The sequence below is a fragment of the Podarcis muralis genome, chromosome 5 (genome assembly GCF_964188315.1).
Source record: "Podarcis muralis chromosome 5, rPodMur119.hap1.1, whole genome shotgun sequence".
NCBI lineage: Eukaryota > Metazoa > Chordata > Lepidosauria > Squamata > Lacertidae > Podarcis > Podarcis muralis.
Window position 1 is genome coordinate 20,535,079 of NC_135659.1, and position 122,776 is coordinate 20,657,854.

At 43.6% G+C, this 122,776-nt stretch overlaps 7 protein-coding genes across 11 annotated transcripts; 3 read left to right on the forward strand and 4 right to left on the reverse strand.

The window, feature by feature from the left end:
- The first annotated feature begins 5,335 nt into the window (after positions 1 to 5,335).
- Positions 5,336 to 10,897, forward strand: LOC144327757 (complement factor H-related protein 2-like). 2 transcript variants are annotated; one of them, XR_013392849.1, is made up of 5 exons: positions 5,336 to 5,594; positions 6,705 to 6,887; positions 8,330 to 8,529; positions 9,509 to 9,919; positions 9,950 to 10,897. XR_013392849.1 is itself a non-coding variant. In XM_077928346.1 (4 exons), the coding sequence occupies exons 1-4, from the start codon at positions 5,531 to 5,533 to the stop codon at positions 9,515 to 9,517; spliced, it is 456 nt and encodes a 151-aa protein (XP_077784472.1). In that variant the 5' UTR covers positions 5,336 to 5,530; the 3' UTR covers positions 9,518 to 10,897. The 2 variants fall into 2 exon arrangements, 1 of the variants encoding a protein (XP_077784472.1); XM_077928346.1 differs by having other exon boundaries at positions 9,509 to 10,897.
- Positions 10,898 to 16,466: 5,569 nt separating this feature from the next.
- Positions 16,467 to 29,131, forward strand: LOC144327756 (complement factor H-related protein 2-like). Its single transcript, XM_077928345.1, has 9 exons — positions 16,467 to 16,679; positions 17,732 to 17,902; positions 18,435 to 18,623; positions 19,996 to 20,178; positions 23,163 to 23,375; positions 23,631 to 23,804; positions 24,110 to 24,310; positions 24,859 to 25,041; positions 28,587 to 29,131. Exons 1-9 carry the CDS (start codon positions 16,616 to 16,618, stop codon positions 28,604 to 28,606), a joined length of 1,398 nt encoding a protein of 465 aa, XP_077784471.1. The 5' UTR covers positions 16,467 to 16,615; the 3' UTR covers positions 28,607 to 29,131.
- A 3,503-nt stretch (positions 29,132 to 32,634) lies between these two features.
- Positions 32,635 to 58,824, forward strand: LOC144327758 (complement factor H-related protein 5-like). Of its 3 annotated transcripts, XM_077928350.1 has the most exons (13): positions 32,637 to 32,876; positions 35,682 to 35,915; positions 38,469 to 38,574; positions 40,618 to 40,694; positions 41,038 to 41,238; positions 43,149 to 43,331; positions 45,510 to 45,680; positions 47,816 to 47,998; positions 48,523 to 48,702; positions 49,276 to 49,449; positions 54,997 to 55,167; positions 56,883 to 57,020; positions 57,112 to 58,824. In XM_077928350.1, the coding sequence occupies exons 1-13, from the start codon at positions 32,813 to 32,815 to the stop codon at positions 57,189 to 57,191; spliced, it is 1,962 nt and encodes a 653-aa protein (XP_077784476.1). In that variant the 5' UTR covers positions 32,637 to 32,812; the 3' UTR covers positions 57,192 to 58,824. The 3 variants fall into 3 exon arrangements, with proteins under 3 accessions (XP_077784475.1, XP_077784476.1, XP_077784477.1); XM_077928349.1 differs by having other exon boundaries at positions 32,635 to 32,876; positions 56,883 to 58,824; XM_077928351.1 differs by lacking the exon at positions 32,637 to 32,876 and having other exon boundaries at positions 35,727 to 35,915; positions 38,469 to 38,605; positions 56,883 to 58,824.
- A 1,184-nt stretch (positions 58,825 to 60,008) lies between these two features.
- Positions 60,009 to 72,997, reverse strand: LOC114598425 (complement factor H-related protein 3-like). The gene is made up of 8 exons (XM_077928355.1): positions 72,907 to 72,997; positions 71,293 to 71,463; positions 70,197 to 70,385; positions 68,969 to 69,151; positions 63,978 to 64,190; positions 63,163 to 63,336; positions 62,089 to 62,271; positions 60,009 to 60,660 (listed from the first exon to the last, which is right to left on the reverse strand). The coding sequence occupies exons 1-8, from the start codon at positions 72,968 to 72,970 to the stop codon at positions 60,455 to 60,457; spliced, it is 1,383 nt and encodes a 460-aa protein (XP_077784481.1). The 5' UTR covers positions 72,971 to 72,997; the 3' UTR covers positions 60,009 to 60,454.
- Positions 72,998 to 77,338: 4,341 nt separating this feature from the next.
- LOC144327759 (complement factor H-related protein 3-like) lies at positions 77,339 to 88,374 on the reverse strand. Of its 2 annotated transcripts, none has more exons than XM_077928353.1 (9): positions 88,192 to 88,374; positions 86,857 to 87,027; positions 85,763 to 85,951; positions 84,514 to 84,696; positions 82,611 to 82,823; positions 81,798 to 81,971; positions 80,702 to 80,884; positions 79,506 to 79,706; positions 77,339 to 77,539 (listed from the first exon to the last, which is right to left on the reverse strand). In XM_077928353.1, exons 1-9 carry the CDS (start codon positions 88,253 to 88,255, stop codon positions 77,484 to 77,486), a joined length of 1,434 nt encoding a protein of 477 aa, XP_077784479.1. In that variant the 5' UTR covers positions 88,256 to 88,374; the 3' UTR covers positions 77,339 to 77,483. The 2 variants fall into 2 exon arrangements, with proteins under 2 accessions (XP_077784479.1, XP_077784480.1); XM_077928354.1 differs by having other exon boundaries at positions 77,345 to 77,539; positions 79,510 to 79,706; positions 88,192 to 88,373.
- Positions 88,375 to 90,119: 1,745 nt separating this feature from the next.
- On the reverse strand, positions 90,120 to 100,948 carry LOC114598645 (coagulation factor XIII B chain-like). Its single transcript, XM_028732546.2, has 5 exons — positions 100,765 to 100,948; positions 98,331 to 98,507; positions 96,247 to 96,435; positions 94,908 to 95,084; positions 90,120 to 91,755 (listed from the first exon to the last, which is right to left on the reverse strand). Exons 1-5 carry the CDS (start codon positions 100,823 to 100,825, stop codon positions 91,562 to 91,564), a joined length of 798 nt encoding a protein of 265 aa, XP_028588379.2. The 5' UTR covers positions 100,826 to 100,948; the 3' UTR covers positions 90,120 to 91,561.
- A 3,815-nt stretch (positions 100,949 to 104,763) lies between these two features.
- Positions 104,764 to 115,034, reverse strand: LOC114598426 (complement factor H-like). Its single transcript, XM_028732090.2, has 7 exons — positions 114,312 to 115,034; positions 112,837 to 113,001; positions 111,049 to 111,240; positions 109,058 to 109,095; positions 108,369 to 108,585; positions 107,199 to 107,399; positions 104,764 to 106,316 (listed from the first exon to the last, which is right to left on the reverse strand). Exons 1-7 carry the CDS (start codon positions 114,373 to 114,375, stop codon positions 106,054 to 106,056), a joined length of 1,140 nt encoding a protein of 379 aa, XP_028587923.2. The 5' UTR covers positions 114,376 to 115,034; the 3' UTR covers positions 104,764 to 106,053.
- Between the last annotated feature and the right edge of the window lie 7,742 nt (positions 115,035 to 122,776).

Below are 122,776 nucleotides of genomic sequence, written 5' to 3' on the forward strand. Positions count from 1 at the left end.
CAGGAAAAGAAATCAGCCCTCGACAACTTAACCGGTAGAAAAAGATTTTTCTGAAAAAATCCCGAAGCCCCGGGATCACAATTTCATCAAAAATCTGACTTTCGGCAATTCACTCAAAAGTGGTGCCAAACGCTTGCAAATGCTCCCCTGAGAGGTTTGGCGGTCGAAACAGTAGTCTTTTTATCACAGGAAGTCTTTTTATCCCTAAGCCCCGGGGTCACAATTTAATGAAAAATCTGACTTTTGGCAATTCACTCAAAAATGGTGCAAAACGGTTGCAAAGGGTCCCCTGTGAGGTTTGGCGGTCGAAACAGAAGGCTTTTTATCACAGAAAAAGAAATCAGCCCTCGACAACTTAACGGGCAGAAAAAGATTTTTCTGAAAAAATCCCGAAGCCCCGGGATCACAATTTCATCAAAAATCTGACTTTCAGCAATTCACTCAAAAATGGTGCCAAGCGGTTGCAAATGCTCCCCTGAGAGGTGTGGCGGTCGAAACAGAAGGCTTTTTATCACAGAAAAAGAAATCAGCCCTCGACAACTTAACGGGCAGAAAAAGATTTTTCTGAAAAAATCCCGAAGCCCCGGGATCACAATTTCATCAAAAATCTGACTTTCAGCAATTCACTCAAAAATGGTGCCAAACGGTTGCAAATGCTCCCCTGAGAGGTGTGGCAGTCGAAACAGAAGGCTTTTTATCACAGGAAAAGAAATCAGCCCTCGACAACTTAACGGGCAGAAAAAGATTTTTCTGAAAAAATCCCGAAGCCCCGGGATCACAATTTCATCAAAAATCTGACTTTCAGCAATTCACTCAAAAATGGTGCCAAACGGTTGCAAATGCTCCCCTGAGAGGTGTGGCGGTCGAAACAGAAGGCTTTTTATCACAGGAAAAGAAATCAGCCCTCGACAACTTAACGGGCAGAAAAAGATTTTTCTGAAAAAATCCCGAAGCCCCGGGATCACAATTTCATCAAAAATCTGACTTTCAGCCATTCACTCAAAAATGGTGCCAAACGGTTGCAAATGCTCCCCTGAGAGGTGTGGCGGTCGAAACAGAAGGCTTTTTATCACAGGAAAAGAAATCAGCCGTCGACAACTTAACCGGTAGAAAAAGATTTTTCTGAAAAAATCCCGAAGCCCCGGGATCACAATTTCATCAAAAATCTGACTTTCAGCAATTCACTCAAAAATGGTGCCAAACGGTTGCAAATGCTCCCCTGAGAGGTGTGGCGGTCGAAACAGAAGGCTTTTTATCACAGGAAAAGAAATCAGCCCTCGACAACTTAACCGGTAGAAAAAGATTTTTTTGAAAAAATCCCTAAGCCCCGGGGTCACAATTTCATCAAAAATCTGACTTTCGGCAATTCACTCAAAAGTGGTGCCAAACACTTGCAAATGCTCCCCTGAGAGGTTTGGCAGTCGAAACAGTAGTCTTTTTATCACAGGAAGTCTTTTTATCCCTAAGCCCCGGGATCACAATTTAATGAAAAATCTGACTTTTGGCAATTCACTCAAAAATGGTGCGAAACGGTTGCAAAGGGTCCCCTGTGAGGTTTGGCGGTCGAAACAGAAGGCTTTTTATCACAGGAAAAGAAATCAGCCCTCGACAACTTAACCGGCAGATAAAGGTTTTTTTTAAAAAATCCCTAGGCCCAGGGGTCACAATTTCATCAAAAAGCTGACTTTCGGCAATTCCCTGAAAAATCGTGCCAAACGGTTGCAAATGCTTCCCTCAGAGGTTTGGTGGTCGAAACAGAAGGCTTTTTATCATAGGAAAAGAAATCAGCCCTCGACAACTTAACCGGCAGAAAAAGATTTTTTTGAAAAAAATCCCTAAGCCCCGGGGTCACAATTTCATCAAAAATCTGACTTTCGGCAATTCACTCAAAAGTGGTGCCAAATGCTTGCAAATGCTCCCCTGAGAGGTTTGGCGGTCGAAACAGTAGTCTTTTTATCACAGGAAGTCTTTTTATCCCTAAGCCCCGGGGTCACAATTTAATGAAAAATCTGACTTTTGGCAATTCACTCAAAAATTGTGCCAAACGGTTGCAAATGCTCCCCTGAGAGGTGTGGCGGTCGAAACAGAAGGCTTTTTATCACAGGAAAAGAAATCAGCCCTCGACAACTTAACCGGTGGAAAAAGATTTTTTTGAAAAAATCCCTAAGCCCCGGGGTCACAATTTCATCAAAAATCTGACTTTCATCAATTCACTCAAAAATGGTGCCAAACTGTTGCAAATGCTCCCCTGAGAGGTTTGGCGGTCGAAACAGTATTCTTTTTATCACAGGAAAAGAAATCAGCCCTCGACAACTTAACGGGCAGAAAAAGATTTTTCTGAAAAAATCCCTAAGCCCCGGGGTCACAATTTCATCAAAAATCTTACTTTCGGCAATTCACTCAAAAATGGTGCCAAACGGTGGCAAATGCTCCCCTGAGAGGTTTGGCGGTCGAAACAGAAGGCTTTTTATCACAGAAAAAGAAATCAGACCTCGACAACTTAACGGGCAGAAAAAGATTTTTTTGAAAAAATCCCGAAGCCCCGAGGTGACAATTTCATCAAAAATCTGACTTTCGGCAACTGACACAAAAATGGTGCCAAACGGTTGCCAATGCTCCCCTGTAAGTTTTGGTGGTCGAAAGAGAAGGCTTTTTATCACAGGAAAAGAAATCAGCCCTCAACAACTTAACCGGCAGAAAAAGATTTTTTTGAAAAAATTGCTAAGCCCCGGGGTCACAATTTCATAAAAAATCTGACTTTCGGCAATTCACTCTAAAATGGTGCCAAACGGTTGCAAATGCTCCCCTGAGAGGTTTGGCGGTCGAAACAGAAGGCTTTTTATCACAGGAAAAGAAATCAGCCCTCGACAGCTTAACCGGCAGAAAAAGATTTTTTTGAAAAAATCCCTAAGGCCCTGGGGTCACAATTGCATCAAAAATCTGACTTTCGGTAATTCACTTAAAAATTGTGCCAAACGGTTGCGAATGCTCTCCTGAGAGGTTTGGTGGTCGAAACAGAAGGCTTTTTATCACAGGAAAAGAAATCAGCCCTCGACAGCTTAACCAGCAGAAAAAGATTTTTTTGAAAAAATCCCTAAGCCCCGGGGTCACAATTTCATCAAAAATCTGACGTTCTCCAATTGACTCAAAAATGGTGCCAAACGGTTGCAAATGCTCCCCTGAAAGGGTTGGAGGTCGAAACAGAAGGCTTTTTATCACAGGAAAAGAAATCAGCCCTCGACAGCATAACCGGCAGAAATATAATTTTTTGGAAAAATCCCTAGGCCCTGGGATCACAATTTCATCAAAAATCTGACTTTCGGCAATGCACTCAAAAAAGGGTACAAACAGTTGCAAATGCTCCCCTGAGAGGTTTGGCGGTCAAAACAGTAGGCTTTTTATCACAGGAAAAGAAATCAGCCCTCGACAACTTTACTGGCAGAAAAAGATTTTTTTGAAAAAATCCCTTAGCCCCGGGCTCACAATTTCATCAAAAATCTGACTTTCGGCAACTCACTCAAAAATGGTGCCCAGCTGTTTCAAATGCTCCCCTGAAAGGTTTTCGGTGGAAACAGACGGGTTTTTATCATCGGAAATACTTATCCCTCAACGACTGAACTTGCGGAAAAACTTTTTTTAAAAAAAAATCCCTATGTCGCTCGGTCACAATTTCAGCAAAAATCTGACTTCTGCAATTCACTCAAAATGGTGTCCACTTTTTGGAAACGCTCCCCTGAAAGGTTTTTCGGTAGAAACAGAAGGGTCTTTATCATAAGAAACAGAATTAGCCCTCAACGACTGAACTTGCGGAAAAACTTTTTTTAAAAAAAATCTCCAAGCCGCGCGGTCACAATTTCAGTAAAAATCTGATCTCGGTTTTTTTACAAAAGTTATTTTAAATATTTTTTTCATTTCATTATATATCATTTCCCAGAATGCTTTTAGAACCCTACAGGTCCACCACATATGAGAGAAGATGCCTTTCATTTCCTTACACTTCCAGCAGATATTTGCACTTTTCTTATACATTTTTGCTAGCTTAAAGGTAAAGGTAAAGGGACCCCTGACCATTAGGTCCAGTCGTGGCTGACTCTGGGGTTGCGGTGCTCATCTTGCTTTATTGGCCAAAGGAGCCGGTGTACAGCTTCTGGGTCATGTGGCCAGCATGACTAAGCCGCTTCTGGTGAACCAGAGCAGCGCACAGAAATGCCATTTACCTTCCCGCTGGAGCGGTAGCTATTTAACTACTTGCACTTTGACATGCTTTCGAACTGCTAGGTTGGCAGGAGCAGGGACTGAGCAACGGGAGCTCACCCCGTCGTGGGGATTCGAACCACCGACCTTCTGATCGGCAAGTCCTAGGCTCTGTGGTTTAACCCCCAGCGCCAACCGCGCCCCTTTTTGCTAGCTTACTAGGAGTCAAATACCACCGGTACATCATTCTCATATAATTTTCTTTCAGCATCCAACATGCCAAGAATTTCACCACCGCCCAAGCCTCCCTTACCTGGATTGTGCAGCGGTGCCTGGCAGCAACAATGGCAGATTCTGTTGAGATCTTGTGAGATCACAAGATCCTGCTAGCCGAATACTGCTATTAAACCAAATGGTATTAGTAGGATTATGCATAGGGTTTCCATGTTGGGTTGCCCCTAGTACGGTTGGCAGTGTAAGGTCCTGGCACTTACATGACCTCCTACTACTGACACTGCTGGTGCTGGCAGGGTTGAGTAAGGTTGACACAGTGCAAACACACCAGTGCAGCCAAACTGGTGCTCATGCCAGTGTGTTCACACTACATCAACCTCACCACCTTCTTCCTCTACCTTCTTGTAAGCCACAGTCAGCACTGGGAGATCTGCTAAATGCCTCCCCCCAGCATGCTACTGGTTGTGGGCGGCCTATGATTTTAAAAGATTCCACCTTCTGCCCAAGTAGTATTTTCAAGCGGCCATTGTACCTGTACTTTTAACAGCAGCTTGACATGCAGACATAGGGTGATATTCAATTAAATAATTGCATGAGTGGAGCACAATGGGACTTTCCTCTCTCTCTTCCCCCTGTGATCCCCCTAAATCCTTTGTATGGGTTTCCCCAAACCCAGATTTGGGGACAGTGCAGGGTTGAAAGAGGGGAAGGAAAGTCCCATTGCAGAAGGGGAAGTTGCTCTGCTCATGAACTTATTCCGCCAAATGCTGCCTATAATCCTCAACCCAAAGGTTGTCCAGAACAGGCCAGGCAGTCTTCTTGACTTTTTCCAGACCAATTGGCAGCAAGATACTGCTGCCAAAATAGCTCCTCCCTCAAATTCTTGCAATTGCTGTTCACAGAACTTTTGCAATCCCTTCTCATTGGGTGTGATTCTGGTCGCTCCTCCTTTACCACACAAAAATAAAAGGAACTATACCATAGGAGTCATCGCTTATATTATAAAAGCAGAAAGATCCTTGCAGCAAGACGGTTTCCAGTATTTAGGTTGTTGAAAGGGAAGCTTTTGTGGTACCAGCAGCTATACTTTCCCCAAAGTGCCATGAAGATCTGGCTGATCTGTTTTGCTCCATTTCTCCTATGGACCTCCTGTACTTCCCAAAGTGGTAAGTTATTTGTCAAGAGACGGGGGGGGGGGGGGAGTACATGGGGAAATGGATGTTAAGTTATTTGTTGTGGGAGGAATTCAACATACCTTATTTTTTGCTCCATAAGATGCACCTAGTTTTTAGAGGGGGAATGCAAGAGAAAAAAAATTCTTTAAAGAGAGCACTGAGCGGAGCCTGTATGCATCCCAGACTCTGCTCAGCTCTCCCTTTCATGAGCCATGAGGAGCGCAGCTCGTGGGGGCTTTTCTGGGAGGTGGGGGGAGGGACAGAGCTGTGCACTCTTTCCCTTCCCCCGCCTCCTGCAAAAGCCAGAGATAGCCCCGCGAAGCCTCCACAGGGCACGGGGATGAAGGCTCCCTGTGCCCTGCGGAGGCTTCGCGAGGCTAAGCCGGAAGCCAGAACAGCTAGAGGGAGCGCTGTGCAGTGCTCCCTGTAGCTGTTCTGGCTTTGGGATAGCCGCGCAGCCTGCATTCGCTCCATAAGACGCACACACTTCTCCCCTTACTTTTTAGGAGGGAAAAAGTGCGTCTTATAGAGCGAAAAATACGGTAATGCTTTCCCAAATGTTCTATCAGTGCAAGCGTGTCTGCTCAATTGATGAAATCATCTCGCCTCTCATCTTCCCCATGTGCTGTTCTGAGGGATTTTCCTGACTTCCCCCAGAGCCAATAGCACAGGGGTAGAAGATGGGTGAAAGTCCTGCTGCACTGGCAGAAGTCATTGTATGGGCTTCCATAAGCAGGGGCCCCACGACAATGGATCATAATTGGTTTATTAAAATTGTTGATTGGTAAAATAAAAAATGTATTAAGAGTTAATTTGTGAGGGGAGCCCTGAGATTTCGACTGCCTAGGGACCTCTGCAGGGTTTTATCCAGCACTGCCCCAGACAGCTGCTTTTGTAAGGTAGCCAAAGCCATGTGCAGTTACTTCTAAGTGGTCAATCCTTGGGATTCCTGTGGATTCCTCACAAATCCTCCACTCAGGCAGTGGGCTGGTAGGCATATGGATCTGCCGTCAGGTACCTCCCTCAGTAAGTGTGCTGGGATCTAAGTGCACACCGCAATTTTTGTAATCAATGTATGCATAATCTAATGCATCATTGCAGGTTCTGGAGAAGGATGTGGTCGGCCTCCTCCTATTGAAAATGGAGATATTATCAACACACCCCTGATACAATATGCATCGGGTGCAACAGTGGAATACAGATGCCAACGCCTTTATGTAATGAAAGGCTCTTCAGTAGTGAGTTGCAACAACGGCGATTGGACGGAAGCACCAGTATGCCTAGGTATGAGGGAAGTCTATTACCTTTTATATTCTTGTTCTGTTGAACGATACACCTAGAAAAGTGTACATGTTAAGTTTGTAACAGCATCCTGATGTTGGGTTGATCCTAAGACAGGCTCCCTCAACCTGGTGCATTCTACATTTTGTTTGACTTCTGCTCTAATTATCCCCAGCCAGCATGTCCAGTGGTCAAGGGAAGATGGTACTTGTCACCCAGCAACATCTGGATGTTTTAGAGTGAACTTTATTGCTACAAACTGGTATTGCAGCCACCTCATTGGTGGTCTTCCTATTTGGCAGGGTGAGCCAAGGTATTTTCCCAACAGACTTTCTGCTCTTGTTTCAGCAGCTCAACCAATTATAAATGTTTCAAGAATGTCCCACATACAGTACCTTTCAGGCAAAGCTGTTAGAATGTTGTTGTTGTTTAGTCATTTAGTTGTGTCCGACTCTTCGTGACCCCATGGACCAGAGCACACCAGGCACTCCTGTCTTCCACTGCCTCCCGCAGTTTGGTCAAACTCATGCTGGTAGCTTCAAAAACACTGTCCAACCATCTCACCCTCTGTCGTCCCCTTCTCCTTGTGCCCTCCATCTTTCCCAACATGAGGGTCTTTTCCAGGGAGTCTTCTCTTCTCATGAGGTGGCCAAAGTACTGGACCCTCAGCTTCAGGATCTGTCCTTCCAGTGAGCACTCAGGGCTGATTTCCTTAAGAATGGATGCGTTTGATCTTCTTGCAGTCCATGGGACTCTCAAGAGTCTTTTCCAGCACCATAATTCAAAAAGCTTCGATTCTTCGGCGATCAGCCTTCTTTATGGTCCAGCTCTTTTGAATGTTATAAACTATCAACTATTTAACCAATGGCATTGTGGAAGAGGGAGACTCATCAAGCCTTCTGATTCATATATATGTGGTTACACTTTTTAATAAACGTGCAAAGTCAGTATTTTAGGAACAATCCTATTCACCAGTTTTGGAGGCCATGTTGAACTTAGTGCTTAGAGCATAGATAGCAAGTCACCTTCCTCCTATAGGCAAGAAAGTCCACATGTTGGTCTAGATTGGGGCCATAATTCTTGCTTTCAGTGTAAGAAATTCCCAGCTCAAGTCCCATGGAAGTATATGATCGATTTGATAAATGAAGACTATAACGCTGGGAAAGGACTAGAGTTTTCATGCCGAAGGACCAAAATTCAGCCCCTAGCATCTCCAAGTAAAAAAGATTTCAGGTACCAGATTTGGGGAAAACTCTCTGCCTCAGACTTCATAGAGACACCACCAGCTGCCATAGACAATATCAGGCAGCTTCATTTTTAAAAAATTTGTATTATGTATTTATTTCAAATAGGTTTCATAGAAAGCTGACAGTTTAAGCAGTGTGGCTCTTGTATCACTCTCAAGTTCATCTTTAAAAACTGAAATGACCTGTGCCTTTCTGCAGAACCATGTATAATAACTACAGAAGATATGGATCATTATAATATACAGCTAAAGTGGATAAGAAATCAAAAAATATATGCAGCATCTGGCGACACAGCTGAATTTTCCTGTAAATCGGGTTATATACCACAACCGTCCTCCCCTCCCTTCAGAGCGCTTTGCACAGAAGGCAACCTGGAGTATCCTCTCTGTGTGATAAAGGTACATGTATTGAAACTCCTATTACAAGGGTAGAGAATTTACCATACATAAATTGTGGTTGTTTCCCCCCACCCCCAGTAATTGTGGTTTTTAGGTTTGAAGCATATTCAAAATAGGTTGATTTTGTGATTACCAGTCACCTTCAACCTTCTCAGACTTAGCACCTGCTTTCAAATAAGACCAAATTTTAATTTGTCGTTGCATATAATCAATATTTCCTTTTCTCTGTGTTTCTGATCTTCCTTTCTGCCCCTCATACTCTGCCTCTTCCCAGTGGTGTAGGAAGGGGTGTGTGGGGTGTGGGGTCCGCCCCGGGTGTCATCAATGAGGGGGGTGATAAAATGGCCAACTAGCTGGGAGGCGCGCACTCTGCTTCCCCGGTGCCAGTGCTCAGTTCTGAGCTCGCTGTGCACCCACCTTCTGGCACTACCACCCTGAACTGGGAGTGGCTGTCACCAGCTTGGGGAGCCATGGGGGGGAGGGCAAACCTGACTCCATCCCACTGGAGATGTGGGGTGGGGGCGAACTGGAAGCGGAACCTTCCACAGGAAAACACAACACGCACAAACAGGCGCCCTGCAGCAGCGAGTGTCTTTCGAAACACAAGCAAAGCAACCGAGCCAGGTGACTTTTGTTTACGCCACGTCCCCACACCGAGCAGCCTTGCAAGGCTCGGATCTGGGGAGGGGGGTGCCAGAAGGGCGCAACAACCTGCACTCAGGCTGGGGTCAGTGGCAGTGGGGGTTGGCTGCACAATGCCTTTGTAATAATAATAATAATAATAATAATAATAATAATAATAGTAATAATAGTAATAATAGTAATAATAATAATTATTATTTTTTATTTATACCCCAGCCACTCTGAGCCCGGTCTTGGCTGGGGAGGGCGGGGGTATAAAAATTTATTATTATTATTATTATCTGCAGATAACATGCATACAACTTTCTCTTCTCACTGTTTACTTTGTATTTAACAGGGGCGTTAAGAAGAAGCACTCTGTAGCCACGAGTTTTATCAGAAGTCACGGATCTCCTATTTCTAACCTGATAGTATCAATACGCTTTTGCAGATATATGTATCTTTTCTTATTATGATCATCAACCTCTGCTAGGCCCAAGGAACCAATGAATGCAGAAAGTCTCAGATCAGACATGATAAACCAAAAATGGATGATGGCAACAGAAAAGTCCGTCTTTGTGCAACCTGAACGTAACAGTGAAGGAAACATACTTGATAAGAGACTGAGAGGGCCTTATGCAGTTAGCACAGCAGATGGTGAAACTGGAACATGCTAATATGAAATGGGCCCTCATAGCTTGAGTGTCTTGTGTGACAGTGGAAGCAAAACCAACTTGTGGGGACATCAGTTACATTCCCTCCAGGAAAGGTTCTGGTGCTGACCTGTCATGTCAGAAAGGTTCTGGTGCTGACCTGTTCCAACATGTCATAAAGGTCTCATCTCATCTTTGAGTGCTTCACTCAGGTTCACTCAGTATAGTTGAGCTTCAACACCATAATCTCCACAGACATATACACACACTTAGGTTCTGCTGAGGCTTAGCCTTGCTTGATTTTTTTTCTTTCCCCCCATTTCCTTTCTCTTCCCGTCTTCTGTTTCTGCAATATTGGAGATGGGAGGATTCCACTATACCAGACTGATAACAATTGCATTGTGCTGAATGTAATGCTAAGATGCAATGCAGTGTGAACAGCTAGGGAGCAGAGGGTGCTTTCAAACAAGTTAAGATGGGGGGAGTATTAGAAGGATGAAGTGTAGAGCTTGCATATATATGCATACACACACATACACACACACACACAGAGAGAGTGGTACCTTGGTTACAGACGCTTCAGGTTACAGACTCCACTAACCCAGAAATAGTACCTCAGGTTAAGAACTTTGCTTCAGGATGAGAACAGAAATCACACGGCGGCATGGTGGCAGCGGGAGGCTCCATTAGTTAAAGTGGTACCTCAGGTTAAGAACAGTTTCAGGTTAAGAATGGACCTCCAGAACCCAAGGTACCATTGTATATCTATATATCTATATGGATATATAGATATATACAGAGAGAAAGCAAAGTGGGGTGTGTGCATACTTGCCGATTGTGATTTTATCAATTGGTCATACTCAGAGTAGACACATTAAAATTAATGGACCTATGTTAGCCATATCAATTAATTTCAATGGATCTACTTGGAACAGAATTAATTGGCTCTATCTCATATTATTCACATTGCATTGCCTTCTTTTTTTACACCGTACAGAGTGATTCACATTTATGTTCCCATTTATGTAGCCATTGCTCACATTATCATTTCTGTAGTCTCTGGTGTATATCAATAAACCATTTATTTCATTTCAGTTACAATCTTCCATCTCTGGTGATGCTTCACACGCTTGGGTGGAAATGTGAACCCAGATGAATAGTAATTATTCACAAAATATCACACTGAGCCTAAACTGGGGACTTCTTTCATGGCTATTGACATACAGTATATACTTGATTTGAATGGATTATTATTATTACCGTATTTACACAAATCTAATGTGCCATTGAATCTAATGCACACCTCAATTTTCAAAACTTTGAAACCAAAGAAGTATTTGCTGGCGAATGTAAAATGCCCCATCTGATCTAATGCACACTCTAACTTTTGCAGTACAATTTGGCAAAAAAAGGTGCACATTACATTCAAGTAAATATGGTATTATTAGCTGGCAGTGATTGTGTGTCATTTGCAGAAAAGCAAAAACAAAAACCCCTCATGTGATGAATATTGTTCATTATTGGTTTATACTAAAAACAGCCTGCAATATGTTTTAAAGTTTACAAAATTGTCCTACCCGGTTCACCAGATTAATAGTCTACCGCTCTTAACCACTACATCAGTGGCATATGTTACTTAATGTGTGTCATATTTTTTTATTAAATAATAACAATAACATTTTTTTATTATTACCCTGCCCATCTGGCTGGGTTTCCCCAGCCACTTTGGGCAGATCACAACAGAATATTAAAAACACGATAAAACATCAAACACTAAAAACTTCCCTAAACAGGGCTGCCTTCAGATGTCTTCTAAAAGTCAGGTCAGAGCCAGACATTACAAGTTAAGGGCATTTGCAGATGACCTAGTATTGACCTTGCAACAGCCAGATACTAGTACTAAAAGAGTATTAGAACTAATTGAGACATTTGGTCAAGTAGCAGGATTTAAACTGAACAAACAGAAAACGAAAGTGTTGGAGAAAAATCTAACATTGGCTGAAAAAGAGAAGTTTCAGAGTGAAACAGGTTTAGTGATAACGAAAAAAGTGAAGTACCTGGGGGTAAACTTAACATCTAAGAATGTGAACTTATTTAAGGACAATTATGACAAATGTTGGACAGAAGTAAAGAAAGTTCTAGAAATATGGTCAAGGTTGAGACTTTCCTTGTTAGGCCGAATTGCTGTCATCAAGATGAATATATTGCCTAGAATGTTGTTTTTATTCCAGACGTTGCAGATTTTGGATAAGATGGACTGTTTCAAGAAGTGGCAGAAAGACATATCTAAATTTGTCTGGCAGGGCAAAAAGCCCAGAATAAAATTTAAGATTTTAACTGATGCAAAAGATAGAGGGGGGTTTGCCCTGCCGGACTTAAGACTCTACTATGAATCGGCAGCTTTCTGCTGGTTGAAACATTGGCTGCTTCTTGAGAATACAGACATTTTGGATCTGGAAGGGTTTGATAATAGATTTGGCTGGCATGCATATATATGGTATGACAAGGCAAAACTGCATAAAGGTTTCAAAAACCATATTGTTAGGAAAGCATTATACAATGTTTGGATGCGGTATAAAGATTTATTGGAAAGTAAAACTCCCAGGTGGTTGTCACCAATGGAAGCTAAAGAGGTGAAAAAACTTAATATGGAGTCTAAATGGCCAAAATACTGTGAAATTTTAGAACAAGATGGTGAAAAAGTTAAATTACAGAGTTATGAGAAATTAAAGTCCAAAGTACGAGACTGGTTGCATTACCTTCAGATAAATGAGATATTTAAACAGGACAGGAAAATAGGCTTCCAGATGGAGAGGTCAAAATTAGAAACAGAACTGTTAGAACCCAATACTAAGAACTTGTCAAGAATGTATAATTTGCTGTTGAAATGGAATACACAGGATGAAACGGTGAAATCAGCTATGATTAAATGGGCACAAGACATTGGTCATGACATTATGTTTGCTGACTGGGAACAGTTATGGACCACCGGTGTTAAGTTTACGGCATGGAATGCCTTAAGAGAAAACATAATGAAAATGATTTACAGGTGGTACATGACCCCAGTCAAGCTTGCAAAAATTTACCATTCGCCCAATAATAAATGCTGGAAATGTAATGAGACTGAAGGTACCTTTTATCACCTTTGGTGGACCTGCCCGAGGATTAAAGCCTTTTGGGAAATGATCTATAATGAAATCAAGAAAGTCCTTAAGTGGACCTTTCCTAAGAAACCTGAGGCTTTTCTCCTGGGCATGGTTGGCCAATTGGTGTCAAGGAAGGATAGGACGTTTTTCATGTATGCCACTACAGCAGCAAGAATTCTTCTGGCAAAGTATTGGAAGACACAAGAACTACCCACTCTGGAAGAATGGCAGACGAAGGTGATTGACTATATGGGACTGGCAGAGATGACCGGCAGAATCCGTGACCAGGGGAAAGAGACAGTGGAAGAAGACTGGAAGAAATTTAAAGTATATCTTAAAAATTGTTGTAAAATTGAGGAGTGTTAAGATGTTAAGGAACTAAGAAATAGAGAATTGCAGCTGTAATCAATAAGTTAAAGAAAAAAGAATCTAATGAAAATGAATTAAATAATTAGTTAATTGGAGGAGTTGCCGAAGAAATGTAAAACAAGGATGCAGAAAAGGGGAGGTATGGGGAAGTCCGGGAAGTAAGGTGTATGAAAATAAGATTATGAAATTATACATGTTTATATGTTTGTATGTTTTTGTTTTGTGTATTGTTTGTTTTTATTATGTGTTTGGAAAATCAATAAAAATTTATTTTTAAAAAAATCAGATGTCTTCTAAAAGTCATATAGTTGTTTATTTCTTTGACATCTGATAGCAGGGTGTTCCACAGGGCAGGCGCCACTACCGAGAAGGCCCTCTGCCTGGTTCCCTGTAACCTCACTTCTTGCAATGAGGGAACCGCCAGAAGGCCCTCAGTGCTTGATCTCCATGTCCGGGCTGAACGATGGAAGTTGAGATGCTCCTTCAGGTATACAAGGCCAGGGTCATTTAGGGCTTTCAAGGTCAGCACCAACACTTCGAATTGTGCTCAGAAATGTACTAGGAGCCAATGCTGATCTTTCGGGACCAGTGTTATATGGTCTAGGCGGCCACTCCCAGTCACCAGTCTAGCTGTCGCAGAAGATGACTTCAGGCTTGTGCCAGACTGAAAGGAACTCCAGCTCATGCAAACACAATTCCACACCCTCCCTTTTTGAGATGAAAGTGGACATCCTTTGCAAAATCATATAAAACTTTGCAAACAGTCACAATCTAATGCAGGCAAGGTGTACTGAAGATGGCCAGAACTGAAGGGATAAAACATACCTTGTTCAGTTTGGGTTAGTCATGAACCTAAGAGTCTAACTACCCAGCTTTTCAACCAACCACTGTAATTGTTCCTTAATAGAGGAATGCATCGTAGACATTAGCTAGTAAGCATGGTTATTTCCACCCAGTGAAACATGGTTATTTCCATACAGGGATACACTTGATCATCTGATCTCTCTCTCTCTCTCTCTCTCTCTCTCTCTCTCTCTCTCTCTCTCTTTCTCTCTCTTTCTCTATCTCTCTCTCTCTCTCTCTCTCTCTCACACACACACACACAGAGAGAGAGAGAGAGAGAGAGAGAACAAACTGTTTAAGACACAAGGACAGAGTTGGCAAAGTTGTCCCAGTCAGTTGCCAATCCTGCAAGGAAAGTTTGCTTTTATCATTACTGCCAGAATTGCAACACAAAATACACAAATTCTCTGCAAACAGTCCATTTTAAAAGTTCAAACGGTTGCAAATGCTCCCCTGAAAGGTTTGGCGGTGTAAACAGAAGGCTTTTTATCACATGTCAAGAAATCAGCCCTCGACAACTTTACCTGCTTCAAAATATTTTTTTGAAAAAATCCCTAACCCCCCGGGGTCACAATTTCAGCAAAAATCTGACGTTCTACAATTTACTCAAAAATGGTGCCAAACGATTGGAAATGTTAAAAGGTTTGGCAGTAGAAACAGAAGGCTTTTTATCACAGGACAAGAAATCAGCCCTCCACAACTTAACCTGCGGAAAAAGAATTTTTGAAAAAATCCCTAAACCTAATCCCTAATCCCCGGGGTCACAATTTCAGCAAAAATATGAATTTCTCCAATTCGCTCTAAAATGGTGCCAAATGGTTGTGTCAGTTGACCTAATTGTTTGTGAATTATTATAAATATAACACCACAGACAGGTTTTACTTTGCAGTGGGACTGTTTACTGCCACATCTTCAGAACTGGAAAAATCAAGTTATGTATTATATGCATGTTGAAAACAACTGGAAGACACCATATAATAAATCCACATATATAATGTGACTGTTTCCCTTTTCCAGTATGTGTGCAGTCGATAAAGTACTACTGTTTTTTAATCAAGACTTGCAAAACTATATTCTTAAGGCTTAAAAATGTGATAAAACTGATAGTTTCAAGAGCAGCAGCCTCCACAGTGCAGCAAATACTAATTCACGTGTTGTTTTTTAAATGCTTCATGTTCCACCAGGTGGAGTTGAAGAGATGTGAATGAAACAGCTACATCTCTTACCAGCAAGTACTAATATTGAGATTAGATTTGGTTTTAAAGGGGAATAATCTGCTGAGTGTTAGTCTGGGCCCTGAGGCATTTTCAAATGACATCTCTAATATCCTTCTAATACGGGGGCAAAGTGTTAAACAGGTCAGTGTAGATCCAGCCATTGTAAAATTTGCTTTACATTGATAACTCAGGGTTTCATTCTTGTTGCTAGCTGCCTTGTGGGCTTTCCAGAGGAAGCCAAATCCAGGGGACTGTGGGTGCTCAGGCACCCACAATAATATAATTGTGGGAGTCCGGCACCCACAAAGTCAATGGAAAAAACCGGCAGGGAAAGAAGTAGTTCGGATCCGTTCTCCTGTGCCAGAAAGTGAGGCATCCTTTTCTGAGGGGTAGGGCTCAGTCGCAGAGGCAGAGTCTCTGCAGAAAGTGTGCCTCACTGGCTGTGTAAAATCACATGCAGTATGTGCAGGTGCGTGCGTGTGACATCGCATATCCATGTGTGGCGGTGGGCACATGCAATCCTGAGGGAAAGATGGCGCTCCTGCAGACTATAACATTTTTAAATTAAGAAAAACAAATCTACCCTAATGTTGCCATAATATTTTCAGGAGAACAGGAATATTTTAATCCCAGTATCTCCTAATGACACCTTTTTGTATGGAGTACTGGCTAAGGCACACATTCTTTTGCCAGCAATTTCTGCTGATATAATGAATTTTGCATGTTATTTTCACCAATTCATTTCCTGCATACTTTCCCTAAAAGATGCATTTTTGTATTCACTGTTTTATTGGAGAACCTCCTCACAAAATTGTATGAGTTTTGAAGGACAACTGTGTTTTGGTTCTTGTGTTGTTTTGTGAAATGAGAATTAGATATATTTGGCTTTAAATGGAAAGTGAATTGAATTTATCCCTTACTAGGTTAATAGATGGCTCAAAGGGCTTGCCCAAAAGTTTTCAACACTTGCAAGAAGGACTCATTCTTCTTTGGGCTCATTGCCAGGGCTATACCAAAGGCTGGGCCAGTGCTTCGACCACTGTTGCCAGAATTGCAACATAAAACTGACCCACCTTCTGCAAACATGCCTTGCTGGGTTAAAGAGTTCATGTTCCCCGTTCCAGTAATTCTTCCTCTTCTCATGACACAGAGCCATGAACCACTGGTGAAACCAAAAGTGACTTTTGCAAGGTCAGTCATTAGAAAAATTAGAAGAAGGTGAGCAACAAGCACTGCTATGAAGAACTTGCTGGTCTATCTTCTTCCATTTCTTCAGTGGACATGCTGTACTTCCCAAAATGGTGAGTGATGGTGGAAAAGGGCAACCTTTTGCCAAGGTAAATGGTCACTGCAGTATTAATAATAGAAACATTTGCATTCAGCAGGTGTGGAAAGATGTAAGTTAATTCAGCACTGTTTTATGTATAAAGCTGTGATTTTTTTGGTCCATTTGTGTTGGCAGTTCTCCAAGGATTACCAGAGACACTTCACTAACAATGTAATAAGGTTTTAATAGTAACTAATTAATGAGAGAATATTTCACCTTCACCCTTACATGCACATAAATGTTAGAGTGTCTTTGCTCAGCTAATTGAAGAAGCAACGTTGTGTTGAAGTGACTGAAGCAGCAATTGATAGTAGCAGTGGAAGAGGAAATTCTCTCAGGTGGGGGGATTCAACTCTCTGTATCTGTGAAGATGAAAGGGTGACCCAGGGCTACATAGATATATTTTTAATTTTGTATCTTATGAGGATCATATGATGATTATTAATGTTTTCTTTTCTTTTTGTATTTAGTTGTTCTTATGCTATATTGTTTTCTATTATTCTCTTTAGTTTAAGTGGGATTTTATGCTATGTTAGGTTGGAAACCCTTAATAAAATTGATTTTTAAAAAAATAAAAGATAGTGGTAGATTCTTTGAGGATTAGGATAGTGTTGGAATCAACTATGCTTAATGTAGCAATAATCTCCATACCTTTGTAATTGCACATAACCCTTTAGGTGCTTTTTTTTTTGCTTAACTGGCTGAAGAAGCTGATGGATCATTCCAGTTATGACCATCCATTTCTGTATGGTTAACATAATCAGGAGTCCAACAAATAGAAGTTCATTAATTTGATGCCTTGTAATTCCATTCACAAAAGGACTGATAGAAATTAATGAATTACCATCCAAAAATGTTAGGAAAAAGAATTTACTAAATTTAAAATATATCTTTGGAAAGTGTTGGTAATGTTGGCTTGTATTTGATTTAAGAAGTTTACTACAATCTTTATTATTATTATTATTATTATTATTATTATTATTATTATTATTATTAAGTTGGTTTTGATGGTACATATGATTGCAGTGTGTGAAGAACCACCTGACATTGATTTTGGGGAAATAAGAAGTGGTGAGAAGGCCGCTTACGTTGAAAGTGACAGAGTGCAATACAACTGCAACCCCGGATTTGTATTGGAAGGCTCTGAGTGGATAACATGCAGTGGACAAAAGTGGACACCACCACCAAAATGCTTGGGTAAGAGGCCATCTTCTCTTTGAAGACAACAACCTTCAAATTAGACTGTGGATTGTCCAACAGGACCTTTGATAGCTTCTCTCCATGCAAAGCTGTGTTTGCAGGCTAGAAACATGAACGTAGAGTGTGAGAATCTCATCTCCAGGAGACAAATATGGTCTTTTCAGCCTCTCTAACCGAGCCTCGGTATTCTCCCTAGATAATAGTCCCTCATCAGCTATGCCCCTCATCAGCCTGTTTTGCACCCTCCTTGAATGCTTTTGCTTTCCTGGATGAGGCTCTGCATGCCACGGTTGCTGCCAACCCGAGATGGAAAAAGAGGAACATGCCTCTTTCCCCAGCTTGGGACGGCAGCAGCCATGGCTGTCCTCTCCTTTGCTCATCAAGGTATGGCAACCCTCCCTGAAGACAATGACAAATGTGAGCCAATCCTTAGAGTACAAAGAGGACAAACGGAATAGGGCACATGAAGAAATGAGCACCAGTGATTATCCCTGACTTGTGTCCCCATCACCACCTTTTTGTCTTTCAGCACCTTGTATTGTCACAAAACAACAACTAGAGGCCAAAAACCTGCTTCTGTCTGGGAACCGAGTACGGACACAACTGATTCAACATAATCACATGTTGCAGTTCCAGTGCAGGGAAGGGCATGTCCTCACAGTGCCTATGGACAGGAAGTGTCTTGATGGGCACATGGATTTGCCCTCGTGTATCTCTGGTAAAGACATTGTTCATCTTGAAAAATTGCTCAACAGTTACTCAAATATCCGAAGGGTTTGTAGGCACCACACTTTCCATTTTGACTGGTTCCACAGGTTCCAAGGCTGCCTTCCTCATTTGTTCACATGGACTCTAATCCTCTTAAAAGATTTTTCACCACCCCACCCCCTCCACAGAATTGATTGTATCCTGCTCTAAGCACATGGAGACAAGGCTGGTTGTTTTCAGTCCACTGCACTGTGGTTTGATTGGGCCAGTACTGTTGCATCAGAAATAGACCTGCGTGTGCTGGGCATCCAGTTAGTGTGAATGTATGGACCAGAGGCATGTCAATAATGTTCATAACTGTCAACTTACAGATTTGAAAATAAGGGACCAGCAGCCTTGAAAATAAGGGATCAGCAGCCAAAATAAGGGATCAACAATTACTTTGATAAAATACATATTTTGTTGCGTGCAAATGGCTTTAGATACCTATTAGGTCCATAAATTACCATATAGCATATATTCAACACAAAAACAGCAACAATTTGTTGTTGACAAAGCACAGCTGGACATAGAAAGGGCCCCCATTACCGTCAGTAGCTTATTTAAGGGACATCATCAATAAGGGACAGCAGCGGGACATGGCGCTGGGATAAGGGACTGTCCCGCCAAATAAGGGACGCTTGACAGCTATGATAATGTTTTGTTGTTATTATTTGTACCCCTTCCATATGACTAGGCTGCCCCAGACACTCTGGCGATGAGGATCAGTGTATCCAGTGCTATTTTTCTAGATAAAGAGGTGCTGGAACTCACCATGAATACCTCACTTTTTCTCTCATAAAGGCAATGGAACCCACCTGAGAGATGCTGGAACACAGTTCTGGCCAGAAAAAAAGCTCTGAGTTGTCATGCTTAACACATGCTGTTAAATGTAGTTCATAACGTTTAAAGTTGTGTTAATTGTGTTATTGTTTCTTGTGAATTACTTTGGAATCCTGGTTTGGGCCAAAAAAATTAGCCTTGATAAACCGTTTCCCAACATGCATGACCTACAGAATGGATTAATTTCCCCAACCACTTGGTGCTACATTTTCTGCCATGTCCCATGAAACATACTGGAAAAGAACTAGCATGCTTCAGATTCTGAGCGAATCACATAATTGCAGTTATGAGATTAATGCCTTGGTAGTTCAGTCCACCAGTCCACCAGTCAAAGCCCCAACAGACCTTGGTAGTTAGCTGCCATGTTATTACACATGAGCCATAAGTGACTTCCCCCCTGCTATAAATATTCCGGGATAGTGAGAGTATTTCCTGTTCTTCACTCTTGGCCCTTGGTTGCTGAACTAAGTCATCATTCTTATTGCTTTATTGTTTACCAGAAAGAGGGAAAAACTGTAGCCGCCCACCTGCTATTGAGAATGGAGACATTATTACCTTATCAAAGAAGCAGTACAAGGCTGGCTCTTCAGTTCAGTTCAAATGCCAAAAATATTATGCTCTGGAAGGAGATAACAGAACTTTTTGTGATAATGGGACCTGGACAAAAGCACCTGTTTGCTTAGGTAAGAACAAAGGTAGTGCTTATATTATTTGCATGAGTGAGTTTAGAATATCATTTAAGGAAATTCATTGCTGTCGTTTGTTTGTATTGTCTGACTTCTGGTTTCATTAATATTACAGACAGCGGTTCTCTGTGACGTTTGAATCATATGGGGCAAATTCATGGTAAAGGATGTGAGATAAAGCATGGGAGATACCTAATTCATATCTTTTTTTGAGTGCACTGCTTTTAAGTAAGCCAGGGCCAACTGTAGTTGGGAGAAAAAAATCTTTTCTGGCTGTGTAAACCAGTGACTGCAAAAAGCCTCTGTGGGAGCCTCTAAATCGAAGGATTGGAGGGTGGGAAAGTTTTGCCCTATGAGGAAGAAGGAAAAGGTTATGTGAGATGATGGTTATTCCATTTTAAAGGGGGTACCCCTCCTTTCCCTGACACTCCACCAGGCCACGTGAGATGTAGGGCCTACAAGATTTCTCAGGAAGATCATCCTTCCTCTTCTTCTTTTTAAAATATTTTTATTCAAGTTTACAATTTACATTTACAACCCCATATCTAATCTTTGGACTTCCCTCCACCCTCCATGGGTCCCACTGTCAATCTTTTTTCAACTGCATCTTATATTATTCTCAGTTTTTTTCTTAAAATGCCATGTTTTACCACAGTACTTGTTACATTACAAGTTTTGTTACAATCCTGCTAAAGTTTTAAGTTCTTTTTAAAAAAAAATAATATTTATTAAAGTTTCAAAAAAGAATTACAAAAAACAAACAAAAAGAAAAAAGAAAAAGATAATTCATTCATTACATTCCAGATTTTCAGTAACTTCTTTCCAGACCTTCCCCTCACCTCCCCTTCTTGTATTCCATGTCCAAGATAATTATCCAACAAGTTCTTAACCCTAAGTTTTTAACCTTAATTTGTTATTATATTTAATTCAATTTATATATCAACTTTTGACTCATAAACATCAATCATTTATACTTAATAATTTTCCTAAGGTCGGCCCAATTTCCCTTCCACGAATTCCCCATCTTTATACTAATAACAACAAAAAATTAAAAAGAAAAATGTAAAAGAAAGATTCAGACACCCTTTGGATTTCCAAACCCCACCCTCCCTTCCCCGGTTTCGATCCCCAAGCCAAAATCCATTAATCCCTCTACTATCAGCCTGGCAACCTCATGTCCGAGGCTCTCAAATCTCCCTCAGTCCCTCTCTGCCGGTTTCTTTGGAAGTCCTTTGTATTTAACACCAGCTCTCGGAGGGGCACTGTCCCTATAATGTCCATGTTCTTTCCAGCCGGACCTCCCTGTTTAGAGTTGGAGCTAAAATCTTGTTCTTTAATCGTTTTAGGTCCAAATAGTCCAAAAGCTCCAACTTCCACCTTGTTCAAATTTATGGTCCATAGATCTTCAGATCCCCACAAAAGGAGATCTTTCCATTCCTCCTTTTTAAATTCAAACCAAATTTTCCTCTTCCAATCTTTATTTTCATCCATGTTGGCAGGCCTCCGGCTCTCCTTTACCTTCTGCTGTTCTGCAGCCCCTCCTTCCTGTTCCTCTTGTTCATTTTCTTGTTCAGCTGCCTGGGTTTTGTAGCTCAAATCCTTTTCCAACTCAGTGGATACACTTGCTATTGACTTCAAAGTTACATCACTTGGAGACAAAACATGACCTTGCTCGTACAACTTTTGCAACTTTCTCATGAGAAAAGCAACCTCGTCCAGGTCAGCTAGTATTTTCCGACCTATTTCCATTCTTGCAATGTCTCTGAACCCCCTCTAGAGGGATTCTGATTGTTCAATATTCCTTTCACTTTCCAGCCCAAAAGTCAAGTTAGTTTGTTTCAATCCGTCTTATTTTCAGCAACTTGTAACTATATTGTGTCTATTTTAACCAGCAAAAGCATCAGAAATAAAGTTCTCTATTTTTCCGACTTTGATAGCTAATCTGACAGCTGTCAAAATCTTCTGTATCTCCTCAGCAGGCTCCTCTCACGGGTCACTCCCGGTCCCGGGGGGGTGGCAATTTCACTCAAAAAGTTAGCTCATCCTCCAGCACAATTACTTATACTATCAATCTGTGCAATTAATGATTTTTTCTCCAATAAAGAAAGACTCTTCACTCGACCTTAGTTGTCAAATCCTTGCTTTAAATTGTTTACAATTAGGGGGAGGCGGACTTCCTCTTTGCACCTCCCCCGCTCGTACCGAATCCAAAAAAGATTTTAAGTCCAATTTCCCAATTACTCACGGGTTCTTGTTTCTAGTTAGTCCAATTTTTTAGAAGAAGAAGTCAGCGCTCTCCATCGAATGGCATGCAGCTTCACTCGGCAGGGGAAGCAGAAGACTCACAGCACCGCGTCACTCCCCGTCCCCCGCTCCGTAGCCTTTAAAAAGGCTCCTTCGCGGGTCAGGAGGGCGCAAACGGTGCCCGCCGAGTCACCAGGTCCACGGGCATCCGCGCCCGTGGTTTTTGAGGGTCCCCGCATCGCCGGCGTGGCAGAACCCGACCCCTGCCAAGCAGATTCCCTCCGGAGCTCGGAGGGAATCCGCCATTCGGTGATGGCGCCAACCCGGAAGTCCCTAAAGTTTTAAGTTCTTTACAGTGTTCTCCGAGGTAATTTATAATTCTTCCCCATTCCTTATTAAAATTTCTGTCTTCTTGGTTTCTAATCTTCCCGGTCATATTCGCCATTTCAGCATAATCCATCATCTTTGTCAACCATTCTTCTCTGGATGGGACTTTATCTTCTTTCCATCTCCTGGCCAAAAGTAGCCACGCTGCTGTTGTCATGTGCATAAAAAGTCTTTTCTCCTTCATTGGTATTTCTGTACCTAAAATTCCTAATAGGAAAGCGTCTGGTTTTTCATCCTTCCTCTTCAACCATGGCAGCTGATGACTTTCCATGGGCTTGCCAGCCTGTAGGATGGCAGGTATATATATTGGGTGCCTTCATTAACAGAATTTATTTTCTTTCTCCTCACAGAACCCTGTGCAATCTCTTTGGCTGAAATGGAAAATCGGAAGATAGAAATTAAAAGGAGGTTGGATGGAGACATATCTGAAAGCATCTATGTACCACGTGGTGGTTCTGTTGAGTTCACCTGTAAAATGGGCTACATGGTTACAACAAATCCTTCGCAACCTGTTTCTGTAATCCCGTGCAATGGAGATTCAATTGTGTATCCTGAATGCAAAGGTACCGGTAACTCAAGTTAGAGATGGAAGGATACTGAGTGGTTGTTGCTCCTGTTTAAGTTTTAAATTATTGATAATCGTTCTTATCAATCATTTTATTGCTTTATCTTTTTTTGTGAGCTGCTTTGAGATTTGTTGGTTTTTAACAAATAATAAATGAATGCTCATACCCATGTACTGAATAATATCTAGCCAGGTAAAGAATTTGTTGCCTGATCTGTTGCTGACCAAATGTCCTTCTTGCATTCCTTCATAGAAATTGTCTGCTCCCCACCACAAGTAGAAAATGGCAACTTTCAGCCTAATCAGATTCAGTACAAATATGAAGATACAATCGAAACACAGTGTGCGTCTGTATATCAGCTTCAGAGCCGCCAAGCCACTTCCATGTGTACAGAGACGGGGTGGTCTCCTCCTCCGATATGTATTCGTAAGTAGCTTTCTCTTTGCAGTTTCAAAACATGAGTAGATAGCATTCAATGCATCCGAAAATATTAGAGTTCCCTGCACCATAACCCTGCATCCTTGTCTGGGGACCACCTGCATCTTCTGCCACAGTCATCTATTTCTGTTTTCATAACCAGACCAAAGGAGGACACCCAGATAATATTCAGACACTGATACACTTGAGCCAAATGTGCAACCTCCATTAAACCAGCCAGCCAAGGAAAATAGCAAGTGGAACATCCTGATTTATTTATGTTTGGCTTAACCTTTTTCTCATCTTCTCCAAAGCAAAGAACTGTGACTATATTCGGATTGAGAATGGACAACTATCTGATGCCTACGAACGCTGGCCAAAGTACTATTTTCCAAGAAGGCTGGGACAAACAGTTGACTATCGTTGCAGTTATGGTTTTCTACCAATAAATAAAGAAACATGGGGTAGAAGTTCATGCACCAAACTCGGCTGGAGTCCAGAACCAAAATGCTTCAGTAAGTTAACATTTTCCTTGCATTCTCAACTTTGATCAGAAATGGAAACGGCCATGTGCAAACACAAAATATGCCTATTTTGAAAGATGTGGAAGGAAAATGTGTAACATGGTTAGACAGTGAGTAATCAGAGTGGAAAACTTTAAAACTTAATATGAAAATGTCTTCATATGGCACCAAAAATATAATAAGCTGAGTACCAGGCTGACCCATTTGGTAGTGGCGATTGTGTTCCATAAATATGGGGGGGGGGCTGATGGAAAGGCTTTCTGTGTGATCACCACCCCCTGATATCAGTGGAAGATCTTGGCATTTGGGCAGGTGGCTATGGACGTAGGGGTGGGTTGGATCATCTTAATCTCTCATCCTTGTGATTGTCACACAAGTACATTATAAGTCCCTTCTGTCAAATGCCTGCAAATTTTTAAAAGACAGCATCCTAAAAATACATATATTCTCTAAGTATAAAAAGAAGAGTTATAATGGTATTTCAATTGCCAAAATATGTGTCTATCAATGATGTAACATATCTACTTTTTTGCTTTTAGAAAAATGTGATATTCCTAGACAGCTTGCACATGGTACATTCAATGCCCATACTTGGCGGAAGTACATAGAAGGTGATGAAATTTCATTTTCTTGTGAGAATGGATATGATCCTGCTAATCAACAAGCGAAAGCCGTGTGCACCAAAAATGGCTGGTCACCTGCTCCACGTTGTGACATGAAAAGTAAGTGTGGCAATATGGAACAAGAGGAACTAGATGCTGCTCTGTCCTGCTGTAAACAAAGTTATAGGGAAGCTTAAGGATGTGCAAGTATGCAAATCCCATGATGATTTGCAAGGAGTGGCAGAGGAATAGAGCTCCTTGTAGCACCCACCACATCCTTTCAATAGGACATCACAATCATTAACACTCTGTGTAAGCGCAACATGTGAAGTGGAAAGAACTAAACTTGGGAACAATTGCAGCTCTTCAGAACCTCCTCCTCCTCTTGGCCCATCCCTGTAGCTGCTACCGGCAGCCCAAAGAAGGAAGATATGGAAAAGCATCGTTGGTTGACTTTTGTCTTGGGCCCGGCTCCAGAGTAAGATTCCAGTCGCTGTGGCCCTCCCTAACAGCACTGTCCTAGTCGATGGCAGCAGCAACCAAAATGATAAGCAAGAAGGAAAGTTATACAGAACTGAGTTTAATTCTGAGTCAGCTCTAGGAACTGCCTTCCATGTCTCACCTCCTGGTCACCATCGTCAGTTACATGCACTCCAACATTCCAGGAGGGAAAAGTGGGACACCCACACACATGCCATCCTCCCCGCCCCATATCTGTGCTCCTCCACTCCCCCAGTCACCCAAACTTGGCACTCTCTATCTACCCCATCACTATACTGCTTGGTGCACCCACCACCCCAGTCTTGGTATTCCTTCGCCCACCCACCCTCCCCTGTCCTATCTTCTGCCTCTTCTGGTACTACAGACGTATTTCCAGAAGCCACCATCCACAAGTGCTGTGATGGAAGGAAGAAGGAGAACAGTGACATGTGGGAGCAAGATAGGCTTTGCTTCTGTTTGTTTGTTTGTTTGTTTGTTTGTATGTTTGTTTTTTGGGTCCCACACTCCGGTGTGAGCCAATTGACTTGAGCCACTGTATGGGACCCCCAAAAAACGCCTGCCTTTGGGTCCCAGCCAAAAGCATGGGAGCAAAATGGGACGTGTAGGATTAGGATTGGAAGCCAGAAAGGCTTCTGTCAATCCAGGATATTCTGCTTAAAAGATACAGTTGGGCAGTATGCATTCATGGTCTCATGGTTTCCATCCCAAAGATTTACAGTGATGAAGTTTGCTGCTTCTTTGAAAGCTGAGCTGAGGAACAATGCCCACCATAGCTTTCATCCTCCAAAATGCTATTAGGTGTGCTGAGGCAGCAGTTTAAATGTCAGGGTGAAAGGGGAAGCTTGCAGAGAATGGTGGAGCTTGTGGCCATTTTCTGCTCTTGGAGGAAGTAGCAGGAGGTCTAGGAGACCCCAAGATCAGAGGACATACATATTATATTTGGCTCCCACAGAATTAAGCAGGTACACATTGTAGATAGCTCTTGTCAAGTGTTGCAGTTAGTTTAAAACTATTTACTGGACAACTTGATCTATGTTGACTTTAGGTCACAAACTAAAGGATAAACTATGCGAGGGGAGGGGAGAATAGGTACCAGCCAACCAATCCTCTCCCCACCCAACTGGCCTCCTTTGCCCCTAGCAATTCTTATATTTAGTATCTTTGTGCTGGGATAACCCTTGAAATCTGAGGCTGATTTGTAGAAGAAGAAGTAGTAGATTGATACCCTTCCAAGGACCTCTACTATTAGAAAAGAGCTTCAAATTGATGACCAGAAATGTGTATAGCGTTTTCTGGATAAATTGAAATAAAAAGGGAAAACAGGTAAATTAGCTGATTTCCCAACTATGTGTTGTCTCCATCATGGGCTGAGTAAATGTCAGAGCTACTTGGTGCCCACCTCTATTGCCTCAGAGGTTTTCAGTGGACTCTGCTGCCTGGTAAGCATAGGCCAAAAACCTTAGCTGATAGGAAAAAATAGAAAGGTAGGGAGGATAATTGTTTTGATGGGCATAGGATGGATTTAAAGCAGACTGGGAAAAGGAAGTTGGATGGTTAGGCCTGGTTCAAATATGTCTACCCAAAAAGAAGTAGAATGATGTCCTTCTCAATGACACCAGAGTGCAAATACCGTATTTTTTTGCTCTATAGGACGCACTTCTTCCCCTCCAAAAATTAAGGGGAAATGTGTGTGCGAATGCAGGCTCCTTGGCTTCAGCGATAGCAACGTGAAGCCTCCGAAGCGCAGAGGGAGCGCTCCCTCCGCGCTCCAGAGGCTTCGCACTGCTTTTGCTGAAGCCTGGAGAGCGAGAGGGGTCGGTGCGCACCGATCCCTCTCACTCTCCAGGCTTCAGGGATAGCCGCCTGAAGCCTTTGGAGCGCAGCGGGACCTCGTGATGCGCTCCAAAGGCTCCGGGTTCCTTTTGCTGAAGCCGGGAGAGCAAGACTCTCCTGGCTTCAGCAGAGAGGGAGATCTGCGCAGTGCCCCTTCAGCGAAGCGGGAGGAGAAAGGGAAGGGGCTCCGTTTCTCCTGCCGCTTTCCTGAAGGGGTGCTGAGCAGAGAGGGGGAGATTTTTTTCCCCCTCCTGTTCTCCCCCTCCTATGGTCCGGTGCGTCCTATAGAGCGAAAAATATGGTAACTTACAAGGCAATCCTAAGCGGTTGTGGGGAGTTAAGCTGTGCATAATTTTGCCAGCGTGTCCGGCAAGGGTTGGAAGCTGGTGCTGTGTTTGCATGTTTATTTTTCTCTTGCTGACAATTTTATAATTCTGTCGCTTACCTCTGAAAGAAATGGGAACCTCAAATTCGAGACTGGTATATTTAAGGCAGCAGATCCAGGGAACTATCAGGGAATTGAGGAGGCAGCTGGATCCAGTGGATTCAAGACTACAGTGGTACCTCGCAAGACGAAATTAATTCATTCCGTGAGTTTTTTCGTCTAGCGAATTTTTCGTCTTGCGAAGCACGAAATCCCATAGGAATGCATTGAAAATCAATTAATGTGTTCCTATGGTCAAAAAAAGTCCAAACAAAGCCAAATTTGGCACAACAAGAGTTTATTAACTGCTCTTTAAAGTCACGCATACTGTAAAGAGCATTTCAAAATTCAAACCCAGAATTTTTTTAAAAAAACAGCAGAGTGGCCCAATGGTCACAGAAAATCATAAAAATGCAGAAAAAAACCACACAAGCTTCCAGATTCTTGCAAACCCCTCCCCAACTGTTCCCCCAGCCACCCAGCACACAGAAATTCAAATCCAGAATTTTTTTAAAAAAACAGCAGAGTGGCCCAATGGTCACAAAAATCATAAAAATGCAGAAAAAACCACACAAGCTTCCAGATTCTTGCAAACCCCTCCCCAACTGTTCCCCCAGCCACCCACCACACAGAAATTGAAACCCAGAATTTTTTTCGTCTTGCGAAGCAAGCCCATAGGGAAATTCGTCTTGCGAAGCAGCTCGAAAACGGAAAACCCTTTCGTCTAGCGAGTTTTTCGTCTTGCGAGGCATTTGTCTTGCGGGGCACCACTGTATTCTGTTGCCGATTAAGATGTATCTACACAAATCATAGTTAATGCAAAACATAGTTAAAATGCAATACATGCTTAACACAAAAATCTATGCATGTTACCTTATATTTTCATTGTTTGTTTCATATTTAACAGAAACAGAACTAATGGAATGAAGCGGATGGCCGACATTTTTATCCAGCATTATGATCTTCAAAAGTCATCCATCACTTAATATATATATATATATATATATATATATATATATATATATATAAAATTTCCCAGAAAAGATCATAGATCTAAAATTGGGAACTTACTTCATTGAAGCAACACCTGCAGTTTTATCACTGGTAGGGATATCAAATGGTCTGATCCACTTTGATAAAATACAGTTTAAAATATGAGAAGTTTAAAATATAACAAAGGGCAAAAATACCCAAAGAAGCATTAGTGCAAAATATTTGCACACACATTTCTTGCTGTAGACGTTTGAACTCCTAGTGAGGAGTGCAGCCTAAATAATGGATTGGTGCATAATTGCAACAAAGCTCTTTTTTAAACTACAGCGATTTTCTGTTCCTTAAAAAATAAAATAAAACATGCACCAGAAAAAGGTTTTTTTTAAATCATTATATAATTAAAAATAACTTGCAAAAAAGTTTAATGTTTTGATTATATTAATAAAGATGTTGATACGATTTATATTGATATTTTGGATTTGTTCATACAATGTTCTGACTATGGGCATTATTAACACCATCAAAATTCTTACCATCAATACCTGTGGTTTCCTTTTTTGTGGGAAAATGATTGCTTGTACATGAGAGCATGAGCAAAGTTCTTATTGTTACAGGGTGATTTCATAGCTAGAAGCATCCTTGGAGCATGAACAGCGCGTGAACAGCTCGTGCTGTCCTATATGATTGGCTAATGTGGCATGGCCTGATGCTAGAATAGTCTAGTGCGAAGGTCCTTATCTGCTTGCTAGAACAAATTGCTTGGCTTGTACTTTGTATCTTTCTGATTTCACACAATAAAAGCTGCGCTGCATCAGCCCTAGGGAGCAGCCATATTTCGGAACCTATTAAGGTGTGAGACTGATTTTTCTTTGGATGCCGAGCTGCAACTCGACACTTTTTGTGGTTTTCAACAAAACCATGTGTCATAATGTCTATCATCACTGATCAAATGTGGACAACTCTCTCTCCTCTGCTCTGTCTTATTATTTCTTACTGGTGTCTTTGGGGTGCCCTACTGCTGGACTATACACAAATAAAAAGTGCCGTGCTTTGTTTTTATAGGTCACAGTAGAAACTCCTCATTGAATCATTCCGGTGCTGTCTTGTATACATACGGCACTACCGAATGTGGGGGGTCAGTTCTGACCATGCAATCATCTCCTGCAACAGGGTGGTGGTGAGAAAATTAACCTCGCCACTTGTCTGTGGACAAGAATGACAGATTTGTCTGTGACTGGGAAATGAGAGATCTAATTCTTCCCTGTCTGTGGGTGTGAAGGGAGGGACTGAATCCTACCCTGCTTGCAACCATCTGGAGTTTTACTTCCAAATATGAAAACTGAAATTTCCAAACAGCAGTGGGGGCTGGATGACATTTCATTCATTCATTCATTCATTCATTCATTCATTCATTGTCAGAAGGCCCAGTATACCTGAAGGAGTGTCTCCACCCCCATCATTCAGCCCAGACACTGAGATCCAGCACCGAGGGCCTTCTGGCGGTTCCCTCACTGCGGGAAGCGAACCTCCCATCAGATGTCAAAGAAATTAACAACTGTCTGACATTTAGAAGACATCTGAAGGCAGCCCTGTTAAGGGACGTTTTTAATTACTGATGTTTCAATGTAATTTTAATATTTTGTTGGAAGCCACCCAGAGTGGCTGAAAACCCAGCCAAATGGGCAGGGTATAAATACTAAATTATTATCATTATTATTGCGTATTTAAGAAGGAAATTGGAGAAAAATAGAAAGGGGGGAAATTAAATAAAATTAAAGAAGGGGAGAAGAAGAAAGAGACCCATCAATGTTAAGCAAATGTTGCTAACAATAACAGCAAACCTCCGTTAGTTCACATTGAGGATACAGTGACCATCTGTGCATGTATATTAAATTAAGTATATAAGTTAAAATAAGCCCTCCAGATGTCCAGATGGAAATCCACATGAAACTGACTCCTATATTAAATATTGTTAGCAACCATGCCAATCCCTGCCAAGTCATGCATGGGATTCCAGAGGTCTTGGCTCTCAGCTAGGGTCTGTGCTCCTGTGGAGACTGTGACACAGTGGAATATGTGAAGAAACCATATTAAGAAATGTGGTTTATTCACATATTTACACCTGAGTTTGGAGGGAGGGAGGATGATAATCTCAAGAGGGGCTTGTTCCCCATAGCATCTCCCCAGGATTGCCTTCAGCCAGCCTGTCAAAAATGGATCTCTCCCTTTGTTCTTCTTCCAAGCACACCTTGCTAAAGACACTCTTGCTGATAATGGAAGGGGCAAGGCAGGGGGCACCCACCCACCCTGCAAATTCTAAGTAGGCACTCCTAAACCACTGCCCAAGGGTGCAATGGTGCCAGAAAGGTAAACTTTCTTCAGTGCCATCATGCAAGTGCAATGATGTGTGTGTATCTGGGCTTGGTCATACTTGCTATAAGACTTCTGCCATTTGGACTCCAGCCACCCTCCAGCCTGTTTCATTGCCCACAGCTCTCTGGAAAAGCAAGGAGCTCAACAGATTCCCCTGTGCTAGGGAGTGTGTTTTGCAGCAATTGTATTGATGTCCCTATTTGTGCCAGCACTCTAGTCATGCCCCTAGAAAATTCCCCAAAGCATGCAAGACTGCATCACATTCCATAAGTCTCCATGGACAGATCATGGAGGTCTCCCACCCCATGGGATAAAAGCCATTGTCAATCCTGAACCCAAGCAGGAAGTGACCTATCAATTCTGCAGGAGATACCGGCCTAAAGGTCTGACCTACAACATGTTTGGAGTCCATGATGTATTGAGACAGCCCCATGGTTATTGTGGTGGCCTTGAAGTCCTCCGCTGCTCTTGACTAGGTAGCATCAGTGTGGGTGTTGAAGTTCACCAGAACAAATGCTTTTTTATGGTAAATGTGGTTATTTTTCAGCATCAACTTCGACAAATTTCGTTTCACATGGTATCCACAACTCAACACTGGTGAGGTGCACTTAAATCCATTGGACCAATGAAGTTAAGCAGACTTCATTCATTTGGATTGTGCCTCACAATTCAAAAAGAATCTGCTTTCTAACAACCTTTTCAACTAGCCACAGAAGCTGTACTTTGTAAAAGCAGCATGCATGCCATGCTATTAAACATATGGTCATAAAAGGTAAAGGTAAAGAGACCCCTGACCATTAGGTACAGTTGTGACCAACTCTGGGGTTGCAGCGCTCATCTCGCTTTATTGGCCAGGGGAGCTGGCATACAGCTTCCAGATCATGTGCCAGCATGACTAAGCCACTTCTGGTGAACCAGAGCAGCGCACGGACGCCGTTTACCTTCCCACCAGAGCAGTACCTATTTATGTACTTGCACTTTGATGTGCTTTCGAACTGCTAGGTTGGCAGGAGCAGGGACCGAGCAACGGGAGGGAGCTCACCCCGTTGCGGGGATTCGAACCGCCGACCTTCTGATTGGCAAGTCTTAGGCTCTGTGGTTTAACCCACAGCTCCACCCACATCCCAAAACATATGGTCATAGTTAACATCAATTCCCTATACCGCCCCCCAAGCATTTTCATACTCTGATTTCTTCACAGCAAGCTGCTCTTAGAGGTGCAAGAACAAGGCTGGCAGAATCATTCTGGTCAACAACTAATGAGTGGACTTTACCCTTTTGGTTTACTGTCAGAATTGCAACACTCACAGACCTTTTGCAAATAATCTTAATTGTCTTTAAAATTCAACTGTGTCAGGCATTTCTGTAATTCTTCCTCTTGACAGGTTGCGCTGTAAGACAAAAACAAACAAGCAGACAAACAAAGCAGCATGAAATAAACTATGATAACAGAGCAAAATAAAATAACTGTTGAAACCAAAGACAGAGAAATATTGTGTTGCTGCCAGGATTGCATCAGAGAACTCACAGGTCGTGTGTAAATAAACTGAGTTGGGTTCAAAAGTACCTTGCACGTTCCCCTAATTCTTGCTCTTTTCAGATTGGTCTATCAAACACAAAAAGCATTTTTAAAACATGGCAAAGGGCTAAAGAAAATAATTGGTGGTTCCAAAGAGAGGAAAAAGATCTTTGCAGATCATTGGAATATGTTGACAGCTGAAAGTGAAAATTTTGTGGTACGGAGCATTGCAAGCTTCCTGAAATAATATGAAGAGCTGGCTGGTCTTTCTTATTCCATTTCTTCTTCTGACATCTTGTCCTTCCCCAAATGGTAAGTTGTGTAGGCGGCTGACAATTTTTTTTTACCAGGGAAGTTGGGTGTTGCCAGATTCCTTATGGGTTGGATCTAACTCAATTGTACTTGGGGCCCAATGAAATCAGTGTGAGAAAAATAGAGGTTATTAACTTAAGTCCCTAACAACTTAAATCCTTTACTAATCTAAGTCATTATCAACTAAAATACAACTAACCTATAACCAGTGGCATAGCGTGGGTTGTCAGCACCCGGGGCAAGGCAAGTAATTTGCGCCCCCTAACCCGTGGATTTGCGCCCCTAACCCGTGGATTTGCGCCCCCTAACCTGTGGATTTGCCCTAACCCCAGATGTTGCGCCCGGTGCGGCCGGCCCCCCCTGCACCCCCCACGCTACGCCACTGCCTATAACACAATCCTATACATATCCACTCAGAAAGCCCCAGCAGGACTTAGTCCTGGGAAAATGTGCATAGGATTGTGGCATTAGTGTGGAACCAACACTTAAAAAAAAAGTTAGTTTCACCAGAATGGTAGAACTAAAACTTCAGGTAGGAATAGAGATGGGAAGGCCTGGGGGGAAAACTGGAAAAAATGTGGGGAGGGACAGGTTTCCCCCCAGTTTTTTCTGAAGCCGTTTTCCCCCGGAAAAATTGGAAAAAAATATTTTGATATAGTTTGAATATTCCACACACTATTTTTTTTTCTTTTCAAATTTTTCCTTGGGGAAAAAAAGGCTTTCTGGCCTTGCTACCTAGGTGTGATGGGAGTTGTAGTTCAACAACATCTGGGGACCCACAGGCTGAGAAAGGCTGATCTATTGAATACTCTTAAATGCCTGCTTTTAACTGTGTTTTATCAATCATTTTAATATTCTGTTGTATATTTTTGTAAACTGCTTAGAAAGCTCTCTTACCATCATGTGGTTTATAATATATAATAACAAATTCAATTAAACACACACACACTCCTTTTCCTTTCAAACAGAGTTTGAGCCTTAGTGCAACATACTATTCAGTAACTGGATGTTGGTTACTTCTAGGCCTGGCATGCAAAAAAATTTGCATTATGCTTTGCCCTGGCTATCCTCAAGCAGATATGGAAAGGCCTGGAGGGCGGGGACAGAAAAATTGGGGGAAACAGGTTTTCCCCTGTTTTTCCCCAAAGCTGTTTTTTAGAAATCCATGAGAAAAATTACAAAGAGGAAGAGCAAGAAGAAATAGAAAACGATAGCAGTAGTTCAGAAAATGAGATAGAATAAACCACATATATATGTTGTGTCTTCTCTCTCCTTTTAAAAAACTACTCAAAGGGTAGACCTTCTATGGAGCTTAAATATTGAAGTGGAACTTACTGTAATTTTATTTGCTGTTGGTCCTACTGGGCAAATCTGATTATTTTTTATGTTGATGGTTTCTTGCTTTTTTTGTTGCTTTTGAGGGAAAGGAGGTGGTTACATGTTTTATTGCAAGCATAATACAGTGGTACCTTGGGTTACATATGCTTCAGGTTACAGACTCCGCTAACCCAGAAACAGTGCTTCAGGTTAAGAACTATGCTTCAGGATGAGAACAGAAATCGTGCTCCGGCGGTGCGGCGGCAGCAGGAGGCCCCATTAGCTAAAGTGCTGTTTCAGGTTAAGAACAGTTTCAGGTTAAGAACGGACCTCCGGAACGAATTAAGTACTTAACCCGAGGTACCACTGTACTTTTATCTACACCAAGGGTCAGCAAAGTTCACTGCTGTGGAGCCCCCTCTGTGGGCCAGATTGCGGGCATGCGTGAGCACGCCCGCCCACAATTTCTGACATCTGCATCTGCGCAGACATGCTTTTCGGCATCTGCACATGCACAGGTGTGATTTTCAGTGCCGTGGAAGCGAGTCCCCACGCTACGCTGCGCTGCTTTAGTGCAGTGTGTGGGGACTCGCCGAGCGTGCGGCTCGGTTCGGGGGTGGTTCGGGGGCCGGTTAAATGACCCCTGTGGGCCGCTTGTGGCCCATGGGCCTTAGGTTACCTACCCCTGATCTACACTGTGTTTCACGCAATTTGTAAAACTACTCCACACTGAACTTTTTTTCAATTTTTCCAAAATTTCCATTTTTTCCAGAAAAAAAGGGGGGACGTTTTCCCCCGCATGGCTTCAAAATTTCCAGAAATTTTACATCTCTAGGTAGGAATCACGGGACGCGGGTGGCACTGTGGGTAAAAGCCTCAGCGGCTAGGGCTTGCCGATTGAAAGGTCGGCGGTTCGAATCCCCGCGGCGGGGTGCGCTCCCGTTGTTCGGTCCCAGCGCCTGCCAACCTAGCAGTTCGAAAGCACTACCGGGTGCAAGTAGATAAATAGGGACCGCTTACTAGCGGGAAGGTAAACGGCGTTTCCGTGTGCGGCTCTGGCTCGCCATAGCAGCGATGTCACGCTGGCCACGTGACCCGGAAGTGTCTCCGGACAGCGCTGGCCCCCGGCCTCTTGAGTGAGATGGGCGCACAACCCTAGAGTCTGTCAAGACTGGCCCGTACGGGCAGGGGTACCTTTACCTTTTTAGGTAGGAATCAGATTGAAACTGCATCCCCCCCCCTCCATTATGGCAGGGTTTCCCAAAGTTGAGCTGTTTTTGAACAACAATTCCCTTCACCCCTGACTGGCACCACTAGCTAAGGATGTTGGGAGTTGTAGTCCAAAAACAGCTAGAGACCTGCTTTCTGCTTAAGTATCTGAGTTGTGGTGCAATGAATGGAGATTATGAAGTTATGAAGCCAACATTTTTATTGCATAATTCCAACTCAGTTCTTTTTCACTTCCTTCAAATTCTTTAAAATTTACAGGTCAAAGGGTGCCACCCATTGCTGATTTTACTGATGCTATTTTAATTGAAGACTGCCGACCACCACCAATAAGAGACCATGAAGAACTTGCAGACATATCAGACAAAAAGTCCTATTCGCACGGGGATGAAGTAATTTACAATTGCCAGCCTGGCTATATAAAATTTGGGCGCATAAAATTGCGGTGTAACAATGGAAAATGGGTACAATCCACACCACATGTGCAATGCAGAAGTAAGTAGAAACATAACTTTATAAAATTCACAAGCTATTGAAATATTTGAATAGTTTACAGTGGTGCCCCGCAAGACGAATGCCTCGCAAGACGGAAAACCCGCTAGATGAAAGGGTTTTCCGTTTTGGAGGTGCTTTGCAAAACGAATTTCCTATGGGCTTGCTTTGCAAGACGAAAATGTCTTGCGAGTTATTGCAGGGTTTTTTTCCTCCCCCCCCCCCTTTTCCCAAGCCGCTAAGCTGCTTAACAGCTGATCCGCTAAGCCGCTAAGCCGCTTAACAGCTGATCGCTAAGCCGCTTATCAGCTGATCCGCTAAGCCGCTAAGCCGCTTATCAGCTGATCCGCTAAGCCCGCTAAACCACTAATAGCGCTAATCCGCTAAGGCGCTAATGAGCTTGCTTCGCAAGACGAAAAAACCGCAAGATGAAGAGACTCGCGGAACGGATTCTTTTCGTCTTGCGAGGCACGACTGTATTTTTTTCTCCTTGTGATAAGCCTTGGGATGGCCCATTTTATTAAAAAAACAGCAACAACAAGGCAAGACAAGGTTGCATTTCACGTTGTAGCCACTAACCCTTTTTCTGTTTGCTTTGGGTTTCATATGATTGGAGGTCTAAGACCACCAGAGTTGGTAAGGACAAGAATGTGCCCTAGTCTTGTGGATAACCAGAGGGCTGGAGAGCTCTGCGAAACTTGCAAAGGATCAGCTGGAGGCACACTTGTCCATGATCCTGTGACTGAACCATTAAGTGGCTCTCCCCATTTCCCCCCTTGTTTCCAGGGTTGCTTTGACTTAAAAAGAGAGCTGGGGACATAAATTACCAGGTAAGAGACACTTCCCTGGTCCTGAATAGGGTAACTGTGCCCCTGAAGAACCAGGTGCACAGTCATTTTGGACTCACAGCTGTCCAGGGAGGCGCAGGTTAATTCTGTGTCCAGGGCAGCTGTCTACCAGCTCCATCTGGTACACAGGCTGAGACCCTACCTGCCCGCAGACTGTCTCGCCAGAGTGGTGCATGCTCTGGTTATCTCCCGCTTGGACTACTGCAATGCGCTCTATGTGGGACTACCTTTGAAGGTGACCCGGAAACTGCAATTAATCCAGAATGCGGCAGCTAAACTGGTGACTGGGAGTGGCCGCCGGGATCACATAACACCGGTCCTGAGAGATCTGCATTGGCTCCCAGTACGTTTCCGAGCACAATTCAAAGTGTTGGTGTTGACCTTTAGAGCCCTAAACGGCCTCGGCCCAGTATACCTGAAGGAGTGTCTCCAACCCCATCGTTCAGCCTGGACACTGAGATCCAGAGCCTAGAGCCTTCTGGCGGTTCCCTCATTGCGAGAAGTGAGGTTACAGGGAACCAGACAGAGGGCCTTCTCGGTAGTGGCGCCCGCCCTGTGGAACACCCTCCCTTCAGATGTGAAGGAAATAAGCCTCTATCCTATCTTCCTATCTTTAAAAGACATCTGAAGGCAGCCCTGTTTAGGGAAGTTTTTAATATTTAATGCTGTATTGTTTTTACCACTTGATTGGGAGCTACCCAGAGTGGCTGGGAAAACTCAGCCAGATGGGCGGGGTATAAATAATAAATTATTATTATTATTATTATTATTATTATTATTATTATTATTATTCAGGGATGTTATGCAGCAGTGGGGCTGGAAAGGGGCTGGGAGATGCTCTAAGCATCTCACCATCACTACAGCTATCACTAGACCTCACCTGGAGTACTGTGTCCAGTTCTGGGCACCACAGTTTAAGAAGGACACTGACAAACTGGAACGTGTCCAGAGGAGGGCAACCAAAATGGTCAAAGGCCTGGAAACGATGCCTTATGAGGAACGGCTAAGGGAGCTGGGCATGTTTAGCCTGGAGAAGAGGAGGTTAAGGGGTGATATGATAGCCATGTTCAAATATATAAAAGGATGTCATATAGAGGAGGGAGAAAGGTTGTTTTCTGCTGCTCCAGAGAAGCGGACACGGAGCAATGGATCCAAACTACAAGAAAGAAGATTCCACCTAAACATTAGGAAGAACTTCCTGACAGTAAGAGCTGTTCGACAGTGGAATTTGCTGCCAAGGAGTGTGGTGGAGTCTCCGTCTTTGGAGGTCTTTAAGCAGAGGCTTGACAACCATATGTCAGGAGTGCTCTGATGGTGTTTCCTGCTTGGCAGGGGGTTGGACTCGATGGCCCTTGTGGTCTCTTCCAACTCTATGATTCTATGATTCTATGACTACAGCCAACATCATCTCCCTCATTAAGCTTTACAAAAGAAGGCATTTGATATGACAGCATCATGTTAAGACTTTCCCCACAAATCTGTCTATAAGAGGCACCCAGTAAATCAGAGCAGGGATGGGGAAAGTCTGACCATGATGATGTCACGTGTCTTCCTTTACTTCACGTTACTGGAAAGAAAGGAAGAGGAGATTCGAGGTTGCTCTTCTTAGCAGCCTTCATACATTTCTCACAACATAGCATCGTTTTCAAGCACATTCTTATAGCCATAAGTGTTATCTTGCTTTACACTTAATTTCCTTAATTTCCAGAAAGGCCTTGTGGACATCCTGGACATATCAAATTTGGCTCTTTCGAACTTGTTAACGGAGACGAATTTGTCTTTGGTGCTCGTGTCGTGTATCGGTGCAATGAAGGGTAAATATCTCCTCTGTTGGTGCAATGAAGGGTAAATATCCCCTGCCCCTCTTCTCTTCAGATATTTAGACATGGTAGTATCTTTAGGGCAGCTTATATACAGTGGTACCACGCAAGACGAATGCCTCGCAAGACAAAAAACTCGCTAGACAAAAGGGTTTTTTGTTTTTTGAGCTGATTCGCAAGACGATTTTCCCTATGGGCTTGCTTCGCAAGACGGAAACGTCTTGCAAGTTTGCAAGTTTGTTTCCTTTTTCTTAACACCGTTAATACAGTTGTGACTTGACTTCGAGGAGCAACTCATAGAACGCGGTGTGGTAGCCTTTTTTGAGGTTTTTAAAGACTTTGGTGATTTTTGAAGCTTTTCCAAAACTTTCCCGACACCGTGCTTTGCAAGACGAAAAAAATCGCAAGGCGACAAAACTCGCGGAACGAATTAATTTCGTCTTGTGAGGCACCACTGTATATATATATGCATATATAAAGGGATGTGGGTGGCATTGTGGTCTAAACCACTGAGCCTCTTGGGTTTGCCGATCAGAAAGTCAGCAGTTTGAATCCCCAAGATGGGGTGAGATCCCGTTGCTCTTTCCCAGCTCCTGCCAACCTAGCAGTTCGAAAGCACAACAGTGCAAGTAGATAAATAGGTACCGCTGTGGCGGGAAGGTAAACAGTGTTTCCTGGTTTCCATCATGGTGTCCCGTTATGCCGGAAGTGGTTTGGTTATGCTGGCCACATGGCCCAGATAATTGTCTGTGGACAAACGCCGGCTCCCTCAGTCTGAAAGCGAGATGAGCACCGAAACCCCATAGTCACCTTTGACTGGACTTAACCGTCCAGGGGTCCTTTACTTTTACCTTTTGACTATATGTGAATATATATAATGTATATAATGCAAATACCCAAGTGCATACAGTGGTACCTCGGGTTACATACACTTCAGGTTACAGACGCTTCAGGTTACAGATTCCGCTAACCCAGAAATAGTACCTCGGGTTAAGAGCTTTGCTTCAGGATGAGAACAGAAATCGTGCTCTGCCGGCACGGCGGCAGCTGGAGGCCCCATTAGCTAAAGTGGTGCTTTAGGTTAAGAACAGTTTCAGCTTTAGAACAGACCTCTGGAATGAATTAAGTACTTAACCTGAGGTACCACTGTATGTTATGAGGGATCATAAGGTGTCCCCTCTGCCATTTATGTTGCCCTAAAACCAATGCTAAGCAAACTCCTGCCAGCTCCCAGATCTCAGACACATTCTGACCTGCTTGTCCACCTTCCCTCCTCTTAAGGCTTGGTAATCCTGCCTGTGATGGATACTGGGGAGGAAGATTCGTTCAAGGGCTCCTGCAATCTCCAGGGTCTAGCGATATTGTGGTGCTAATCTGGTTATAATGACCAAAGGGATGAGGAGAGAGAGAAATCTCTTCTACCCTATTTGCCTTCTTTCTGCAAAAACTCCTAGCCTTAAGAACAAGGTGAACAAGGAAGGAGTGTGTTTGTATATTGGAAGGAGTTGGGGCTTCCTCTCCCTGATACTCAGTTTTCAACATTCAGCCAGTGTGGGGGAACTGAGGATTTGAATACTCACCTCGCTTTAGTGACCAGCTCTCCTGAATTCATTCAGTTTGAGTCTGAGCTAACCTGTGGTGAGCACTCATGCCATCTCTAGAAAAAAAACCCTAGAAAATAATCCTGCTATTCTAGAAGTACAGTGGTACCTCGGGTTACATATGCTTCAGGTTACATACGCTTCAGGTTGCAGACTCGGCTAACCCAGAAATAGTACCTTGGGTTAAGAACTTTGCTTCAGGATGAGAACAGAAATCGTGTGGCGGCAGTGCAGCAGCAGCGGGAGGCCCCATTAGCTAAAGTGGTGCTTCAGGTTAAAAACAGTTTCAGGTTAAGAACGGACCTCTGGAACGAACCCGAGGTACCACTGTATTTGTTTGAGTCTCAGTGTGTTTCAACGTTATTCCAAAGCTGTCCTGTCATGCAATTATTTAGTTTTAAAATGTTTCGGTTTCATTTTTTAAAAAAACTTGCAGGTTTCAGATGCTCAGTCCTACAGACTACCGTGATTGTCGTGCAGATGGATGGAGCAATGAGGTCCCTCGTTGTGAAGGTAAGCGGACCTCTACAGATCTTGACTGAGACTCAAAGTACTGCAGAATTGCTTGAGTTTTTACTAGGTGTCTCCTCACAGTTTTCTCCTGCCTATCCCTCTCTTTTGTTCTCGCAGCAAATGCTGCCCCCATATCCCTGAAAAGCTCCTCCTGAAGGCCAGAGAAACCACAGAGCAGCTTTTCAAGATACTGCAGTTGAACGCTTAGCAACTCTTTGTGTTTGTCTGGATGTGCTTTCAACATGGGCACAAGGACTGAATCTGAGCCTTTGCCCTTTGCAGTGAGTGGAACATTCTGGTTTGGTCTTTTTGGGCTTAACTTTTTATTTTATCTTTTCCAAAGCAAAGAACTGTGCCTATGTCCGAATAGAGAATGGATTCCTAGCTAGCAAGTATGAACACTCTAAAAACAACTATTTTCCAAGCAGCATTGGACAAGTGATTTCCTACAGTTGCCATCCTGGTTTCCTGACCCCAAATAAAGAAGAATGGCCTAGAATTACATGCACCAAATTTGGATGGAATCCAGAACCGAAATGCCTCAGTAAGTAGATGTTTATTGCATTCTCCTCTTGGCTCAGAAATAGAAATATAAGTCTAATAGAAAAATTAACTGTGGAGGCCTTGTGAGACTGGTAAGAATATATAAAGCACAGTCGGATGCTACAGACACAACTTCGATCTTTTATTGCGTTTCCAGTGATCTTTTATTGTGCTCTGTGATTAAAGACACCATGTAAAACAACATCCATCATTGCTAGAGAGCTGTTACTGAAAATATTGCATCTATAGATAGTAATTGACACCAAGGAAGTTATCCCTGATAAAACTTAATCTTTCTTGTATTTTGGAGAGGGTGTGGCACGGTTGGTGCATAACCTCCACATGAGATGGGGTTGCACCAGGCACAAGTATTTTAAAAGCTGGTATGACGTGAGATTAATGAAATTACAGTGGTTGGGATCCGTTCTGGAGCCCCGTTCGCAACCTGAGCAGAACGCAACCTGCGTCTGCACACGCACGTGTCGCGATACGCCACTTCTGCGCATTCGCATGACATCATTTTGAGCGTCTGCACATGTGCAAGTGGCGAAACCTGGAAGTAACCCATTGTGTTACTTCCAGGTCGCCGCAGGACGCAACCTGAAAGGATTTAACTTGAAGCAAACGTAACAAGAGGTATGATTGTACTGGTCAATAACGTATGTTTTCTGAGTTTTTCTATACTAGCAACTGACTGACTTGAAACATTTCTGGCTTTGTGTGCTTGCTAGGAATAGTGTGCATGCATAATGGGTTACAGGAGGTTCTGCCACTGCAACCATTCTTCCTCCAGTAAAAATCTGATTGGTCAGGGTTCTGTTACTACTTACAACACCAAAACCACTGGGTGTAAATTTTCTTTCTTTCTAATGGAAAAAACAGTAAATGCTAGGAAGATGGGAGAACTAAGAACCAACTATCATGTAGGAATTGTGAATCCTTGCCCCTGTAATTATTTTGAGGGTTGAATAGTGATCCTTAAAATGTAGTCGACTTAATCATTTAAAAGAAACACAGGAGGGGTAAAAATTAATTGGAGGGGTGCTGAGGGAGGACTGTACTTTAAAATAACTCAACAAAAGAAAATATTGGAATAAAAGCCCCCTGCGTGCTAATCAGACTTAAAGGTAAAGGTAAAGGTACCCCTGCCCGTACGGGCCAGTCTTGACAGACTCTAGGGTTATGCGCTCATCTCACTCTAGAGGCCGGGAGCCAGCGCTGTCCAGAGACACTTCCGGGTCACGTGGCCAGCGTGACAAAGCTGCATCTGGCGAGCCAGCGCAGCACACGGAACGCCGTTTACCTTCCCGCTGGTAAGCGGTCCCTATTTATCTACTTGCACCCGGGGGTGCTTTCGAACTGCTAGGTTGGCAGGCGCTGGGACCGAGCGACGGGAGCGCACCCCGCCGCAGGGATTCGAACCGCCAACCTTTCGATCGGCAAGTCCTAGGCACTGAGGCTTTAACCCACAGCGCCACCTGCGTCCTGTTAAAACAAGATTGGGAGTCACATACCGGCGATTGATTGACCAAGAAGATGAGGATAGCTAATCAGAATTAGGAAACTGGAAATCAACAAGCAAGAAAGCAGAAAACAAACGAAAGACATTATCTCCTTTAATCCAGGACATTGGGAGCCCCAACTTTGAAATTATTTGAATTTGGAATACATTTTTAAAATGTAATTGAATTTTTCACTAGGGTGGAGTGGTAAAACTACCCATCCTGTATTTTTGTTACTATCTGTCCTTCTTCATCCACCCCTTTTTGTGTAAACCCCAGAAAGGCACCACACTGTAGTAGCCAAGAAAAGTTATCCGTGTGGGCACCAGACAAGCTTCCTTGGGAAAGCATTCCAAAAATAGGGCCCCATCACTGACAAAGCTGTCTTAACTACTCTTTTTGCCTCTAGAGCAATGTGACCCTTCACTACCATTTGCACATGGTAGATTCATTTTCCTAAATCAGCAGACCTTCAGAGAAGGTGAAGAAATTTCATTTTCTTGTGATGAGGGCGATGATACTCCAAAGGCAGAAGGAACAGCCACGTGCACAAAAAATGGCTGGTCGCCTGCTCCACGTTGCTACACAAAAAGTGAGTGTTATTCGTGGCATCTTATCTGAGAATATAGAACCCAAGGAACTGTTCTGCTGTAAACAGCAGGTTACATGGTTTTCTTTGACTTCTTAAAGCTTAAACTGTGCATGTTTACAAATCCTATGCGTGGCAGAGGAAAGGAGGCATTTGCAGCAGCCACCCCTTCTATATCCTCTTCACTGGGGGGGGGGGGGACCACTAGCATTCTGGGTATGCACCACACTTGTGGTGGATTGAGCTGGACTTGGGAGAACTTGCAGCTCTTTAGAACAGGCATAGGCAAACTTGGCCCTCCAGATGTTTTTGGCCTACAACTCCCATGATCCCTAGCTAACAAGACAAGTGATCAGGCATGATGGGAATTGTAGTCCCAAAACATCTGGAGGGCCGAGTTTGCCTATGCCTGCTTTAGAATCTCTCTATCCCTCTTAACATGTTTGTTGCTGCTACCACTAGCCCAGAGAAGGAAGTGTAGAAAAGTGTAGTTGGTTGCCCTTTGTCTTGGGCCCAGCTCCAGAGTACAATTTATATACAGTGGTACCTCGGGTTACATGCGCTTCAGGTTACATACGCTTCAGGCTACATACTCCGCTAACCCAGAAATAGTGCTTCAGGTTAAGAACTTTGCTTCAGGATGAGAACAGAAATCGTGCTCTGGCGGCGCGGCGGCAGCAGGAGGCCCCATTAACTAAAGTGGTGCCCGTTCTTAACCTGAAACTGTTCTTAACCTGAAGCACCACTTTAGCTAATGGGGCCTCCTGCTGCTGCTGCGCTGCCAAAGCACGATTTCTGTTCTCATATGTAACCACTGTAAAAGTCTTCAGTAGGTCAAGTCTTCAGTATAGGTCCACCCCATCCAACATTTAGGTCAACCCTCTCTGACCTCAACTGGGAGTTCCATAAAAGTGTGCCCACAAACTGCACACACTGTTCCTGTGGTGGAATCTGAGCCATGGCGGACCACAGCCAGTGAATCTATAGAAGACCTCTGTGATTGGGCAAACATAGAATGAATCAGGCAGTTCTTAAGCTATCCTGGGCCCAAGTTGCTAAAGGCCTTTTGAATTAATACAAGAATAGTTGCAACAAAAGTGGCAGAAGGATGATTTTTAAGGATATAGGAAACAATGGTCAAAATCCAGGGTTCAGAGAAAAAGGGGCTTTGCAGTCTCGTAGCTGGTGCGATCAAGCACTGAAACCTCCCAGCTCACCAATTTATAGGGTTTCCAAGGCTTTCTATCCTGTCTCTGTTTGCTGTCTTCTTAGCCAGCGTGTCTTTGTTATTTGTAGTTTACCGGGAGGCCAGTAAAGCTTTTCTCCTTAGAAGTCTTATGGGTTTAAATGTAAATGCTGTGATTTGCATCCCTATATTGGGAGGTGGAGTGGGGTTAAATTTAATCCTTCTCTTCCCACACTATATTACAATGTAGGAGCCAACCTGGGCAGCAGTGTTTAAAAAGGGGAGGTTGGGTATGTGTGTAAAGACAACATGACCACATCTGGTTACACTGTGTAAATCAATAAATGTGCTGACATTAATGCTGATGAATTGTACCAAACCTCTTGAACAGCGATTTTATATGCAGAGTGGATAGGCAGCACTGCCTGAGCACCAACTGAAAAGGACCTCAGCAAAAACTGGATGGCCAGTCCTCAAGACAGAGTGATGGATTTGCTCTAGCAAAACCATTCTAATAATTTGATGTTGACACCTTCTTTTCTTTCATATAACATCTCATTCCATTTCAAATGACACGATACAGTGGTGCCTCGGTTTCTGAGTGTCTCGGAAGCTGAACGTTTCGGTTTTTGAATGCCGAAAACCCAGAAGTAAATGCTTCCATTTTCAAATGCGCCTCAGAAGTCGAACGGCTTCTGCTGCGGGTCTCCCCCCTCCTCAATTTTCTCCATTGAAATTGCAGACCCCCTCTGCAAGACCCTTTGTGCCTTGGTTTTCTAACGTTTTGGAAGCCAAACGGTCTTCCGGAACGGATTACATTCGAAAACCGAGGTACCACTGTACGTACATTTTAATAGCAGTCCAGAGATGAATAACCAGCTCCAAGTATCTCCCCGGTACATTAGTTTCAAGCTAACATAGTAAAACTAAGGTGCTAAAAATAATAATAGCTGTGTTTAGTTATATTAATCTCTTTTCCTCGACATTTCGTCCAGCAATATGTGAAGGTCTCCTGTTGGAGCATGGGGATATTCAGCCAAGAAAAGACCAATATCAACCCAACGATGTTTTGCAATTTTACTGTCATGAAGGATTCACAATAGTTGGTCCTGCTTCAGCCCAGTGTTATCCCTTTGGCTGGTCTCCACTGCCTCCCCGCTGTAAAGGTACCTATTTCTCCACAGGCTATTAAAGGAAGTTACCGTATTTTTCGCACCATAGGGCGCACCGGACCATAGGGCGCACCCAGTTTTTAGGGGGGGGGGATCAAGAAAAAAAAATCTTTTTTCCCCCCCAGCCCCAAGAGCAGCGTACAGGCTGCACACAACCTCTCCCTGCCGGAGGGGTTGCGCACGGCTATGGCACAAGCCAAAGCAGCGAGCGGGATGGATCCCGCTCACTGTTTTGGCTTCCTCTTTAGCCCCACGCAACCTCTCCTTGCCAGGAGATGCTGCACAGGGCTAAAGAATCCATAGCCCCGTGCAGCCTCTCCTTGCCGGAGGGGTTGTGCGCAGCTATGGAAGAAGCCAAGGCAGCGAGCGGGATGGATCCCGCTTGCTGTTTTGGCTTCCCCTTTAGCCCCGTGCAGCCTCTCCTTGCCAGGAGACGCTGTGCAGGGCTTTCCTGGCTTTACTGGGAGGTGGGGGGATTCCCTCACCTCTTGCAAAAGCCTGCAGAAGCTGTGCAACCCCTTTAAAGAGATTGCGGCTTCTCCTGGCTTTTCTGGGAGGTGGGAGAAGGGACTGATGCGGCCAGTCAGTTCCTTCTCTCTCCTGTGGAAAAGCCCGCAAGAGCACACGGAGCTTGTGTGCGGCTCTTGGGGGCTTTTCCCGCCTGCCTCCCCCCTGCATTCGCTCCATAGGATGCACACACATTTTCCCTTTCTTTTTGGGAAGGAAAAACTGCGTCCTATGGTGCGAAAAATACAGTACGTCACAAATGTGCTTCGTGTTCTTATAAGTATGCTTACCTTATTTGGTCAGGCTCCATTGTCCTGTGTTCTTTGTTAGTCGTAGAGGAGGCAAAGTGCTCATCCTACGGCGGATGACAACAGTGTTTTCATTGTGGCCGTTTACCTCCATGTTTTGATAAATTTGTTTTCTTGTGTATTTTAATTTGTACTATTTTATCATTGGTTTTATAGTTGTAAACTACTTGGAAGCCACCTTACCAATTAAGCTGTATAAGTATAAATTAGTTATGATAAATAAATAATAATAACAATAATTTATTATGGTATGTGAAGAAGAGACCCTCCAGTTGATGCCAATGAATTAGTAGGCCCATGAAAATGATGAAATTAGAACCCATAGTTTGGTGCTGGGTCCGTTCCTCCCAACTATCTCACCCCTCCTAGCTGAAACTCAGGGAACTGAGCAGCTGCCGTGCCTGGAATAGTTGTGAAAACTGGGCATTAGGCTGTAATTCAATTTTAGATGTAAACCATCTGGAGATCTTGGGATGCGGGTGGCGCTGTGGGTTAAACCACAGAGCCTAGGGCTTGCCGATCAGAAGGTTGGTGGTTCGAATCCCTGCAATGGGGTGAGCTCCCATTGCTCGGTCCCTGCTCCTGCCAACCTAACAGTTTGAAAGCACGTCAAAGTGCAAGTAGATAAATAGGTACCGCTCTGGCGGGAAGGTAAACGGCGTTTCCGTGCGCTGCTCTGGTTCACCAGAAGTGGCTTAGTCACGCTGGCCACATGACCCGGAAGCTGTACGCCGGCTCCCTCGGCCAATAAAGTGAGATGAGCGCCGCAACCCTAGAGTCGGTCACGACTGGACCTAATGGTCAGGGGTCCCTTTACCTTTACCTATCTGGAGATCTTGGTAACAAGTGGCTAATAAATCTGTTGTTGTTATTGTTGTTAGTGTAAATACCTGTCTGTAGTAAAGGTAAAGGACACCTGGATGGTTAAGTCCAGTCAAAGGCGACTATGGGGTTGCGGAGCTCATCTCACTTTCATGCTGAGGGAGCCGCCGTTTGTCCACATACAGCTTTCCAGGTCATGTGGCCAGCAGGACTAAACCACTTCTGGTGCAACACTGTGATGGAAGCCAGAACGCACAGAAACGCCATTTACCTTCCCGCTGCAGTGGTACCTATTTATCTACTTGCACTGGCATGCTTTCAAACTGCTAGGTTGGCAGGAGCTGGGACAGAGCAACGGGAGCTCACTCCGTCGCGGGGATTCGAACCGCGACCTTTCCTATCAGTGGTTTAGACCACAGCGCCACCCGTGTCACCTGTGAATAGTGTTGTGCAAACCTTATTAGGTGAGGAATTATGTTTGCTTACTTCTAGAACAAGTCAACCACTGTAAGGCACCAGCCAACATTAGGAATGGCAGTATTGTTGATGATCTTCTCGAAGAATACCAGCATGGTGACCAAGTGGAATACGAGTGTAACATCAAATTTGTGATGACTGGATCAAAGATAATAGAGTGTGTTGATGGAAAATGGACACCAGTACCTTCTTGTACATGTAAGCCATGGTTGCAATCCGTATAAAATAAGTGTGTACACAGTGTACTCTCTGTGTGTAATCATTTTCCATGATTCTATGTAGTCCAATGATTCCTGTGTCCGAGAAAGTGGAAGAGAACATCTTAAATATTCTCTTCTGATTTCTCTGCTCTGAAATTATCTTAAATGTTGTGTACAAGTTCCTTTCCCCAGCTTCAATAATACTAACATAAACGTATCAACCGTGTTTAAAACAGCCAGATGTTTCTTACACCACATTAAGTAATTGCAATGGCATGTGGCAAATTAATTTCCAATGAAAAGGTGAACCCTGAAAGTTTATATACTGACCCTTTCACCTGACACTGCCAGTGAACGCTTAGTGCCTGGAATATGAGTTAGGAACAGAGAGCTGTCCTTGACTTCTGAGAACAATGGATTTGCCACACTAAGATCCTTTTTCAGTTAATAAAGCTGCCTTCTGATCGGGGTCTAAACACAATCTGGAGTATTTTCTTTCACATTCCTTTATGCCTTTTGCAGTAGAGGAAAGGAAATGTGGTCCACCACCCAGTATTCCAAATGGACATGCAGCTGGAACAGTCAGAGAAGAATATATTCATGGTGAGGATGTGGAATATGAATGTGAAGAAAACTTTGTCATCGTTCAGACCAGCTTAGCCAGGTGTCTTCATGGACTTTGGGAATTACCTAGATGTGCGGGTAAGCAGAGCTCATAGTTTACTAAGCTGTGATTCTCACCCTAGTATCTATGGGGTTGCACTATTATGAAGTGTCCAAAACTCATACTTCTGTAGGGATGTCCCAAATTACCAAATTTATCTCATCTTGGTCTTGGTTGAGATAAATCCATACAATATCTAAGAAGCCCATACATTATTCATTTTTGTTGGCCAACTAAAGCAAAAATAACCTTCACAACAAAGTGGCCCGATATGTGAGTGCACTTATTGTGGGATATTATTTTACTTTTGAGACTACGGAAGAGTAACAACATAATGTTCCTCCAAGCACATTCTATGTAGCCTTGAGCAAGTCATTGCATCTTAGCCTCAGTTTCCTGTCTGTAAAATTGAGAATAATTTGGATCTCTTTGCCACAAAGATTAATTTCCATAAATTCTGTATATATAGAGGGAGACACACACACACAGAGAGAGAGAGAGAGAGAGAGAGAGAGAACTTATCCAGTAACATTTTCAGGCTTATTAATTTATACAAATGTGTATGCCTTAGCTATTAAGCCACCTCACTTGAACAATATTTGAATTACTAGATTTTTCAACAAAATGTGCACGTCCAAAGATGCCTAAGAATGCAACTTTTGCATCAGCTGTTCCTCTGAAAAGTCAGTATGACAACAATGATGTCCTCAGCTACCTCTGTGATTCCAGGCTTCGTGAAGCTAAATGCATCGAGGGAGAATGGTTACCCAGACCGGAATGCAAAGGTACGTTCTTTTTTCCATTGCTTTCTTAACTTAGGTAACTGACATAGCTGGTAGTCAAAAACCGAAGGCAAAATGCAAATACAATATACATTGGGGCATTTTGCATCCTCAGAAAGGAGGTATTTCCATATTGAATTTTGTTTCCTTTTGAGGGGAGTGACATTTTCACCTGTTCACTTCTCACGAAGGGAAATACTGAAGAATAACAGTTTGCAAATGCATTTGTAGGTTGGTCGTGCTTCTTTCGTAAAGCCGAGACAAAACTCGACAACGGAGGCTCAAAAGCAGCTGTAAAAACAAACCACCACCAACTGAAATCACAACATAGATTATTTTTATTCCTTCTTTGATATCTTAACTTGGGGACAGAATTGGATCTGCTGGTGAGGCTTGAGCTGTCTGACAAATAGCCTCTAGACTGAAGCACTGCTGTTTGTTAAAAAGGATGGAGAGGGATGAGATGAGGAAGATGTTAGGTGTCAAGATGCTGTCAGCAGCTCCTGGCTGGCTGCCCAGGGAAGCATAAAGACAAGGAAAAGTTTCTTCCCATCCTTTTTTATTTTCAGGCTCAGTATTACAGAGAGAGGCTATAGAACCCAGCCTCTTGAATAATGGCTTCCTGTCTAACAGCCCTTCCCTGAGTTGACTCTGAGAAGGGATTGGATCAGCTCCTCCCTCCTCCCTTTCTGACAAACTTCTTCCATCTTTGCTCCCTCCTGATTGAACCTCCCGAGAGCTTTGTCTGGGTTCCCGCCAAAGTGTAGTCGTTCTCTTTTCCAGCATTACAAGGGGCAGGGGAGTTGGCTCTCTCTGCTGTTCATCCTGCATGAAAGTTAACCCTCTCCGTTGGGCAGGTTGGAGCAGGTTCAGGCCAGTTGGAGCAGGTGCAGGTCATTTGAAAACAGCCCAAGCAGGTTACAACAGGTCCAGGCTGGTTGGAACAGGTCTATGTCACTTGGAACCAGCCCAGACTGGTTGGAACCAGTTCATACTGGTTGGAACAGGTCCAAGCTGGTTGGAATTAATTCACGATAACTGGAAGCAGTCCAAGCTGGTTGAAACCAGCCCAAACCAGATGGAAAAATTCCAGGCTGGTTCCAAATTGCCCAGACCAGTTTGAACTGCCCCAGACTGGTTGGAACTGGTCCAAGCTGGTTGGAACCAGTTCAGACCGGTTTGAATCAGTCCAAGCCCGTTTGAACCGGTCCAAGCTGGTTGGAACTGATTCAGACGGGTTGGAACTGATCCAAGCCGGGTTGAACCACTCCAAGCCGGTTGGAACCAGTTCACACCGGTTGGAACTGGTCCAAGCCGGATTGAAACGGTCCAAGGTGCTTGGAATCAGTTCAGGCCAGTTTGAACCGATCCAAGCCGGTTGGGAACAGTTCAAGCCACTTGGAACCAGTTCATTCCGGCTGGAACCAGTTCAGACCGGTTTGAACCAGTTCAGACTGGTTGGAACTGGTCCAAGCCGATTTGAACAGTTCGAAGCCAGTTTAAACTGGTCCAAGCTGGTTTGAACCAGTCTAATCTGGTTGGAACCAGCTCAGACCGGTCTGAACTGGTCCAAGCCGGTTTGAACTGGTCCAAGCCAGTTGGAATCGGTTCAGACCGGTTGGAACTGGTCCAAGCTGGTTTGAACCGGTCCAAGCTGGTTTGAAGTCGTCTAGGCTGATTTGAACCGGTTGAAGTGGGTTGGAACCGGTCCAAGCGAGTTGGAACCAGTTCAGATCGGTTGGAACCAGTTCAGACCGGTTTGAACCGGTGGAAGCCGGTCGGAACCAGTTCAGATCAGTTTGAACTGGTCCAAGCCGGTTGGAACCAGTTCAGACCGGTTTGAACCGGTGGAAGCCGGTTGGAACCAGTTCAGATCAGTTTGAACTGGTCCAAGCCGGTTGGAACCAGTTCAGACCATTTGAACTGGTCCAAGCCAGTTGGAACCGGTTCAGACCGGTTGGAACCAGTTCAAGCTGGTCGGGACCAGTTCAGACCGGTTGGAACTGGTCCAAGCCAGTTTGAACCAGTCGAAACCGTTTTAAACCAGTTCAAGTGGGTTGGAACCGACCAAAGTCGGTTGGAACCAGGTCAGATCGGTTTGAACTAGTCCAAGCCGGTTGGAAACGGTTCTTACCTTTTGGTACCAGTCCAAACCGGATGGAAGTGGTTCGAACCACTTTGAACCAGTCCAAGCCAGTTGGAACTGGTTCAGACTGGTTTGAACCGGTCAAAGTCTGTTTGAACCAGTCCAAGCTGCTTCAAACTGGTCTAGTCTGGTTTGAACCAGTCCAAGCCTGTTGGATCCAGTTCAGACCGGATGGAACCTGTCCAAGCCGGTTGGAACCGGTCCAAGCTAGCTGAAACTGGTTCAGACTGGTTGGAACCGGTTCAGACCGGTTTGAACCGGTTCAAGTTGGTTGGGACTGGTTCAGACCGGTTTGAACCAGTCAAAGCCAGTTTGAACAGGTTCAGACCGGTTTGAACCGGTCCAAGCTGATTTAAACTGGTCTAGACTGGTTTGAACCGGTCCAAGCCCGTTAGAACCAGTTCAGACTGGAAGGAACCGGTCCAAGCTGGTTGGGATCAGTTCACACCAGTTGGAACTGGTCCAAGCCGGTTTGAACCAGTCGAAACTGGTTTAAATGGGTTCAAGTGGGTTGGAACCAGTCCAAGCCTGTTGGAATCAGGTGAGACTGGTTTGAACTGGTCCAAACTGGTTGGGACCAGTTCAGACCGATTTAACTGGCCCAAGCCTGTTGGAACCAGTTCAGACTGGTTGGAACCAGTCCCAGCCAGTTGAAAGCAGTTCAGACCGGTTGGAACTGGTCCAAGCCGGTTTGAACCGGTCCAAGCCAGTTGGAACCGGTCCAAGCTGGTTCAAAGTTGTCTAGTCTGGTTTGAAATGGTGCAAGCCGGTTGGAACCAGTTCTGACTGGTTGGAACCGGTTCTGACCAGTTGGAACCGGTCCAAGCTGGTTGGAACCAGTTCAGACCGGATGGAACCGGTCCAAGCTGGTTGGAACCAATTCAGATCGGTTTGAACCGGTCCAAGCCGGTTTGAACCAGTCCAAGCTAGTTGAAACCGGTTCAGACTGGTTGGAACCGGTTCAAGTTGGTTGGGACCAGTTCAGACCGGTTGGAACTGGTCCAAGCCGGTTTGAACCAGTCGAAACCATTTTAAACCGGTTCAAGTGGGTTGGAACCGACCAAAGTTGGTTGGAACCAGGTCAGATCAGTTTGAACTGGTCCAAACCAGTTTGAACCGGTCCAAGCCCGTTGGAACCGGTTCTGACCGGTTGGAACCAGTCCAAGCTGGTTGGAACCGGTCCAAGCCGGTTGGAACCGGTTCTTACCGGTTGGAACCGGTCCAAGCCGGATGGAAGTGGTTCGAACCGCTTTGAACCAGTCCAAGCAAGTTGGAACCGGTTCAGACCGGTTTGAACCGGTCAAAGCCAGTTTTAACCAGTCCAAGCTGGTTCAAACTGGTCTAGTCTGGTTTGAACCGGTCCAAGCCTCTTGGATCCTGTTCAGACCGGATGGAACCCGTCCAAGCTAGTTGAAACTGGTTCTGACTGGTTGGAACCGGTTCAAGTTGTTTGGGACCGGTTCAGACCGGTTTGAACCGGTTCAAGTTGGTTGGGACCGGTTCAGACCGGTTTGAACCAGTCAAAGCCAGTTGTTTGGGACCAGTTCAGACGAGTTGGAACTGGTCCAAGCCTGTTTGAACCGGTTCAGACTGGTTTGAACCGGTCAAAGACTGTTTGAACCGGTCCAAGCTGGTTCAAACTGGCCTAGTCTGGTTGGAACCGGTTCAAGCCGGTTGGAACTGGTTCAGATTGGTTGGAACTGGTTCAAGCCAGTTTGAACCGGTCCAAGCTGGTTTGAACTGGTCTAGGCCTGTTTGAACCGGTCTAGCTCAGTTTGTGCCGGTCCAAGCCAGTTGGAACAGGTCTAGGATTGTTTGAACTGGTCCAAGCCGGTTGAAACCGGTCCAAGCATTTGGAATCAGTTCAGACCGGTTCGAACTGGTCCAGGCCTGATTGAAACGGTCCAAGCCGGTTGCAATCAGTTCAGACCGGTTGGAACTGGTTCAAGCCAGTTTGAACCGGTCCAAGCCGGTTGGGACCAGTTCAGACTGGTTAGAACCTGTCCAGGCCAGTTCCAACTTCCCCAGACCAGTTTGAACTGGCCCAGACTGGTTGGATCTGGTTCAGACCAGCTGGGACCAGTTCAGACTGCTTTGAACCAGTCCATGCCGGTTTGAACCGGTCTAGGCTGGTTTGAACCCGTCCAGGCCAGTTGGAACCAGTTCAGACCGGTTGGAACTGTTCTAGGCCGGTTTGAACCGCTCTAGGCTGGTTTGAACATGTACAAATGGGTTTGAACCAGCCCAGGCAGGTTGGAGCAGGTCTAGGTCAGTTGGAGCAGGTCTATGTCCGGTTGGAAACAGCCCAACTGGTTCATACCAGTTGAAACATGTCTGAGCTGGTTGGAACTAATCCATGCCATTTGGAACTGGTCGAAGCCAGTTGAAAAAAGTCGAGGCACTTGGAACCAGTTCAGACTGGTTGGAACAGGTCCAAACCGGTTGGAACTGGTCCGCACCAGTTGGAACAGGTCTAGGCTGTTTGGAACCAGTGTTGTAGGTGCAACAGCCCTGCTGTTGCTTTATTTATTTTATTCTTTTGAAAAGAGTTTCATTTGGTTGTGAGGTAACCCTAAATTGATATTCACGATATAATTTCCATAATAAATAAAATGAGGAAACGCATTCCATCAGGAGTTCATTGCACTGCATTAGACGCCCTTATGGTACACTGAGCTTTGAGAGAATTGGTGAGGCAACATGGGGAACTCACGGGGAAAGGCGTCAGATGTTCTCCAGTGCATATAGGAATTCATAGAATGATTTCTTGGATTGTGGCCTGTACAATTAACTAATTATAGTTATAAATGTGAACCCCTTCATGTCGATGACACAAAACGATTTTAATAATGTGTTATTCTGAGTCTTTAGTAGAGACATTGCGGTATAGCAGTTCAAGAGTCGGATGCCCCGCAAGACGAATGCCTCGCAAGACGAAATACCCGCTAGACGAAAGGGTTTTCCGTTTTTGAGTTGCTTCACAAGACGATTTTCCCTATGAGCTTGCTTCGCAAGACGAAAACGTCTTGCGAGTCTTGCGATTTCCCCCCGCTTCCCCCCTTTTTCTAAGCCGCTAAGCCTTTTAGCCGCTAAGCCGCTAAGCCTTTAATAGCCGCTAAGCCGCTACACCGCTAATAGCTAATAGGGTTGCTTCGCAAGACGAAAAAACCGCTAGACGAAGAGACTTGCAGAACGGATTATTTTCGTCTTGCGAGGCACCACTGTACTAACCTACCTCACAGAGTTGTTGTGGCGATTAAATGACGTGGGGAAGAACCATGCCCACCACTGGGAGCTCCTTGGAGGAAAAAGCAATAAAATAAATACAATAATAATAGCATATGTTTGATATGTTGTTGTTGTTGTTGTTGTTGTTGTTGTTGTTGTTGTTGTTGTTGTTGTAGACCTCTGCCCGCCTCCACCCCAGATTCCTAATGCCATTGATGTAGCTGAGCCGAGAACCTACGAGAGTGGTGAACAGATAAATTTCCTGTGTGAGAAGCTTTTTGTGCTTCAAGGGCCACAGAACATATCGTGCGAGGATGGCAAGTGGCAATTGCCCCCGCGCTGTGTTGGTTAGTATGCTCTTACTTGAATATTTTGCCTTTGGGGAAATTAAATGAAGATGCATGCTGTGACGTTAACATATGAGAGTGCTGGAGGTGAAATAGTTAAACAGGTTACCCAATCAGGACCCGGGGGTGGAGTCAGAGGGACTATAAAACCAGCTCTGGGAGGGGCAAAGGGAGGAGTTTGTTGGGAGTTGGGTGGTTGGTTGGAGTGGGAGTGAATTGGGATAGAGTTTGTGGGTAGGTTGAGTTAGTGTAGTGAAATAAGCTGATCAGGAATAGTTGGGGGCTACGAAGACAAGTAAATATCTGAGAGGTGGTTTAGTGAGTGAGCGCAGATAGCGGAAGTTATAGGACTGGATAGGCACCCCATGACTGTAATTGACCAATACCGTTTATGAAACCACACGCTTGTTAAACTGCAATAAATAAACAATTAATATGTTCCAATTTAACCCTGACTGGACTCAGGGTTATGCTTGCCCTGGGTGGTGGCAGGGAGAAATAAAGTGGTGGCACAGGGATCAATAGACGGTGAAATGTCCAGGGACCCTGTGTGATCGCCACACATGCTGCGTTCTGTTTTGCCAAAGCAACACTGCAGGGATGCGGGTGGCGCTATGGTCTAAACCACTGAGCCTCTTGTGCTTGCCGATCGGAAGGTCAGCGGTTCGAATCCCCGTGACGGGGCGAGTTCCTGTTGCTCTGTCCCAGCTCCTGCCAACCTAGCAGTTCGAAAGCACGTCAAAGTGCAAGTAGATAAATAGGTACCGCTGCAGTGGGAAGGTAAACAGCGTTTCCATGCGCTCCTCTGGTTTGCCAGAAGCGGCTTAGTCATGCTGGCCACATGACCCGGAAGCTGTAGGCCGGCTCCCTCGGCCAATAAAGCAAGATGAGCACCGCAACCACAGAGTCGGTCATGACTGGACCTAATGGTCAGGGGTCCCTTTACCTTTACCTTACCATTACTCAGTCTATGTGTGAGTCTTCTATGTTGAGTATGTGTGTCTGCAACAAAAGACAAATGCCGCCCCCATCCCCCCATTTTTTCTCCTAACAATGAAACTGTGGCAGTGGCTGCCCCTTCCAATTGAGGAAGTGAGAAGCTTCAACCCATGTAAAACATAACAAAGACGTCCTTTGTGCTACTTGACTTTATTTCACTTGCCAAGGGTGCTTAATGACTGATTTATAGATGCCATTTGCTTTGTATGTGGCATTGGGTTCCAGAATGCTTGACTGGCACAGAAAGAGTTTGGATTTGATATCCCGCCTTTCACTCCCTTTAAGGAGTCTCAAAGCGGCTAACATTCTCCTTTCCCTTCCTCCCCCACAACAAACACTCTGTGAGGTGAGTGGGGCTGAGAGACTTCAGGGAAGTGTGACTGGCCCAAGATCACCCAGCAGCTGCATGTGGAGGAGCGGGGAATCAAACCCGGTTCACCAGATTACGAGTTCGCCACTCTTAACGACTACACCACACTGGCTCTCAGTACCAGCTTACAACAAAGGGGCCATCTCTGTGTGTTTGCTTTAACGGCACGCTCATTGCTCAGAGTAAAGTCAAACCGCGGATACAGTCTTTGGCATGCAAAGAGCGCCAAATAAAGCAAGCAACACAGTATGGCCATATTTCCAAGCTCAATGCCAGATTTGGCATCCCTTGTAAGAGGAGCACAGGCACCAGCATTTTCATCCATTTTCATGTTTTTGCATTGTAGATGTATCAACTGTCACCATGCAGCACAGCACAAACTCTCCCATTGCTCCTGGAAGACAGAGCAACCCCATGCCTGTAACAAGTGATGGCATTAGCAGCAGAGACCTTTTAGATTTCTTACACACTATCCATGCCGCAGGTAAGTCAGCAGCCCTAAAGCATAGGATTGTGGTTTACAAATGCCCATCAACTTGGCTGCGGTTTCATACGCCTTTGGTTTTTTTATACAGTAAAATCCCTCGAGAGGCGCATGGCTGTGCTTGAGCAGGAGCTGCAGGAGCTAAAGAGAGAGAGAATGAAGACTAAGTAGCAAACCACCTGCATTCTAGAAGCCAGTCATGAAGAGTGGAAGGAGAACGTAAACAAGAACATTAGATCATTGTCATGTGGCACACTGTTCCTTTTCTTTTACTAAAGACTTTTTGAAAACTCATTGTGAATTGTTTGCAAGGCACTTGAGGGCAAAGTCCCTTGCCCTTCTAGCAGTGCTGTCTTTCTACAATGAACACCTCCCTTGTAATGGCAATGGTGTCCACCTGCAAGGTACCAGAACTGAAAAAAGCCCTGCTTTCTAGCAATCCCAGTGCCACATCCCCACCTGCTACAGTCCCCAGTGAGGTGCCCAGATGCTGCTTCAACTTCTTGGGGTCATTTTCAGTTGATGCAGCCTAATGACATAGACAGGGACGCGGGTGGTGCTGTGGGTTAAACCACAGAGCCTAGGACTTGCCGATCAGAAGGTTGGCGGTTCGAATCCCCGTGACGGGGTGAGCTCCCGTTGCTCGGTCCCTGCTCCTGCCAACCTAGCAGTTCAAAAGCATGTCAAAGTGCAAGTAGATAAATAGGTACTGCTCCGGCAGGAAGGTAAATGGTGTTTCCATGCGCTGCTCTGGTTTGCCAGAAGCGGCTTAGTCATGCTGCCCACATGACCCGGAAGCTGTACGCCGGCTCCCTCGGCCAATAAGGCGAGATGAGCGCTGCAACCCCAGAGTCGGTCACGACTGGACCTAATGGTCAGGGGTCCCTTTACCTTTACCTTTAATGACATAGACAAGGTCCTTGTGGAGATGCAGATAGCAACATGTCTGCTGAAACCTTGCTGCTCACGGCTTACTAAAACTTGCTTGAGGGGGCATGGCTGAGCAGGTAGTATTACATGGTTCTGCTCTTAACTGCCTGGTTGCTACCAAAATGCAGTACTAGGAGATGGTTGCATTGCTCTGTGTTCTGTTTTAAGGTGTGAGGTCCTGTAAGAATCCATTCTGTATCCTATGATAGTCAACATCCATGAGACTGCAGGGAGATACCAATCCAGGATTTTGGTGCATGGTCTCATCGGTATGCAGAATACAGATAACTCTCATATTTCATTCCATCAGAATCAAGAGAAGTTGGGAAAGTGTTTGACTGATGGGCAGGATTGGTGCCAATAGTAGGGCTGCCATATGTCCTCTTTTTCCAGGACAAGTCCTCTTTTTCATGATGAGACTCTCCAGAGAGAGCCATAGTTAAATGTGTCCTCTTTTTTTGCTCTTCAAAATATGGCAACCCTACAATAAAGAGAGGCTTTATCCTGATAAGGCAGAGGTGCTGAGGGTGGTGCTTTGTTGTCCAGGAAGTAGTCATGCAGCTTGTTCTGCCTTCCTCCTTTCCCTCTTAAATACCTTGCAAGCTTTGCCACAACAGCACAATTGTACAGCCTCTCTGCTCATTCTGATTTGCGCCTTTCCCTGGCATCTAGCATAAAACAATCTTACTGTATATAGCATATTAATCCTCTTTGTTGCACTGGGAGCTTCTTAATATGGCTTAATAAAAAGAAAGACAGGATCCAGATCTAATTGTGTGCATATTAATCTCCCTATTCTGTTTCTTATTTGAGACCAAAATCCCTTTGCTTTGTGACGAAGCCGCTATAAATAAAGTTTCCAATGTGGATCGTTCTACATTTCCAGCATTTATTAGCTAAGTTTCCAGTTGTCTTTTGAATTCTTTCAGGGTCCATATACCAGCTATCATTTTATAGGAGTTATCATTAGCATTTGACATAATGAAAACTTTAGGCCGGTTCCCCAAATGTACTCATATGCAAGAGTGGCTAGGTAGTGGAGCAGGGTTGCAAAGCTGCTCTTCCAATTAGGAGCATCACTGATGCTTACCTGGTTGGTATGGGACCAGGGAGGTGGCAAGAAACAGGGCTGTGAGGGTGCACTGATGCAATCCTGACCTCACAGACATACTCCCACACTGGACAGGTTGGTGGCAGTGACATCACTTTTGGGAGGCTTCAAATATTTTGGTATATATATAAAAAATCATGTTGTGATGACTGGTGCTTAGCAGCACTGAAATTTAAACGGATCTGGTGAATTTATTCCAATGGCTGAGTGAGGAATCAGATTTTTTTCCCCTGCTTGTGAGTTAAAACCCCTAGGTGTGCTGTGCCATGGCTTAATCTGGGTTTTACTAGCATCACCAGAACCACTTTTTATCTTTTTAATTCTGTTGAGGACTTTAAAAGAGGAAGATGAAAAGAGTGAAAGGAAAGAGAGTGAGTAGAAGAAAATAAGAGGTGGTAAAAAACAGAGGGGAAAACACAGGGAGGAAATGAGAAAAATGAACATACATATATGGTTAAACACTAAACTTTGGAACGAGAGTCTAAAATTCACTGCATGCTCTGCTTTAAAAGAGAATGTTATGAAAATGGTCTATCATTGGTATCTCACTCCCACCAAACTGGCAAAAATGTATAGGACAAGTAGCAAAACTTGCTGGAAATGCAAGAAAAAGGATGGCGATTTTCACCACATATGGTGATCATGTAACAAAATAAAAGAGTTTTGGGAATCGATCTATAATAAGTTAAAAAAAGATGTTTAAATATACTTTCCCAAAAAAGCCGGAAGAATTTTTGCTAGGCTTGGTGGGAGAAAATATTAAGAAGACAGACCAAAGACTATATTTGTATGCAACAACAGCAGCTAGAGTTTTGATAGCCCAAAAGTGGAAGTCACAGGAGATTCCGACTGTAAGGGAATGGCAGATAAAGTTGGTCGAAAACGCTGAAATGGCAAAATTGACACACAGAATTCGCAATCAGGAGGAGACAAAGTACCAAAAAGAATGGAGTAAATTTATGGTTTATATAAGTGAGAATTGTAGAAATATGAAAACGTTGGCAGGATTGAATTAAATCTTATGTCACGGTGTAATTTTTAACCCATGAAACTGTGAATTATAGATTGGAATAAGAAAACTTGCGGAAGGGAAGGACAGAAGTCAATGGCTCTATGGAGCATAAAGTAGGATATATGTAATAAGATGTGATGTTTTTGTTGGTTGGTGTTGGTGTTCTTAAATCTCAGTAAAAAGCGTTTGGGGGGAAAATACATATATAGTTAAACATTGAAAAGTGATTTCCATGATACAGCTTAAGGTCAGAGCCAGGACTGAAAATATTCATTAAATACTAGTATAGACCTTCTTTTGTAATACACAGTGCTTTCTCTAGATTGACAAAAATCTCACCTATGAGTGCTGAGTTTTTTTGTTATTGTGCTTTAACTGCAATTAACGTAGAGGGATACATCTTGGATAGTCCAACTTGCCCTCTCTGCATAAGGCTCTGAAGGGAGGAGAGGATGGATCTGGCCAAAAGCCCCATTTGCAGGCAAATTCTGTCTCATCTCCAGATACTGTATATAATTTGGCACTGTATTTCCACTTCAGTCGGATATTGTTCTGATTCATATCTTCTTCAGTTCCTATACAAGGAGCTGCAAAAAAGCACAAATCATGTCATCATAGAGATTAATTTGACAATGAGGAGTTCACTTGACAAATAAAACTTTTGGGTTGTGCCCAAAGTTAGTCATACCCATTGAAATCAATTGAGGTTCATAATGTAGTCCCATCCATCAGTCTCCTCTGAGAAAAACTACCGTACTTTTTGCTCTATAAGACTCACTTTTTCCCTCCTAAAAAGTAAGGGGAAATGTGTGTGCGTCTTATGGAGCGAATGCAGGCTGCGCAGCTATCCCAGAAGCCAGAACAGCAAGAGGGATTGCTGCTTTCACTGCGCAGCGATCCCTCTTGCTGTTCTGGCTTCTGAGATTCAGAATATTTTTTTTTCTTGTTTTCCTCCTCCAAAAACTAGGTGCATCTTGTGGTCTGGTGCATCCTATAGAGCGAAAAATATGGTAAGTGAAAGTTAGTTGAATACAATGCTTTGCTTGTAGGGTATGAATGGCTTGTGATGAAATGGACTAATAAATTGACAGACTACATATGCAGGAATTTTATATTATTCATCCATTTGGCCAAGAACTATTTCTTCAACTTCTCAGGCTAAAGTCTTTACAAGCCATGCACACAGAGATTATTTTAACTGAAACCAGACCCTTCTGCGGGCATATTATGTTCATTGCCACTGACCATTCTCAAAAGAGCAACTCCAGAGAGTGAACTGGAGATGCAGAAATACAGAGGTGGAAGGGACTTGGAAATTGTTTCTAGTCCAACCCCTTGCTACAACAACAACAACAACAACAACAACAACAACAACAATAATAAAAACAACCATCTGGCTGGGTTTCCCCAGCCACTCTGGGCAGCTCCCAACAGAATATTAAAACATGATAAAACATCAAACATTAAAAACTTACCTAAAAAGGACTGCCTTCAGATGTCTTCTAAAAGTCAGATAGTTGTTTATTTCCTTGGCATCTAGTGGGATGCAGACTGGTGGCTGGAAGTGGCAGAGGGTCTTTTCGGTAGTGGCGTTCGCCCTGTGGAGCACCCTCCCTTCAGAGGTCAAGGAAATGAACAACTATCTGACTTTTAGAAGACATCTGAAGGCAGCCCTGTTTAAGGAAGTTTTTAATGTTTGATATTTTATCGTGTTTTTAATATTCTGTTGGGAGCTGCCCAGAGTGGTTGGGGAAACCCAGTCAGATGGGCAGCATATAATAATAATAATAATAATAATAATAATAATAATAATAATAATTACTAAATGAGGAATTGGAACTCATGACTCCACTCATTTTGCCTTATGGGAATGCTATCTGTAGTTCCTGGGAGGATCTGGGATGGAACAATGCCAGCTGACATCACACTTGTGCCATTAAGTCACAGGTTTTTGAACTTAGAGAATATCCTTCAATAAAACAGCAAAAGCAAAGATTTACAGAAATTTCCTGTACCTATGCATGTTGGTGTATCTGCCCAATGCCCGTTGACACATTGTACATATTGATTTCCTTGCATATTGTGGAAAGGTTGGCACTTATACTGTACTTGTGCCCCTGGCATATATTCCGAAGTTGCCATGCCCAGAAAGTCTCCATTTTCAATACGAGGTGGAGGACCACATTTTCCCGCAGCATCTGTCGTGATGCATTGAAACAGAAAAAGGAATCTATTACATGGCACTTACTAGGATTACACATATGGCTGTCCACACAAGCATTTCTATAATTCAGCTTAATTATTTAATTAAAAAATTAATATATATATTTATATATGGGACACGGGTGGCGCTGTGGGTTAAACCACAGAGCCTAGGACTTGCCAATCAGAAGATCGGCAGTTCAAATCCCCACGACGGGGTGAGCTCCCGTTGCTCGGTCCCTGCTCCTGCCAACCTAGCAGTTCGAAAGCATGTCAAAGTGCAAGTAGATAAATAGATACCACTCTGGCAGGAAGGTAAACAGCGTTTCCGTGTGCTGCTCTGGTTCGCCAGAAGCGGCTTAGTCATGCTGGCTACATGACCCGGAAGCTGTACACCGGCTCCCTCGGCCAATAAAGCGAGATGAGCACCGCAACCCCAGAGTTGGTCATGACTGGACCTAATAGTCAGGGGTCCCTTTACCTGTGTGTGTGTGTGTGTGTGTGTGTATGTCTCATCCACATACGCTGTGCCTACAAAGCACAAGTCCTGGCAGTTTCCCACTTAACTCACACTTTCTAAGCATGGGTCCAAGGAGTTTTCCCCTCGCCCCCCTCCTTTCCAAGGGAAAACCCACTCTTTAGTGATATATCAGAACAAATGGCAATCTGGGGGAAACCCAGAATCCTGTTAGCTCCAATTGAGCACTAAAGAGCAGTTTCTTTCCAGGGGGTGACAGAAACAGCAGAACAAGGGGAGGTGTGGATAAGCCACTTTGTATATACATATGTATATACATACATACTGATGCAGACCACTAAAAAAACCAGCAACAATAATGTACATCAACCCTTCAATAATTGTGCTAAGACCTACAGATTCCACTTACTGCTGCACTGTGGTAGAGGTGACCATCCATTCCTTGTGCATTCTGCAATATTTTGTCCATCAGCTAGATGAAATCCACTGTCACACTGAATTTGAATTAGATCCTCACCATGATATATATTCCTTCGAGGTCTAAAAGTGCCATGAGCCACCTTTGGAGGGTTACATGTAATTTCTATTTAAAAAAACAATGAAGTAAACATGTGACATGGAAACAGAAAAACAAGTGGCAAAACCACCTGGATTAGAAGCGCTGCTTTCTCTCTGCATATGAAGAGTTGTAGCTGTTGTTGTTTTAAGCCAATCTATTTACCTAGTAGTATCAGGGCAAAAAAGACAAATCCTACAATTTAAATTTCAACAGGGGCACAGGATAGAAAGAAGAAAGGCAAAGATAGCAATGACACAAGGAAGAAGTGGAATGGGAGAGACAAGTGTCACTGGAGAGGAATATGAGAAAATGCACCTATTATGTGGTCATTGTTTCAACGAGGGATAGGGTGGGGTGGAGTTCAGACAAAGGTTTCACTGAAGACATGAGTTCTGAAGAAGTTGGAAAGAGAAACCGCTGGTCATCAGGCATGCTGATTTTAATTTCAGGGGTCGAGTTATGAAGCCCACATAACCACTGCAGGGCAACAGAACATCACATTTTCAGAAGCAGGAAAAAAAGATTTAGAAGAACAAACTAAGGGAGCAAACATAACACAAAACAGCCCAATGAGAACTTGGTGTATTCTTCAACCAGTGATTATTGAGATTCTTCAAGCAATATATAATTTTTGTTATTTTAAAAATAATGCCATATTGAATTACCTTCACATTCAGGATACACAATTGCTTCTCCATTGCACCGGATTACAAAAGCAGACGGGGAATAATTTGCTGCAGGAGCATGCCCTGGTTTACAGGCAAGCTCAACAGAAGTACCACGTTGTACATATAAGTTTTGAAAATGATGCTCATCCGATTGCCCAACCACCTCAACTTTCTTGCTTTCCATTTCAGCCAATGAGATTGCACAGGGCTCTGTGACGAGAAAGAAAATAGATTCTGTTCATGAAGGCAACCAGAGTATGTATTTGCCATATTGGAAAGGATAAACGAAAAGGAAGGTTGTATATACATCAGTCTTGGGAACACAAGTCAAGTTTTTTGATATACCAGTGCATTTGAAAAAAGCAACAAACTCTCTCTCACACACACACAAACAGCATTTGCAGAATAATCATTAAAGTCATGTGAGAACCTGTGGCCTGCAGGCAGAATTTGGTCTGCCAGGCTATTGCAAGTAGTCTACCAGGCCTGGCCAAGTAAAACTCCTCTTCTGCTTCTGCTAAGGTGCCTCTTTGCAGTATCATTGCTAAGAAGTCTTACTGGTCAGGAAACAGCACTAAGACCTCCTATCACTGGTACTACAACACCACTTTAGTGGTTAAGTAACGGAATTATTTCCAAAGGGTGAACTCATTTTTGGCATTCATATAGTGCATGGATGGGGAAGCTGTGGCCCTCCAGATATTGTTGGACTACAACTCCCATCATCCTTGACTGTGTTGACTAGAGCTGATGGGAGTTGGAGTCAAACAACATCTGGAAGGCATAGCTGTCAACTTTTCCCTTTTCTTGTGATGAATCCTATTCGGAATAAGGGAATTTCCCTTAAAAAAGGGGAAACATTGACAGCTATGCTGGAAGGACTCAGGTTTTCCCAATCACAGACACTGTGCTTGTTAAGTTTCCAAAGTACTTCAAATAGATAAAATAGATTTATACCCCACCCATCCTGCTGGGTTCCCCCAGCCACTCTGAGTAACTCCCAACAGAAAATTAAAAGCACGATAAAACATCAGACATGTCTTCTAAAAGTCAGATAGCTGTTTATTTCCTTGACATCTGATGGGAGGGCGTTCCACAGGGCAGGTGCTGCTACTGAGAAAGCCCTCTGTCTGGTTCCCTGTAACCTCACATCTGGCAGTAAGGGAACCACCAGAAGGCCCTGGGAGCTGGACCTCAGTTTCCAGGCTAAACTATTTTTTAAATAGTTTTAAATAGTGTTTTAAAATGTCCTCAAGCAGTCGGTGGCAATTTAAATTTGTATTTCTTTTTTCCCTTTTTTCCTTTGTTGGGGGTGGGTGGGTGGGACGGATATTTGGTTGGGGATTAATTTTAGTATAATTGTTCTGTTTTTGTTTTCTGTTGTTTTATTGGTTCTGTATAGTTTGTGTTTTGTTTTTAAGGGGCGGGATCAGGGCTGCTGGGGAGTGGGGCCCCAGCCAACATGATGGCTGGGACAAGTTCCACAGGGGCAGAAGCACTGGGACATCCGATCTCGGTGATCATGGGCAGGAGGCGGAGTTACGCTAAGACCAGACCATGTCATTACCGAGGAGGCAGGTTTAGTCGTTGTTTGAAGACTATCCCTGCCTCCGGGTCTGGCCTTGACCGGATGGATACTGGAATCAACAGGGGAAAGCCACATGACCTGAAGGTGTTGCTGTGTAATGCCAGGTCAATGATGAATAAAACCACTGCCATCCACGACCTGATTGTGGATGGAGGATTTGACCTGGCATGTGTGACAGAGACCTGGTTGGAGGAAGCAGATGGGCCTGTCCTTGCCGCTGCTTGCCCACCAGGTTTCTCTTATGCACAGCAACCCAGGTCATGTGGGCGGGGAGGGGGGGTTGCAGTGATTTTTAGGAAGTCATTAGTTTGCATCAGGCGTCCTACTGGGAAGACCCAGTTTTCTGAGTGCATGTTCTGGAAGTTGGGCAATAGGGGCAGTACAGGATTCCTTTTGGTGTACCGACCTCCCCGCTGCACCAAGGATTCCCTGTCCGAGCTGCTTCAGGTCGTGGCGGATGTTCTCCTGGAGACACCTAGCTTGGTTGTCCTAGGGGATTTTAACATCCATGCCGACACGACCTTACAAGGGGCCGCTCGGGACTTCGTGGAAAGCATGGCCTCCATGGGGCTGTCCCTGAATAAGTTGGGCCCAACTCATAGTCATGGACATGCCTTAGACCTGGTATTCACCTCTAGTGACGTGGGTGATCTGACACTAAGTAAAAGTGAAACCAAAGAAGTGCCATGGTCAGATCACTTCCTGGTGCAACTGGACTTCTCCGCGACCCTTCCCCTCTGCAGGGAGGTGGGACCAATTCGGATGGTCCGCCCCCGCCACTTAATGGATCCAAATGGTTTCCAGAGAGTGGTAGGGGATGCTTTATCCCATGTTGATGGCCTTTCAGCTGATTCCCTGGTGGCCCGCTGGAATGCGGAGTTAACCAGGGCTATTGACTGTCTGGCTCCGAAGCGCCCTCTCCGATTGCATGGAGCCCGGACAGCCCCGTGGTTTTCTTCGGAGCTGAGGGCGATGAAACAATCGCTGAGACGGCTAGAGCGTCGGTGGCAGAAAACTCACTCCGAATCTGACCGGACACAGGTTAGAGCTCAACGTCGAGCCTACCAAGTGGCGATAGCGACGGCGAAGAAGACTTTCTTCACCGCCTCTATTGCATCTGCAGAAAATAGTAGCAGGAGACTCTTTCAGGTGGTCCGCAATTTAACGGAACCACCTGTACCACCGGGGGCTTGTAAAGACCCCAAGATCTCCTGCAACGATTTTGCAAAGTTTTTTGCAGATAAAATCACTCATATTCGGAAGGAGCTAGACACCACCGTGGGAGCAGGGCTGGGGCGGGAGAGTGCTAGAGCCCTGTCTGGTCAAGTTGCATGGAATCAATTTCAATCCGTTACCCCCGAGGATGTGGACAGGCTGCTTGGACGCGTGAAACCAACCACTTGTCTCCTTGATCCTTGCCCATCCTGGCTAATAAAAGCAAGCTGGGAAGGGCTGGGCGATGGGCTCTGCGGGGTGGTGAATGCTTCCCTCTATGAGGGAACATTCCCAGATCCGCTGAAAGAGGCGGTCATTAAACCGCTTCTTAAAAAAACATCTTTAGACCCGGCCAGTATGGCCAAATATCGCCCAGTCTCAAATCTTCCATTCTTGGGCAAGGTGATTGAGCGTGTGGTTGCTGAACAACTCCAGGCACGCCTGGAGGATGCGGACCATTTGGATCCCTTCCAATCGGGGTTCAGGCCTCATCATGGGACTGAAACTGCCTTGGTCGCACTGGTTGATGATCTCCGGCGAGCTAGGGACAAAGGTGAGAGTTGTTTCCTAGTTCTGCTGGATCTCTCAGCGGCCTTTGATACAATCGACCATAACATCCTTCTGGACCGTCTAGAGGGGTTGGGAGCTGGGGGCACTGTTATACAGTGGTTTCGCTCCTTCCTCCTGGGCCGTGTTCAGAAAGTGGTGGGGGGGGATGAGTGTTCAGACCCTTGGGCCCTCACTTGTGGGGTGCCTCAGGGTTCCGTCCTCTCCCCCATGCTTTTTAACATCTATATGAAGCCGCTGGGAGAGATCATCAGGGGGTTTGGACTGGGTGTCCATCAATATGCAGATGATACCCAGCTCTACCTCTCTTTCAAATCAGAACCAGTGAAGGCGGTGAAGGTCCTGTGTGAGTGCCTGGAGGCGGTTGGAGGATGGATGGCGGCTAATGGATTGAAGCTGAATCCTGACAAGACAGAAGTACTGTTTTTGGGGGACAGGGGGCGGGCTGGTGTGGAGGACTCCCTGGTCCTGAATAGGGTAACTGTGCCCCTGAAGGACCAGGTGCGTAGCCTGGGAGTCATTTTGGACTCACAGCTGTCCATGGAGGCGCAGGTCAATTCTGTATCCAGGGCAGCTGTCTACCAACTCCACCTGGTACGCAGGCTGAGACCCTACCTGCCCGCAGACTGTCTTGCCAGAGTGGTGCATGCTCTAGTTATCTCCCGCTTGGACTACTGCAATGCGCTCTACGTGGGGCTACCTTTGAAGGTGACTCGGAAACTACAGCTAATCCAGAATGCGGCAGCTAGACTGGTGACTGGGGGCGGCCACCGAGACCACATAACACCGGTCTTGAAAGACCTACATTGGCTCCCAGTACGTTTCCGAGCACAATTCAAAGTGCTGGTGTTGACCTTTAAAGCCCTAAACGGCCTCGGCCCAGTGTACCTGAAGGAGCGTCTCCACCCCCATCGTTCTGCCCGGACGCTGAGGTCCAGCGCCGAGGGCCTTCTGGCGGTTCCCTCATTGCGAGAAGCAAAGCTACAGGGAACCAGGCAGAGGGCCTTTTCGGTAGTGGCGCCCGCCCTGTGGAACACCCTCCCATCAGATGTCAAAACGATAAACAACTACCTGACATTCAGAAGACATCTTAAGGCAGCCCTGTTCAGGGAAGTTTTTAATGTATGATATTTTAGTGTTTTTTGGTTTCTATGGAAGCCGCCCAGAGTGGCTGGGGAAACCCAGCCAGATGGGCGGGGTACAAATAAATTATTATTATTATTATTATTATTATTATTATTATTATTATTATTATGGAGGTGGAGATGCTCCTTCAGGTATACTGGGCTGAGGCCGTTTAGGATTTTAAAGGTCAACACCAACACTTTGAATTGTGCTTGGAAACATTGTTCCAGCAACTACCGTCATTTTCATAGTATTAGTACCTCTATTTTACAGAATGGGGACTGAAGCTGAGAGGATAATGCCTGAAGGCAAGATATGAACTAGGATTGTCTCTCTCCATATCTCACATGCTTCATGGTGGTGTTTTACTAAGGAGAAACAATTATTTGAACCTTTCCGAAATATATCACATATAAAAGAAATTAATGAAGCAACCCTATATGCATGCCAGAAGATGGAATTTCTATCAAAACAGAGGGGGGAAAGTTCTTACCTAGACAAATGGGCACTTTTGTCCAGTTCCCATTGTTACAAAAAGTTCTGTTTTCTCCTTCCATGGTATAATATTTTTGGCATTTGAATTCTATTGAAGAGCCAGATGCATATTGCTTCTGTGATAAGGTGATAATGTCTCCATTCTCAATAGTGGGTGTGTGACTACAGTTTTTTCCCATTTCTAGTAAATAATAAAGTGATAGGAACAGTGACTTAGTACAGTTACCAAAGGTCAAAAATGAAGGACTTTGAAATCCCTTTGTTCATATCAGGCATGTTGAGCTAGAGTATTTCTCTCTCTCTTGGGATACAGCGGTACCTCAGGTTACGAACTTAATTCGTTCCAGAGGTCCGTTCTTAACCTGAAACTGTTCTTAACCTGAGGTACCACTTTAGCTAATAGGGCCTCCCACTGCCGCTGCGCGCCACTGTGCAATTTCTGTTCTCATCCTGAGGTAAAGTTTTTAACCCGAGGTACTACTTCCAGGGTAGCGGAGTCTGTAACCCAAAGTGTTTGTAACCCAAGGTGTTTGTAACCTGAGGTACCACTGTATTTGAAACAGAGGAAAAGCCAGTTCCAACTCAGATGCAATAGCATGGCATCTAAATAATGCAACCAAGGTATTCAGCTCCTGGCTGCAAATTGATTCCCTCAGAATATGAAGCTTTGAAGGAAGAATTTCAAGACGTGGTGTTGCCCTTTGTCTTCTCCACTCTATAGTTGGAAAAGACTAGTGGCAACACCTTGCACAGTGTCCTGACTCTGGCTGAGTTCTTGCAGACAGTATGGCTGCTTGTCTTCCTTACCCTGGGGTGGAGAAGATGAGTGGGGATATCTTGTGGAAACCTATGGCTCTTGCTACGTTTGCAAGAGGGGGGCATTTTGACAGCAGCAGTGCAGTTTGTGGTCAGGGGACTACACATTCCCTTTCACCTCAGGTGGCAAAATTGGACACATCACCTCTGGTCCCAGATGAACACGCTTCTTGTGTGCAAGTGCCGTATGAATAAAATCTAGATTTCTAGCAGAATCAAGCTATGGTCCACTGGACAGAGAACAAGCACTGGGGCCATGCAGCCCCTCAGATAGTTTGGAGACTCTCTGTACCAATGAGAAAGACAGCACTGGAAGCGTTCGCTTTTGAACTGGAAAGTGAGGTAGTTAGAGACCATTTGAACATTTAAATAACCACGGAGGAATTTTTCAATATGAACAGCATGTTTACCAGAGATACACAATGGCAAATCCATGTGCCCATTGATACACTTCCGGACTGAAGGAGCTGTGATGACATGTCCTTCCTTGCACTGGAATTGCAGGAACTGGTTATGCTGAATCACCTGGGACCGTCTTCGCTTCCCAGGCAGGAACAGGTCTTGCGCATCTAGCTGTTGTTTTGTGATGCCACAAGGTGCTAAAAGAAAGAAAGGGAGGGGAGGCGGGGATCATCACTGGGACTCATTTCTCTGTGTGTCCTATTCCATTTGCCCTCTTTGTGCTTCAAGGTTACCTCATATCTGTTACCTCATATTACCTCACACAATAGGGACAAACTCATTTGCTGCACCCAATCAGTCATTCATTGTGGTTTCTGTCAACTTCCATGTAAGTCCTGAAAAAACCCATTAAGGTCAACATGGGAGTAAAAACAGTCTCTCTCTCTAACTTGCCACCCACTGAAATGTATGGGGATGTATTTAATAGCACCACCCTATAGATGCACTTCAGAAGTAACTCCCATTCAGTGCAATGGGCTTAATGCTTGGGATGGGGTATAGGATTACAGCCTGTATGTCATTGGACTGTGACCCTTTTCTCCCCCCCCCCCACAGTCTTGAGAAAAGGAACAAGAGCTCCAAGATGCAAACTGGCCCAAAGTGACACCTTGATTCCATGCTGGATGTAGGATGTGAATTCAGATCTGGTCGAACTCTCAAACAATATGGCAACTCTGGCTATCGATGTTTGCACTAGATAACTCTGATCCAGAATGTGAATTCTCTAGTTTCCTCAAATTACAGCATTCTGCCCAATTATGCAAATTCATTGATCCATATTAGCAGAATTAAAGTAGCCATACAGTGTAAAGTAGAGGGATTTGTGATCCCTCAAATATTGTTGAATTATACCTCATATCATGATGGGAGTTGCTGTCCAACAATAATCCAGAAGGCCAGCAGTTCCCAATTCTTGACAGAGTGTTTAAGTCCTCAAACATGCAGAAAGCAACTTTGCATGCAGATGAGTTTCCAGAGGAAATGTTGGACACCCCACATTTTGATTTAGAGTTTGCAATATTGAAAGTCAAGATGCCTCCTTACCCAAACACCTGGGTGCAGGTGTCCACTTTTGCCCACGACATGTTATCCATTCAGTGCCTTCCAAGACATATCCAGGGTTGCACTTGTATTGTGTTCTGTCACCCTCCAGGTATCTGGCCTTCTCATCACTTATCATTTCCCCAAAATCAATGTCAGGTGGTTCTTCACAAACTGCAATTATATTTACCCTCAATATCAACATTCTCCCATTTTCCTGAAAGCACAGTAAATGTAAGGGACCGTGCTGTGGAGGGCTGCACTGAGGAGGAATGGTGGGAGCCTCCTCCTGCTCCCCGCCCCCCGCACCTGATCCAGATCCTGAATTTTCCCAGGAGGACAGTATAGATTGGGAACAGTGGTTTGCAGAGGGGCATAGTTCAGAAGGCAGAAGCTGGGATATACTAAATGGTGAACACCTAGGAGAAGAATCACTGGCAGGGAGAGGGTTAACAGATTCACAGTCTCTAGAAGGGCTCAGAAAGTCACACAACAGAAAGCACAGACGGGACAAGCTCAGATTACGAGATGTAGAAGTGACTTATGTTCATAGGGACCGAAGGGGGTGGGCTATTTAATTGGGAGCACCACTATTACTAGGAGATGGGTTCTTAGTTCTCTTGCTGTGATTACTAAAGTTTCTAAGTAGTAAGAAGAATCCTTTTCCTTTGTTCTGCTTATCCAAAGCCACGGGGGAGGAAGCCAATTCCCTGAAGCCTGACAGTAAATAAATAAAGCTGTACTTTGAAACTAAACACAAGTCAAATATTTCCCATTTTAAAAAAATAAATTAATAAGCTGATGCTATCATTTTAATGTTATGTTAACGTTTAGATGTTATTTAATATTTATCTGTTATAGCCTTATAGTTTTTGAACTAACTATAACTGGTAAAACATATTTTGAAGGTTGGAACTCTGAAAGACACATTAAAAATGTGTTAAATAAATGCATCTTAAATCCAATATTTTTCAAAATAACCATCTATATTAGTAATCCTCAAGTACAAGTATTTATAAGGCTGAAATGCTCTGCCATTTACAATATAATAATAATAATAATAATAATAATAATAATAATAATAATAATAATAATAATATAATAATTTATTATTTGTACCCTGCCCATCTGGCTGGGTTTCCCCAGCCACTGGGCGGTTTCCAACAAAGATTAAAAATACATTAAAATGTCACACATTAAAAACTTCCCTAAACAGGGCTGCCTTCAGATGTCTTCTAAATGTCAGATAGCTGTTTATTTCTTTGGTCTCTGTTAGGAGGGTGTCCCACAGGGCGGGTGCCACTACCGAGAAGGCTCTGTCTGGTAACCTCACATCTCACAGTGAGGGAACAGCCAGAAGGCCCTCAGAGCTGGACCTCAGTGTCCGGGCTGAACGATGGGGGTGAAGATGCTCCTTCAGGTATACTGGGCTGAGGCCATTAGGGCTTTAAAAGTCAGCACCAACACTTTGAATTGTGCTTGGCGGCCATTCCCAATCACCAACCATTCTGGATTAGGACATCTGATGGGAGGGCGTTTACAAGTTGATATATTAATAAAATCATTACTGCTAAGTATACTGTTGAGCTTTTCATACATTAAAAAGTGTGGGCTCACCATTTTGGGAAGTACAGCATGTCCACAGAAGAAATGGAAGAACGGAGACCAGCCAGCTTTCCATAGCGTTACTTGTTGCTCTGGACCACAGGATACTCACTTTCTACAATTAATTTTTCTAATGACTGTCCTTGCAAAAAAATATCACTGGTGGTTCATGGCTCTCTGCCATGAGAGGAGGAAGGATTACTGGAATGGGGAACATGAACTTTTAAACCAACTAGGAGTGTTTGCGAAAGATTTGCATTGGCACAGCACTTGGTGTGATGATGGCAGCTGGGCGGAACAGCAACAAACCTTTCTTACCAAGTTGCAAACTTCTGAGAAAGCCCTTTTAGCTGTACAGCACCCATGAAATTAAAAGATGCCTGCTTCTTGGGAGAAAAGCAATGACAAACCTAGACAGCATCTTAAAAAGCAGGGACATCACCTTGCCAACAAAGGTCCATATAGTTAAAGCTATGGTTTTCCCCGTCGTGATGTATGGAAGTGAGAGCTGGACCATAAAGAAGGCTGATCGCCGAAGAATTGATGCTTTTGAATTATGGTGGTGGAGGAGACTCTTGAGAGTCCCATGGACTGCAAGAAGATCAAACCTACCCATTCTGAAGGAAATCAGCCCTGAGTGCTCACTGGAAGGACAGATCCTGAAGCTGTGACTCCAATACTTTGGCCACCTCATGAGGAGAGAAGACTCCCTGGAAAAGACCCTGATGTTGGGAAAGATGGAGGGCACAAGGAGAAGGGGACGACAGAGGACGAGATGGTTGGACAGTGTTCTTGAAGCTACAAACATGAGTCTGACCAAACTGCAGGAGGCAGTGGAAGACAGAAGTGCCTGGCGTGCTCCGGTCTATGGGGTCACGAAGAGTCGGACACAACTAAACAACAACAAAACAGCAATGTGCACTACTAGGCAGAGCCAGCTCAGCTCCACCAGTGGCAGAGAAGCAGCACCAGCACTGAAGCCAATTTGGGGTGAGATTGCATCCATTTCGGGTGAGACCTCGCCTGAAACCAGCACGTTTTCACTTGAAATTGGCACCAATGGAGGCACAAGGGCCATCTTATCCATTAGGGTTAGTGGTGCCCTGCGCCAGGGCGCCCGCCCATCAGTGGCACCCAGCAGTGGGAGTCCAGGACATGCTGGGTGGTGGCTGCTCTTCCTACGGCCAGCTGTGCTCTCTCGCTTCCTGCCTGGGAGAGGAGGTGGTGGTGGTGGCACGCAAAACTACATGACACCCTTCTCCCTTCTGCCCGCCCCGCAGCAGTAGCGGGACTGCTGAAGAAGCCTGCGTGGCAAGTTCCTGCCAAGTAAATTCCCAGAAACAATGCGGATGTAATAACTTGCCATCTGTTTGCTTAAAAAAAATGGAATTGATTGAAGGGAAAGGGAAATTACTGAAGGCTGCATACAGCATACTATTAGAATGGGAGACGAAAGATGAAGAGGTAAAATCAGTCATGATTAAATGGGCAAAATATATAGGTGACAACATTATGATGGAAGATTGGAAAAAATTATGGAAAACTGATTTAAAATTTACAGACTGTTCCCTGTTGAAAGAGAGTTATATGAAGATGATGTACAGATGGTATGTGACACCAGTGCAGTTAGGGAAAATGTACAAAACTAGTTCAAATATATGTTGGAAGTGTAAAGAAAAGGAAGGGACATTTTATCATATGTGGTGGGACTGTAATGTAAATTAAAATATTTGGGAAATGATATATAACAAATTGAAGAAAATGTTCCATCTAACATTTGTCCAAAAAAAAACCTGAAGCATTTTTGTTAGGGATTGTAGGGAAAGACCTGCCAAAAAAAGCTGAAAAATATCTTCATGTATGCGACAACGACCGCAAAAGTCCTAATAGCACAAGGATGGAAGACTGAAGAAATGCCAACTAAAGAATCATGGCAAGAAAACTGATGGACAATGCAGAACAGGCAAAGTTGACACATAAGCCATGGAACAAGGATAACTGTGACTTTAAAGATGAATGGGGACCCTTTACAAAGTATTTGAAGAGGCAACAAAGTGAATTGGACTCCTTGGCAGATTTCGAATAAACATTCACAAACTTTTTATTGACAATAATAAGTCAAACAATTTAAGGATCTTTACAAATTTGTAACATGCAGAGAACAGCATTTACAGAGAAACCAAAGACTCCTGGAACTGAGGGAAGTCGGGTGGGGCTTTGTGTGGGAGGGAGGGGGAGGGAGGAAAAATGGAGGGAAAATTAAGGATGATATGTGTCAGGGAACTGCCATCAGCTCAGAGGCGAGAGATGGAAGGGCAGCTGGGTTACAGGGAGCCTCCCAAGATCGTGAGAAGCAGCACTTCCTCTGCGGAGGAGGGAAGCCCCGCCTCTTGTGGGGAAGGGATGCAGGGCTCGGAGGATGCAAGAGAGAGCCAAGACACGGTGCATGAGCAAAGTGGGGGGGGAGGCAGGTCCCCCTTTAGCCACGCCCTCTCTGTGCAGTAGGTTTACGCGCAGAGAGGGGAGGCGTCGGATGGGGGTCAAGAGACTACTCTGCTGGGGAAAGTTTTTCGAAAAAGGTCACAATTTCATGAAAAATTAGATGTCATTCAATTGTCTCAAAAATGGTGCCAAGCTGTTGCAAATTCTTCCCTGCATGGTTTGGCAGTGTAAACAGCATATTTTATCATAGACCAAAATGCTAGCCCTCGACGCCTTAACCCGTGGAAAAACATTTTTTTCGGAAAAGGTCACATTTTCACCAAAAATCTGACATTATCCAATTGTCTCAAAAATGGCACTAAACTATTGCAAATTCACCCCTGCAAGTTTTGGCGGTGCAGAAAGTACATTTTATCATAGGCCAAAAAAATCAGCCCTCGGTACTTTAACCCGCGGAAAAACGTCAGAATTTTGGCGAAAACCATGACCCCTCGGCCTGGGCTCCAAGGGCTCATTTTTCAGCCTACCTGGAAATGTGGTATTTGTGTCAAAAAACCTTGCAGGGGGCAATTTGCAGGTGTTTGGCACCATTTTTGAGTGAATTGCACAGCATCGGGATTTTGGTGAAATACGTGACCCGCGGGCATTGTTTCACTGGTGGTTTGTTATTGTTTTACTGTTTTACTAATGATTTGTTAATTATTTTATTTGTTTTAGGTTGTAATTGTGATGTTCCATTCTGTGATTGTTATTTATTGTTTGTAAGATGCTTTGTGACTTGTGTGAGTGAAAAGTGGCTTTGAAATGAGCTGTAGTCATTCTTCCGTCTATGGGTGATCAACATTCCTCTGCCAAACTGATAGGCACGGGGTCACCAAGTTCATTATTAGGAAAAAGGAGACTTGAAATACACTGGCAAATTTGGGACGCAAAATGGTTTGTTTAGCGTGAACAGTTTTTTTCTTTTTCAAAAAATGTGAAATGGTGTTGACAAGGACTGATATCCTATACTAGCGGTGGCAAAGATATGGCACGCATCATTGCGCCAGCAGTGCTGTTGTTTGGGGTTCTCAAATTGGGCAGCCACTTGCCCCCACATCTCCTCGTGCGTAAACCGATCCCTCAAGTGCGCGGCTCCCACGGCAGCTTAGAGACTGTCTATCAGCAGCCAAGCAGGTGTTTTCCTGCCCCCCCCCCTCCAGCGATTGGTGGGATTTTTTGCAGCGAGCAGGAGATTGTTAGCGGCTGTAGTTTGTGTGATTGGTTGCTTGCTGCGTTTGTTGAGGCTATGTGTTGTTTCTGCTCCGTGTGCCATAGGAAGCGTTTATAATTCGTGTGTCCCCCCCCCAAAAAAAAACCAACAGTGATCCAAGCCTCCCCAAAAGCTCTGCAAGTCTTGGCACCCCCCCAAAAAAAGCCTCCGGGCGATGCCCCCCAAAAGCTGAACAACTCAGGGCAACCCCCCAAAAGCTCATTTTTTAACGGTACTGTTGTTGTTTAGTCGTTTAGTCATTTAGAGAGCCAGTGTGGTGTAGTGGTTAAGAGCGGTACTCTCGTAATCTGAGGAACCGGGTTCGCGTTTCTGCTCCTCCACATGCAGCTGCTGGGTAACCTTGGGCCAGTCACACTTCTCTGAAGTCTCTCAGCCCCACTCACCTCACAGAGTGTTTGTTGTGGGGGAGGAAGGGAAAGGAGAATGTTAGACGCTTTGAGACTCCTAAAGGGGAGTGAAAGGCAGGATATCAAATCCAAAATCTTCTTCTTCTTCTTCCAACTCTTCGTGACCCCATGGACCAGAGCACGCCAGGCACTCCTGTCTTCCACTGCCTCCCGCAGTTTGGTCAAACTCATGCTGGTAGCTTCAAGAACACTGTCCAACCATCTCGTCCTCTGTCGTCCCCTTCTCCTTGTGCCCTCCATCTTTCCCAACATCAGGGTCTTTTCCAGGGAGTCTTCTCTTCTCATGAGGTGGCCAAAGTATTGGAGCCTCAGCTTCAAGACCTGTCCTTCCAGTGAGCAATTCCAATTTTAAGTCCATGATCCATTGTGAGCAGCTGCATATAATCCATGGGGAAATCTATTGGTGTTTGTGAAGAAGTAGCTTGATTTGATAATATTAAAAATAAATCATCAATGAATTTTGAAGATCAGGTGCTGGTTAAAAATGTCTTCTGTATGCTTCTTCCAATTACTTTTGCTGTCACTGTTAAATAGAAAGTAAACAATGGAAATGTAAGGTTACATACATACATAATTATCCTTTGTGTAGATACCTACTAAGAGTCTTTGATTAATTTATTATATTAAACTGGTTCCATCTGCAAGTAACACTATGTAATAATTATTTTTTTTGTCTAGAGTCACTCAACAGACACTGCACAGACCCCATTGCACAATCATTGCTGCCATTATTACTTTCCAAATTATCTGTGTAACAATAAAAGGTCAAACATCATTTTCCGTGAGTGATGGCATTAAAAATCGCATTCCACATGTACAAAAAATGCCTTGTTAGGCAAACATTTATGATATTGATAAGTAAACTTTAACACTAATTTAAAGGGTTGGACTCAACCCAAGATTAAAAAAATGGTAAAGGACCCCTGACAGTTAAGTCCAGTCGTGGATGACTCTGGGGTTGCAGTGCTCATCTTGTTCTATAGGCCGAGGGAGCTGGCGTTTGTCTGCAGACAGTTTTTCCGGGTCATGTGGCCAGCATGACTAAGCCGCTTCTGGCGAACCAGAACAGCGCACAGAAACGCCGTTTACCTTCCTGCCGGAGCGGTACCTATTTATCTACTTGCACTTTGACGTGCTTTCGAACTGCTAGATTGGCAGGGGCAGGGACCGAGCAATGGGAGCTCACCCCATCGCGGGGACTTGAAAAATCAGTCAGAAATCATGTGCTAATACAGACTCAGTGTTGCACTGCAAAGACTACTGCTGTTGTATTTATGACACCAGCTGAGATTTTGTTGGGGGGGGCTGTGAATTATGGAACTCTCTTGGGGAATATTATGAATCCACTCATTCAGAGTGAAAGAGCAACAAGAGATGCTTACTCCACAATGTGACGATTGTGATGTGTAGGAGCATTGAAGTTTAAATGGTCCTGGTGAATTTATTCTAAAGGCTGAGTAAGGAAGCGCTAACACACTTGTGGCATTTCATACCCTAAGGTGGATTGTGTCATGGCTTAAACTACTTGATAGACCTGACGGAGCCCAATTTGAGAAGAGCGTTTACCATGGCCTGTTTCCATTCTATACCCACAGCCTTCTTGCAGGGGATTTACTCTAAGACCCCTATTACTCAGCGTCTATGTCCATGCACAATGAATGAAGTAGAGGACTTCATCCATTTCTTTTTCTACTGCCCTATTTATGAGCTAATAAGAACTAAGCTCCTCCTCTTGATCCCGTCCACCATCACATCTAAGGAAGACTGTTTGAAATCGCTTCTTGTGGACGCAAATCCCCAAATTTCACGTGGGGTGGCAATTTTTATAGTGCAGGCTTTGAAACTCAGGGCTACTCTGACTGGGTAGTGTGTCCTAGACCTGGACCTGTTTTAATTCTTTTATTACCTTTTTAACCTAATGTGCCGAGCCTATTTTGGGCCATTATATGCTTTATATACATCCGCATTTTAGATTCCCGGTGCTGGCAACTAAATCTTTACATTATTGTCTTAGGGTAATTTAATTGTCATAACGCCAGTAATATCGCTTTGAATTTTGATTGGTTGCTTGTCTCTTGCATTATTTTTTGACTTATCCTGCTATGGCTGTATGCTAATGCAATAAAGGTTTGATTGATTGATTGATTGATTGATTGATTGATTGTGTCATGGCTTAATTTGGGCTTTACTTGTGGCAGCAGAACTACTTTTTTCTCATATTAATTCTGTCTAGGACTTTGAGAAAGGAGAAAACAGTGAAAGAAAGGGAAGGTGAGAGGAGAAAATAAGAGATGATGAACAACAAAGAAGAGTAACTCTGGGAGGAGATGAGAAAAACGGGTATAGATGGGGGAAAATTGAAAATCTGCTGTAGACCAAGAAAATTTCAAAGACATTTATTTTGTAATGCACATTGCTTTCTATAGCTTAACAAAAATCACAGCTATGTGTGTTGAATTTTCTGTTATTATGCTTTAACTGCAATGTACCTACAGGTATACATCTTGGGTAGTCCAACTTGCCCTCTATACATGGGGCTGTGAAGGGAGGCGAAGATGGATCTGGCTGAAAGCCCCATTTGCAGGCAAACTCTGTCACGTCTCCAGATATGGAATAGATTTTCTGAGTGGATATCCACCTCAGCCGTATATTGTTTTGATTCATATCTTCTTCGGTTGCTACACAAGGAACTGTAGAAAGGCACAAATCATGTCATCTAAGAGATTAATTTGACAACGAGGAATTCACTTGACCAAAATGAAAAACAAAAACCAACAACCCTTTGGATTGTGTCCAAAGTTAGTCATACTCAGTCAAACCCACTGAAATAAATTGATATTAAGAATGTGGTCCCATCAGTGGGTGGTCTCTGAGGAAAAATAAGTAAAGCTTCTGTCAAATGAATAAATAAATAAATAGCAATTTGAATATTTTCCCCATTAAAACCAATTGGGAGTCACAAGCGTTAGATTTTCTGAGTTGAGATTCAGCCAATGTGAAGAAACCATCAGTAGCAGTCCACATTTAATTGGGTGCTTTCTGAATTGGGGTCTGATACCAATATTATTATACTTTATAAAGCAGCATGTGGCTGTTGCCATGGTAGCTATGAGGTCCTTGAGTCAGTCCAGACTATGCAGCCTCAGCATGTAAATGAAGTGTCCAAGCACAAATATCGCAAGGGCTGCCACATGGGAGAGGAAACAAGCTGGTTTTTTCCTGTTCTGGCTCAAACCAATGGCTTCAAGTTACAAGAAAGGAGATTCTGACTAAACACCAGAAAAAACTTTCGGACAGTAAGAGCTGTTCCACCTTCCTTGGGAGGTTGTGGACTCTGCTTCCTTGAGGTTTTTAAGCAGAGGTTGGATAGCCATCTGGCATGGATGCTGAGATTCCTGCATTGCAGGGGCTTAAACTAGATGACCCTTGGGGGTCCCTTTCAACTCTATGATTCTATGATTCTATGAAGTGCTTGGTGAGTGGCTCATGAGAGAACTACCTGTAGTTCATGGGAGGAGCTGGGATGGATGGAGGGTAACTAAAAGTGTGTAGTAAAGCAAAAACACATATAGAACAATGCCAACTGCTGACACCACACTGGTGCCACTAGGTCACAGGTTTTTGAATTTATTGAATATCCTTCAATAGAACAGAAAAAGCAAAGATTTAGAGAAATTTCCTGTACCTGTGCATGTTGGTGTATCTGTCCAATGCCCGTTGACACATTGTACATATTGATTTCCTTGTAGTTTGTGGAAAGCTTGGCACTTATACTGTACTTGCGCCCCTGGCATATATTCCGAAGTTGCCGTGCCCAGAAAGTCTCCATTTTTAATACGAGGTGGAGGGCCACATTTTCCCGCAGCATCTGTCGTGATGCATTGAAACAGAAAAAGGAATCTATTACATGGCACTTATTAGGATTACACATATGGCTGTCCACACAAGCATTTCTATAATTCAGCTTAATTATTTAATTTAAAAATTAATATATATATTTATATATGGGACACGGGTGGCGCTGTGGGTTAAACCACAGAGCCTAGGACTTGCCAATCAGAAGATCGGCAGTTCAAATCCCAACGACGGGGTGAGCTCCCGTTGCTCGGTCCCTGCTCCTGCCAACCTAGCAGTTCGAAAGCATGTCAAAGTGCAAGTAGATAAATAGATACCACTCTGGCAGGAAGGTAAACGGCGTTTCCGTGCACTGCTCTGGTTTGCCGGAAGCGGCTTAGTCATGCTGGCTACATGACCCGGAAGCTGTACGCCGGCTCCCTCAGCCAATAAAGCGAGATGAGCACCGCAACCCCAGAGTTGGTCACGACTGGACCTAATAGTCAGGGATCCCTTTACCTTTGTGTGTGTGTGTGTGTGTGTGTGTGTGTGTGTGTGTGTGTGTGTGTGGCTCATCCACATATGCTGTGCCTACAAAGCACAAGTCCTGGCAGTTTCCCACTTGACTCACACTTTCTAAGCATGGGTCCAAGGAGTTTTACCCTCGCCCCCCTCCTTTCCAAGGGAAAACCCACTCTTTAGTGATATATCAGAACAAATGGCAATCTGGGGGAAACCCAGAATCCTGTTAGCTCCGATTGAGCACTAAAGAGCAGTTTCTTTCCAGGGGGTGACAGAAACAGCAGAACAAGGGGAGGTGTGGATAAGCCACTCTGTATATACATATGTATATACATACATACTGATGCAGACCACTAAAAAACCCAGCAACAATAATGTACATCCACCCTTCAATAATTGTGCTAAGACCTACAGATTCCACTTACTGCTGCACTGTGGTAGAGGTGACCATCCATTCCTTGTGCATTCTGCTATATTTTGTCCATCAGCTAGATGAAATCCACTGTCACACTGAATTTGAATTAGATCCTCACCATGATATATATTCCTTCGAGGTCTAAAAGTGCCATTATCCACCTTTGGAGGGTTACATGTAATTTCTATTTAAAAAAACAATGAAGTAAACATGTGACATGGAAACAGAAAAACAAGTGGCAAAACCACCTGGATTAGAAGCGCTGCTTTCTCTCTGTATATGAAGAGTTGTAGCTGTTGTTGTTTTAAGCCAATCTATTTATCTAGTAGTATCAGGGCAAAAAAGACAAATCCTACAATTTAAATTTCAACAGGGGCACAGGATAGAAAGAAGAAAGGCAAAGATAGCAATGACACAAGGAAGAAGTGGAAAGGAAAGACAAGTGTCACTGGAGAGGAATATGAGAAAATGCTCCTATTATGTGGTCATTGTTTCAACGAGGGATGAGGGGTGTGGAGTTCAGACAAAGGTTTCACTGAAGACATGAGTTCTGAAGAAGTTGGAAAGAGAAACCGCTGGTCATCATGCATGCTGATTTTAATTTCAGGGGTCGAGTTATGAAGCCCACATAACCATTGCAGGGCAACAGAACATCACATTTTCAGAAGCAGGGGAAAAAGATTTAGAGGAACAAACTAAGGGAGCAAACATAACACAAAACAGCCCACTGAGAACGTGGTGTATTCTTCAACCAGTGATTATTGAGATTCTTCAAGAAATATATAATTTTTGTTATTTTAAAAATAATGCCACATTGAATTACCTTCACATTCAGGATACACAATTGCTTCTCCATTGCACCGGATTACAAAAGCAGACGGGGAATAATTTGCTGCAGGAGCATGCCCTGGTTTACAGGCAAGCTCAACAGAAGTACCACGTTGTACATATAAGTTTTGAAAATGATGCTCATCCGATTGCCCAACCACCTCAACTTTCTTGCTTTCCATTTCAGCCAATGAGATTGCACAGGGCTCTGTGATGAGAAAGAAAATAGATTCTGTTCATGAAGGCAACCAGAGTGTGTATTTGCCATATTGGAAAACTTAAACAAAAAGGAAGATTGTATATACATCAGTCTTGGGAACACAAGTCAATTTTTTTGACATTCCAGTGCATTTGAAAAAAGCAACAAATTCTCTCTCTCTCTCAGCAAACAGCATTTCCAGAATAATCATTAAAGTCATGTGAGAACCTGTGACCTGCAGGCGGAATCTGGTCTGCCAGGCAATTGCAAGTAATCTACCAGGCCTGGCCAAGTAAAACTCCTCTTCTGCTTCTGCTAAGGTGCCTCTTTGCAGTATCATTGCTAAGAAGTCTTACTGGTCAGGAAACAGCACTAAGACCTCCTATCACTGATACTACCACACCACTTAAGTGGTTTAGTAATGGCATTATTTTCCAAAGGATGAACTCGTTTTTAGCATTCATATAGTGCAAGGATGGGGAAGCTGTGGCCCTCCAGATATTGTTGGACTACAACTCCCATCATCCTTGACCATGTTGACTAGAGATGATGGGAGTTGGAGTCAAACAACATCTGGAAGGCCACAGGTTCTCCCAATCACAGACACTATGCTTGTTAAGTTTCCAAAGAACTTCAAAAGATGATGGTGATGATGATGATGATGATTTATTTATACCCCACCCATCTGTCTGGGTTCCCTCAGCCACTCTGGGTGGCTCCCAACAGAAAATTAAAAACACAATAAAACATCAGAAATTAAGAAGTTCCCTAAACAGGGCTGCCTTCAGATGTCTTCTAGAAGTCAGATAGCTGTTTATTTCCTTGAATCTGATGGGAAGGCGTTCCACAGGGCAGGCGCCACTACCAAAAAGGCCCTCTGCCTGGTTCCCTGTAACTTCGCTTCTCACAGTGAGGGAACCACCAGAAGGCCCTCAGCTGGACCTCAGTGTCCAGGCTAAATTATGGAGGTGGAGATGCTCCTTCAGGTATACTGGGCCGAGGCCGTTTAGGACTTTAAAGGTCAACACCAACACTTTGAATTGTGCTTGGAAACATTGTTCAGCAACTAATTTTCATATTATTAGTACCTATATTTTACAGAATGGGGACAGAAGCTGAGAGGATAAAGGTAAAGGTACCCCTGCCCGAGTCTTGACAGACTCTAGGGTTGTGCGCTCATCTCACTCTAGAGGCCAGGAGCCAGCGCTGTCCGCAGACACTTCCGGGTCACGTGGCCAGCGTGATGAAGCTGCTCTGGCGAGCCAATGTAGCACACGGAAACGCCGTTTACCTTCCCGCTATAAAGTGGTACCTATTTATCTACTTGCACTTAAGGGTGCTTTCGAACAGCTAGGTGGGCAGGAGCTGGGACCGAATAACGGGAGCTCACCCCGCCGCGGGGATTCGAACCACCGACCATACGATCGGCAAGTCCTAGGCGCTGAGGTTTTACCCACAGCGCCACCCGCGTCCCTGCTGAGAGGATACTAGCATGCTAAAGGTATTGCCTGAAAGCAAGATATGAACTAGGATTGTCCCTCTCCATATCTCACATGCTTCATGGTGGTGTTTTACTAAGGAGAAACAATTATTTGAACCTTTCCCAAATATATCACATATAAAAGAAATTAATGAAGCAACCCTATGTGCATGCCAGAAGATGGAATTTCTATCAAAACAGAGGGGGGAAAGTTCTTACCTAGACAAATGGGCACTTTTGTCCAGTTCCCATTGTTACAAAAAGTTCTGTTTTCTCCTTCCATGGCATAATATTTTTGGCATTTGAATTCCACTGAAGAGCCAGATGCATATTGCTTCTGTGATAAGGTGATAATGTCTCCATTCTCAATAGTGGGTGTGTGACTACAGTTTTTCCCCATTTCTGGTAAATAATAAAGTGATAAGAACAGTGACTTAGTACAGTTACCAAAGGTCAAAAATGAAGGACTTTGAAATCCCTTTGTTCAAATCAGGCATGTCGAGATTGAGTATTTCTCTCTCTCTTGAGATACAGTGGTACCTCTGGTTATGAACTTAATTCGTTCTGGAGGTTCGTTCTTAACCTGAAACCATTCTTAATCTGAGGTACCACTTTAGCTAATGGGGCCTCCCACTGCCACTGTGTGCCACTGTGCAATTTCTGTTCTCATCCTGAGGTAAAGTTCTTAACCCGAGGTACTATTTCCGGTGTAGCGGAGTCTGCAACCCAAAGTGTTTGTAATCCAAGGTGTTTGTAAGCTGAGGTACCACTGTATTTGAAACAGAGGAAAAGCCAGTTCCAACTCAGATGCAATAGCATGGCATCTAAATAATGCAACCAAGGTAATCACCTCCTGGCTGCAAATTGATTCCCTCAGAATACAAAGCTTTGAAGGAAGAATTTCAAGACGTGGTGTTGCGTTGCCCTTTGTCTTCTCCACTCTATGGTTGGAAAAGACTAGTGGCAACACCTTGCACAGTGTCCTGACTCTGGCTGAGTTCTTGCAGACAGTATGGCTGCTTATCTTCCTTACCCTGGTGTGGAGAAGATGAGTGGGGATATCTTGTGGAAACCTATGGCTCTCGCTACGTTTGCAAGAGGGGGGCATTTTGACAGCAGCGGAAGTTAGGGGTGGAGTGCAGTGGGTGGTCTAGGGACTACACATTCCCTTTTCACCTCAGGTGGCAAAACTGGACACACCACCTCTGGTCCCAGATGAACATGCTTCTTGTGTCCAAGTGTCATATGAATAAAAACTGGATTTCTAGCAGAATCAAGCCAATGTCCACTGGACAGAGAACAAACACTGGGGCCATGCAGTCCCTCAGATGGTTTGGAGACTCTCTGTACCAATGAGAAAGACAGCACTGGAAGCGTTCACTTTTGAACTGGAAAGCGAGGTAGTTATAGACCATTTGAACATTTAAATAACCATGGAGGAATTTTTCAATATGAACAGCATGTTTACCAGAGATACACAATGGCAAATCCATGTGCCCATTGATACACTTCCGGACTGAAGGAGCTGTGATGACATGTCCTTCCTTGCACTGGAATTGCAGGAACTGGTTATGCTGAATCACCTGGGACCGTCTTCGCTTCCCAGGCAGGTACAGGTCTTGTGCATCTAGCTGTTGTTTTGTGATACCACAAGGTGCTAAAAGAAAGAAAGGGAGGGGAGGCGGGGATCATCACTGGGACTCATTTCTCTGTGTGTCCTATTCCATTTGCCCTCTTTGTGCTTCAAGGTTACCTCATATCTGTTACCTCATATTACCTCACACAATAGGGACAAACTCATTTGCTGCACCCAATCAGTCATTCATTGTGGTTTCTGTCAACTTCCATGTAAGTCCTGAAAAAACCCATTAAGGTCAACATGGGAGTAAAAACAGTCTCTAACTTGCCACCCACTGAAATGTATGGGGATGTATTTAATAGCACCACCCTATAGATGCACTTCAGAAGTAACTCTCATTCAGTGCAATGGGCTTAATCCTTGGGATGGGGTATAGGATTACAGGCCTGTATGTCATTGGATTGTGACCCTTCTTTTCTTTTTTCCCCTCACAGTCTTGAGAAAAGGAACAAGAGCTCCAAGATGCAAACTGGCCCAAAGTGACACCTTGATTCCATGCTGGATGTAGGATGTGAATTCAGATCTAGTCGAACTCTCAAACAATATGGCAACTCTGGCTATCGATGTTTGCACTAAATAACTCAGATCCAGAATGTGAATTCTCTAGTTTCCTCAAATTACAGCATTCTGCCCAATTATGCAAATCCATTGATCCATATTAGCAGAATGAAAGTAGCCATACAGTGTAAAGTAGAGGGATCTGTGATCCCTCAAATATTGTTGAATTATACCTCATCTCATGATGGGAGTTGCTGTCCAACAACAATCCAGAAGGCCAGTAGTTCCCAATTCTTGACAGAGTGTTTAAGTCCTCAAACATGGAGAAAGCAACTTTGCATGCAGATGAGTTTCCAGAGGCTATGTTGGACACCCCACATTTTGATTTAGAGTTTGCAATATTGAAAGTCAAGATGCCTCCTTACCCAAGCACCTGGGTGCAGGTGCCCACTTTTGCCCACGACACGTTATCCATTCAGTGCCTTCCAAGACATATCCAGGGTTGCACTTGTATTGTGTTCTGTCACCCTCCAGGTACCTGGCCTTCTCATCACTTATCATTTCCCCAAAATCAATGTCAGGTGGTTCTTCACAAACTGCAATTATATTTACCATCAATATCAACATTCTCACATTTTCCTGAAAGCACAGTAAATATCAGGGACCATGCTGTGGAGGACTGCACTGAGGAGGAATGGTGGGAGCCTCCACCTGCCCCCCACCCCCTGATCCTGATCCAGATCCTGAATTTTCCCAGGAGCAGGAGCACAGTATAGATTGGGAACAGTGGTTTGCAGAGGGGCATAGTTCAGAAGGCAGAAGCTGGGATATACTAGATGGTGAACACCTAGGAGAAGAAACACTGGAAGAGAGAGGGTTAACAGATTCACAGTCTCTAGACAGCATTCCTCCACCGCCCTCCCCAAAGCTAGAAGGGCTCAGAAAGTCACAGAACAGAAAGCACAGAGGGTACAAGCTGAGATTACGAGACGTAGAAGTGACATAGGTTCATAGGGATAGATGGGGGTGGGCTATTTAATTGGGAGCACCGCTATTACTAAGAGATGGGTTCTTAGTTCTCTTTCTGTGATTACTAAAGTTTCTAACTAGTAAAAAGAATCCTTTTCCTTTGTTCTGTTTATCTACAGCCACGGGGGAGGACGCCAATTCCCTAAAGCCTGACAGTAAATAAATAAAGCTGTACTTTGAAACCAAACACAAGTCAAATATTTCCCATTATTATTATTTTTTTAAAGTAATCTGATGCTATCATTTTAATGTTATGTTAACATTTAGATTTTTTTTAAATATTTATCTGTTATAGCCTTATAGTTTTTGAACTAACTATAAGTGGTAAAACACATTTTGAAAGTTGGAACTCTGAAAGACACATTAAAAATGTGTTAAATAAATGCATCTTAAATCCAATATTTTTCAAAATAACCGTCTATATTGGTAATCTTCAAGTATAAGCATTTATAAGGCTGAAATGCTCTATCATTTACAATATCATCATCATCATCATTTATTATTTGTACCCCTTTTTTGGGCGGCTTCCAACAAAGATTAAAAATACATTAAAATGTCACACATTAAAAACTTCCCTAAACAGAGCTGCCTTCAGATGTCTTCTAAATGTCAGATAGTTGTTTATTCCTTGGACATTTGATGCGAGGGCATTTACAAGTTGATATATTAATAAAATCATTACTGCTAAGTATACTGTTGAGCTTTTCATACATTAAAAAGTGTGGGCTCACCATTTTGGGAAGTACAGCATGTCCACAGAAGAAATGGAAGAACGGAGAACAGCCAGCTTTCCATAGCGTTACTTGTTGCTCTGGACCACAGGATACTCACTTTCTACAACTAATTTTTCTAATGACTGTCCTTGCAAAAAAAAAAAAATCACTGGTGGTTCATGGCTCTGTGCCGTGAGAGGAGGAAGGATTACTGGAATGGGGAACATGAACTTTGAAACCAACAAGGAGTGTTTGCGAAAGATTTGCATTGGCACAGCACTTGGTGTGGTGATGGCAGCTAGGCAGAACAGCAACAAACCTTTCTTACCAAGTTGCAAACTCTTGAGAAAGCCCTTTTAGCTGTCCTCTAACAGCAATGTGCACTACTAGGAAGGGCCAGCTCAGCCCCACCAGTGGCAGAGAAGCAGCACCAGCACTGAAGCCAATTTGGGGTGAGATTGCATCCATTTCGGGTGAGACCTTGCCTGAAATCGGCACGCTTTCACTTGAAATTGGCAGCAATGGAGGCACAAGGGCCAACTTATCCATTAGGGTTAGTGGAGCCCTGTGCCAGGATGCCCGCCCATCAGTGGCACCCAGCAGCAGGAGTCCAGAACATGCTGGGCGGCGGTGGTGGCTCTTCTAACGGCCAGCTGTGCTCTCTCGCTTCATGCCTGGGAGAGGAGGTGGTGGTGGTGGCACGCAAAACTGCATGACACCCTTCTCCCTCCTGCCCGCCCCGTGGCAGTAGCGGGACTGCTGAAGAAGCCCGCGTGGCAAGTGAGCCTTGAGCTGCCCAGCTCAGGGGGCGAGGAGGATGAGGAAGGGGAGAGGCGCCAAGAACATCACTTGCACCACGGCGCCAAATATGCTTAAGATGGCCTGGCAGGCACCACTTCTCTGCCAGTGCCAGATGTTGCAGGGCACACAGTGGAGGCAGTGGTGGCAATGGGTCGTTCTAAAGGAATTATAATATGGATAATTAAAGGTTGCATTGAGCTTTATTCCATGAAAGAAGAAAGGGTGAATCTATCCCACTCACTTGAGTGGACTCAAAGCACAAACAGTCACGTAGAAAAAACAAGTTCCTGCCAAGTAAATTCCCAGGAACAATGCGGATGTAATAACTTGCCATCTGTTTGCTTAAAAAAAACCTGATTGTGAAATATTAAGAAATGCCACATTCTGGATGCTTATCAAAATAGGAAATATTACTTTGTTTCAAGATCCCAGTTTCATGGATTTTGCACATAGCTGTCAAGCGTCCCTTATTTGGCGGGACAGTCCCTTATCCCAGCGCCATGTCCCGCTGCTGTCCCTTATTGATGATGTCAATTACTGAAGGTAATGGGGCCCTTTCTATGTCCAACTGTCCTTTGTCAACAACAAATTGTTGCTGTTTTTTGTGTTGAATATATGCTATGTGGTAATTTATGGACCTAATAGGTATCGAAAGCCATTTTCATGCAACAAAATATGTATTTTATCAAAGTAATTGTTGATCCATTATTTTGGCTGCTGATCCCTTATTTTCGAGGCTGCTGGTCCCTTATTTTCAAATCTGTAAGTTGACAGCTATGATTTTGCACTTAGGCTCCACCCTGCACCACAGCAAACTAGTAGGCTTCTTACTGACTGCAGCACAATTAGTGATAGCTTGGCAATGGAAGAACAAGGCAGAAATACCCTTGAACATATGGGAAAATAATATATGGGATACAGCACTGTCTGAGCTTTTTAACAGACAAAGGCATTACAAATAGAGACACCTTCCAAGGAATGTGGACCCCTGTCTTTAACTATGTTAAAGACCAAAATCAAGAACTTCTTATACCAACTGCTCAATATTCTCAGCGGAGAGGTTGCGTTAAGTATTATGTTTGAATGTGTAAGTGTATGTCTAAGAGACAGTGGATGAAACCAACACCATCAGTTGCACTGCTGGATAAGTGTTTAGTGGTTATTGTATTCGTATTTATTTAAAAAACCAATAAAAATTGTGTGTTGTTGTTTTTAAAAAAGGAAAGTGCAAAAATCAACAGTAACAGGCAAGCACAATAGCTTAAGGGGGGGAGAATAATTAGTCAGCATGCTTTGCTTTCTCCCCCACCCCCTTCAAATTAACCTCTTCTATAAGTTCTCGGTTTATTGTGTAAAAGGGCTTTGTGGTGTCATGTGTTTACTTGCTTGACACTTACAGTGGTACCTCGCAAGACGAATGCCTCGCAAGACAAAAAACTCGCTGGACGAAAGGGTTTTTTGTTTTTTGAGCTGCTTCGCAAGACGATTTTCCCTATGGGCTTGCTTCGCAAGACGGAAACGTCTTGCAAGTTTGTTTCCTTTTTCTTAACACCGTTAATACAGTTGCGACTTGACTTCGAGGAGCAACTCATAGAACGCGGTATGGTAGCCTTTTTTGAGGTTTTTTAAAGCTTTTTGAGGTTTTTGAAGCTTTTCCAAAACTTTCCCGACACCGTGCTCTGCAAGACGAAAAAAATCGCAAGACGACAAAACTCGTGGAATGAATTAATTTTGTCTTGCGAGGCACCACTGTACTACTTATGCAATTTCCAACAAAGTGCAAAGCCTCCCACTCCCAGCTGAGGATCAAAGTGCTTCCTTCCAAGCAGATGACTTCTCTTTTTCTCTTTCCATGGTTCATTTTACATATCATAAATCCCTGCATATTTTACAAAAAAAAAACCTATACCATTCAGTATTCCATTCACCAGAACTTATTTACACTGTTGAATTTATCTTGATGCTGCCAGCGTATTCAGCTGTACACAGTTATTTCCCATATATTCAAAAAAACATTTTCCAATCTTCTCTAAACATATGTTCTTCTTGTTCTCTTATTCTATATGTTAAGTCTGCAAGCTGCACACTTTCTGTCAACTTCAGTTGCCATTCTTCTTTGGTTGTGACCACACTTGTTTTCCATTTTGGGGCTAACAAAACACAGGCCACAGTACTGGCATACATAAATGACCTTTTCTGACACCTGGGAATTTCAGTCTGAATTATGCCCAACGAAAAGGAGCAGTTTCTGACATGAAGCGCCAATTCAGTGGGACTGATCCAGCTCCCATGGGGAGTCAGGGGCATCGTAGAGCAGTTAAGAGACCTGGAAGGAACACCATGCATTGCATAGACAGGAGGCAACATTGGTCTGACTCTGGCACCTGTGAGGTCATGTGCCCTTGGCAAGTGCCCCCACCCGGCTATCTGAGCTAGTCTGTGAATCGGGGAATCGCTTTTAAGAAGGGTAGAGCCTTGATGAGGATTTGGAAGAAGTCGTCTTCATATATCAGAGTGAGACAGCAAGCAAACTCCTAAAGTATTTTAGATAATTCAGGAGGGATCACCGAGAGTCAAGAGCTCATCATTATCCTGAGATACATGATGGAAGATCCATGTGCCCATCGAGAGACTTCCTGATTAAAGGAGCTGAGATGATATACCCTTTCCTGCACAGAAATTCCAATGTACGATTGTGTTGAACCAAATGTGAATGTCTCCGACCTCCAGACAGAAGCAGTTGCTTGGAATCCAGCTGTTTTTTTGTGATCCTGCAGGGTGCTGCAAAGGGTAAAGAAAAAGAAAAAGCAGTTAGTCTTCCTGGTCTTCTTAGAAGACCAAAACTTCAATAAGGAGTGGGGAAATTTTATAATGTATCTTAAAAACCACTATAAGCAGCTGAAAACATTAGCAGGATTGCAATAACACTTGTATTGTAGCAAGAACTATGGATACAATGGAGTTATATACAATGGAGAGCCAGTGTGGTGTAGTGGTTAAGAGCGGTGGACTTGTAATCTGGTGAACCAGGTTCGCTTCCCCGCTCCTCCACATGCAGCTGCTGGGTGACCTTGGGCTAGTCACACTTCTCTGAAGTCTCTCAGCCCCACTCACCTCACAGAGTGTTTCTTGTGGGGGAGGAAGGGAAAGGAGATTGTTAGCTGCTTTGAGACTCCTTAGGGTAGTGATAAAGCGGGATATCAAATCCAAACTCTTCTTCTTATTATTATTAAAAAATTGGTTTGTTAAAAAAAAGATCCAGTAGGAAAGGTTTAATAATAGAACCCGTTGAGGGGAAGTTCGGAAGTCCAGAGATTTGGGAGAATCTTGTAATTTTGGACGTGTGCTGTTATGATTGGAAACTTAAATATGTAAAACCAAAGAAAAATTATCACAAAGAAAAAGAATCTGTTAGTTTTATTTCATTAGCAGAGCCTCGTAGTAGTTTGTTTAGTGAGAGTGGTGGGTGGCACTGTCATCTAAACCACAGAGCCTAGGGCTTGCCGATCAAAAGGTCGGCGGTTCAAATCCCCGCGACGGGGTGAGCTCCTGTTGCTCGGTCACTGCTCCTGCCAACCTAGCAGTTCAAAAGCACGCCAAAGTGCAAGCAGATAAATAGGTACCGCTCTGATGTGAAGGTAAACGACGTTTCCGTGCGCTGCTCTGGTTTCACCAGAAGCGGCTTAGTCATGCTGGCCATATGTCCCGGAAGCTGTACGCCGGCTCCCTTGGCCAGTAAAGCGAGATGGGCGCCACAACCCCAGAGTCGGTCACGACTGGACTTAACTGTCAGGGGTCCTTTACCTTTTTAAAGTACCACACTCGTCCAAATGCAAGACCCCACTGATAGCCTGCACCTGTTAAATCACAGCTTCAGGTTTTATACACGTCAGGTTTGGGGAGTGGTGAGTGTGGCCTCTATTCAGACCAATATGGTAGCATCTGTGATTCCTTCTTCATTTATTTATTCCCCTTCACAAAAAGGATGGCCAGAGGAAAACAGGCTGCAATTTACCTAGACAAACTGGACTCCATACTTTTTAGCTGCTGCTATAGATGTTGATCCCCTTCATGGATCACTGCCTTGTTGTGGCGAAGGGGCTTAAATAACTCAGAGAAGCTATGAGCTACGCCCTGCAAGGCCACCCAAGATGGACAGGTCATAGCCAAGAGTTTAGACTAAATCTGGTCCACCTGGAGAAGGAACTGGCAAACCACTCCAGTATTTTGCCAAGAAAACTCCATGGACATTAAAAAAAGAGAAGCTTTGAGAAGAAAGTGAGAGTTTCCAAAGCATGCTCTGGTTCATGGGGTCACGGAGAGTCGAACATGACTAAGACAACTAAACAATAGATGTTGATAGTTGTCAGGGGCTCAGGAGCAGAGGCACGGGAAAGGGAGGAAATAGAGAGCGAGGGGGAGGAATCCGAAGGAAATGTTAGCGATGACAGCGGTCCGAGGTCTCTGAGTCTTTCCAGCGAATCGGAAGATTCGCAGAAAGGGGCTCCCATGGTCAGAGCAAGGGGGTGCCTAGGGGGACACCCCAGGAAGAAGGGGCCAGAGGGGACTCAGAGAGCAGCAGTTGGAAATCATGACCAGCTTCCCCACCAGAGCGCAGTAGGGGGGAGGAGTCCCAGGTATCGGGACCAGGAGGCTCACCGCCAGCGGGAGGAGAGGAGTCAGGATTGGCCACGCCTCCATCGGAGAGTGAGGAAACGGTCAAGAGGAAGGTGGAAGGCTGGGCGCGCGCGCCAAGTTCAAATGTACAGGAGGGCGGCGCAGTTGGCAGCCCGGATAGGGAGCCAGGTCCCAAAGCCCGCCGAAAGGAGGGGGAGGAGTCAGGGGGGTCAGCGTCAGCGTCAGAAGAGTCCAGAAAGGAGGAGACCCCGGGGGGCAGAAGGACCCAGAGGAGAAAGGAGAGACGGAAGAGGTGGAGTAAGGTTAGAGTCTTAAGCTGGTGTACAGGGGGTGGAGACTCAGATGGAGCTTCGCCGGTCTAGCCTCTAAGACGTAGAGCTGGGGCGCTGGGGCTTGGAAATGGAAACTGTACTTCAATAAAGACTTTTGTACATTACTACCGGCTAGCGTGGGTCCTCTGTGAGCTGGGACCTGGAGCCAGCTCTGACAATAGTATTTGGGGTAATGACACAACTTATTCCGAATCCTTGGTTAGGGTGACAGAAGAGCAGAGAAAATCCGTATGCTCCTTAACCATCCCATGTGCTCTTCCACTAACTGGGAATCACCCTTTCTTTGTGTATTTAGTTATTTAGTATTTTTTTTACACTGCCCACGTAACAATGTTCTCCGGGTGGTTAAAAATGAAAGATTACAAAAATAAAAATGAACAAACATCCTTAAAAAATCAATACAGAATAAAGCTAAAGTGTAAAACTAAATAAGTACATAAAATATATTTGGAGAGTGTCCAAAGTCTTATTTCTCACAAAATTAGATTTTATTATCTTCCTCCTGTTGGAATTCTAAGTAATTCTGGGCAGACAGTGTCTCTGGGTTGCATAGCCAAACCTGCATGTCTCTCTCATTGCACATCGCACACTATCAGTTGTACATACAGCTGTATATACAGAGGTACTGTATAATATTTTAAAATATTTTATCCACCATCGTGGCACTGTACTCTTAATTATTTGGGGGAGGTTAGCAAGAACCAGTGAGTATCAGTTTGGGATCAAAAGAAATGTTCTCTTTTTTCACAGGGCAAAAATGGCTTTGCAGCTTGAATTGTAAAAATAAAATTTTAATAAAGTGTTTGCTAAGAGCCTTGTAGTGACATATCCAAGGCTTGAGGATTGCACTGTGAGGTTTCCTGCTCAGAGTCTCAGATTTTTGAAACAGCCCTCAGAATTTATCCTAGATTTCATTCTTTCTGACTTAAAGCTTCCTGTCAGCATACAGAAAATGTCCCTTACCCAGACACTTCAGTGGTTCTGTCCAGTTTTGTCCATTGCATATCATCCATCCAGATCCTTCCATCACATAACCAGGGTTGCACTTGTAAAATGCCCTTATGCTCTCAAATTCCTGAAACTGGGTTCTCACACTTCTTACAGTCTCTGCAAAGTCCACTTCAGGTGGTTCTCCACAAACTGGAATGATATTTAGTGCCAAGATTCCATTATTATTATTATTATTATTATTATTATTATTATTATTATTATTATTAACAAATTGCATTGCATTTCCAGGATTCCATCTTTATTACAATTCAATAAGCATGACAGCTTATGGTTTTGTTTTTTACAGAGGCCTCAACAATAGGTTTTGTGCACGTTCCTGGTTATTTTGTTTTGCTCCCCTTGTGTATTGCTATTATTTACTAGCCCATCATCCTAATCCATCCAATAGCAGAAGACCTTGCAGACATACGAGGTGTACTGTGGGCTCATGAACCACTTTTAAGAAAGGACAGAAAATTAAAAGAGGTGTGGGGTAAGGAGACAACAGGGCAGATAGATAGTCACAGCTGGGGGAAATTATGGGAGAAATGTATGTTGAAAATGCTGTCTATAAGAATAAAAGACAATTATTATAAATTATTTTGGACATGATATTTAACACCAGTCAGATTAAAACAAATAAACAAGGAATATTCGGTGTTATGTTGGAGGGGATGCCGGGAAACAGGGAGTTATGTTCACATGTGGTGGGGGTGTAAATATGTACAATATTCTTTTTGGGCAAAGGGTATTTAAGGAGATAACAGAAATCACTGGGTTAAAGCTGACTGAAAGTCCAGAGGTAGCATTATTATCAATTAACGATGAGGTGGAAGGTGCACAGGCTATGATGGACTTGCTCAGAAATTTATTGACAGCTGCACAAATTATTATAGCTAGAAAGTGGAAGGGGCAAGCAGAATATAAAATGGAAGAATGACATAAAAAGGTATGGAATATAGCAATTAATGATAAATTAACATGTGCCATTAAGGTAAGACAGGGAATATGCAGGAGAAATGATTTTGGGGAGATATGGAGGGTGTTTGTAGGATTTCTACTGTTAAAACAAAAAAGGGTCAAACCACCGCAAGAGGTGTTGAAATTCTGGGAGGCTGGATAGTTACAATGGAATGGTCTCAGTGGTGGGGTGGACATGTTTATTCTTATTTATTTATGATTATTTTAAGGAGGAGGAGGGACAGAATCTGTAGGAGCAATTGGACAAACTGGCTTTCAAATGTAAAATTGGGATAACCTTGAGTATTTCAATAATCCAAGAGGAATTATCAAGTGTTGAAAGCTCATTAACCTGAGATGCATGATGGGAGATCCATGTGTCCATCATTACACTTCATGACTGAAGGAGGCCGGAGGATATATCGTTCCCGGCACAGGAATTCCAGTGTCCCGTTGTGTTGAATCACGTGGGAACGCCTTCGGCCACCAAACAGAAGCAGGTGTTTGGCATCCAGCTGCTCTTTTGTGATACTACAGGGTGCTAAAAGAAGACGAAAAAAGGGCAGGTGTTTTTACTGTAGTAAAGGTAAAGAGACCCCTGACCATTAGGTCCAGTCGTGACCGACTCTGGGGTTGCGGCGCTCATCTCGCTTCATTGGCCGAGGGAGCCGGCGTGCAGCTTCCGGGTCACGTGGCCAGCATGACTAAGCCGCTTCTGGCAAACCAGAGCAGCGCACGGAAACACTGTTTACCTTACTGTCGGAGCAGCACCTATTTATCTACTTGCACTTTGACGTGCTTTTAAACTGCTAGGTTGGCAGGAGCAGGGACTGAGTAACGGGAGCTCACCCCGTCGCAGGGATTCGAACCACCAACCTTCTGATCAGCAAGTCCTAGGCTCTGTGGTTTAACCCACAGCGCCATCCGTGTCCCTCATTTTACTGTAGTTAGGGTAGCCTAAACTCAGCCTAGGAATTTACAGATGGTCCAGCTTTCATCATGTCAATGGGAGAAAACGAATAGGACGTTAAAGGCTTCATTGTGTCTGCATATCCAAATTCACTTAACTTACTCTTTTATTTATCTTCTTTATATTTTTACTCTTCTATAGCTGCAGGTTATTACATTAATCCTGCCAGTGTTTTTATCTGTTTACAACTGATCTGTAAATATTCAATAGACCATTTCCATTCTTTTATAAAAAGTTTGTTATCTTGATTTCTTATTCTTCCAGTAAGTTTTGCCATTTCTGCATATTCCATAACTTTTTGTATCCATTCTTCCTTTGCTGAGACTTCTTCTTCTTTCCATTTTTGGGCAAGTAACATTCCTGCCGCTGTAGTCTCGTACATAAATAAATTTCTATGCAATTTAGTTAGTTCTATCCCTATAATTCCCAGAATTCTTTTTTTGGGGTTGGGGAATTCTCATTACTCTGTCATATGGAACTTTCTCCCAGCTGACATCAGCCATGTCCCTTCACTGTTGTACTGCTGGCACCTAGCAAAGTCCTTTTAATTTCAGCAAGCATTTTAGATAAGTTTTTAAATGTTATTTTATGGTTAATTTTTTAATAGTTTTTATTAAGAATTTCAACATAACAAATTATCAAAAACATATCTTCACCCCCCCATTTTTTCCTTCCCCCCTCCCCAAGAAAAACCCTCCCTCCCTCCCCCCAAGACTTCCCTTAGCTCCTCTCTCTGATTTTTCAACACGTATTATTTTCTGCATATTATAAAATTGTAAAGATCCTTAAATTATCTATCTATTATGTTAATAATAATAAATTTGTGTGTGTTTATTCAAAACCTGTCAAGGAGTCCAGTTCATTTTGTTGTTTTTTTAAGTAATTTGTAAAAAGTTCCCATTCTTCTTTAAAGCCACAGTTGTCCTTGTCTCGTAGTTTGTATGTCAATTTCTCCAGTTCCACATAATCCATCAATTTCCCTTGCCACTGTTCTTTTGTCGGGATTTCCTCATTCTTCCATCCTTGTGCTATTAAGACTCTTGCCGCCGTTGTCGCATACATAAATAAGTTCTTTATTTTCCTTGGCTGGTCTTTTTCTACAATCCCTAACAGAAATGCTTCTGGTTTTTTTTTACAAAATTTTATGGTTTATTTTGACTGCTTTTCTCCCCTTTTCATAGGAGCCAACTCTGAGGGGGCATTTCCATTCAAATGGGGGGGGGGTGCCGTGAATTGTGATCGATTATGCGGGGCAGGGCTTACCTGCCCCCACCCAAAATATTTTATTCAAGTTGGCACCCTTCTTCTTTTTATCCTTTTTAAAATCTTCCTCTACACCAGAATGCCAGATGAAGAGAGCTCTTTTGAGAACAGTTGGCAACTCTGGCTCGTTACACATCAGACTTGTGTGAGTCATCCCTTAGAAATTACCCTAATAAACAAGCTAACAGAATATGATCTCTTACCCAAACATTTTGGTGGTGTTGTCCACTTTTGTCCATCGCACGTTGTCCACTTGGGCCCCTCCAATACGTATCCCGGGCTACATGTGTACTGTACTCTTGCATTCTCAAATTCCCGAAATTTAGTTCTCTCACCTCTTACCGTCTCCCCAAAGTCAACTTCAGGTGGTTTTTCACACACTGGAATGATATTTAGCATTAATAATCTGAAGAAGGAAGACAGAAGTGCCTGGCACGCTCTGGTCCATGGGGTCACGAAGAGTTGGACACGACTAAACGACTAAACAACAACAACAATCTGAAGAAGAGATTTGACAATAAATTATATATCATATTTAATTCCATTTCCGGGATTATTGCCAATTGATAAGCATGGCAGTTTTTACAGAGGTTTTGTCAACGGATGTGTTGGCATTCCTGGTTATCTAGTATCCTTTGTATCGTCCTCCTTGTAAAGCGGTTCTTCTCCTTGCCAGTTGTGTAAAAGAGACTATGAATCTCCTTCACTGAAGACTGATTATGATGATTGTGTATTTATACCCCACCCATCTGGATGGGTTTCCCTAGTCACTCTGGGTGGCTTCCAACAAAATATTAAAAATACAATGAAAGATCAAACATTAAAAACTTCCATAAACAGGGCTGCCTTCAGATGTCTTCTAAAAGTCAGATAGTTATTTAAATAAATGCAGGAGAGCATGAAGCTCTTGTGTCTTCTTGTTTCAGCCCTAAGCTACTGCTTCTGAGCAACATAGCATAGAAGGATGAAGATGGATGTTATGGGTTTTTTGAGGATGATGTTCCTGTACTGACACCACCATTTAATTCAAGTCAATACAAAGGGAAAATCCATATTTATCATGGCCATATTTATCATCCATATTTAGTCGTGGCCAGCATGACTAAACCGCTTCCAGTATAATTTATTGTTGGAATGGCATACAAAGGATAAACAAGTTAAATCAGTGATGATAGATTGGGCAAGAGATGTGGGACATAATATAATGTTTGAAGACTGGGAAAGATTGTGGAAGAAAGGGGTCAAGTTCACTGCATGTAAGGAAAATATAATGAAAATGATGTACAGATGGTATTTGACTCCTGTAAAATTAGCTAAGATATACCATAACAGTGATAATTTATGTTGGAAATGTAAAGAAAAATATGGTACCTTTTATCATATGTGGTGGAACTGCCCCAAAGTGAAAGACTTCTGGGAGAAGATTTATAATGAATTGAAGAAAATGTTGAAATATACATTTATTAAGAAACCAGAGACCTTTCTTCTTGGAATAACAGGTTTGAAATTGCCCAAGAAAGATGTCAAATTGTTTTTGTATGCCACAACTGCAGCAAGACTTTTGTTAGTGAAGAATTGGAAAACACAAGAAGTACCAACAGTGGAAGATTGGTCGATGAAGATGATGGATTTTTCGGAGGTAGCCGACCTGACTGGAAGAGCTCGTGACCAGAAGGAGGAGGAGTACCAGGAGGAATGGATGAAATTTAAAGACTACTTAGTAACATATGTTAAGTTAACTTAATTGGAAAAGCTTGCAAATATCAGATAGCCTTAGGATTTAAATATGTAATGTGATGAATTAATATGTTTAATGCCAAATTTGAAAGAAAGAAAGATGTTAAGTGATTAAGTTAATTTTATAAGAATATTGGTTTTGGAAAACTGTTAAAATGATATACATTGAAATTCAACCAGGGGGATATGAGGAAGTCACTTAACAATGCTACTAAGATTGGTTTAAATATGGATGAGATTTATGTTTGTTTGTCTATTTGTTTGTTTAATTGGGGGGGGGGTTAATTTTAAAAATTGGGGGGGGGGGGGAATAAACCACTTCTGGCACAACGGAACAGTGTGATGGAAACCAAAACACATGGAAATGCCGTTTACCTTCCCGCCGTAGCGGTACCTATTTATCTACTTTGTTGGCAGAAGCTGGGACAGAGCAACAGGAGCTCACCCCGTCACGGGGATTTGAACCGCCAACCTTCTGATTGGCAAGCCCAAGAGGCTCAGTAGCTTAGACCTGAGCGCCACCTGCTTCCCTTCATATTTACCACTTTCGGTCAGCTCTGCCGTTAGGTATTAAGACAACTGTCTCATGCAGCAGGTGCCAGGGGCAACGGCAGCCCCTGCTTGTTCCTCCATCCCCATTCCCCTCCGGTGACAACATGGCCTTGCTTGGGCACCCTCCCTCTATCTGATCAGGTGACCAGTCAGCTTTTGTACATGGAATGGAAAGGAAGCAGCATACTGCCCATTGCTTCAGGCAACAAAATGTCTTGGACCAGCCCTGATGATCACCAGCCCACCCTCTTCCATTCTTCACCAGTTAATCCTTTTGATACCAAGCAGAACGGCCACCTCCTTTCCCCCTGGTTAAAATTGCCTTTTTATCTGAACAACTTACGGTACCATTTTGGGAAGTACAGCCTGTCCACAGAAGCAACAGAACTATGCACCTCAGCCGGTTCATCTCAGGATGTCAGGCAATTTTCATTTGATCTGCCGCATGCAGTCTAGCTCCGAAATGCTCAGAGGAGGCCAAACAAGAGTCCAAGGCCTGAGATCAACTCCCCCTGTTGTAGTTAATGGTTTGCCACAACACTGACATATGCCTTCTTTGGTGACTGGGGGAAATAATGGGAGGTGGAGGAAATCGTTAAAAAAAGCAATTGCTGTTGAAAGGCTCTGTAGGTTTTGTGTTGCAATCTGGGCAGCAAAAGAAGCAAAGCTAAACTGGGAACATGAGAAGCTGTCTTGTTGTACCAGATCAGATTTTTTGCTCAGTATTGTCTGACTGGCTTCAGCTCTCAGGCAGGGAGATCATCCGTTACCTGATCTGTTTAATTGAAACTGCCAGGGATTGAATTCGGGGCCTTGGGGGGGGGGGGCAGAGCATGAACTACCGTCCCTCCTTCAATCTAAAGGTACACACACACACACACACACACACACACACACACACACACTTTCCCCTCTGGCAAGGAAAAATCCGATCAATGCATTGGGATGTGCTTTCCTTAGCTGGCTGCAGCTTTTGTCAGGGGGAATGTCTTATTTTGAGATGAGCTAGTGTCAAAATGCTCACCTTTACCTCAACTATTGAACATTCATTTATTTACTATTCTATTTAGATCATACTTTCCCACCAATGTGCACAAGGTGGTCTACATGATCCTCACCACCAGCATCCCGTGATAAAAGAGAGAGGGTGCAGTAACATGACGTGTAAATAATAGGACCTTCTCCAACTTCATTGTTTAGAGTCAAATGATCCTAGATCTCTGGATAAAAAACTTTCTTTAGCAACTGTGTGGACTGGTCATGTTGTATGGGTGCCTGATGAACGTCTTCCAAAGAAACTACTCTATTTCGAACTTTAAAATGGAAAGTGTAATGCTGGTGGATCAACAAAAGAGGTTTAAAGAATCTCTCAAGGCAAATCTTTTAAAATGTAGTATAAACACCGACAACTGGGAAACACTGGCCTACGAACGCTCCAATTGGAGAACAGCCTTTACCAAATGTGTCACAGGCTTTGAAGGCGCTCGAACTCAGGACAAAGGAGAGAAACGTGCTAAGTGGAAGGCATGCTTGGCAAATCCTCGATGTCATCAACTTCTGCCCGGAAACCTATGTCACCACTGTGTAAGGACATGTAGATTCAGAATTGGCCTCCATAATATGTTACAGACTCACTGTTAAAACCATGTTCATGTAAGACAATCTTACTTGACTACGAGTGATCGCCAAAGAAAAAGAAGCAGCAACAGCAAAGATGTTTATAGCTGCCAACTGGAAGTCTACCAAGCAACGTTCTAGATACCAGTGGGTTGATAAAACTGGGAGACTGTGTCCTTTGACAAGTTTACTCATCAAATGTAGCAAGCTAGGCATCCCCATAGCAGAGGCTGGCAGACGCTGGCAGAGGCTGGCAGAGGTTGGCAGAGGCTGGTAGAGGCTAGCAGAGACTGGCAACCATGGAGGCTCAATGCAGACTGGATGGAGGGCTCTGTCCACCTTCCTTGCACTCTGCCGCATTCCTGAGGCCAAGTTGCCCTTCAGTCTCCAGGCTGTGGCGAGTCACCCTTCAGTCCCCTCACTAAATGGCCACCTGACCAGCGCTCACTTGCTCCTCACTCAGCCAACGGTGAGCAGGTGCAGACAGAGGGAGGAGGGCAAGTGGCGACCTGGCCAGGTGCTCCTCTCCACAGGCGTTGGGGGATTCTGTTAGGATATAGTCCTGTTCCACCTTAAAAGGGAACAGGCATGACTGTTGTGTGTCACATGCCTGTTTACATTCCAGCACTCGCTGGGAACCTCTGTTTGTATATTGCTTTTGTTTTTGCTGTTTGCTTGGACACAAAGGGAAGCAGACATGTTTCTCCTTTGTTCCTGAACTATGCTGAATAAAATGCTGTAAATAATGCTTACACATGTCCACCACTTCCATTGCGAGGATTTATTCATTCTGCAGATATGAGGGTGCACAGCTTCTAAACATATCTGAGGCTCGTGTCACTGATTGATGCTGTACCGGCCGGTGGCTGGAGCCAGCTGGGGGCCTGCCAAATGCCACCATCTCCCCGGCAGTATCCCAACAGATTCATCCTCCAAGTGTTGTGGCAAGCCACCAGGATTGCCACCTGCATGCGTGGGCAGGCAGCGCAATGTGGCCCCGCTTGGCTCTTGACGGGGTTGCGGCTATGCTGCTGGGTATGCCTCTGAATACCAGGTCCTGGAAATCACAAGTGGGGAGGATGCTGTTGCACTCGGGCCCTGCTTGCAGGATCTCCACAGTTGACAAGTCATAGTTGCTAAGCAAAGTTTTACTTCCTGTGCAACTTCTTCTGAACACTGTATGAAATAGCACATGATTCTGACCTTTGGTGGGTTTGTAAGTAAATCATTTTTAACTTACTAAACCTGCGGTCTTTTTCTGTGCAAGGGGAAGAGAGAAACTTTGAAAGGAACTGAGAAAGGCATATTTTAAAGGTCTAACAGCCCACGTTTCCACACTTTGCTTTGCTGCATGTTTTGTGATTTTAAATCTCTGCTAGGGTTCTCTCACCAAAGACACTTGGATCTTGGCATCCAGTAATGCTCCTTTCTATATATAGACATATCCCGCCCCCCTTGAAACAATACTGCCTTCATCTAGGCTGGCTTTTCAGGTGTCAGGCACCTCCCCCTAGTCCCCAGTGTACAAACAAGATACAGTACTACATAGGATGCCCTTTAACTGGCTGTGGTAGAACGCTTATTTTGTTCCGCATGGGGAAACCTGGTTTGAGCCATTTTCTGCTTTTAGAGCTTAAGTGTGCAACCCATATATTCATATTACTTTTCATTATTTCTGTTAGAACTTGCTGTAAAATTTGGACTTCAATTCATTTTACCAGTTTATGCCTTTATTATCTTAGCCTTTATAAATAAAAAACACAACCACCTAGTTAAGTGCCACAAATTTCTTCCAGTGCTCTATTTAAGTTTTCTGTGAATACTCAAGCCTTTTCTTGGTTTGCCTAACTTTATGTAAAATTAGTTGCGAGCCAAGACCCCATGACCCCACAGTTGCCTAAGGGGTGAATAACCAACATGACACAGCATATGGTTTTATGGATTCAAATAGGCCACAACTTTATTGGTTACAGATGTGAATCGTTTGGCATAGGCATTGGGTGAAGCCAAATTATATCTCTCCAACCCATCTGCTGGGAGTCCATCTAAGGGTAAATCACCACTTGGAGGGCCCTATGACCTACATCAAATAGAGTTACCCTCCAAGGGTCCCTGATGGAGGAGTGCTATAGCCCTAGCCCCTGTTAAATAAATGCTTCAGTTCACAACATTGTGACATATGTATAATAAAGGGTGGAGTTATTACAGATATAAAATCTTGCTATTTTTTATATTAAAAAAAATAATTTATTTGTACTGTGACTTTCTACACAAGGCAGCTAACAGCATGAATACAAACAAACAACATCCATAATGATAAAATTAAGAAAGAATTCAAATCATATAAAAATAAATAGCATATATACATTAATCTCCAGGCGCTGGTGAGGTTGACCTACTGAAGTCTTCTCGCAAATCTGGATGCAGCTGTAATGTTATTGGGGGGGTTGAGGAAATACAACATATGTTAGATTCTTTATACAATGGTACCTCAGGTTACAGATGCTTCTGGTTACAGACGCTTCAGGTTACAGACTCCTCTAACCCAGAAATAGTAACTTGGGTTAAGAACTTTGCTTCAGGGTGAGAACAGAAATCATGCGGCGGCGGCAGCAGGAGGCCCCATTAGCTAAAGTGGTACCTCAGGTTAAGAAGAGTTTCAGGTTAAGAACGGCCCTCCAGACGAATTAAGTTCTTAACCCGAGGTACCACTGTGCTAGTGTGCAGCACTAAAAAGTGTTGCGAAATGAAGCTTGCTGATGGGAATGAATTGAGAACACTCACTGTACAGTTAGCAGAGCACAGGAGCCAACTCCTAGGGGCAAAGGTCCCTTCACCGCCGCTCCCCCAATAAAATATTTCAGGGGGCTGCCTCCCAAAAATTGATAGGCATTGCTATTCAAATGTTGTGGGGGCAGGACTTTCCTCCCCCCGACCCATATTTTATACAAATTGGCACCCTTTCAGCAGAGCAAGGATAGCTAAAATGATGTTCTTTGTGTGTTCCTGGGGCTCCTCCCAATATCCCTGATCTGCTCCAGGCCCATGAGAAATAGAATCCAACATCAGCCGGGCATCATTTTCAGTATTTCTGAGTCTTTGTTTTGATTGCTCATTATCTCTTATGGTAGCAAGTCAACCCAAAGCCATTAGCCTAGTGTCCAAGCTGTGAATATCCCTCCTTGTCCCTCAGTTGAGATTCAGAAAGGCAACTGGTTTAGCGAACTATAATATTTCTACTAAGGGAGCACAGCAGTAGCAGCCACCTGTTGTTATTTAACTGTTATTGGAATTTTAATCCTTTTTTGAGGTAATAAATAAACCATCCGCCAATTCCCATCCAGATGGGGAAGAGAGAAGAAACAAATCCATTGCCTATACAGGTTGGAGGTCACAAATGATTAGCCACTGGGGTGAGCCAGAATCCTGCCAAATAGCAAATAGCATTTCTGAAGTTTTTCTCTTGCTGAATACTACTTGCTCATATCCAGCCAAGTCAGTGGCAACCATCTTGCCTAGACCAGAGGACTGAGCCTCTGGTCTCATAAATCTGAGCAGATTGCTGTGGAACCATTTATGAAACCTAATCTAATTTCCTGTTTGGGCTGCAGTGCAAATACAGAAATGTGCCACTGTAAATAAAGGATTTATAGGATCACACTGAAAGCTAAGGGCTCGTCCACATATCTATTTGATATCTAGGTCCTATAGGTTTTTCTTTCGCCCCACCGCTTTGCCCAGAAAGACCTGCTGTTTACTGCTGAATCGGAACAAACATCCATCGAGTTTTCTGCAGATCGGTGTTTGTTCCGACTCAGCAGTAAACAATGGGTTTTCCCAGGGAAAGCAGTGGGACAAAAGAAAATCGTCTCCAACCCCTGCTTAGAAATCATGGGACAAACAGGAGTGTGGATGAGCCTTAAGTCAGCCCGGAGGCATGCAGTTCTATTCCATGTCCCCCCAAAACCTTATTAAAGGAATTTGTTGGTACAGAACTATCATGGAAGTAAGGGTATGGAGTTAATGCGGCTTGTTTAAGGCAGAATCAGATAGGCTGTATCCACAATCCGAGGTGTATTGATCAGTTATCAAGTAAAGCTTACACAGGGAGGAACAGCTTGGAGTAGGCGACCAGTCATTTTTTGTACACGTGGCCGTTGCTTGATTTTCAGGTCGATATCCTGCATCACAACGAAACGAAACGTTATCACCCTCGATGAAGTTATTCTTAGAGTCGTAAATTACTTCACCATGTGGCAAGTGTTTAGGAGGGGTGCACAGTCCTAAAGGCAAAATGAATACATGTGCATGAATGTAAAGGGAGGAGATGTTTACAAAACCTTTATTAGAGAACAGTACGCAAAATACATTTGGACATCCTGGTCCAGCTATGGAACAGGCCCCTGTATGAAATCATGGAAATCCACTGCCAAATATTGAATGGCATCACACTGTGCAATACTGACCAAGAGTCTCTTGCTTAGTATAAGGCAGCTTCCTAGTATAAGCTCCTAAGAAACTTACTTTTTTAAAAAATGAAAGAACCAAGATTCTCTGAATGCTACATTCTGCTACACCCAATATGATATTCAGCTCTTTTTAGGCATGCCTGCAGAATCATGGCGTGCACACACAAGGATTGTCCTAAAGCAGGTTTGGAATGAATGTTTGCAAATTCTAGCCCTATTCAGGCATTCGAAACCCATGTGATAAGGAGTGGGTGGGGACTTGCACGCGCATCCCAAATCTCCCTCGTTGCGCAAGGGGTTCAAAATACCAAGAAAGGGCTCATATTTACAAGCAAGTTTGAAATGTCAGGTGGGAAAAACATAGAAGGAAGGTGCCAGAACCAGAGAGCTATGGCAGCCTTCAGTTGCATCCAGCTTCTGGGTTCCGGCAATATCTCTCCAATCTCTCGTAAGATCTTGCCGCATCCTGGAAGCTACAGCCATGCAACCCCACTAAGTGAGTCTTTGACAGAGGAACAGCAGAGCGGGAGTGGAACCTTTCTGTTTTGACTCAGGTGACAAAATAGAACGGGTCAGCCCTGCTTTTGACTTATATGCTATTTCCATCTTAGGTAGACTAACTCTTTGAAAGCACCTCAGCAGCCATCATTAATGTTGCTGGTGCCTTCTTAGAGAATAAGAGAAACATACACTTACTGAAACATTTCGGTTCTGGATCCCAGCCCAAACTGGTGCATCTAATTCTATACCAGTACTTTTTATTTTCTGGCAGAAAGCCGTGCTTGCATCTGAAACTAATTGTCTGTCCCTCCTTTTTTGGAAAATAGACATCACTGTAGTATGTGTTAGACCAAGATAGTGCTCCATTCTCTATATGGGGATAATCACATTGCTTTGCTTTGAAAGAGATAAAACAGAGACTGTTAAAACAGATAAACACCTTCAGTTATTTTGCTTGACGGTACTCGATTCTGTTTGTTAATGCAGGTTTTTCCAATGTTAGCCTAATAGCCCCATTGACTCGCCAGTCCTAAACTCTGTGAATTGTGAATATTTCCTATTATTCTTATGGAACCTGTAATGTGGCTCTGATATTGGTCCCTGTAATGTGGCTCTGATACTGGAATGGTTTTCCACGAGGATCAACATAATTGTGTAGGGATACTGTGGTACCTCAGTTTTTGAATGTCTCCGTTGCTGAACGTTTGGGTTTTCGAATGGCTTCCATTTTCGAATGCACCTCAGAAGTCAAATGGCTTCCACTGTGTGTATCCACAGTTTGTTGGATTGGGAATGTAAGGCCTTGAGCCAGACCGATACCATTGCTCTCTCTTCAGGGTTCTTTCAACAATTCAGTATAGACAACTTGTTTAGTGTGCTAGTGGATTTAAGAACTGGAGGTGGGGTTTATGGTTCAGAGAGGAACTGGTACTTGAAACCATACAAGTGGCCAATTCAGAATGCCAGCCCTGGCATATGATATAAACACACTGTTAAATTGTGGGTGAACATATCAGACGACACAGCGATTCTTCAAACAGCTCTTGTTTATTCACAGGTCAGAACAGAACTGAACTGAAGGGTTCAGGCAGCCTGCTTATATAGAGCTCCACTAGAACGCAACAGTAACCATTTTCTGTAACTATCCAATCACTGAACGTCACTTTCGATCCCTTATTTGCATATGTGGACCTGAACTATCTACAGTATCCCCCTGCTGGCCCAGGGTGAGAACTTCAGTACATAACACACACCTTGGGGAAAAGTAGATGAAAAACCATCAAAAATACAAAACAGATTCCATTATCAGTCATTGAGATTAACACTACATGGGGGAAAAAATACTACAACATGAAAATTACTTACGTACACACTTTGGAGATGGTAACCAGCCATACTTTGTACATTTAAAAGAGCTCTTGCGGCTTTCCAGCTGATATCCCTGATTACATTTAGCAGAGATCACTTCCTCAAATTTGTACTGACTCTTTACAGGAAAGAAGTTGCCGCCACCTATTTCTGGGGCAGTGCACATCACTTGTGGTGAAACAGAAAAAGGAATTTTAGGAAGTACGGTTAATGTCTTCCTCAATACCGCTCAGTAGTTGCAACATATAACCACCACCACATGGCTTTTAAAATTAAATGATCATTCTAGAATGCAAACTAGCCACCCCAGCAATCAACAGTGGCTGCCATCCTGCAAGCACTTAGCCTCAGGTCAAAATGCATTGCAATGGAGATCAGTGATATGATCTTCCAGTGTTTTTTTAAATGAAAATCAATTGCACAAGAAGGGGACTGCAAATTTGACTGGAGCAGCGGCAATATGGGAGGATTGTTTAATCCCTTCTTCCCTGTTTTAGGACACCCCTCTCAGCTGAGTTTTGCCCCATGGACTTAAGACTGAGAAAAATGAGAAACTGAGGGACTGGCAGATTGTTCCATCCCTATTCCAGCCTAATGGGTAACAGGGGGCATTGAATCATTCTGGTACCTGGTGTGGAGAGATCTGATGCTAGCAGCAGCAGATTCTTGGAAGTGGTGGCACTGGCAGGGATGTCACCAGTGACGGAAGTCTCTTGGTCAGACACTGGAATGACCCAATGGAATAACATATGTTATAACGGTAGAATAGGTAAGTTATCTTATTAATGCCCTTTCTAGCATCTAACATCTCTGTGTGATGCTGGAGGCATGTGCCACACCTCTGTTGCCCATAAATCTCTAACACCTGTGGTCTCCGATCTGAAGGCATATATGATCGTTGTCAAAAGTTACTTCATGGAAAGAGGCACAATCCCTACCAGTCAGTTCAAACTAAGCGGACATTACACTTTGGTTTGCAGTGGCGTGTAAAAACAGATGTGGAAAGGTTTTTGAAATGGCATGTTCTGGTTTGCAATCGAATCATCAATGTAAGTGCATTATAAAAAAATATTCTCATACATTCTTCTGTTTACTAGCTTCCTGTTTCATTGAGTAAGATAGCACAGGGCTCTGTGAGGGAAAGGGAGGTGAATTTTGATCAAGGCAAAAGTCTGATTTAAATGCTACCAGAGTAGCATTAGTCCTTTGGTTGCTTCCACCTGAGAAGTTCAATATAAAACCACTGCACATATGTCTCAGGTAGCTTGCAGACCCTCCTAATGTCCCTATTTTCTAAGGACAGTCCTGGATTTACAGAAGCTGTCCTGGTTTCTGTTTTAATCCTGGAATGTCCTGCTTCTCTTTAGGACATCCCTATTTTCATCTGATAAATGTTGGACAGTATGGAGTTACATGACCCCCCGGGCCAAGAAGGTAAGTAACTATACAGTACAACCTTTAGAAGACATCTGAAGGCAGCCCTGTATCATTTTATTATGCTTTTATGTATGTTGAAAGCTGCCCAGAGTGGCTGGGGTATTGTTGTTGTTGTTGTCGTTGTTGTTACCACTACTACTATTACTATTACTACTACTCTTACTCTTACTATTATTGAATTGAGCATCCCTATTTTCACTGGGATGTTGGAAGGCATGAGCTTGTTTGTTTCCATATCAAGCTCATAGTCATGTCCACTATTATGCAGGAGTGGGGAGCTAGCAGCTCATAGGCTAAATCATAGGGAAGTTTTCAATATTTAATGCTGTATTGTTTTTAACACTTGATTGGAAGCCGCCCAGAGTGGCTGGGGAAACTCAACCAGATGGGCGGGGTATAAATAATAAATTATGGTATTATTATTTTATTATTATAAATCTGTCCCACAAAGCCTTTCCAAATACCTCACCAGACTCCCATCCTCTTCTTACCCTGTTCCTCCTTCCCAGAGGTAAAACGATAAAAAACCTAGACAATGCAACAAACTACAGTGGTACCTCGGGTTACAGATGCTTCACGTTACAGACACTTCAGGTTACAGACTCCACTAACCCAGAAATAGTACCTCAGGTTAAGAACTTGCTTCAGAATGAGAACAGAAATCGTGCTCCGGTGGCGCGGCGGCAGCGGGAGGCCCCATTAGCTAAAGTGGTACCTCAGGTTAAGAACAGTTTCAGGTTAAGAACGGACCTCTGGAACGAATTAAGTTCTTAACCAGAGGTACCACTGTAGCTTGTATTTCCTGGCTTTGGTGACAACAAAACTAGGCAGATGAATTTATCCTCACATAGAAACGTTTGTGTTCACTTCCATAGGCAGCCAGCAGTGGTTTGTGTAAGCAATCCAATAGGATTTTATTAAGGTCATTTTACACAACAACAGCTGGATCCAATGATCATTATGATGGTGGTGAATTCAACTCATTGGTAGGAGATTAAGGGATTTAGAGGCTATCCAAGCAAATGGGAGAAGGTACTGGGAGATGCTTTTAAACTGGAAGGTGATGTGCTTGTGGGTTTTCTGCATAAAGCAAAGACCCATTTTGCACTGAACCTGGGCGAAAGCAGAGCCAAAAGTTGATGGTGTCAGCAGACCAGCTCAAACACAGCAGAAACACACACCCCATACCCTTCAGATAAACCACCCAACTGATGTGAAATAGCATTATCAATGCAGTTACCGACAGGGTTACAGGATGGCAGGTCCATGTTCCCATCAATGCACGTTCTCACAGAAGGAGAGATTATTATGTATCCTTTCACGCATATGAATTCCATTGTACGTGCATTTTTAATCAATTCTGAATGTTTTTGCCCACCGTACAAAAGCAGGTTTCTGGCTTCCAGCTGTTGTTTTGTGATAGTGCAGGGTGCTGAAAGAAAAGGAAGAAAGAGACGGGGTCATCTTTGGAATTGGCTTCTCCTATTTAGCCTTCCAGGTCTGACTTTAGATTAATTGGATCCCTAGGAGTAGCTTATAACTCTATGGCCTACAAATGACATCCAGTTTTTGCTCAATTCTGAAGGAAAATTAACCCACATATTAACTTGGGTTCAAATGATATTTTTTATATTATATCCCTTTTCAGATTACAGTGGTACCTCGGGTTAAGTACTTAATTCGTCCATTCTTAACCTGAAACTGTTCTTAACCTGAAGCACCACTTTAGCTAATGGGGCCTCCCGCTGCTGCCGTTGTGCGATTTCTGTTCTCATCCTGAGGTAAGGTTCTTAACCCGAGGTACTACTTCTGGGTTAGCGGAGTCTGTAACCTGAAGCGTATGTAACCTGAAGTGTATGTAACCCGAGGTACCACTGTATATCCTTCCAAGTGTATCTGGATTCCAGCTCCCTTCAGCCTCATTGGTCCATTGTTCCTAGCCTTCAACATCTAGGCCAGGCTTCTTCAACTTCGACCCTCCAGATGTTTAGAGACTACAGTTCCCATCATCCCTGACCACTGGTCCTGCTAGCTAGGGATCATGGGAGTTGTAGGCCAAAAACATCTGGAGGGCCGAGGTTGAGGAAGCCTGGCCTAGATGTTGAGGGCAACCTTTTCAAATCAATCCCTGTGCACATTAGCATTAGCACTCCATGCAATTGTTACTTCTATAAAACCAGGAGTCCTGATCACCTAGAGCAGGTGTGGCTAACCTGTGGCCTTCCAGATGTTGCTGAACATCAGTCACAGCTGGCAGGGCCAAATGTCAGGGAATTTAGGCGTTGTCCAACAGCATCTGGAGGGCTACAGATTCCCCAGCCCTGATGTAGAGTGCCTACATATGTTCAGATGGAAGCTAAGTCAAACTGCTACATTAGCAGCACCGAAATGAGCTCGCTGGGGTGCAAGCCTGGGCGGTGTGTATGGAGGTCCTGGGCTACCCAGATGACAAGACCGGCCTCTTGGCTTCACTGATGTGGTCCAAAGGAAAGCAGAGCAATATGTGTGGCACCAGCTTGGCTGCAAGAGTTCCTGGAAGGAGACTTCCAACCCTATAAGGGACTCCACTCTGGATTTGTGTAGCCTTTTCTTCTCTTGAAGATATCCCAAAAGGCAGAGGAGGTTTAGGATCAGAGATTTCCTTCTCCTAGATAAGCTACCTTCCCAGGTTGACAAGCCCCATCTACAGCACATGCAGAAACCACCTTCTTGACCGTTGGACCCACTATTGGTCTTGTATGCTTAATCCACCAGAGCCTGTCTTCACATGTAGCTCACTGCGAGTTTGAGACCCATTGGCTGCCCTCACCTGGTTTAGCTAGCCAGTTAAAGCCATTTCCTGTAATTGTGGCTACCCGATAAAAGTACATTGTTATGGGGTGGGTGGGTTGTGCTATATCCAATCCAATTCCAACAATATAATTTTATTTTGAGATAAGTACATATGATCCACAAATGCTGGAGTTATCCAGTTTCACAGTGTGCCCTATCCATGTTACCTAAAAGTTGACAGAAATAGTCCACTCACCAAAACACTTTGGACGAGGGGTCCATCCATCTTCCTTACATGTTATCCAGCCAGACCCTTCCAATTCATACCCAGGGAAGCACTTGTACTGTAACCGGTCACGTTCCAGATATTGAGCTCTTTTATTCTCTATGATTACTCCAAAATCAATGTCAGGCGTGCACACTGAAATTGCATTTAGCATCATCATAGTCACTAAAGAAAAATCCTTTTCAAAGTAGAATGATAATTGATCAAAGCTGTAAGTTCCTGAATACAAATCAAAGGTCACTTCCACACCAGGTGTTTTCTCTGGGCATTAGCATCCTTGGCTCACTCACTTTTTAAGGAGCATCCAGATGACATCATTGGATTCCAGTGTTTTCAAATAATGCCCTCTCTTGTTTTTAACAGCAATGGGAACAATACATCACAACACCAACCATCACAACAACAAAAATCAGAATTACAGCAATAGCAACACATTGATGTATAGCCAATACAACACCACTAAAAGTTAAAGTTTTCTAAAGGAGCGTCTCCACCCCCATCGTTGAGCCCAGACACTGAGGTCCAGCTCCGAGGGCCTTCTGGCAGTTCCCTCACTGCTAGAAGTGAAGTTACAGGGAGCCAAGCAGAGGGCCTTCTCAGTATTGGCACCCGCCCTGTGGAACACACTCCCATCAGATGTCAAGGAAATGAACAACTATCTGACTTTTAGAAGACATCTGAAGGCAAGCCTGTATCGGGAAGCTTTGATATTTTATTGTGTTTTTAAATTTTTGCTGGGAGCTGCCCATAGTGGCTGGGGCAAGCCAATCAGATGGGCGGCATATAAATAATAATAAAATTATTATTAATATTACTATCAGTGGTGGCATACAAAATGCCCTATATATCAAAGCATTTTGATGATATAAACACAAGATTTCGCAAATAAGAGCGGAATCATTCAATAGTAATAATAATAATAAATCTGTTCAATAAATGTAACGTAATCACTACACCTAAATTTCTAACCCAGGGCAATCAGAATCATAAATATATTTCTTACCTGCCTTTATGACTGGATCCCAGGACAGGTTGCAGCAATTTAAAATACGTTAAAATCCATTTTTTTGAAAAATTTAAGACTAGGATGGATGCCCTCCAGATGTTGCTGGAATCCTGTGATTTCTGTATGTTGACCGACCTGGTTGGGGTTGATAGGTGTGGGAGTCCCACAACATAGGGAGGGCAACACATTGTATACCCTGTCCTTGCCTATCAAATGGCCCTGCAAACACAAATTCATGCAAAACAGCTTAGCACTACCACTATATTATTCTTGGAACTATTGATGGAATTATTCGCAGAATGCCACAGCTTTAACGGACAAAAACGCAGACCTGAATTTAGTTCCTAGCCTTAGTTCTAGAGGTCTTCTGAAATAAATAATTTCTTTATTTATGCTCTTTCACTGCATGAAATGTTTGTCTTTCAACTTAATATCTTACCATGTTGGAATGTGCAGCATGTCCATAGAAGAAATGAAACAATACAGAACAGCCGGTTCTTCATTATGCTTCAGCAGAATAGAGGATTCCCCTTCTGTGACTGCATTTTGCAAGGACTGACATTGTGAATATACTTCTTCTCCTTTTCTTGCACCAGTTCAGTTCTTTCTTTCTACCCTATGCCTAGGTTTCTTTTTTTTTATTGTGTCTTTTGAAGCACCCTTGTTTGGCATAGCATCGAGGGAAAGAAAGCATTACCAGCATTCAGCACTGAAACGGTTTGCAAACCCGCAGAGATGTTTTGTACTGCCATCCTAGTATTAAGGACTAAAACAAAGTCCGGCCTTCATATAGAACCTGTGTGGCCCTGTTCACATACATCACAGCAAAGCAAAGAGGGTCCCTCCTGTCTGAGATAAGAGAATTGGTGCAGGGTGAGCAGAGCAGATCTTAATATAACATTACACAAACTACGGGTTGGAAGAGACAAGGATGCCCTGTCAGCATCAGTAAATTGTTTTCAACACCAGGATAATGCTTGTGCTCAGGTGCGCAATCTCCTTATTTTCTCCACAGTAAAAGCAGCTCCTCTGGAAAAAGCGTATGAAATAAGAAAGCAAAGTAATGCTGACTTCGGAACCAGAGTAACTCAAAACCAACCCACCAATGAAGAATTTCCCTGATGAGGTTGAAACCTTCAGCGAAATCTGTAAGAAAGTGGTGGCAAAGAGTAATGGGATTCTGAAAGAAGACCGAGCACTCTTTGGTCACCTCATTATGATGTCAGGAGGTCAGAACATTTGGATGACATACACACTGTCCCATCCTCTGTGTCCTTTGTGTCATCACAGAGAATTGCTTGGAGACAAAACTGCCTGGATAAGCCATTTTCTGACTCTGTTTTCAGACTTTTTAAATCATCGTACACTGGTAGTGACGAGGCATAAGTCTTAAAATATGAGATCTGATATATTCTGTCTTCTTTTTCTACTCGAATGCCTAATTTTGCTCCTTTCTAAGGAAAACAAAACTAAGATGCAACAACAACAATAATAAAGATTTTGTTCCTTTAAAGAAGCAGGCAGTGAAGCAGGCTGCTCCTCACTCTCTTCTGAAGAATCTTCCATCCCATTGCTAAGCAACCATTTCAGGGACTAACTGTCAATGGATGGACCCTGATGGAGATTCTGAGCGAGGACATTTCACTGGGTACCAGAGTGAGATGGAGATGAAAACCAGGATTTCCAGATGAAAGGGTTAGATGAAGTCGACAAAACAGCCCTTGATTGCGCCAAGAGGGTCTTGAGCAGGAGACAAGGCCGGTGGGGGAGATTTTTCCACCTTTGTGGCAGGGCTCTGAAAAGTGTATGGCAGAGGCAGGGGACCAGGAGTGGGGAGTGGTGATTTATGGGATGTGACACCACCCGCAAGGCAGGAGCCAGAATGCCAGTCCCTGACATTCAAGCAAAACAGAAAAGGCCACCGTCTCTACGTCATCCTCCCTGCCTGCCCACCACCAGAGATGCAGAGGAAGTTGCCACAGCAGCTATGGCATGTGGCGGCACAGGAGGCAGGTATGGGACGCTGCGGTCTAAACTAACAAGCCTCTTGGGCTTGCTGATCGGGAGGTCGGCGGTTTGAATCCCCGCGACGGGGTAAGCTCCCATTGCTCTGTCCCAGCTCCTGCCAACCTAGCAGTTCAAAAGCACGCCAGTGAAAGTAGATGAAAAGGTACCACTGTGGTGGAAAGGTAAACAGCGTTTCTGTGCACTCTGGCTTCTGTCATGGTGTCCCATTGCACCAGTAACGGTTTAGTCATGCTGGCCACATGACCCAGAAAGCTGCCTGTAGACAAATGCCGGCTCCCTCGGCCTGAAAGCGAGATGAGCGCCGCAACCCCATAGTCACCTTTGATGGGACTTAACCATCCAGGGGTCCTTTACCTTTTTTTAATTTTAGTGGCAACAGTAAAGGGGGTGTCTGTGCACAGAGGTGAATGTGGTAGCAGCCAGCGCCCCATAGAGCAGGTGACAGCGGGCAAGGAGGCAGCAGCTGTGGAAGCGAGTGGCGGGAGAAGAGGCTAGTTCTACTGCCTGAGGTGCCTGCCTGGCCGCACCTGGTAGGAAAGGCCCCGATGACAATATTGCAAGTCCAGCTACCGCAAGGCAGAAACAGGCAGCTGTGGAGGAACAGCCATCGAATCTACTGCACACCCAGTTCTTGGTGGGGAAATGCTTTCTGCTGCAATCGGGGACCTAATTGGGATTCACATTTGCTCATGAGGAATCCAGTGGGACAAGGAATAATGCTTAGTCTTTGAGTGTGGCATCAGTCATACTTTGGAACTCTCTTCCTATGGACCTCAGACGGGCACCTTCACTGTTCTTTTTTTGGTGCCCTGTGGGTTAAACCACAGAGCCTAGGACTTGCCAATCAGAAAGTCGGCGGTTCGAATTCCCGCAACGGGGTGAGCTCCTGTTGCTCGATCCCTGCTCCTGCCAACCTAGAAATTCGAAAGCACTTCAAAGTGCAAGTAGATATGCTGCGTCGGACTGGAACCTATGACACAGGCACTGCTTAAAATAAATCAATCCCTTGAGGCCTTAACAAAGCAATCAGCAGAAAATTCAAAGAAATTGACAGAACTTACAGCAAGATTGGATTTGAATACCACATCAGTGGCAACAAATACAGAATCTATAAATAGACTGATTCAGGAATCTTCAGAAACAAGGAAAATTGCAGAGAGTGCAAAATCTGTCGCAGGTGAGACACAGGAAAGACTTGTGCCGATTGAGAAAAAGGTGAATGAGCATGAAGCGGCCCTCTCCTTACTGGAATTACAACGGAAAGAACGAAATCTGAAATTTAGACAGGTTCCAGAGAAAGAAGAGGACAATCTGGCGGAATTTCTCACAGAGGCAATTCTGGAAAATTGGCAAGAAGATCTGGAGGAAGATGAAGTGGGGATAACAACTGCTTTCAGACTTGGTAGAAAGCAAAGCAAGAAGTCAAGGGATTGTCTGATCACCTTTAGAACCAAAGAGGAAAGAGACAAGATACTGAACCTTCATTATCAAAAAGCTTTGGTGATTGGAAACATTCAAGTCCAAATCTTTAAGGACATCCCTAAATACATCTTGGAAGTGAGGACCTTTTATAGAGATCTTGCCAATTTGCTGAGGAAGAACTTCATACCTTTCAGGTGGGAATTCCCACAGGGGTTGTCCTTTAACTACAAAGGGAAGAAAGTAAGAATAAGAACAGTACAGGAGAAAGAGTACTTCTTGGAGAGAAACCTAGAGGACCTACAGAAAGGCACGGTGGATCCGGCAAGAGAAGGGCAAGGATTAACACCAGAAGGAGGAGGGCTAACAGACATTGCAAATCTATCATTTGGACTACCACAACTGCCAACTGAAGAGGAAGAAAAACTTGGAGCAGTCGGAGGATCAAACATCTAACAAACAAAATGTCTCTGCAACTTCTAAGCTGGAATTGCAACGGTTTGAACCATCCCAGAAAAAAACGACAGGTTTTCCACATTTTGAAAAGGGAACAACTGGATCTGATATGTCTACAGGAAACTCACATAACTAGAGCACACAGGAAATTGTTGGTGAACAAAAGACTGGGACAAGAATTTATATCTTCCGATAAAGTAAAAAAGAGAGGAGTAGTGATTTATGCAAAGGAAAAATTGGACCCAAAGTTAAAATTTAAGGATGAAGAAGGAAGATACCTGGCAATTGAAGTACAGATCCAGGGGGAAAAATATTTGATAATTGGAGTATATGCACCAAATGATGGGAAGGCAGAATTTTTTAAGAAGTTGCATGAGACCTTACTAGATTATCTCGACTGCAAAATAATAATGATGGGGGACATGAATGGAGTGGTTTCTACAAACATGGACAAGGCACAAAGACAGACAATATCTAAAGAAGGAAGATTACCAAAGACTTTCTTCGAGATGACGGAAAATATGGACTTGATTGATATTTGGAGAACAAAGAATCCTCTCGAGAGAGAGGGAACTTTTTTCTCGGAATCTAAAATGACATGGACGAGAATCGACCAAATCTGGGTATCTAGTGTGATGGCTACAAAGATTAAAAAAGTAGAAATCTGCCCAAAAACCTGCTCCGACCATAATGCCGTAAAGATGGAAATGAAAATGACAACAACTGGATCCTTTAGATGGAGAATGAATGACTCCCTATTTAGAGATGAACAATTCTGTATAAAGGCCCTAAAGACATTGAAAGATTACTTCGAGATAAATTTGAGAACAGATGTGGAAAAAAGAACAATTTGGGACGCAAGTAAAGCCGTGATGAGAGGCTTCCTGATACAACAGAATTCAATCAAGAGGAAAAAGCAAAATGAAAGGAAAGAAAGAATTTTAGAAAAAATGAAGGAAGGAGAAAAGAAACTGAGGTCAAAACCAAAGTCTCAAGAAATTTTGAGAGAAATAAAATATTATCAGACGCAATATATGGAACTGACAAATCAAGAGATAGAATGGAAAATTAAACAAATGAGACAAAGGACTTTTGAGTCTGCAGATAAGTGTGGGAAGCTCCTTGCATGGCAATTGAAAAAGAGACAAAAATTGAACACAGTTACTTGTTTGGAGATAGAGGGAAAGAATGTTCATAAGCCAAATGAGATAAGTAACTGTTTCCAAAGTTTTTTTAGGAAATTATACACACAAGGGCCAGTAAATGAACAAGAAATAGAAGAATTTCTTAAAAATTATGGACTACCGAAAATTCCAGAACAGGGCAAGTTGATTTTGAATGAGAAAATAACAGAACAGGAAATAGAGGAGGCCATACAAAAGGCACAACTGGGAAAGTCTCCAGGACCAGACGGACTGACGGCTAGATATTATAAAGCTTTGAGAGAAGGTCTAGTGCAACCACTAAAAGAAGTTTGCAATGAAATATTGGAGGGGAAAAAGGCACCTGAAACGTGGAAAGAGGCTTTTATCTCACTTATACCAAAGACCGAGACTGAAAAGAACCAGGTTAAGAACTACCGCCCGATATCATTATTAAATGTGGATTATAAAATTTTTGCAGACATTTTAGCAAAAAGACTGAAGAAAGTATTGACAGGTGAGATTCATAAGGATCAATCTGGCTTTCTCCCGGGTAGACACATGTCTGACAATGTGAGGAACATAATAGACATTGTGGAACTGTTGGAAATGAACATTAACAGAAAAGCGGTTTTGATTTTTGTGGACGCGGAGAAAGCCTTTGACAATATTTGTTGGAGTTTTATGAAAAAGAATCTCCAAGGGATGGGGGTAGGCCAAGGTTTTGAAAATGGTATAGGTGCAATTTATTCTGAGCAGAAGGCAAAGCTAATTGTGAACAATGTGGTAACGGAAGAGATAGCCATAGAGAAAGGAACACGACAGGGATGTCCTATTTCCCCCCTACTTTTTATACTAGTTCTGGAGGTTTTGTTAAATATGATTAGAAAGGACCAGTTGGTTAAAGGAATTCAGGTCGGAGTGAAAGAGTATAAATTAAGGGCATTTGCAGATGACCTAGTTTTGACTTTGCAACAGCCAATCACTAGTACAAAAAGAGTTTTAGAACTGATCGAGATATTTGGTCAAGTTGCAGGATTTAAGCTGAACAAACAAAAAACTAAAGTATTGGAAAAAAACCTAACAAATGAAGAAAAAGAGACATTCCAGAATGAAACAGGTTTGGAGATAGCAAAAAAAGTGAAGTACCTGGGGGTGAATTTGACATCGAAAAATGTGAATCTTTTTAAAGACAATTATGATAAATGTTGGACAGAAGTTAAGAAAGATTTAGACATATGGTCAAGGCTGAAACTTTCCTTGTTAGGCAGAATTGCTGTTATCAAAATGAATGTATTGCCTAGAATGTTATTTCTGTTTCAGACATTACAAATAATAGACAAGATGGACTGTTTCAAGAGGTGGCAGAAAGACATATCGAAATTTGTTTGGCAGGGCAAAAAGCCAAGAATAAAATTTAAGACATTAACAGATGCGAAAGATAGAGGGGGTTTTGCCCTGCCGGACTTAAGACTCTACTATGAATCAGCAGCGTTTTGCTGGTTGAAAGATTGGCTGCTCCTCGAGAATACAGACATTTTGGACCTTGAAGGATTTGACAACAGATTTGGTTGGCATGCATATATATGGTATGACAAGGTAAAATTGCATAAAGGTTTTAAGAACCATATGGTGAGGAAAGCTCTGTATAATGTTTGGATTAAGTATAAAGACCTGTTTGAAAGTAAAACCCCCAGGTGGTTGTCACCAATGGAAGCAAAAGAGGTGAAAAAATTGAATATGGGTTCTAATTGGCCTAAATATTGTGAAATTATAGAACAAGATGGTGAAAATGTAAAATTGCAGAGTTTTGAGAAACTGAAATTTAAGGTGAGAGATTGGTTACATTATCGACAGATAAATGAAGTATTTAAACAGGACAGAAAGAAAGGCTTCCAGGTGGAGAAGTCAAAACTAGAAACAGAACTGTTAGAACCCAATACTAAAAATTTGTCAAGAATGTACAACTTGCTGTTGAAATGGAATACCCAAGATGAAATGGTGAAATCTAATATGATTAAATGGGCACAGGACATTGGGCATGACATTGAATTTGCAGACTGGGAGCAGTTATGGACCACTGGTGTTAAATTTACGGCATGCAATGCCTTAAAAGAAAACATTATGAAAATGATCTACAGGTGGTACATGACTCCTGCTAAGTTAGCAAAGATCTATCATTTGCCCAATAACAAGTGTTGGAAGTGCAGTGAAACGGAGGGAACCTTCTATCACCTTTGGTGGACCTGCCCGAAGATTAAGGCTTTCTGGGAAATGATCTATAATGAAATAAAAAAAGTTCTGAAGAGAACGTTTGTTAAAAAACCAGAGGCCTTTCTCTTGGGTATGGTGGGCCAAATGGTGCCAAAGAAGGATAGGACATTTTTTATGTACGCCACCACAGCAGCAAGAATTCTTTTAGCAAAGTATTGGAAGACGCAAGATTTACCCACGTTGGAAGAATGGCAGACGAAGGTGATCGACTATATGGGACTGGCAGAGATGACTGGCAGAATTCGAGACCGGGGGAAAGAGGCGGTGGATGAAGATTGGAACAAATTTAAAGTTTATCTTAAAAACTGTTGTAATTTGGAAAATTAGGGGCTCAGAGTTATAAGAGATAAAGAACTACAGTTGTATTAATAACTAACTGAAGTTAAATACATGAAATATATTTAAGTTATGATCAGAGGGTTGCTGAAAAATCTTGAAACAAGAATGCAGAAAAGGGGTGGTATGGGGAAGTCATGTTTTTGTTTGTTTATGTCTATGTTTTTGTTTTGTTTATTCTTTATTTATGGAAAACTAATAAAAATTTAATATAAAAAAAAAAAAAAACAAAGTGCAAGTAGATAAATAGGTACCACTCTGGCGGGAAGGTAAACGGCGTTTCCATGCGCTGCTCTGGTTCGCCAGAAGTGGCTTAGTCATGCTGGCCACATGACCCGGAAGCTGGACACCGGCTCCCTCGGCCAATAAAGCGAGATGAGCGCCGCAACCCCAGAGTTGGTCATGACTGGACCTAATGGTCAGGGGTCCCTTTACCTTTACCTTAAGAACTGTTAGCATTTTAGGTAGCTGATGCTGGCTAGTGTGATTAGTATAAATCACATGAGATGTCTGAGAAGAGTGTGGGAATGGAAGACTGTCTTATCTCTTTTGTCTGAGAGTGTTACAGTCATACCTCTTGTTACGTTCGGTTCAGGTTACGTCTTTTCAGGTTGCGTCCCGCGGTGACCCGGAAGTACCGGAAAGGGTTACTTCCGGGTTTCGCCACTCGTGCATGTGCAGACGCGCAAAATGACATCACGCGCATACACAGAAGTGGTGAATCATGACCCATGTGTGCACAGACGTGCAGACACGGGTTGCGTTCCTCTCAGGTTACGAATGGGGCTCCAGAACGGATCCCGTTTGCAACCAAAGGTACCACTGTACAGTGGTACCTCGGGTTACATACGCTCCAGGTTACAGACGCTTCAGGTTACAGACTCTGCTAACCCAGAAATATTACCTAGGGTTAAGAACTTTGCTTCAGGATGAGAACAGAAATCGTGCTCCGGAGGCGCAGTGGCAGCAGGAGACCCCATTAGCTAAAGTGGTGCTTCAGGTTAAGAACAGTTTCAGGTTAAGAACGGACCTCCGGAACGAATTAAGTACTTAACCCGAGGTACCACTGTATTGGACTGTACTTTAACTTTTGCTGTATGCTTTCTGTTTTCTGCCAGAGTTTGGAGGGCATAGACATGATTATGGATTCTCTGTATATATTGTGAATAAACATAGTTTAGATCTATGGATGTTTCTATCTTCTTGCTGTGTGATACCAGAAGACTTGTGTGCACTTTTCATATGAGAA

Bases quoted from the DNA above. Each gene is read 5' to 3' on its own strand.
- LOC144327757 (XM_077928346.1), top strand. From the start codon at position 5,531: ATGAAGATCTGGCTGATCTGTTTTGCTCCATTTCTCCTATGGACCTCC. The intron at 5,595-6,704 runs GTAAGTTATTTG...GCATCATTGCAG, and splicing joins CTCCTGTACTTCCCAAAGTG to GTTCTGGAGAAGGATGTGGT. The intron at 6,888-8,329 runs GTATGAGGGAAG...GCCTTTCTGCAG, and splicing joins GGAAGCACCAGTATGCCTAG to AACCATGTATAATAACTACA.
- LOC144327756 (XM_077928345.1), top strand. From the start codon at position 16,616: ATGAAGAACTTGCTGGTCTATCTTCTTCCATTTCTTCAGTGGACATGC. The intron at 16,680-17,731 runs GTGAGTGATGGT...ATATGATTGCAG, and splicing joins ATGCTGTACTTCCCAAAATG to TGTGTGAAGAACCACCTGAC. The intron at 20,179-23,162 runs GTAAGAACAAAG...TTCTCCTCACAG, and splicing joins AAAAGCACCTGTTTGCTTAG to AACCCTGTGCAATCTCTTTG.
- LOC144327758 (XM_077928349.1), top strand. From the start codon at position 32,813: ATGAAGAGCTGGCTGGTCTTTCTTATTCCATTTCTTCTTCTGACATCT. The intron at 48,703-49,275 runs GTAAGCAGAGCT...TTGAATTACTAG, and splicing joins GGAATTACCTAGATGTGCGG to ATTTTTCAACAAAATGTGCA. The intron at 55,168-56,882 runs GTTAGTATGCTC...TTTGCATTGTAG, and splicing joins ATTGCCCCCGCGCTGTGTTG to ATGTATCAACTGTCACCATG.
- LOC114598425 (XM_077928355.1), bottom strand. From the start codon at position 72,970: ATGGAAAGCTGGCTGGTCTCCGTTCTTCCATTTCTTCTGTGGACATGC. The intron at 64,191-68,968 runs GTAAGAACTTTC...TTCTCGTCACAG, and splicing joins AAAAGTGCCCATTTGTCTAG to AGCCCTGTGCAATCTCATTG. The intron at 60,661-62,088 runs GTACAGGAAATT...GCTTTTTTGCAG, and splicing joins AGATACACCAACATGCATAG to CTCCTTGTATAGGAACTGAA.
- LOC144327759 (XM_077928353.1), bottom strand. From the start codon at position 88,255: ATGGAAAGCTGGCTGTTCTCCGTTCTTCCATTTCTTCTGTGGACATGC. The intron at 87,028-88,191 runs GTGAGCCCACAC...ATATAATTGCAG, and splicing joins ATGCTGTACTTCCCAAAATG to TTTGTGAAGAACCACCTGAC. The intron at 80,885-81,797 runs GTAAGTGGAATC...GCATCACGACAG, and splicing joins ACCTCTACCACAGTGCAGCA to ATGCTGCGGGAAAATGTGGC.
- LOC114598645 (XM_028732546.2), bottom strand. From the start codon at position 100,825: ATGAACCGGCTGAGGTGCATAGTTCTGTTGCTTCTGTGGACAGGCTGT. The intron at 95,085-96,246 runs GTTAATGAGCTT...ATATCATTCCAG, and splicing joins TCTCCCATCATGCATCTCAG to TTTGTGGAGAACCACCTGAA. The intron at 91,756-94,907 runs GTAAGGGACATT...TACCCTTTGCAG, and splicing joins AGAACCACTGAAGTGTCTGG to CACCCTGCAGGATCACAAAA.
- LOC114598426 (XM_028732090.2), bottom strand. From the start codon at position 114,375: ATGAAGAACCGGCTGTTCTGTATTGTTTCATTTCTTCTATGGACATGC. The intron at 111,241-112,836 runs GTGAGTGGACTA...CTTTTCTTTCAG, and splicing joins CCCTCGTCCAAAGTGTTTTG to CACCCTGCACTATCACAAAA. The intron at 107,400-108,368 runs GTAAGTAATTTT...TCTCTTTCAAAG, and splicing joins ACCATCTCCAAAGTGTGTAC to CAAAGCAATGTGATTATCCC.